Source organism: Cupressus sempervirens, chromosome 11, assembly GCF_028749045.1.
Source record: "Cupressus sempervirens isolate cs-2001-9-10 chromosome 11, ASM2874904v1, whole genome shotgun sequence".
Lineage (NCBI taxonomy): Eukaryota > Viridiplantae > Streptophyta > Pinopsida > Cupressales > Cupressaceae > Cupressus > Cupressus sempervirens.
In genome coordinates, this window is record NC_143128.1 from 522,215,799 (window position 1) to 522,359,977 (window position 144,179).

The 144,179-nt window shown below is 34.8% G+C and overlaps 1 protein-coding gene across 1 annotated transcript; it reads left to right on the forward strand.

Annotated features, from left to right (window-relative positions):
* Positions 1-1,678: 1,678 nt before the first annotated feature.
* On the forward strand, positions 1,679-99,784 carry LOC149530655 (rho GTPase-activating protein 1-like). The gene is made up of 5 exons (XM_089808509.1): positions 1,679-2,536; positions 60,865-60,985; positions 61,113-61,232; positions 98,444-98,674; positions 98,803-99,784. Exons 1-5 carry the CDS (start codon positions 2,121-2,123, stop codon positions 99,505-99,507), a joined length of 1,593 nt encoding a protein of 530 aa, XP_089664635.1. The 5' UTR covers positions 1,679-2,120; the 3' UTR covers positions 99,508-99,784.
* Positions 99,785-144,179: the final 44,395 nt, after the last annotated feature.

Genomic DNA, 144,179 nt, shown 5'->3' on the forward strand with positions numbered 1-144,179 from the left:
TTGTTTCATATCTAGAGTTTGTCAGATTCTTGATTTTGGAATTAGATTTTGGGAAAATAGTTGGACCCATTTGGTTCACTTGGAATTTGATGGGATTTTTTAATTTTTAATTTTTTTAAAACTCTACAAAGTTACAATTGAAAACTAAGTTTTGCTATGCATAGTGGAGAATAAAAAATTACCACCGATTTCACAGCGCTATATAGCGTAAGGTGGAATTGGAGAGAGGAAAAACAATGAAATGTCTTAACTTCAAAATAGTGAAGGATTTCACAGTTCAGGAAGAACCAACTTTGATGAATAAGTGGCTCACATAAACTTGACATGCCTCATACGAATTAGATGCAGTACATTATTATTGTATTTTCAAGGCTTTCTCTTATCATGTGGCTTTGAGGATTCTTCTTTGCAAGAGGACGACTCTATAGATTTTGAACAAATGGAGTAATAACATAGGTTTTTGCTAATTGTCAATAAAAAGTACGTAACATTAATTTGACAGAGTTTTTGCAACTCCAATACTACAACAAAATGGAGATGATTGACATTGAAAATACAAATATGATACCTAGTACCAATTTTTTCACATGTAGTACCAATTTTGTATAGCAACAAAATCCAATTTGATAGATATGGATTCAACATGGTGATTGTGGGGCTTGATTAATGGAACACAAATACAAGTTACAACATTTTCTCAGACAAGAATAGGTTTAGACATTGATAACAAATCTTTTGGGACTTGATAAATACAGGTAAAAAATGTAATGTTGTCACCGATGGACTTGAAAAATCAATAGAATGTAATTTTTTTCAATCTTCAAAAAAGTGGAATTGGAATTCATTTTTCAATCCCAATTATTAGATGGAAAAGACTACTATTTTGAATTTGAGGCAAAATTAGAATTCCAAAATTCTAATTCCATTTTGTCATATTGGACACAAACACATAATTTTACAAATTCAGTATATGCAAATGCCAAATTTGGTCTAATTCCATGAGCCAAATGGGCCCTAAAGGATTTGAAGTTGGAATTCGAGTTTTAACTATTAATGCCAAACCAACCAACTATTCACCAACAAGAAGCTTTGTCTCGTTGTCAGTTTAAAGAATCAACTGCTTATTTGAAATGTCTTCCTTGCTGCCTCGATTTTAATTATGGTTGTTCTGACTGTATCTTAAATGCGTTTGCACATACTTGCTTCATTGTCATGGCCATTGTTGTTGTAGGCTTTGTTACGTAATGGGTGCTATTTTGGTCTCATGTATTGGCTGCTATATGATGTTATTGGTCACTTTTTTTTGTTGTAATGTTATATTTGTAATCTTGTGGAATCTTTAGTTGCCCATTCTTACAATTGCACTATTCTATCTTATATTCTTTCAATACATGAAGAAATAGATTATATGTAAAATATAAAGAAATAAACATAAAAAGAAAAGAATAATAAGACCAAAAATATACTTTTTCTCCTCTAAACATTCTGAATATTTAGATTTAGATGTAACCAAAGCCACCATGTAGATTTCAATTCAACCCATATACGTACATCATTTAGTGAGAAAAGAAAGGGTGTTTTGTATCATTCAATTTGGTCCGAAAGCTACGTCACAAGAAGTACAGATAGTTGCAGAGCTACCGTAGAGATATAGCACCCAAAAACCGAGCCCCACCATATCGCATCCCGTGTGTAAAAGTGTGTATGGCATAAAACACAAGCATACAACCAATAATCACATGACATCATTAGTTTTGATGATTCACCAGTGTCACCATCACCGCAACCATTTAGAATTAGTAATCCATCCATGTATCTATATTCAATTGCAGTCTCGCTTGAATTCCGCCCCCAAATCCCATCATAACAAACAACTACTTCTTCCCCCACAAGCAATCCAAATTCTCAAATTCCAAAGCATTCGCCAAAACATGTCGTCACATTGACTCTTTTCTTATTATGGCTCCTTCGCACTCAAGCAACTAATGGGTCTTCAGGCCTCCATTTTACATCATGAAAATACCCCTTCTCTGTAATTCAGGCCAACCAATTTTCGCCTATTTTGTAAACAAATATTGTTTTCACTTTTTCGAGTGTCTATGTTATTGTCCCACTAAAAAATGACAGAGGTGCTTCCTTCAAAACACTACTCGCACTCGCCTGAGTATTCCTCTTCCAACTCCTCCAACTCTCAGCCCCCTTCAGATGACGATGAGACAGCGGTGAATACCACTTCGCCTCTTATCTCACATGACCGTAGGCTTAGGACAGCAGAGGAAGAGTTAGAGCAACACGACAAGGAAGAAGATCAGAACAGAGCTCAGCTGTCTGTACTTGCCCTTCTCTTGGCTGCCTTCAGAAAGTCCTTGGTTACCTGCAGAGCTGATAGGGAAGATTCTTCTTCCTGTTCGATGGAGATCAGTTGGCCTACAAATGTCAGGCATGTTGCTCATGTCACCTTTGATCGTTACAATGGCTTTCTCGGGTTGCCTGTGGAGTTTGAGCTTGAGGTTCCCAGAAGAGTTCCTAGTGCCAGGTATGAATGTTGTGGGTTCCAAAATTGTTTTTTTATTTTCTTCTTTTGATATTGATTTGTTTGGAAGATGGAAAATCCTGGAATGGAGTGGATTGTCTAGGGTCGAAGACTCTGAGCTATTTGTTAACTAAGTTAATTGCTTTGCCCTGCTTTTGCAACGAAACTGCTTTTGGATGCCTCCCAAACAGAAATAAACTTGATGGCTGCCAGATATAATTGCAAAGTAATAGCGTCCACAATCTAATTTCAATTATACTGGCATGTCCAATTATGACATGCCTTTGGTAAACGAGTAAAATGGAAATACACTTTAGTGTGAGTTGAATTGTATTTGAACTACAGTTCAAGAGGTTATGGTGTGACAGTAGTGGGGGAGGTTCAAATCTGCTGACAGTAATGAGTTTGCCCGTAATTTCCGAAGAAACGTGGAAAGGATGACGTGCAACAATTATGGAGCACATTTGAGAGTCACCGATGTTTGCAAAACTGAAGAATGTGGTTCAGGCACACTGCAATTGTGTTACAATCTGTCCTATAACCTCATCCGAGGTTTACAAGCTAAAAAGGAAAGATTTTTGGGAGATCCAACTAGACCCGATGCATCCATGGACAAAATACAAAAAATACACCATGTTTCCAGTGTTGAATGATTTTCGATCCACCATAAGAGGAGAGCTTGATGTGTGTCCCACCTGTATTGATTTAGTGTTTCCATTTAGGATGATTTATTGCTGCTGAAATCCCGTCCCATTCTTTGATCTGAATCCTCAAAAGACTTGAACTTAATTGGGTCATTGTACGCTTGTTTAGTAGCTTACATTTTACCTTCTGCAGAGAGCTTTTTGCTGTGTTATAAAGATTTTGGTAGATTTTGTAAAGAAATTTGCTTTTTTAGTCCTATTGAGAAGGGGAAAATCACCTTGTCCGTAAAATGAAGTTGGGTAGGCCAGGATTCAGTGAACGTCCTAAACCTATGCTGGAATCCTGCTTAAACTTGAAGAATCAAGAGCCCGACTTAACAAGGGAAATAATGTCTGATCCATGAATTTTCTTTTAGCAGATGACTTTTAGTAGCTTAGTGGCTTTCTGATGACTTAGGTTTACACTGATTAGAGTACGTGAATATTAGGTGTGGTGATCTTGTTTCATTGTTGTGTGAGAAATATTTTAGCCAATGCAATCATACGTGGAGTAGCAAGGCAAGAAATCCTGGCATGGTAGGTTTGTGTCATCTTATTGCTTTTTGATTGTCACAACTTCGTTTCCATCTTCTGGTTTTGATTGGAACATAAATCTTCTCTGGATCATTGATAACCTACTCTACTGGGTTATTACTCCAAGAGGCATTTTCTTTTTGTCATTTTGTGAACGGTAAAGTATAATTTATGCACAGAACATTTGCAGGTGAGTTATTGTCTCTCAAATTTGAGCTTTGCCTAGTTAAAAATTGGCCGAGGTATATTCACTTTATGTCCTCAAAATTGAGCTATCTTATTCAGCTGAGGCATATAAAATTTATTTCCTCAAAATTGGTCTGTCTAGTGAAGATTTGGTTGAGGCTTATTCACTTTACATTTGATGGATGGACTTGATTCTGTCAAGTTATTTTGGATTATTGACTAAAATAAATATGTAATAAGACATGCAGGCAAGAGCCTATACCACAATGGTAACTTGTGAGCCTCTTACGAGGAAGGTCATGGGTTCGAGTCTCTACTCGAGCTTAACACATACTAGTAATTAATCTCAATTAATAATAAAAATTAATCTAGGCTTTAGCCCATTATTGATCGATTTTTTTTTTGTAATAAGACATGTAATTTCCTTCCATCATATTAGGATCAGACTATAAATTTTAACTAAATTAGAATATGAAGTGATACTTTTAATTAAACTCCATGTGCCAAAGGTGTAATTAAGCATATTTTGTGAATTTTTAAAAGGCTATGGATGTAAATGCAAGGAAGAAATATATTTCATTTTACAACTATGTTGAGTATAGATAGTCCATAAGAAAACATTGTTAAGATGTTCCCTTCATGATTGAACTGTTGTTGTCATGTAACTAGGCAACATCTGAACTTTGAGTGGTATGCAAAATATCAATGGTGACACAGCACACAAACTCTACAAAAGGATGAGGAAATATTTATGATTTATCGAGATGCCAAGAGAGTAGAAACAAATGTTTCTTCAACAAATAAGGTGGAGATAACCCTTTTACATGGAGGACATGGAAGACAAATTTGGAATAGTAAAATCAAATCTTCCTATGCTTAGGTGTACACTCAGTTATTAGCAATTCACATGGCATGTATGATCATGGTGAGTTGATGTGGAGTGAAAAATTGAATGAGAAAAAGAGTCAAAATTCACATGGCATGCATGATCATGGGGAGCTGATGTGCAGTGATAAATTGAAAGAGAAAAGGAGTCAAGGACAATCTCCCAAAAGACGTGGGATAAGAAGGCAAATTTGGTATGAGTATGGGGAGGGAACAATAGTTGAACATAAGCTGGTAAAAGTGGATGGCATAAACAGTGACATATGAAGGATCAAAATGAATTGAGACAAGGTGAATATGAAAGATTATCCTAAGGGATGGGGTGGCGAGAAAGGAAAAGCAATACAGTAAAGGTCAAAGTAGCATTATCAGCCAGGGTGAGCTGATGAAAATTGTGAGTGAGGGGGATCGGTGACTTGTTGGCAAGGGCATATTGTCCATTTTTGCACCCTCATTATGATAGAAGCAATTCACTGTGGGATTCCATGAAAATTGTGGATGGATTTTTCCTAGTTGGAGGTGGTGCCTCCCATAAGGCATGACTATATTACATCCATCAACAAATGGCTTTCAAAAAAATAAAGACTAGTCATTTGATGGGTCTCAATGCAGGCACTTAAATTACTCAAAAGACAGACATCACCCAATTATAATTACATCTAATAGGTTTTGGTGCATTAATTGAAGTCACTCGATTCAATGGCATCACCCAATGAAGTGTAAGGGTGACAAAGTTCAAGATATAGGTCACCATCAGTGTGAACAACAAAGGTCAAGGAAGCAGGGGAAAATAATGAATTGCCATGATGATATCCTTGAAAGGAGGAAGATATTCTAAATTTGAATTCATATCCTTCTAGAGTGCACATTAGAAGTCATCAGTGAGAGCTTAGATTGAAGACAGTAATAAATGAGACAGGCTGCTTCACTATAATTGTTAACAACACTTGATGTTTACATCTTGTCTACAAAAGCTAAGACCTAATGCCAAGCATAACAAGAAGGGGAGCTTGTTTAGGTTTTTTGAGTCAAAGGGGGATGAGATAAACAGATTTTTGAGATCTATTAGGAGTCATAGATAGGCTTTGGTCAGCTCACCTTGGAGGGAGGTTATCATGTCTTCAGAAGGACAATTTTTTCAGATTTCAAAGCTTGCCAGTCCTTGTCAGTAGATGGCTTTAATGTCTGAAGTTCCATGCAAGAAACCTTACCTTCTTTTAAGGAATTGGTTGGTCTTCGGAAGCCACAAAGTTGAAGGCTGTTCTTTAACTTTCCTGCCTTTTCCTATTCAAATTTTGTTTGAATAACCAGATCAGCAAGAGCTCATGAGCCCTTTTGCCCTTAACTACCTGCACCCACAGATTGTATTTTATGACTTGTTTCTGCATCTATTGTTGGCAAGCTGTCGCTAAGTTTTTATTTATGCTCCGATGTCGAATGAGAATCTCAAATGCATGTTTATGATTTCTGTAACAATCCCTAGAAGGTGATGAATTCCATCTGCTGGTATTTCTTTGCAGTTTCCAAAGTTTGGCAATTCTTGCAGTTGAAGCTGAACTTTTGCATTTAAGATCTGCAGAAGTGTTTTCTTTTTACCTTTAACTGGTTCTGGGATATGATGATAAATCCCAAGACTTTGCCCACTTCCTGTACAAGTTGGACATCTGTCCAGGAAGAAGCTTATTACAGATGTGAGATGTCTCGCTTTTCAGAACCAGAGAGGTTTTCCAAGGCAGAGGGCTATCCAATCGGAGTGGTCTGTTTGTTCTAGGAACTGCCAATACCAAAATCCATCATATCCTTGTTGTGCCTGTGATCTCTCAGGGGCAATCACACAAGGGATTCTTTTCAATAGAAGTGTACTGGGAAAAAAATATGATTTTTTTTTACAGTATACCTTTCAGAACTTAAGAGGCTGAATTCAGAGGTTTTTGAGGAATAATCTTTTGAATTGTATTTGCATCTAAGTATGTTAGTAGTAGTAATTAACAAAGTAATGTTAAATAAGCCTTTTTGAATAAGTAAAAATTTGTTAATAGTTATTTTTGTGAGAATACTTTCCCATGAGGAGGTTGCTCCGGTGGTTGGATTATGAGGCCATGTGAAGTCCCCATTGTAATCAAATTTAAATCAACTATTGAAATCCTGACTGAATAATAATACCATTTTTCCTCTGTGCTGAAATCATGTAAATTTATTTATGGTATCAGAGTGGACAATATATCTGTGTCTGCAAAACAGGGAACCCATGATTAGAAGAAAGCCATGGAAATGTGAGAAATTGTGGAAGATTCGAGAACCTCAAATGTCATAATTTAAAAAACCATCTAGCCATGCCCACATCAACTTTTGGCCCTTTTAATGGTTTATATTCAAAGGTTTGTATCATCCCTTTTCTGGCTGCAGCTTTATTTTATTAAATTATTAGTGATTTTATAGGTAAGCATAGTATGTAGCAGCTGAGTTCAATGCTTTTGATAAAATATTAAAAAGAAACTAAAAAATAATAAATTAAAAAAGAGGGAGGGTTTTTATCATTGAAATCCTCAAGCGTGATGATATGCTTTTTCCGTTTCCAATATTTCTTCTAGTGCCAACAATATAGAAACTTCTAATTATTTTCTGCAGTTATGTTTGTTGGAAGAGGAGATATATTTTGCAATGAAGATGACTTTATCCATGGAAGAAAAATGATGACAAAAGAAGGAATTTTTTCCTGTATATGTGAAGCAAAAGACAACTGCATTTTACATGCAAAAATGGAACTCATGTGGGAACTAGTTGTGCCAAAAGGGCTTTTGGGAATGTTTTGTTAATTTATTGTAAATTTTATACTGACTTATGCAAATCAATATCTTTACTTATTCAAATCAATATCTTTAAAAATTAAATTTTTGAAAATCATATAAAGGTTGGTGCATGATATAGTTGGAGGTTCTTTAAGATATGGTGTAGTTCAGCTCTTGCATAACTCTCTTTATTCATGCTATATATGTTGAGTTTTATAGCATCGTTTCTGCAAATGTAATAACACTATCTATTTATTTCTGTGTCTTCCAAATGCAGATTTGAACGTCATATAAATATGAGAAGAGCATGAAGAGACATATCTCTATATGGTAAATCATAAGTTAATCATCATTAGACAATATATTAACAATAATATATATAAACTTTTTTTTTTTGATCGGTAAATGGCCAAGGCCTTGATAATTTTTATTAATAAAAAATTATTTACAATAACGTACCATCGTTCAAACGGGCATTGATAGGAAAGAACGGGGAAGAAAACCTCTAGTCTAACCCGGGACCATAGTCCTTTATTATTACACTATAAAAGGGGCATACCCCAGTCAGATTATCAACAATGCCTGTTATTACAATAGAATGATTTTATTGCAAATGAAAAATAATTCTAATTACAGCTGAGACCTCCTCGAGGATTATTCCATCCACCTCTCTTTGCATCCTTCTATTGAAGATAAATATGTTCACTCTGCTTGGCTATCTTGTCAAACAAACCGATTAGTAATAATATTGCAATCGTCTCTAGAACCTGAAATCTACGTTGAACCAAATAAATTATTATTCATACCTTTTAAATTAACATTACCGATTTGCCAATATGGTTGTAATCCCTTCTTTCTTAACTAAAAACTTATCAATAAGATTGTTAGAATTTAAACACTTTCAGATAATTATATTTAAATTCTGATTGTGAAAACACTGACCTGAGGCTTACCTAATTTACTATACTTTATTTTAATACTAGGATTGTGATGGAGAAAACACTATCCTAATTTATACCTAATATACTAGGAAATATAATATTAAGATCTAAATTCAGACCCTAACCTGATCAAAACTGAAACTGAATTCCAGTTATCTCAAATGAAACTCATTTAATACTCGATCTGCCTTACCAAATCAGCTAACCTCTTGATCCAAACAAAAGGATGTCAATAGTAAACCTAAGCTAGACGAATTAAACATCATTACTAGCAGAAATCTTAAAAATGCCTCCTCTGCCCAACGTGCCATACTCGAATTATTAGAAAGATGAAATAAAATGAAATTGAGATCCAAACCCTCGGATCTTTCAAATTAGGGATTCAAATACAGTGAGCCCTGCTGAATAAAATTGATAATCCAATCTAAAACTAGATAGCTTGGAGAAGAAACTCTAATTTGCAAGAAAAAACACAGAGAACCATTTCTATAATGACTAAAACATATATGCAATTCTTAATACATTTAAGATCCTGATAACCATAAACATAGAGAGCCATTTCTATAATGATTAAAACATATATGCAATTCTTAATACATTTAAGATCTTGTTAACCATTTTGCAGCATTAGACCCATCAAAGAGAGAAATATTTGTGTTATTATTATAAACTATTCATACTGAGCATAAGTATACATTGATCCACGACTATTGACTATATACCACTGTCAACCTTTAAACCATTATCATTGAACCAAAACCCCAAGATAAGTATTTGAGACCTATCTCTAGTAGTAAGATTAAAGGACCCAGAACACGAAACTACTACCAAAATGTAACAGGTAACTATAAACATACGAACATCACATAGGCCCATAAAAGGGCACATCATGAAATTACCATACTAGAAAACATAGCCCTAATACTAATATCAGCCTATTCAACTTCCTAGGATCAAAAGAAAACTCCCCAACCCCACACCAGAGGGCTACTTACTTTCGATAAACCATAATGACTTCAGAGATGTCATTTTGATTCTCCAAATGAAAGTTGGGTGGGAATTCAAAATCAAACTTTGCCCTACTGGTTTTCTCCATATTTGGAGTGCAAAAGTTTAGGGCTTCTAGATTATTGAAGATCACCCTAGGTTGAATGTATGCCTTGAACACATTAAGGTAATTGGTTAGCCATGCTCTGTTCTCCTCCTCTACGATTCCTCTCCACCGGAGGAGGAATTGAGTACTGGCCTCCATCTTGGGCCATTCCCGATAAAAAGCTAAATTTTCATGGATTACAAGTGAGGGTCGACGAAAAGCTACCTCTAGATCTGGAGACGCCGGAGGGAGATCCATATACTTCTCTAGAAGAGGAATACGTAGCTTGTCATCTATGCTTCTAACGGCTTGTTTGAGACCCTTTCTCCAAGTTGGGTCGAAGATGTTGCAGTAGAGTCTGATAATGAGCCATAGGTCCACCCTAGCTCTTGCCATACAACCTATAAAGGTGCCTATAACATCACTATTCGTCCTCTAAGTATATTTATAGTCGGAAACCCCTTCTCCAATGGCTCTACTTATAGCAATCCTTGTCATGTCATCTACTGGTTTAAGGATTTTGTTCCATCTCTCTGGTTTGACGTTACCCCGGAATGCCATTGTTTGATTTTCCGAAGTGTGAAATACACTGATGTTGGTATCCATCTCCAAGGAAAGAATATGCCCAATGATATAGAGAGATAGTGACAGCCAGAGAATAAAAGGCAATATCAGGCGAAGGACCTAGAAGCACTATCTGCCATGACGTCATAAAATGATGACACCAACTAGAGTCGAAGCACAGGTGGGATTTGAAAAAGGAATGATGAAAAAACCAGAGGAATTAAATGCCACACTCATTAAAAGGAAAAACATAAGCAAAATAGAAGTGACGCCAGCCAGCTAAATGATACGAAAACGACAAGGGGGAAATAAAAAAATAAATAAAAAAAATGATAAAACTTATTAATAATAAAAAGGACAAAACAAGAGAAAGAGGAGACCACTACAAGGATAATAAAAGATTCGGTTTTAACTAATTTGAAAATAAGTTTAGGAAGAGAATTACCCCAAACTATAAAATTAATTATATAAAAGGCCTAAGTATTAAATAATAACAAAGATAGAAGTATTTAAGATACGTCTTTGATAACCAAGGAGTTAACACCATTAGCTCCTTTGTATGCTAAATAATCTGCCTTCTGATTACCCTCTCGGAAAATGTGACATATCTGGGTTTTTGCAAACCAATTTAAAAGTCCAAGAACTTCTTCTAGCTTAGAGTTAAGGACCCAGTTGGGAGTTGCACATTTCCTAATTGCATTTAAGATGATTTGCGAGTCACCCTCAATGATGATTCTTGATAGACCTAACTTATGACAAAGTTGCAGCCCTTTATCTAGGGTTTCTAATTCTACCAGATTGTTGGAAGTTGGCTGAATGGACATGGCTTTTTTAGCGATCCATTTGCTTGTATCATCATTGATGATACAACCAATACTTGTCGTTCTCGGGTTGCCTCTAGTTGCGCCGTCAAAATTAAGTTTAGCTCATCCTTTCGGGGGGGGGGCGACCATTTGCATCTTTCCCTAGCCTCCTTGCTTTTATTAAAATAGACAAGAGGAGGATTAATCAAGTTTATCCAATTCTTTTTCATTTGTCCATCCCAAATAGAGAAGGAGCCTTCTTCTTTCATGGAGTTTCTGAGATGGGAGTTAGCTCTTTCAACTATGCTAGCTTCAATTTTTAATATCAACTCTTCTGGTTTCAATTCTGAGTCACGGAAAATACGTTTGTTCCTTTCTTTCGAAACTTCCCATACCAGGATGGAAGGACTGATGTTCTAGAGTTTATTATAAATTCCCTTAACCTGATTAGTAGGCCACCTTTTGAGGAGATCAAAAAGTGAATTTGGCAAAGGCGTAGACCACCTTAACATATGTCTGAGCCATTCCCAACATACTTGGGTAAATGGACAACTATATGATAGGTGATCCGCATCCTCGCTGTTTTGTTTACATAACACACACCTCGAAGGACCTTGAAAGCCTATTTTACTAAATCTGTCCGTTGTCAAGATTCTATTTTGGAATGCTAGCCACAAAAAAAATCCCGCGTTTGATAGACAGGTAGAGTCCCAACAAAGATTAAGTGGAATTTCCACTTTATCCCATTTTTGTGTGTATCAAAGCTTTGTATCCATTTTTCATGCTATATTTCCCGTCATTTGATGCTGCCCAGATAAGTTCGTCGTTTCTCTCGAGTTGCTTGACTTTCCTATCTAGCATTAACTCTTCATAAGACTCTTTAGTAGCTAGATCCACTTCCACACCCTCCAAAGTTTTCCAAATCCATCTAGATATACCTTCCGAAGTAATCTTTATCTTGTAGTTATTGACTTTATTTCCCCATGGATTGACTAATTTTTCTTTAAGATCCTTAGGGATGGAACTAGACTCTATTGGAGGATGACCATCCCAAGAATCCTCCCAATATGGGGCCTCCTCACCCTTTACCTACATCCCAGGTTAGATACTTACTAACAAGGTGACAATACTTTATCATAAAATTCCAACTCTCTGACCCTCTAGGAAGGGTCTTCATTCTGAAAATCGATAGAGGATCGTCCACATTAAGATACTTATTGTACAAAATCTTCGCCCACTTGTGTTCTCTTTCCTTAAAGAAACACCATATTAATTTAGCACCTAAAGCTTCATTTTGCCATTGTAAATTCTTAATCCCTAGCCTACCCATGTCCTTAGGTTTACAGATGTTCTCCCATTTTATAAGAGCCAATTTTTTATCTTCCTCGCAATCATTCCAAAGAAAATTCTTGAGTTTGGCCTCGAGTTTGAGGAGAAGTCGCTTGGATAGAGGAAGACAAGAAAGAGGGAAGTTGGAATGACGGATAAAATAGATCTAATCTTGATACTCTTTCCAGCCTTTGAAAGCCATTTATCTTTCCAACTACCTAACCTAGCGTCCACTTTCTCCAAAGTGTTGTCCCAACCCTTACTTGACGTCAATCCTTTCTCTAGAGCAATGCCCAAATACTCATAAGGAAATAGACCTTTTTTGTATCCCAAGATATTATATATCTGATTTTCTACTGCAAGTTTTGTGTTTATAAAATAAATCTCAAATTTAAGTTCATTTACCTTCTATCCAGAGGCCTCCATATAAGATTCTATGATGGATTTAAAGCCAAGCGCCTCTTTAACTGCACTTTTGCCTGGTAGAATAGTATCATCTGCATATTGTTGATGCGTGATGTTGGGCATATTCCTTGTGACAGTGATGCTTGAAATCTTCTGATTATTGTAGGCTTCAGTAATAGCTCTCCCAAATGCCTCAGCCATAATAATATAGAGAGAAGGAGATAACGGATCTCCCTGTCTAATACTTCTAGATGTTTCAAAAAACCTTCTGGTGTCTTGTTAATAAGTATTGAAATTTTGGGAGAAGATATAAATTTAAAAATGAGGTTAATCCATTGATGAGAAAAATCGAAAGTTTCAAGAACCTTACAAAGGAACCACCAATCAACCATGTCATAGGCTTTTTGAATGTCTAGTTTCATGAACATGCATGCCTCTTTGTTCTTGCAAGCCAAATGAATTGTTTCTTGGATGGTAAGAATGCCATCAAGAATGGATCTGCTCGGAACAAATCCTGTCTGTTCCTCAAATATTATTTTTGGTAGGATACCCTTTAATCTATTTGCTAGAATTTTAGGAAAAAAATTTGTAAATTGTATTATATAGAGCAATAGGTTTGAAGTCCCCGGGAATTTCAGGCTCCATCTTTTTGAGAATCAAAGTAAGAAAGGAATAGTTGATTTCCAATAACAGGGCTTCACCGTCTCTAGAGGCTTCAATAGCTTTCCAAAGGTCAAGACCAATAATATCCCAGCATTTTTGGAAAAAAAAGGCTTGGAAACCATCTAAGCCAAGGGATTTATCAGGATTCATATTAAAGACTACCTATCTAACCTCTTCCAAAGCAATAGGTTGATTTAGAACCTTATTATCTTCGGTTGTTATAATTTTAGGGATAACTTTGAGTAACTTAGCTTGAGCTTCTTTGTTTGACCCTTTATAATTGTTTAAAATTTTCTGGAAATGCTCCACAAAGACTTCCACGATTTCACTTGGTTTATTAGTCAAGATACTCAAGTGGTTTTTAATACTGGATATTTTGCTCTTAGTTCTGTTATATAAGGTGGAATTATGGAAGAATTTTGTATTCCGATCCCCTTCATGTAACCATCTCTCTCTTGATTTTTGTCTCCAAAACATTTCCTCTTTGGATAATATATCCTCTTGTTTATGAGTAATTCTTTTTCTAACAAATAGCTGTCATTATTCATACCTTTCCTAATTACTTCTAAGTTTAAATCCTTTAGTCTCTCTTCTATATCTATTTTTTTTAATAAAATGTTATTGAAGTGTTCTTTATTCCACCGGAGAATCCGCTCCTTAAGCATCTTCATTTTAGAAACGAAAATAAACATCTTGAAACCTTCAAAATTATCTTCAGCCCACCATACTTTAATATTATTGATAAAGTTGAAGTTTAGAAACCACATTTTTTCACATTTAAATGGATTCCTAGCAGGTTTATGAGGTTCCAGAAATTCAAATCTAACTGTGTAATGATCAGATCCAACAATCGGCAGAATGGAGGATTGAATATTCAAATTGTTAACATCCAAATCACCTTTAATGAAAAACCTATCTAATTTTCCAGCAATGTAAACAAAATCCTTCCTCCTATTATTCCATGTGAAGTTCCCATTTATGAGTGGGATGTCAATCAAGTTATGACCGCCACACCATTCTTTAAAATCTTTGGATGATTGGGAGATTTGTTGAGTTCCACTTGCTTTTTCAATTAAATTTAGAATAGTATTAACATCTCCTTCTACTAAGAACATACTATCCTTAAAATTGTTCATAAAAATGCTGATTTCTGCCCAAACTGCTTTTTTCCCCAAATTACTTATTGGATCATAAACATTAATTAGAATAAACTTTAGGTTTGATTTCAGACTCTGAACACTACCACTGATCCAATTATTATTAATGTTTAAAATATCTAAGAAAACCTTCCTAGGGTTCCAAAGTAGACCTAAACCCCTTGAAGCACCTACTGACTCTAGAAGGATGGAGCTCCATAGACCTAGCATTTTATCTAATTTAATTCCTTCTAGCTTATTTAATTTTGTTTCCTGTAATAAAATGATTTCAGAATTGAATAATTTAAGGTTTTGTTTTAGTAGCCTTTTTTTGCTAGGGGCATTTAAACCGTAGCATTCCATGTAGTAATCTTCTTAATTCTTTGGGAAGGCACTTCCCCTTCCTGATGTTGAGTAACTGATCTATCTTTTGTTGTTCCTTGTTGAGACCATCCGCTTCCCTAAGTTCCTTCAAAGATCTCCTTCCTCTTTTACCTTTCACTTTGCCGCATTTAGGTGAGTTTAGACCTTCTTGGTTCATCTGAATCCTAAGTGGCTCCAAGTTTTTTTCCGCATTTTGAGCAGCAGACATCTTATTACAAACTTTCCCTTCTGCCTCCTCATTTTCCAGTTCTCTTAAGATATGATTTATTAGACTTGAATGATTTTCTATCTCTTGATCTGAACCTTTTTTTGCTGTCCTTATCCACAGTTTTATCCCTTTTCTTTATCAATATTCCATTTCCTCTTATCTGGGATTGACTCTTATCATTATCCTTAGCCTCAATCTTCAATAGATCTCTTATTAAATCTTCACATGTATAGTTGTCTCCTCCTAATTTGATTATTCTCTGAATTAATTCTTCTTTCTGAGCATCAGCGCTATTGTCAACATTCTCCAAACTAAACACTTGAATTAATTCCTCAATTAATAGATCAAGACTATCTTCTTCTGATTTAGATGTGCTCAAGATCTCTAGTTCTGGTTCAAATATATTGTCCTCATTTAAGAAATCCTAAAGTTTTTTTGAAAGAGATTTTCCTGTACTCTTTGCACTAGTGTTCTTTTCCTTTTGATTACTGATTGGGGTAAAAGGTGAGCTAACTGAAGCTGATGGGGTCTGCCAAAATTTGCATAACCTGTTGGAAACCTCTTTGAAAGGTGTTATACTCTTGTCCTCTGTTGCATGTACCTGACATTGTTCAGTTTTAGTCTCTTCCATTAGGGTTTTGTGTACCCCTTCATCTTCTGTATTAAACTCGAATAACAATGAATTCTCTATGTCCTCTACCTTGCCCTTTCCATTGTCCAATACTACCTTTGTTTGCTGTGTTGCTAAGATAACTCTGTCTTTGTCATCTTCACATGAAAGAATTTCATTTTTATCCATAGTATCTCTTCTTTGAGTTATCTATAGATCCTGATCCTTAGTAACAATGGGGCTATCCTTATCCTTTTCTGTTTCTTTAGATGTCAACTGCCCATCAAAATGTTGTGAATTTATATTCCAACTGGTTTCCATGCCTTTACCTTTTTCTGCTGTCTCACTCTGTCTTTTATTGCCCTTTGATACTCCATGCTTTTCTTTAGATCTCTGTTTTGCTATTGGGTTATCATCTTGTGTCAATCCTGGGCTTTCCTTATGATTAGCCACCATGATTGAGTTAAGCTTTATTCTACTTGCTGATGTATCCCCCTTCCTTCTATTGTCTATCTTTTCTGTGTAAGTAGGTTTTGTATGAATCTCAATCTTCCCTTGAGAAGATGTAGGAGTCTTATGTTTTGGAATCCTTTGGCATATTCTCTTTTTCCTGATTCTCATCATTGGGAACTTCTTGTTGAAGTCTGAAGTAAGTGGCATTGTCTTAAATCCGATCTTTCTGTTGTCATCTAGTCTTATAATTTCTAATATTTTACCCTCATATATATGTAGTTTTAAATCATATGTTGCTCTTTTTGTAATCACTTTCCTTTGCATCTGTACCGGTTGATTGATCTTGGTTTTGATGAGCATTTTCACATTATTACAATACTGAAAGGATGCATCAATACCTATTAGTTCTCCCATAGCAGTTCCTAATGACCTAAGGATCTCTATTTGGAGCAACTCTGGGAGTAGCGCTTGTATACTAAACCAAGTTGGTAACATAATATCTAACACTTCTTCTCTAAAATTTGGATGCCATTCTATAAATTCAATAGCATAACCTTTGAAAAAGCACTTAGACACAAAAATAAAATCTTTTTTAACATATTCATCCATACAATGCAAATAAAGAATTCTATCTGAGAAGTGAGAAATACTTACCTGCACTTCGCATTTTTCCTCTAGCCAGTTAGAAAGATGAAGTAAATCTTTCTTGGGGCCATTCCAAACTACGAAGACTCCAACCTTTTGATAGTCAAGCCATATATCTTCGATTTCTTCGTTGGTGATAAAGATGGAATTATCTTCAGGTAATCATGGAGTTTGAGGACCGGGATACCTACTAGGTTTGGAGTGAGCAAGAGAATTCTCAACCACAAGTCTACGATGAGGGGGAATGTAAGAACTAGAAGCGCTAGCAGAGGATGGGTGCGTAAATCCTATCCTATTGGAATGGATCAGATTTAAAGACTCAAACCTAACTAACCCTATTGGTTTTTGGCGATCTCGTAGCGGTTGGGACGGGCATATTTAGTAAGGTTAAAAACCCTAATCTGGTTGTCTAGATTATCTATAGTAAAGATCGGCAGAGGTCTAAAGATACCTGTCACGCCTGAAAAAATGAGGGGAGATTCGACCATGGAACTCTTAATTTTAAGCATATCGACTATCTGCCTACTTGAATCCTCTTGTTGGATAATTTCTCCATGATGGCTAGGATGACCATGGTTTTCCTTCTCAAATTTCTCCGGAATGGGGAATTTGTTTGCAGTCTTAACCGCATAATCTGATCTTGCTGAATCTTTAATGACTTGGGGACTTTGTGATCTGGCTTGGTCCTTCGAGTTGGCTCTGGAATTACTATCTATCCATTGATGCGACCTAGGGTTTATAATCTTATTTCTACAATTGATCGAATGCTCTGCTATTTTCGCTTTTCTACAAAAGTTCGCCATTTTTCTTTTATTTTAACAATAATATATATAAATTTAATTATATATATTTATATATATAAGTAGATATAGGAGAGTTTGTCTAATTGATGATTAACCAATCACCATAAAAGGATTATCTCTACGTCCATTCAGTCCGACTAAAGCTACAACATTGAATGGACATAGCGATAATCCTTCTATGATCATTGGTTAATCATCAATTAGACAAACTCTCCTATATCTACTTATAAGTAGATATAAGTAGATATAGGAGAGTTTGTCTAATTGATGGTTACATATAAGTAGATATAGGAGAGTTTGTCTAATTAATGATTAACCAATGACCATAGAAGGATTATCTTTAGGTCCATTCAATCCGACTAAAGCTACAATTTTAACACTCCCTCTTAGCTAGGGAGGATTGTTATAGAACACATTATGCTCTCAAGCATATAGAGAGATATCATTTCAATATGATATTCTTGAAATGCCATATTTAAGGATATCATCATATATCCATCAACTTAGATATTATCAAGGTTAGTAGGAGACTGGGGTACTTGGAGACCTTGGAGATTGGTACTGGTACTGGTATGACTAATTTTAAAAAATAGGAGACGGGGATACTTGGAGACATTAATTGTTGTTTAATATAATTAAATAACTTCTAGAAAATATCATAACATAGAACTTTGAAAACAAGAATAGTGGTATTATAACATTTAGATACACAAAAATCAAAAGTCATTATGTTGAAGGGTGAAAGAGTTCAAAACTCAATGTATATTTTATATTAGATGCCAAAGGATATGAGATGTGTGACTATGACAAATTTTGTATTGTTCTTCTGAAACTGGAGAAGGTTCGTATGGATTTGTCCCTGTAAGATACTTGAGAAGGTTGGAGATACCCAGTGGCTTCCATTATTTCCAATGATTGAGTTGATGTTACGCAAATATCTCTTATTACCATTTATGTGATCTCTTTAAATGAGGAGTTGTTAGTAGATCATAACACCACAAGAAAAGGAAATAATTATACATCATTGACTAGTCTTTCTAGAGGCAGTTAAGCAAATTGATTGGAAAGCTATAATGGCTATCATTATAATTACTAACATATAAGTAATAACGAATTTTTAAGGGGTGATGATAGAGAATAAGATTTAGGAAGTTTTATGATGCCTTATGCTCAATATTTTTGGTGGGAGACATTAATTGTTGATTGGGGGACTTCGGAGATGGCAACCAAAACCTCGTGCATCGAAACATTTTTGGGGACGTCTCCGGTACTGGGGGTCTCCGAGACGTGTCTCTTTGGGTGTAGGAGACGGGTCTCCTGGTAACCATGGATATTATCTTACGATATCATCCGAAGTATGACTCAACAAGAAATATCAGTCACACTTATATTCTCTTGGTATGTACACTGGCATCATGTTCTTGATGCCTATCAAAACAATATGTTATATCCTAGAAGGATATGAGTTATCTGATTTCCGACATACTCCGGGACAGCAACTAAATGTATTCTATGAGAGAAAAGTAATCAAAATGTCATGTTCTCCATCAGGACAAGTATCATGATCTCCGTCACTCTAGGACAACTTAATATAGTCTATTGTAATACGTTCTTTATAATGATCTCCTACCAATTTCGAGACAACAACTTAATGTAGTCTCCATCATGATAACAGGTCGAGCCATTGTTAAGATCGTCACTTTACAATAGTGACCTCACAATACAAACATCGATGAAAGATCATCACCTCTCACGATGTTTTCCAATGGAGTCTTGTAGTAACTCACATCATATCTATCATGAACCAAGTCAAAGGGTGGATCCATCATACCTGCTCCTAGAGGGTGGAACAAGGGTTTTTTCCTTAAACTTCTCTCTCATAGAGAAGAATGTATTACAAGGAATTTTACCTCGAACTTCTCCCTCTCAATCTGTAGACTTTTTCGGTCCAAGGTTGCTTTTGATGGAATGTTATACTCAGTCTAAATCTGATATCAACCTTCTGACCTTCTCGTACAAGGTTGCCTCTGAAGAAGTGACAAACTCCCTCTTTATATATAAGGATACTCATAGTCTCAACCATCAAAGATATTTGCTTCAAGAGCCTCACTTTATCCAACTTGATCATTAAATGACTAATGAATTCTAGATCACAAGCTTCATTGGAGATACTGTCATAAGATTGAGTCTGCAGAATATTTGGTAGCATGTATAAAGTACCAACCTTATTTTCCTGCAAGAACTTCCTCAAACATAAAGGAAAAGATCAAGGCAGATAACTCTTATAGTACATATGGAAATAAAATTAAGAGAGAGTACAATGAGTGGATAAATGTAATACTTAAGGTTAATGAATACTTATTTGTGCATCCTTGATACACGTTGCTTTAATGAAGGCCCATATGCATCAAATCAAAGAATTGTTCAGACTTGAAACTTTAATGATGTCACTTCCTTGACATCTCTTTTAAGGATGGTTGAAGTGGGAATGAATCATTGGTTATAATTTCCCCGACAATGTGAAATTCCCACTTATTTCATTATCAAGAGAGAATACTTATCTTACTCTTTTGGAGAGAAATCTCATCAACTCCTTGTAGATATAATTTTCTCCTTTCTTCTTTCTGAGTAATGGTCTTCTTTCAAGTTCCAGTTTGGTCCTTTCAACAAATGAATGCCAAAACATTTATTAAGTTTACCAATAGCAGAAATATGTCTTGTCATTTGTCTAAACCCATCCACGGAATGCCAGTATCTTGACTAAGAATCTTGTGCCACAAGAATGAGTCTACAACTCATACTCTGAGCTTCATTCATTAAACAGAGGCTAATAGATGGTTCAAATGGATTCCCAAAAGCTTCATCAACTGTTCACAACAACTCCAATTTTCTGTGTTCATGCAAAGTTATGTGTTCAATCTTCTGAATAGAGTTGATAATATCAAATTCCTTCTTAGAATAACATTAGCTTTCTGATAATATTGATGACTTCAATTATTATGTCCATAATAGTCTAGATGTCTAGAATACAAAGATTTTAATTCATAGAGTGATGGGATTGAAATTCATATTAGAATTTTTATCACCATATTGAAATTGAAATTAATCTTCTACAATCCTCAACTTTCTAAGGAAGATTAGAGGTGGGGGTGGCTGTTACTTTTATATTTTTATTATGTCCCAAAATTTTGTAACATAGGCTCCACAAGGACCATTTTATTTAAGAATATCTCATATGACATCTATAGATATGCCAATGAGGAAAGCTAGGTATGGAGAGAATCATGTATGCAAAGCATAAATAATCTAGGTTGGGCAGTCTAAATGATGGAGAATGAATTAATATTTTACCCAGTTGGAACTGCCCTAATTGTTTTTGCCCATGATTATTAGATGTTCATTGTTTATATTTTTGAACAATCACTGGCCACTTCAATTTGTCTTCCACTTGGTGTTTTACTTCACCAAATCATTAGTTGCTTATTGTGGGACTTGGCTATTAATATGCATGTCTCAATCTTTGTCTTCTTAATTCACAGTAATAAATATGTTCATTGTCTTTTAATTACCGTTAACTCTATGAAGCTTCCCATGCTTGTGTGTTGATGTTCTTTGTCACTAAATACTATTGTCTAATAGTTCTAACATTTCCTTTATCATTGTTTTTGTTGTACTTTTTCCCATTTTCGCTGCTTTATCTCTCTTTTTCTGATTAACAATATTTTCTACCTATCATCATTTGATGACTGTAGACATGTATCTACCATCGGATATTGCTTATTTGCTGACAAGTTTACAAAGACTGCTGTTTGTACATACTTTCGTTGCTGACTGTAACGTCCTGGTTTTTCTTTATTGCTCTGTTGTTGTTTTTGCTTCTTTTTTCTAAATAATAATTCTCTCCAATCTCCTCCTGTCACTCAGTTCCCGTGTGTTGAATATGAATATTGTGGCTTTCCGAGATTTGGTAGCCTTCGAATCCTTATTCATCATTTCTTCTTTTGCATAGCATAGTTGTTAATCCCTTCACGATCTGCTCTTTATTGAATCGGTGATTTCCCTAAAGGAAGGTTGGAGTGTATCCTCTGGATGCAGATTCATTTTTGTGTATGGTAAAGTCTGGACATTTAGATTTTGATCCTCCACTATTAATTCTTCCTGTCGTATAAGCCGCATACTCCTCTTGATGATTCCCCTACCCTATGCGATATCTTCTCCTATGAATGCTTGGTGCGATGAACTCCTGAACTCCTTTGTTTCTTGGGTGTCAATTCCATTATGGGGCGCTGACTGGAATTTATCCAATTTTACTGTTACCGTCTGCTCCTTAGACTGCTGGTGTGCTGATCGAAACTTACTCTATTTGCCGACTTAGTTATAATGTCGCTGTTAGCAATGACTATTATGTTCATCTTGACTATCTACTGTGACCCAATTTTCATCCCCAGATCAATTACAAAAAAAACATGAAAGAAATGTAATCTGTGATAAACTACTAAATTCCCTCTCCTTGGTAAAACGAATCACATTCTTTCATTTGTCAAGGTATTGTCTTTGATTAAACTATATTTTATATTTGAAGCATTGGATTTCTCCATATTTTACTCTTCACCCTGAGTAGATCATATTACGTCAATAAGGTTTTCATTTGAAGAAATAAGTGATCGGTATTTGTAATTCATTCCTTATACTTACTATCAGATGTTAATGGCTTGCAAAACGTTATTTCCTCTTGCAGTTTGACGACACTGATATGGTCACAGGTTATTCATATCCCGTGTATGGCTTCCATGTAGGGTCTTCCTAAGTAAATTTGTTGCCTTTGAGGATTATTTTGTTCTCAGATGACATTGTGACCAGCTGACCTTCTTCATCGCTCTGCAAATAGAGAACAAATCCCTACTATATACTAGCGATAATATGTATCATCTTCTCAATTTTTCTTCCTCTATGGGCCTGCTGTATTTTGGATTGTCTCCTCTGTATTTCTGTTGTTGTCTCCTAATCGCTATATGATAATGAATTCCTTCATCAATTGTGTCCTCTCCAATTGTTCGTTCCTCTTCTCACCACTATAACTCCAAACTGTTCTAAGGAGGATGCAATAGTTATTCCCGAATGTAATTTTAAAGTTTCTAACAATCTATATTATGTCCAAAGATTAATTCTCATTCTCTTTTCTTATTGTTGCTGCTGAATATATATAACTGTTATAGTCATCATAGTTTTTTTTTTTCAATGCATTCTACTTACTCCTTATCTGGATGTTGCTAATCTGCAATCTTTTTGGATGCTCAGTCTCATTTATTGAATCTATCAAGGATGATGGTTATATATGATCACTCCTTAGAGAGATGTTGATAAAGCAGTTTTCGCTGCCTGGATAATTATCTGTTTGGATGAGCATTATTCGTGTCTATCTTTATCCTCCCTGTAATAATTCTTGAATGTTAATTGTTATTAAAATCATTGTGTACGTCTGATCCATACCAGATCAATTATATGAATTGTCCTTGCATAATCCACAACATCTATGATATCATTTGCAGTCCTGCTGTGATACCATGCTGAGTTTTATAGGATCATTTTCTGCAAATGTAATGACACTACCATTTATTTCTGTGTCTTCCAATTGTTCCAAATGCAGATTTGAATGTATATAAATATGAGAAGAGGAGACATGTCTCTATATGGTAAATTATAAGTAAATCATCATTAGACAATATATTAACAATAATACATATAAACATGATTTTATATATATATATGTGAGATTTTGTCTAATTGATGATTAACCAAATGACCATAGAAGGATTATCTCTAGGTCCACCGACTAAAGCTACAACATTAACAATGTATATACACTGTAATATGTAGCTATGTTTCTGTTTTGGATACATTGTATCACATTTGTTCGAAAAATCTTCTTTATAATGAAGCATTACTTGTTGAAGGTAACACCCCAATGCTTGAAAACCTTGATTATTTATGAGGCTTTTGGAGATCTCAATCTTGCATTTGATGGGTAGAGTGTAGAAATGTCAATTAGGAATCTAAAGGACACATGAGGATGGAGGTGCATTTCTGTCTTGAGTCAGCTTTTCACTTAGATAGTTTATGCTAGTTTTAAAGGCACCAATTCTTCATGTCAAGAAGTGGGAATGCTAGTGAACACCTTTTAAAGGCACCAATTCTTTTAAAGGCACCAAATGTTTTAAAGGCACCAATTCTTTATGTCAAGAAGTGGGAATGCTAGTGAACACCAACAAAACCAAAGTGATGATTTTCTTTCTGAAGAGAAATAGGAAGCCCACAAGCATGTTTCTCTTTGAGGGCAATCCTCTAGTGATAGTGAACGCGTACAAATATTTGGGAATCGATTTTCAAAACAAGCTTAGCTGGGAGAAATGCAAAACAAAAAGAATTCAAGGGTGTTGGAAAGCGTTGAATTCTCTACAAAATAAGTGTAGGAATGCACAATAATGGGATTGGAAGACCTAGAAAATTGCTACTTGGTCAGCTAGTCACCTCAGTCGTCTTGTATGGGTGTGAAATTTGGGGCAGCAGTATGTCAGATCAGAAATGGAGACAAATTGAAAGATTGCAGAAACACTTTATCATCAGTAGACGCAAAATCAAAACAATAGTGCCTTATGAGATCTTATTGGTAGAAGCTGGCTCCTTTCCCTTAGAAGTCGTGGTAATGGTTCAGCTACTAAGTTACCTAAAGAAAACTCAGGGCATGGAAAGCCAATGGTGGCCTAACATAGGAGAAAAGGCACGTGGATGAAGCAAAACTACAAGTGGATGAAAAGATGGGATGTTAACATTCAAGGGTGCCCAGTTAGTAATGACGAAATAAAAAGAAAGTTTGTGAATTTTTTTGATCTATCATTTGGACAAGGCACAATAGGTGGAATAAATCTTATTATATCAAGGAACTTAATCGCACAACAAATGAGGAAAAAGCATATATAAGAGAAAGTATTAAATGGAGAGCAAAAATGCTCATAGCCCAACTTAGAATTGGCTCTCATCAATTGAGATGTGAAATAGACAGATTGTGGGTGCCAAAAGAGAAATGGGAAGACATGACATGCCTATATTGTGACATGGGGCTTGTTAAGACGAAGCACCATTTTTTCATGGAGTGCTCAGCATATAATGTCATTAGATTTGGTTATGTGGAGATTTTAGAGGAAGGCAACTTGAACTACATATTTGAGGAAAAACAATTCAAAACCACAGACTTGATTATCAAAATCCACTGACGAAGAGATGAGTTAGTCAAGAGTTTACAGCTTGCCTAGGTTCTCTTCCTCCTTTCTGGCAGTGTGTGATAGTTTGTGGGTTTCATAGATTGCTTTGGCCTCGTGGACGTTATTAAAATATTTCATTCGTTCATTTAGAAAAGATGGAAAACAATCCCTTGTCAAATGCAATGAGATCCAAATGTAGACGCATTGTATGAATTTGAACAATAAATCAATTGCTTCAGGCTATCGACCCTATGCACAATCTCCTATGCGAATATGATCTAAAGACATGTGCCTAAAACATGAAGCAATTGACTGACTAAAAGCTAATTGTGCAAAAAAAAGAAAATGTTAGAGCGAATTGTGTGTTGCAAAGCTGTTTGATCTCTGATTACAATGCCAAAAGAATAGAAAAGCTTTGACTCAATTGTGAATTGGAAAATTTGATCACTGGTTACTTTATTCAAAAACATAGAAATATAGATTGCTGAAATACAGGTCATGTGATCCAAGTGCGTAAGGAGGGAGTGGTTAAGACTACACCCTCATATTGGTACCCTTCTAAGCTTTAGTAATTCATGCCCATGGTACCCTTGTAATTTGTAGTAGTTTAGTGCTTCCTCAGACTGGCGCTATCTAATTGCTAACTTAGATCAACTTCAATTCAGTGGCACCCTTGTAACCATTAGTTGTTCAGTGCTCCTTCAGACTGGTTCTATCCAATTGCTTAACTTGGATCAACTCTAGTTCAATTAGCTACCTATAAGTTACAGAAAGCTTTTTTGGCTTTCCTTGAGTTCGCACATGATACATCAACTTAGGCTTCAGGGAGGCTTCGCCTTGATCCTTTGCTACACCTCTGTCTGTTAGAAAGGCTAGGGTTGCTATTGCACCAAAAGATCGACCCGTTAATGCCCGATACAACCAATAGTCTCATAGAACCACATGAGGTAGTTAAGCCATGTCACGAATCCTGCGAGGGATGTTAGCCCACTGCCAACAACCCCCCTCCCAATGTCACTTGCTGTGGCTTGCGAGATTCAAACCTGTGACCAAGCTCTGATACCAATTGTTAGAAAGGCTAGGGTTACCGTTGCACCAAAAGATCGAGCTGTTAATGCCCAATACAACCAATAGTCTTATAGAACCACAGGCGGTAGTTTAAACCATGTCACAAATCTTGCGAGGGATGCTGGTCCACTGCCAACAATCCCCCTCTCAACGTCACGCGTTGTGGCCTGCAAGATTTGAACCTATGACCAAGCTCTAATACCAATTGTTAGAAAGGCTAGGGTTGTTGTTGCACCAAAAGATTGACTTGTCAATGCCCGATACAACCAATAGTCTTATAGAACCATAGGAGGCGATTAAGCCATGTCATGAATCCTATGAGGGATGTTGGCCCATTGCCAACACTGTCAACATCTCAATTGTTACTTAGAGTGATTAGATCTCCTTGAATGTGCCATGTCAAAATCATTTGCACAGACTTGATTTTGCATTGAATCTTCATTACGTTGTGCTGTCGAAGTTTGTGCCGAACCCTAGGTTGTCTTTAGCAACAACCTTGTTAGGCTTCCAAAAATCTACAAGTAAATTGCCAAGGTCTACTCACAATGCAAGATAGGCCAAGTACTGGCATCATCACGACCTCTATTAGATTATTTGACACCTAATCTAAATTCCATCACATTAGGAGATTTATGCCATGCAACACAACACTACAATCTACAACTTATTTACATAATCTAGGGTTGGTATACCACCTATAGACATTGTGTGATGACATGACACATAAGACCTTTGTACCTTGTTATCCCATGCCTAACCTTAGCTTATTTTAATAATCTAGGGTTGGCATACCACCTATAGACATTGTGTGATCACATGCCACAAAAGATCTTTGTACCTTGTCATCCCATGCCTAACCTTGCTTTCTAGGGTTGTTCTATGTTAGCACTTCTATTTGTGCGACAACTATATTGTAGACAATACTAACATACTAAGGAAGGTTAAGTCTTAGTAGTCAATAAAACCCAACCATGTCTCAAGAGTTTCATGATTATACCTGCATCGGTTTGCATGCTTCTATTCCAGTCAGACAAATCACTAGGATGTGTTCACCCTACTCTGTAATCACAAAAATTACTTACACTTTTTTCTTGTTCCTTGTTCACTTATACTTTTTTCTTGTTCGTAGTTGTTGCCCCTATTAGAATAACATTAAATGATTATTAGAAGATAAGGCTTGCTTTTGTAATAAATTCTCTTTATGACCAAAGTGAGTCTAATATTTTTAGTTTTTAAGTTGAGTCATGTCATGTTTATCCTTTTGCATGTTTATTGGGTGGTTTCATCCTCCAAAACTTTATGCAAGTATATGAACCTCATTGTAATTGGTATCTTGGTATCCAATAGCATCACATTTTACAACGTTGTATTATAATATTTAATAGGGAATTGTGTGAAAAAGAGTTGTTATTAGTGTGGTGTAGTGGATGCAAGAGTATGAAGGTCAAATTGCGTGGGTTTACATTTTTCGGAATTTCTGATAGTTTTTAAAGAATTTTTTTGATATGCCATGAGGGATTATGAGGCATTGTACCATATTTCAGCACAAAATTATGGGAGGGTAAAAAATTGTGTCCTTTTTATGTGAGAATCATTGGCTAGGTCTAGAGCAAGCAATCGTGCCAATATTTTTCAAAATGAAAATTGCGGGATGGATTTGTTTACAAAATCTCTAAGGGATTTTAAACAGAAATTGTGACTAAAGTGTTTTCTTAAGTCATGGTGCACAATGGTTATTGCAACAGTTTTTTTTTTTCATGAGTTCTTTTTTGGAAATTGACAACAAAATAAGCTTTTTTAGATGGATTTGTTTTCATCACAAAAATACTAGTTTAATCTATGAATAAGGTTTTCAAACTAGCAGCAAGGGTTTGTGCCAATTTTAAAATAGGGTATTAATTTCAAGGCACTTTGTTGGCGATATTTGCTAGGCATTGTGGAAGATTTGTCCAACCAAAGGTACAAAGTTTATCGAAGTTATTAGGGTTTGGAAATTTTTAATTTCATCATTTGGTCTTCTATATTTTTCAGAAAATAAATTCTGTTAGATATTCTTGCTTCAATTTTCACACCTAGAAAGTAAAAATTGAGATGCAATTAATGAAGAAAAACCTACGTGGGACAGTAAATGGAGATGAAATTTGCCAATAGATGTGAGTAAAGTGCTGGAAGGGCAAAGGAGAGAGGATAAAACCACAACCATCTTGCCCTCTCTGATTCTCAATTGCATCATATTGATTTGGCAAAACCATCTAAAGAAATTTGGAAGAATTTTAAAGACACTTTTTGGAGCTAACTTAGTTAATGCTAAATCTTCTTTAAAAGCTTCAGCTCTTCAAGTTCAAGATGATCAATGAAGTTACTATGTCAAGCTGTGTGAATAATCTAAGATGATGACATCACACACTGTAGGAAGATCTAAGATTTCCATTGCCTTTGATATAGCCTCTATTTTGACTACATCGACATATGCTATTTTACAACTTTGCAATTTGCCATGAGAGAATTCTATAGGTGCTTTGCTAATAATTCTTATAAAGGAAATTTATTAATTGTATGAGAACCAAATTCTTCAGAATCTAAATCTTAACTCTTAACTATATTCTGAAGTCATCTCCTAGGACTATTGTGACCAAGCTGTCATGCTTAGTAAGAACTTGGCATCCTATTTGTTCCAGGTTGCACATGACCTTAGTTTCAATTGATTGATGGTCTTCTAAGGCTGCTTGCTACTTTGTTACGAGTTTCCTTAGCATCTCTTCCTTGTAATCCATGAGTCTATGGTATTTGTAGGCCATTTCGCAAGATGGGACAACATTACGTGCAACCAGGCCGTCCAAATCAGAATTGCTGATTTCGTCCCAATCGCATGAAATTTCCTTAAGGTGTTAGCTTCTTGATTCAGAGATAAATAAAATCAGGTCGTGCAACATCTCTTCAATACCTTTGATACGCTTAAGGACTTTGACTGCATCTGTAATGGACTGAACTCCTTAAGAGACACCTTTTCCAAACCAAGTCTTTTCCCCTTCCATTATCCGTTTCTCTCGAGGTGTCTGAGATGTAGTGATTGCATGTTGTGAAGAATGCTGTTGAATCACCAATTTCTTGAGTTGATTTTTCTTAGCCCATAACGCATGATTTCTCTTCCCCCATAACTCATGATTTCTCTTCGATACATTAGCAAGTGCATCATGAGCATCTTGTAGACAACCCAACCGTGATTGCTTATCGAGTTCAATTTTGATGAACTTGTAATATGAGCAATTAAGTTCTTCAGCCAGTTTGTCTACCAATGGTTCAACAACCTCTATAAACATAGTCTTTTAAGAATTCACTACAATTCTTGAAACAATCCCGTCTTTTAGAGATGTAGACTTAGTTTTCTTGATAGGAAGATTATCTCGGGGTACCATGACCTTCCTTCTTTTCATAGTGATCTTGCCCAACCATGTAGACAAACTAAAACCTTCATCCATCGAATCAGGAACAGTAGCAACCATTGACATTTATCTTGATTATATTTTTGTTGTGACTTAGCAGCCTTCAGTTTGCATGGTTGTACCCAGAGGTGCTTGATGAGAAGATTCTGTCATGAACGCTTCAAAACCAGTCATTGAAGAATCAAGTTGGGAAACTTGAGCTTCCTTTGAGTTATGGAAAATCTTTAAACACATTTCCCAAATTCTTCCACTGCTCAGCTGTGAGAATAGGAGCTGCTGAAGAGATAGGAAGTGCTAATGTGTTTACTTTCGAGATAAGAATGGTAGGTGTGAAAATAGTGGAGAATGAATCAACATCATCATCTATGACACCCGGAAAAGGTGTTTCCTGAATGGATGGACCTTGACGTGGAGGGGAAATGATCATAACCTCTCCTTCCTCTTCATCCTCGTTATTAGGTTCTTCTCTTGATTCCTCCTCAGATTCTTGAGCTTGCATAGGTGCTTGTGAGAATACTGGAGGTGATTTAGACCCCTTTCTGCCTTTCAACTTAAACTTGAGGGCTTTAGCTGAAATGAAGGAAGATGCACCATCTTTGCTTGAAATATCCTGTTGGGATTTCCTTCCAAGTGGTCTAAAACTACCACAGTCTACCCTGAGCTTAGGATTCACCCTCTTTAGGCCTTAGATTTTTAACCATTTGTTGGTATTTACCAAGATAGATTGAAATCTATAAAAACTAGATATGCCTTCTTTCTGGTTCCAATGTATAGGAAAATGGCACTGCTTGTCAAAGCCAGCATGATGGTATTCTGGATCAAGAATATTGCCATCATCTTCAATTTGAAGATTGGATGGGATTTCGAGCATGTTAAGATCAATGATCTGTTGCAATGTGAGTTTGTAGTAGTCCATCCTTATGATGTTTAGTTCTGTGCGTAGGTCAATCCATATGTCCTCTATATGATGGTCATGGACAAATGCTCTTTTGATCATTGAGTGCATGCCTCGATAATCAAAATCATACCTAGCTTTGAACTCCCTTAATGTGATAAGCTGAAGTTCTGCCTCCATATTTTTTTGCCTTGTAGATTGAATTGATCATATATTGACCAATTACCAAGGGCTTGGCTGTAGTGATACCAAATCCTGGCCTATATTTGATATGACTGCACTTCCACGAGTTGTCTGGCTGATTCCATCAGTATGATTTTATCAGTAGCGAATCTCAACAGAGTATATGGTTCTCCTTTGAAATAACCAAGTCTCGAATAAGTGAAAGTTGGAAACTATAAAAAGATAGCACCAAATTGATTTACCCTATTCCAAGCTTCATCTGATACTCTCTTGATTACCAAGTGTTTGTTAAACCGACACTTGAAATGTCCAAAAAATGCATCTTGGACTCTCCTATAGTGGTATTTGCTATGTGCCAAGTTGATTTGATTATAATATTCCCAAATAGGAACTTGAAGATGATCTCCTTTGGTTGAAAGCCCTGAGAAAGATCCCATGGATGTAGCAATGTAGACCAAGTAGAAGTTCATGTAAAATGGTGTTGAGGTTCCCACATTGAGCAACTGTTCACAAAGTGTGGTACTGGTAAGCTTTCCCCAGAAGATAGGTTCTTCATCAAAGATCTGGAAAATGAATTTGTACATCCATGGCTTGAAGCCACTGGAATCTTTGAGACTGCATACCTTGCTAAGAAGAGTAATCAAGTCCTTACATTCTGGATTGAAGTTAGATCTATGGATGGCATTGGGCCATCTTGAAAAATTGTTTCTTTTGACCTTCAACCAATATGCTTTTATATACTTTTGATAATTTGCCTTCTCATTTCATAATTGCAAAGATGTCTCCTTTGACAAATCCATACATTGCAGTTTGAGGAACTTTAAAGATGTATTCAATAACTTCTGGGTCAAGGCTAATGACAACCTTTCCATCTGCATCTTTGATTGTCTTGGTCATTGGACTGAAATGCCGTGCACATCCTAAGACGAATTCTAGTTCCAAGGAAGACATAGGGAAAGTAGACACCAAATGAATATTACTTTTCTTGATGCGTCTCATTTCTTGATTTGAAGGAGCTTCGACCCTTTGTATGAAATCAGCCACGTCAATGTGCTTGATCTCCATGTTAGAAACGTAATCTAGAAGTGATGAAACCTGAGATGCAGTCACATGAGCTAACTCTTTGTCAAATTGGTACTTCATCTTTCCTTTGGATTTCATAGATGAGGGCATATCTTGTGCTGCAACATGACAATTCCAAAGGGTGAATACATCATCGGGAGATATTAATTCTATAAAGATGTTGATTCTTGATTGGTAACAATGGATCTATGAGGGACAATACGCTTGGAGTATGGATTCAAAAGGTCTTATGCAATGGTTTTGAATGGAAATGGTAAGCATATGCAATGGGCTGAAATGGGATTCAAAGAGATGGAATACATGTGGGTGAAGAACGAGCTTTTATATAAATGCTTTGAGAGGTGTAGGCTAAGCACATGGGAATGCATGCAAATGATAACTTTTAACTTTTAAAGAGCGACCTTTAACCAAAATTAGGTTCTCTGGATGTAATTACATGTAATCATTATTTTTATGTGAATATGTAATTAGGTTCGGAGGATGGAAAATGCATGTAAATGAGAATAAAGAATGAGATTGCATGTAAGTGTGGATGGGGGATGAGATTACATGTAAACACATATGGAGAATAAGATGCAGTGTGCTATGGCATGTAATGCTGGATGTAGAATGAAACGATGCACTTGCATGAAAAGGTGAAAAGTGGAATGAAGTGAAATTATCTTACGTACTTGGGAAATAACTCTTGTAACCTCTTTGAAAAGAAGGAAAACAAAACATCAAGCAAACAACCAATGAAACTAAATGCAAAACAAAAATATACCATTGATCTTTGACTCAAAGATGACAAAAACAAAGTTGTCTCTTGTGCAAATTTGAATTTAGAATTTGGGGAAATTCTAAATACTAAAAAATGGAAGTTCTCATCTTATGTAAAGAAAAAATGCACTTTAACTGGCACATCTTTGGACAAATGTACAAGGATGAATGAGAAGATGCAATGAAATAGCAAGGGATTGAAAACTTCAACTTGTTATTCAAAGAGCCAAATGTGGAGGATTGATAGGTTTGAAGAAAAGTTCTCCAAACTTGAATCCACAAACAACTATATTGACTCCTTCAACTTTGCAAGTGATGGACATCAATGAGCAATGAATGGACGTTTTTGCATGGATATGCCAAAAACGTGGTCTCTTACCTCCAATACACAAACTGTTTTTGCTAAAAACCAAGTTTCAAACCGTTTTTTATAAAAAGCGTGGTCTCTTGCTGCTATTACATGTAACGTTTTTGATAATGAGAGGCAAAAACATGTTCATGGATGGAAAATACAAGGATCAAAACCCTAAAACAACTTCTATTTGAGCTCAAACGTGGTCAAAATGCCCCAAAAATGGACGTTTTTCATCAAATCGTGGTTCAAAATGTCACAAAATGCATCATTTCTTGTATGGATTTGGATTCCATATGCATGGGAATGCATTAACATGCAAAAACAACCCTAGTATCATAGATTTCAATCCATAATATGGGCGAATTTGGAGATTTCTTGGCAAAATGTGTTCATGGAGGGCAAGAACATAGATGTTTTGCTCTTGGAAGCCAAAATCGGGTTCTCAATTTGCAATAATAGGTGTAGGAAAGACAAATCACATTCTAGAGGAGGCATTGCAAGTTTTAAATGTCATGAAACTTGGTTTCTTATGCAAATCACACTGTTGGAGTGCATTTACATGTTTTAAATTACACACATTTGATGTCTAGATGCAAATCACATTCTACGAAGAGCATTACATGTTTTAGAATTTGTCCAAACAATGCATGTAGTGCAAAATCACACTCTTGGAGGGTCACTGCATGTTTTAAAGAGGCCTTTAGATGCAAATTGCATTCTAGGAGAACCATTGTATGTTTAAAATTACATGCATTTACATGTTTAAGTATTTCAAAATGCCTTTCTAGTGCAAAATCTTAGTCTCTAGAGGCATTTGCATGTAAACATGTAAATAGGTTGAAAAACATGTATATGCATAACTTCAGTGATCAAGTAAGCATATGTCTAATTGATTTTTGAGGAAATATCACTTAATTGGGTCAAAAATAACGTTTACACTATAGAATTTACATTTTATATGCAAATATTATGTCAAAAAGTAATATTTAACTTAGATGTTTTAAATAAAACATAAAGTAACTCAAAAATAAATCAAACTATAAAAATTTAAAAATCAACTCAACATGAAATTATAACATAAAGTGCACTATAGTGATAAAGTAACTTAAAAACATAACATAAAGTGAATTTATGTTATATTTTTCAAAAAGTGAATGTCAATATGAAAATATAATATGATTTTTTAAATCATGCAATTGCATCTGGAGAGTCCACTTTTTGGGCACTTATTTGGTCATATCTTTTGATTGCCAAGTTTGATTAAGCCCTAAGATAGACCGAATCGAAGGGAAAACTGAAAGCAATGATTTCAGTAAAACGAAAAGACCATAATCAAACAAACACACACTTAAAAACAAGAAAAAGAACTTTGAAGGCTTCAAATATCAAGCATAGGCTCAACAAACAAAAAAACTAAAAGGACTTGACGAAAGCCTTCAGTAAAAGGAATCATTATATCAATTGTAGCCAATTGGTTGATCAAAGTCAGTCACTTAAATAATGAATCAACTCAAAGAAAAACAAAACTAGGTTGAAAAAGTTTCGTACTGTTACGTACATTTTGTGGTGAGAAAATGTAGGACAACAGAAGGTTTGATGTGGATTAATGATGTTCTAAAGGAAAAGATTAGGGAAGCTAATGTAGCCATTGTTGAAGATCCTCTGGAGTTGATAATGGTGAAGAAGTTGCTTTTTATGCACTTTAAAAAATATTAGTTCTTTGAAGACAAGTGGGAAGCCAATGTAGACAAAGTTTAGAGTGGATGGTTGCCAAATGACGCAAGGGAGGGTCGATAATCAGGGCCTAAGGCTCACTCAATTACCAAACTACCTTGCTGAACAACATGAAACAATGAACAGGGAGGAGAGAGATGGAAACAACTAATCAATATATTTTCTTCATTCAAATTTCATACATGCCAGGCTATAAGGCCTTCCTAGTTACGACTAGTACAGTAAGATTCAATTAGAGGAACAAAATAGTCTTCATGTATGCTAGATTCATGATCCTTGGTCGTCTATCTTTTCTCCTCAAAACTCTGCTAAAAACTGCTACCCCAACTGCTCTCGAAAACCTAGAACAAGACTCCCTATTTATATTGCACAAAATGGCTTATAGAACTTTCTAGATCTATATTGGAGAAAGCAACGACCCAAATATAGGTCCACACGCTTCCCAATGATTGAATCCATTACTAAATGATGACCACAAATTAAATACACAGGTCAACTAGAACCAAGCAAAACAACTAGGTGAACAAGAAACAAGACATTACCAATTAGAGATAGAACAATCACCAATGTCACTCAACGAAAACAACACTTGACATTAAAGCCAAGCCAACTCGGTTAACGAACACAAGTTGACTCTATTAAGCCAACCGCTAAAAACAACTACTGAATAGAACCTCAATGACAACAGAGCACATCAACCGAGCCGGATTGCTGCAAACCTGATAGGTTCACTCCATTGAGCCAATTGCAAAAAACAACTACCAAATAGAACCTCAATGATAGCCAAGCACATCAACCGAGCCAAATTGCTGCAAACCTGAGATGTGCCCGCATTAGACACCCGGGGTTGAAAAAAATGATTCTCCAAATCATGAGTGAGGTACAACCTGAGCTGAATCCAACTCAGATTGAGGAATCCATGTAGAGTCTTCAATTGGTCTCATCTTCCACTTTACTAAGTATTCCATATAATCCTTTCCTCTTGTCCTTTTGCTAACCCATTGTTCCAAAATCTGCCCAATTTCTTCTGCCTGCTTCTAAGGATAATCACTTGGTACTGTCACTTCTTCATCAGCTTCATGATACTCATACAAATCTACAACATCGAGTATTGGTGATATGTCCATGTCCTCAGGTAGCTCAATTTCATAAGCATTTCCACTGTCAAACCTTCTCACTATCTTGTAGGGACCAAATTTCTTCATCTTCAATTTACTGTACGTTCCAACAGGAAATCTTTCTTTCTTCAAATGAACCATCACTTCATCTACAACTTCAAAAATCTTATGTCTCCATGTCCTATCTACACTTTCCTTATATTTCTGATTACTCCGCTCCAACTTATGTTTCACTTCCTCATGCAATGTCTCATTAAATTCAGCAAATTCTTCTCCTTCAACACTCTTCTTTTCTCCAACAATATCCCTCAAGTCTGATATACTTCTTGGTTGCATGCCAAAAACAAACTAAAAAGGTGTTTTGCCAATACTCCCGTTCATTGAATTATTGTATTCAAACTTTGCTTGTGCTAATATTGAATCCCAATTACTCGGTTTATCTCCAACTAAGCATCTCAACATGTTACCCAATCTTCTATTTGCAACCTCTATTTGTCCATTAATTTGTGGATGAAATGTAGAACTATACTTTAACTCGGTGTCCAACTTCTTTCGTAGAGTCTTTCAGAAATAGCCAACAAACTTATTGTCTTGATCAGAGATGATACTCCTCGGTAATCTATGTAATCTGACAATATCCTTGCAAAAAAAGATTTGCTACATGCACTACATCTGATGTTTTCCTACATTGTATGAAATGTGCCATCTTGGAAAATCTATCCACAACAACAAATATGGAATCATTACCTCTTGTTCTCCTCTGCAAGCCAAGAGCAAAATCCATGCTAATATCAATCGATGGTTTGTTAGGAACAGAAATTGGTGTATGCAATCCAGTATTCTGACTTACTCTTTTTGCTACTTGACCAACTCCACAACTCTTCACAAATTTCCGCACATCCTTATACAATTGAGGCCAAAAATACCTTTCCTTCAGCAAACTCAACGTCTTTTCAATGCCAAAATGTCCAGCCAAACACTACTATGCTTTTCCCTTATCAAATTTGTTAATGCTATAATTCTGTTGGATAAATTATATTATATATATGAGATATATAATATATGACAATGTTATATATGGATTAATTAACTTATATTAAGAGTGATATATATATATATATATATATATATATATATATATATATATATATATATATATATATATATATATATATATATAATTATAATATATTGAGAGTATATTAATTGTGTTATAACTATAACTAATGTAAGTTAATATATTAAAGAGACATGTCTCTTCAAGAGACATGCCTCTTTATATCATATATATATTCATTTGAATGGTAACTTGGGAAACACATAAAATATCCATGAGTGCTATTACAAGTTACAGATCCTATTTAACTAACATGATATCAGAACAGGTTCGAACTCTTGGGATAAGAGACTTCAAGACTGGAAAGACCAATATTCATGCAAAGATCATTATATATGAGGTTCAGGGAATAATCAACACGAATGACTGTAACACCAGATTGAGCGTCTCCAATTTTTGGTGCTTGAAAGTAAAGGAAAACTAGCAGGCAAGTGGAACCAGGCCAATGTACATCAACATTCAGACAGAGTGTGTCAATGCATAGTTGCATAAGGGGGCATCATTCCACAATTATGTACCAGGATGTGGGTTCACTATCACTAGAAAATATGGGGATTCCATTGAAGGTGTGACTACAACAGTGATAAGATCTTCTATCCCAGCCCGTGTGCATGATTTGACCCAATCCTCAAGCATTCAAAATAAATCGTGAATCAAAATTCACAATGCCATTAGTAACATTGGTGCAAGTCAAGCGAGACAATAATCAAGCTTCCATTCACAAAAGGTTGCACAAAAGATGAGAAACACATTTCCGCTGATTGGTGATGTGGATTCCATGAGGGTATAAAATAATTCTAAGGAGCTAGTTATTTGTATCATGTTATTCTATTTTTTCGTGAACAGATACTTTCAACTTTATAACGCTCAACAATGATTTAAAATGTCGGTGACCCTTTAAGAAATATGGCCAAATAGCTCAGAATGCAGCAGAGTAGTATATCTCCTCCGTAGGGAGATGAGGAGCCACGTAGTATATATCCATTATATGAATAGATTGAAAGATGGATAGAAGCATTGATCAACATGCTATTGGAATAGTGAGCATTATATCAAAATTTGAACAAAGTAGTAACTTGTACATTTCTGAAATGTTCGATACTTATATATTATAGTACTACCAAAATCTGTAATTCATACGACATCTAGGGATCGTGACAATATGCCTACAACAAAAATTACGCTCTGATATTTTGATGGAAAGGTTTTATGACACATTAGTAATGATGTATCGATGGATGATTTAGTAAGGATATCGATTTAATGTTTCAGGGGCGCAACATTAATACTATTTTGTAGTCAGTAAGATAGAATCGATTTTTATTGATTCTAAATTTGAAAATCATGACTTTCACGTTAAAAGGTGATGGAGTCATTCTTCAGCTCAATGCTTAAATTTAGAAGGAAGGCAACGATTATACCCAAGGTTGGGGTGAAGAAATACAAAGAATTGTGAATCCTTTTGAGTGTTCGTACTTTCAGTTGGCCAAAGAATTGTGCATCAATGAGATCATGCTTGAACCACATGGTGCCATGGTTCCTCACCAAACATTGGCATTCATATATATATATATACTCCTCTTACACTGCTTATTATTAATACTTGGTGGATGTCATTAATACTAGTCATAGATATCGTCCATGAATATGGATACTATTGGGTTCTATTTGGATGGAGAACAATATCCATGACTAGTTCACTCATTGTAGGGTAGAGAAATTTACAAACATGTAAGATGCAAATTGTTTACTGATGTTGAAGCACTGTCAGTGTGAAAGATATTTTGTATTTGGGAGAATGTGGAAAGCATGCAAGTTGTGGGTAGATGTTATGAGCTTTCATGCGTGTGTTGAGTTGAAGAACCTGTGACTATCGTGACTATTAGTTTAAAATTATCAAAGGTGAAGATATCATCATTTTAAGGGATTTCGAATTGTCCTTGCAGAAATCATGAATGGCTGCATGAATATTAGCTAATTGTACAAAGATGTGTAAGGTGAACAAATAGTGCATTCACAAGGTTGCTGAGATGTTACATCTTCTGTATTACCATGATTGAAAGGGGAATGAGGGAATGACAAAATGGTCAAGATGTAGACCAATGCTATTGGAGGAATCTGTGCTGCTTCATAGAGAAAAAGAGGGAGTAGATACATGATATGATTCAGTCAAACTTTGGTGATTTTGATCATGCTTATATGTTCAATAATATAAAAGTGGGAATCCAACATTGGAAGGGGAATGGTAACCAATGTTCTATTAATGATAACCAATGTTCTATTCCCATTTGAATAGTCCTTATATGGGAGCAGAAAAGACATACTCAAATTGCTTGACAAATTCTTACATGGAAGCATTTCCTGATTTGATGCATATGGACCTTCATTGGAGCAACTTATATTATTATTGTAGATAAGGATTTATTATCCTCGGGTATTGCATGTATCTACTCATTGTAGTCTCTCTCTTTTTTGTATCTCTATAATTACTATAAAGAGATATTTGCCTTGATCTTTTCTTTTGTCTCTGAGGATGTTCTTGCAGGAAAAGAAGTTGGTACATTAGGCATGCTACCAAATATTGTGCAGACTCAATCTTATGATAATAGCTTCAAAGAAGCTGTGATTAAGGATTCATGAATCATTTGATGATTAGGTTGGATAATGTGAGTTTCTTGAACCAAATATCCTTGATGATTGAAATTATGAGAGGGAGTCTGACAGTTCATTAGAGGCAACTTCGGAGAAAGAGAGGGAGCAGAAAATAAAATTTGCTTAAATCAAACTTTTGATGATATTGGTTCAAAAGGAGTCGACCTTGTTGATGGATTCAACACTAGTTAGAAACTATAATAGCTAAAGGACTATGATTCATGGGATAAAGTCTCATGTATGTAGGCTGGAAGGCGTTGTGCTATCGGATACTCATTGAACGAGGGAAGCATGACATGACTTGCTTTCAAGAGGTTAGAAGGATGATAATAGATTCAGAGGAAGTCTGACACTTCATCAAAGAGAACCTTGTGCTAAGAGGTCAGAAAAGTTGATATCAAACTAAGAGGGAGAAACCTTATTTTTTGATATGTTTTATGGTGAATGTTGTGACAACACCACATGATAGTATTCATGGAGACTTCATGCGAACTTTTGATGTCATACATGTATGAGCCTGTACCCTGTGCACATCATGAAGAAGTGACGACTTCTAAATGATTATCACTTGTATCAGGAGAAGTTGTTGTAAAGTGACGTCCTTACAATAACTTGTAGCATGATTCATTTTTGTGAAATTATTTCATGTAAAGGCTCTATCTTATAAATCAACAACTAGGCGTTTGATATCATTAATTTGATTATCTACAAGTTGCTTGTATAGATATATTTTCGGTAGTTGGTGAATATCTTGCCTTGATATTCTGATAGGCCATTACCACATTGAGTACTTGGTGGATATCATTTAGTTGATGTTCTGATAGGCCATTACTCAGAGTATTTGGTGAATATCATTTGATTGATATTCTGATAGGCCAATGCTCATGTTACCAAATATGATATCAAATAGAAATTGGTGAATATCATATACTGATATTCTGATAGGCCAATACTTATATGATATTATATACTGGAAATCTTCTAATCAAAGATTTCCTATATGTATTATTTTTGAAATATTACCTATGGTGTAATATCTATGTGTTTTATCCTTCTTCATTAAGAGGGAGTGTTAATGTTATAATTCTGTCGGATAAATTATATTATATATATGAGATATATAATATATGACAATGTTATATATGGAATAATTAACTTTTAATAGTGATATATATATATATATATATATATATATATATATATATATATATATATATATTCATATATCTCATTATAAGTATATTAATTGTGTTATAACTATAACTAATGTAAGTTAATATATTAAAGAGACATGTCTCTTCAAGAGGCATGCCTCTTTATATCATATATATATTCATTCAAATAGTAACTTGGAAAACACATAAAATATCCACAAGTGCTATTACAAGTTATAGATCCTATTTCACTAACAAAATTAGTTCTCATTGATCCTATAGGTATATATAACTGAATTTCTTTGAATAACATACCTTTCCTAAATGAAATAGTCTTCCCACTTGGTTGATTTGGATTAGGTGCTCTGCACATTCTCCATGGCTTAGAAAAATCCAAGTAAGTCTCATACAAAGTCTTCATATCATCAAAACCAAGAACCTCGATTCTCATTTAAGTCAGTAAAGATCTTCTCCTACTCAATGCTTCAACGACTCGGTTAGACATTCCACTGTTATGCTTGATCACAAATGTAAAATTCTGCGAATACTCTACCCATTTCATGTGTCTCTGATTCAAGTTGTTCTAAGTGCTCAAATATTGTAAAGTCTTATGACCAACATACAACACAAATTCCTTTGGCATCAAATAATGTTTGCACTTCTTAGGGCTTGAACAATAGCATAGAACTCTTGATCATACACAAAATATTTCCTTTTAGCATCATTCAACTTTTCACTAAAGAAAGCAACATGTTTACCTTCTTGACTCAACACAACTCTTGGTGCACTACCACTTGCATCACATTCTACTTGAAATACCTTATTGAAATTAGGCAAAGCTAACATAGGCAATTCAACAACCTTTTGTTTCAAAGTCTCAAAACTTTTATTAGCTCCACGTGTCTACTTGAATTCTTTTTTGTCTCCTCATTATCTCGGTCATAGCATTGCAAATTGAACTAAAATTCTGATGAACTTTTGGTAAAAACTTGCTAAACCATGAAATGATCTTACATCGCCAACATTCTCAGGTGTAGGCCATTCAAGAATTGCTTCAACCTTCTCAAGATCCATTTTCAAACCATCAACTAAACTCACAAATCCCAAATATTTAATCTCCTCTTTCATGAAGGAACACTTCTTCAAATTAAACAACTTTTCTTCTTTCAATCTCTACAATACCTTTCTAATATGTAACAGATGATCTTCTCTGGTTTACTGAATATTAGAATGTCATCCAAGTACGCAATCACAAATTTCCCCAAGAGTCTCTTCAGTACCTCATTCATTAACCTCATAAAAGTACCCGGTGCATTAGTTAAACCAAAAGGCATAACCAACCATTGATAGAAACCTTCTCTTGTCTTAAAAGCATTTTTCTATTCATCACCTTATTTGATTCTAATTTGATGATATCCACTCTTCAAATCAATCTTGGTAAAATATCTTGCTCCAACTAAATAATCCATTATATCATCCATCCTCGACATTGGAAATCGATACTTTTGTGTTATCTTGTTAATAGCACTGGAATCAATACACATTTGCCATTCTCCATTCTTCTTAGTTGCCATCATAGCTAGTGCTACACATGGACTCAAGCTCTCTCTGTTCAAACCTTTTTGCAACAAATACTTGAACTTGTCAGTTAAGCTCCTCATTCCTAGTCGGTGTCAATCGGTATGGTACTTTATTTGGAAAACTACCTCCAAGAATCAGATCCATGCAATGACTAATACTTCTTATCGGTGGCAAACCATCAAGTACATTATCTGAAATGATCTCTTTGTACTAGGTGAGAAATTTTTCAACTTCTTTAGGAATTTAGTCTTCTGTTTTCTCAATCGGTTTGTTAGGGATTACTACAAAAAAAACATTGTTCTTCTTCAGTTCCTTAACAAACTGTCTACCTTCCATCAAACAAACTTCCATAGATGCACATATCTAACCTACAAACTTTTTAACCAAAGGTAGCAAGATCTGTCTCTTCCCACTGGCCCAAATGGTATATTTTTGCAATCTTCCATCATATACAACATGCCTATCATATTGCCAAGGTCTACTCAACAAAATATGACAATAGTCCATAAGCATAATATCACACAACACCTTATAAATCCATCCCTGTAGGTTGCTTTTATTTAGGTGTTTAGTGTGTTAAAGCCTTAAATGGGAATTTGGGGTGGGGGTCTAGAAGCCTAGAAGGCTCAACTAGGCTTAGATTTGTACCTAAAATGGCCTCAATGATGTTTCTACATCGTTTCTTATAGGTTCGAGGTCACACCTTTAAGATAGGGGCAAAAAAGAAAAATGTTGTAAAAATGTTGCATGACAACATTTTGCAATTTTGCAATATTGCTTGACAACATTGTCAAGTTTGATTCCATTTGATGAGTGGACATGGTAGTTATGCATAGTAACATGGAGACGCGTCCCCCCCCTTTTTGCTCCACGTCCCAGAGACTTGGACGCATTGGGGACTCCGTCCCTCACCTCCAGCGGCCCCACCATATTCTGCCATTTTTGCCAAGGATAGGAGACGTCCCGATGTTGACTATTAATGTTCGATGTTCGAATTCCATCCATTGGGAAAATGGGCCAACTCTCTACCTTAACCAACCTCACAAAACTCACCATGGAAGTGGTTCTTGTGTTCTTTACATACCTTGTATATCTCTGCAAAGTCTTCATCCTCAGCATATATGTCTTTAAAACTCTCAATACCCATGCTCTGCTAATGTACTTCTTGTACTGTCAATAGTCTTCTACTTAGTGCATCGGCCACCTTGTTTTGCAATCCTTTCTTATGCTTGATGTTGAAGGTGTAAGCTTGTAAGTACTCCACCCTTTTCATGTGCTTGTGACTAAGCTTGTCTTGGGAATTCAAAAAACTAAGAGCTTGGTTGTCTGAATACACCACAAATTCTTTAGGAAGCAAGTAGTGCCTCCATTTCTTTAGTGCTTGGACTAGAGCATACTTCTCTAAGTCATAAGAAGAGTACTTCTTCGTAGCATCATTTAGCTTCTCATTGTGAAAAGCCATTGGTCTCCATTCTTGGCTTAAAACAACCCCTATAGCCACATTGCTAGTATCACATTCCACTGCGAAGAGCTTCTCAAAACTTGGAAGTACTAGGATAGGTTGAGTTGCTATCCTCTTTTTCAATGTCTCAAACCCTTTGTTTGCTTGTGCATTCCAAAGAAATTTGGTCTTCATTCCTCCTTTGATAGTGTCTAACATAGGAGCACAAATAACACTAAATTGCTTGATGATTTTCCTATAATATTGAGCTAAACCATGAAAGCTTCTCACCTCTGTTGCAGTCTTAGGGATAGGCCCGTTGATGATGGCTTCCACCTTGCTTGGATCCATCTTAAGGTTTCCATGTGACAACACAAAACCAAGATACACTAGCTCCTCCTTTATGAACTTACACTTTTCCAAATTTATCATTAGTTTTTTCTCATGTAATTTCTTGAAAACAACATGCAGATGTCTTAGGTGCTCCTCTTTAGTCTTGCTATAGATTAGTATATCATCTATATATACTACCACAAATATACCAATGTAGTCATTCAATAGTTTGTTCATAAGCTTCATGAAAGTTGAGGCAATATTTGACAAACCAAATGGCATTACAAGCCATTCATACAAACCTTTTGTAGTTATGAAGGCTGTTTTCCACTCATCCCCTTACCTTATCCTAATTTGGTGATAGCCACTCTCTAGGTCAATATTTGTTAAGTACTTTGCTTCTCCTAGATAGTCCATTAGGTCTTCTATCCTAGGGATAGGGAACCTACCTAATGGTAATTTTGTTTATGGCTCTTGAATCAGTATAAAACCTCCAAGTTCCTCCATTTTTGGGTGCCAAGACAGTGGGACAACACAAGGGCTAATGCTTTTCCTAATGAGGCCTTGGTTTAGGAGTTCTTGAATTTGCTTGGCTTGGCTATTTCCTTATTTTTTTGAGGGGTCATCTTATAGGCTGCCTTATTAGGAAGGGTAGATCCTGGGATAAAGTCAATTTGATGACTGACAACTCTCTTTAGGGGGTAGGGTAGCTGGTTGCCCATCACTTACAATGCTTTCATACTCTTTCAGTAACTCTTGCACATCCATTGGAACCTCTGTCTTCTTGATTGTCTTGTCTGCATTTACTTCTTTTGGTTTGAAAACCAATGCAAAACCTACTCCTTCTCCTTCCTCTAGAGCTTCTATGAACTCCTTTTCACTGACCATAAGGACATTAGGACTAGTGGTCTTTACTTGTCCTTTTTCTAGTATGGACTGTATCTTAAAAGTCACACCATCTTTCTTGAAAGAATAGGCATTCTTTTCTCCATTTTGCATGGCCTGTCAGTCAAATTGCCATAGCCTTCCTAGTAAAAGGTGACATGCATCCATAAGCATGATGTCAAACAATACCTTGTCTTTGTATCTACCAATTGAGAAAGAAATCCACCCATGCTTACTCATTCACAAGGACATGTTGTCCCTTATTTAACCAAGTAACTTTGTATGGGTTACTATGTGGAATCCTCTTCATCTTTAACTTGTTAACTGCCTCCTCTAACACAATATTGTCAGTAGACCCCCATTCTATGATGATTCTTCACACTTTACCCATCATTTTGCACTTCACTCTAAACAATGACCTTCTTTGACTAGGTTCCTCTTTTACTGGCTCCTTGATTAATGTTCTTCTCATCATCAAGTTCTCTCCTTCTGACTTTAAGGGTACCTCAGGGTGTTTGTTACCACCACTAGATTCCTCTTGTACAAAATTTATTCTCTAGTCGCTCCCTTGGGAAGTAGAGTCCTTCTCTAGACATCTATATGTAGGGTGTCCAATCTGATTACAGTGATAGCATTTCATGTTTGAAAAATAGGAACCTCTTCCTTTGACTATTGTTCCTTCCTCTCCAATTACTATTAGAGCCTCTTCCTCTATTGAGGCTACTCAGTCAACTTAGTTTCTCCTTGAGCCTTTGATTTTGAACTTCTACCTCCATATCCTCCTCTTTGTCCTCTGCCATCTCTTCCTTTTCCTCTGCCTCTAGTACTACTTGAGTCTTGTTTCTTCTTTAGCTTCTCTTCTACTTTAACTAGCTAGTTGGTGGCATCTCTGAATAGTAGGAGTTAATAGACTTAACTCATCTTGAATAGTCTATCTTAGTCCATTAAGGTACCTTGCTACCTTCACTTTCTCATCTTCTTCAACTCTTGACCTCATGCACAATCTTTGAAACTCCTCAATATAAGAGTTCACATCCAAGTCTTTCTGTCTTAGAATTTGTCTTCTTTTATGCAACCAGATTTTATAATCCTCGGGTACATAAGCTTCTTTGATTCTTGCAACCATAGCTTTCCATGTGGCAATGGGCTTCTTTCCTTCCTTCTCTCTCTCAACTTGGATAAATTTCCACTGAGTGAGTGCAGAGCCTCTTGATCTGGCCTTAACAACTTTAACCTTCTATGCTTCAGTTATGCCATCACATTCAAAGTGATTTTCTAGTACTTCTATCCAATCTAGGACTACCTTAGGTTCCATCTTATTACTAAAGATTGGAATGCCTTCTAGAGGCTTGCCACTTAAGGTCCACAAAGCTTTAAGGAATTGTTCTTCTGTGAGTACAGGGTCTTGTTCAAGGACCTCATCCTCAATTGCAACCTCCTTATTTTTTTCTTCAACCTTATCCTTGACTTCTTTTGTCTTCTCATCCACTTCATCCACTTTTTGCTCCAATTGAGCTAGCCTAGCTTTGAGCAATCTATTCTGCTCTTCTTGCTCACCTACCTTCTTTGCAAACTCTGCATTGGTCACCATTGTGGACTCATCAACTGATTCTTCTTCTTCTGGAAACATTCACCACAAGCCTAATCTCAACTGGGCTCTGATACCAATTTGATAGCTACTACTCCCAAGTGTGCTTGCACAAGCTAACTTGGACCTTAACTATTCCTAGTCTCCTCTAGACCCTATGCTTTCCCTTTAGGATCTTTCAAGCCCTTGCTTCCACCAGCCTAGGACCTCTCCAACACCACTCCAAGAGTTGGCAACATTGTGCTTCACTAGGGGATAACTATCACTAGTTTTCACTTCACTTCACTTACACTTCCTTGGATGTCTCCAAGAGCATGTTCAAACACCCCAACTTAGTAAATGTTTGCAAGGATACAATTCATGTTTAGCTTAATTTTAGACTTCAGTGATCCCATTTGAAAAATAAGTGCCATAGCTTTTCCGAACAATCTCCTAATTCTCCTTAAAACTTGACTTTTAGGCCTAATGCCCCTATTAGCCCTATCTAGGTGGTTTTTCCCAATTCTTGCAAAATAATCTCAAACAACCCCAAAAACAAAGTGGATATTCTGATACCCTTTTTCGAGATCTCGAACATTTTTGTGGTCTTAGGTTCCTAGGTCATCCGTACAGTGGATTCCTAAAATGTAGGGCTACTAGGGTTAATTGGGCTATTCAGGGCTAGTTGGGTGATTTCTACCTGGAAATGTATCTTAAAAGTTTGGTCAAGGCTTGACCTTCCTAGGAAATGTCTGTATAACTTTTGTGCTTACCAAACCATGCTTGGTTTCATTCTTCCAATCGTATCCCTGCATTCAAACACCATCAGTTTATTGGCAATCTCCTAGCTGGGTACTCCAGTCTATCCTAGGGCTTGCCATTAAAATTAGCTAGACAACTTTTTTGAGCTCCTCCATACATATTTATATTGAACAATGGTCTCCCTCCCATATTCCTCTAATCCATGATGATTTGCTCGGTAGAAGTCTATGGGGGAGCCATTTTCTCCAAGTCTATCTGAACAGGACCAGCAACTAAAACCCAAAAGAATTTACAAACCTAACCTAATGGATTCACAGATTCTTCAAACCAAAATCAGAAGTACTGAAACTAATCACACTACATTAATCCAACACCAAATCTTGAGTTTTAATCTACTAAGCAACTCAAATGAGCAAAAACACAAGTGACAAGACACTGTACATAAATACAGAGCAACTTTTCATTCAAATTCAAAAACCATCTACTTTCTACCTTAGCCAACCTCGAGAAAATGGGCCTCCTCATGGCATTTATGCTACTTTGTATGTTTTTAGGTAGTTACCATAACTACCATGTCCACTCATTGAATGTAATCAAACTTGACAATGTTGTCAAGCAATATTGCAAAATTGCAAAATGTTGTCATGCAACATTTTTTCAGCATTTTGCTCTTTTGCCCCTAACTTAAAGTTGTGACCTCCAACCTATCAAAATTGATGTAGAAACATCATTGAGGCCATTTTAGGTACAAATCTAAGCCTAGTTAAGCCTTCTAGGCTTCTAGACCCCAAATTCCCATTTTAGGCTTTAACATACTAAACACCTACACAAAAACAAACTACAAGGATGGATTTACCCTAGTCAAATCCACCTTGTCTCTAACAACCAAGACCTTCTAAGGTCCAAACAAAAACCCTTGACTTGGCTAGGTTCAGTACAAGCCACATCAAAAACTTAGGGATAGGATTTAGCCTTAGTGCTCCTACACCAACAATTCTTTCCACACCATCTTCAATATGTCCAAATTTGATATCCAATCTGTAAAATTCCTCGGTATAATCCTTCACCGACCTAGCTTTCTATCTCAAGCTTTGGATCTTCCTCACTAGGTTAATCTGATAATCGCAAGGTAAGAACTTGCCCTTTAACTTGTTCACCATCTTATCCCATACCTTGATTTCGGTTTTACCTCTCTTCTGTTGGTCTAATTGCAAATGTTCCACCACAAGGATGCACGTCCTTTAAACTTTGTGCTTGCAATTTTCATTTTCTTCTCATCTACTATGTTCTCATACTCCAAATATTCCTCCATCTCGGTTATCCAATCCACCAACTCATCCGAATCTAGCTTTCCACTGTATTTAAGAGGGTTAAATTGCGGTGTAGAATTCAAACTTGTCAATGCTTTCAACAATCTTTCTTCTCCTTGATCCATTACAGGTGTAGATGCGACTTCTTCATGCTCTTCTTCAACTTCCTCATCGCTAACATCATCAATATGTCTTGCATGGTGTTGGGCTGTCTCAGCAGTTTCCAACCTAGCAGCAATCTGTCTTAGCATATCAGCTAATCTTGGATCTGCATCTCTCCTTCCACGAACCATCTTGAAACTGCCTGCAATTGCAGTTCACATTGCAATCTGCTACACCACAACAGATAACCAACTAGGGTTTACAAGAAGGAACCCCAACCAAAGACCTAGATTCACAAACTCAGATGAAACCATCTCTTAAACCACTTGACGCAAGAGAGTCGATAATCAAGGGCAAAGGCTCAGTCAATTACCAAACCACCTTGTTGAGCAACACGAAACAATGAATAGGGAAGAGAGAGATGGAAACAACTGATCAATATATTTTCTTCATTCAACTTTCATATGTGCCAAGTTGTAAGGCCTTCCCAGTTATGACCAATACAATAAGATTCAATTACAAGAACAATCTTCATGTATGCTAGATTCACAATCCTTGGCCTTCTATCTTTTCTCCTCGAAACTCTGCTAAAAACTGCTACCCCAACTGCTCTCTAAAACCTATTACAAGACTCTCTATTTATATTGCACAAAGCCGCTTACAAAACTTTCTAGATTCGCATTGGAGAAAGCAATGACCCAAATATAGGTTTGCATACTTCTCAATGATCGAACCCATTATTAAATCATGACCACAAATTAAATACACAGGTCGGCTCTCAAAGAAGAACCAAACAAAACAACTCAGTGAACAAGAAACAAGACATCATCGATTAGACACTAAACAATCACCAAAGTCATTGGGCAAACACAACACTTGACATCGAAACCGAGCCAGCTCGGTGAATGAACATAGGAACACTCCACTGAGTCAACTACCAAAAACAACTACCGGGTAGAACCACAATGATAGCCGAGCACATCAACCGAGCAGGATTGCTGCAAACCCGAGATGCTCTTGCATCACCAAATAAGCGTGGGAGTTTGTGTGTCTTGGGAATCAAACCCTTATGAGTTTTATGAGACACCTTGATGGAGCTTTTTGTGTGTAGCTCAATATAGTGTGTTATCCAATGGTTCAAGAGATCATTGATTTAGTAAATTGAGTAGGCGATAATTTGAGAACTTGGGATTTTAGTTCTGAAGCTACATCTCATGAGGGTTTGAGGAAGCTTAATGGAGTTTTACTTGGTATATGGTTTGCTTCAAAGTAAAGCTTTTGAAGAATGAGAGTTCATGATTTGTTGTGTTTTTGGTTTGAAATGCCTTTTGTTAGTTTTATTTTTTTAGTGTAGTAAGCTTTTAAGAGTGGGCTTTAGAATAATTGCTAATGATAATTAAAAGACTAAGACATCAGAATTAGTTCTCGAAGCCTACTTGCTGGTTTGGGTTTGATCTAGGTCTGGGGTGTTGTGAGGTTTTCATGCCATTGCCCCATTGCAAATGGGGACCCTATCTTTTTGCTTTAGTAGTACAAGTAGCTTTTAGGTGATAGCAATTTTCAAGACTCCAAGTCGAAAAGATGAGTTTGAACAATTTTGGCTTGCTAGGCAGTCAAGTATATATAAGATATTGGTGAGAGCTACACTATAAGCTAGTCATCTTGACAATATTTATTTAAAATATAACTTAAATTATAATATTTTAAATAAATTGTTGCGCCCTATGAGCTGAAGAACCCGACTTGCAAAATTTTGGGGTTAACTTGCAAATGAAAAATCTTGGGACTAGGTTGAAATCCGACCACGTCTTGGGATTCCAATACTCTGACCTCCCAAAATTCTGCTCCCTTTTCAAGTGTGGAGTGTTGACAAAGTGAAGGAAAATGCAAACATGTTTTTTGAGATGAAGTGGTGAACCACAGATGAATCCTCATGAGGTGGTGGAATCCACCTACCTCGTAACATTTCCAATCCTGAAAGGGGTGAGATTTTTGCCCACTCTAGACATGATCAAACACAAACCAAGTTAAATCCAAGTTAAAACGAGACCAAACAAAGGCAAAGTTATAAAAGTTAAAGGGCTGAAAGAAGTGTGAAAACAAGTTTTGAAACAAAGCAAAAATCCTTTGGAGGTGACAAATTTTGCAACCCTCTAAGGATTAATAGTCCTCTAATATCTCTTATTTCCACCCTCTAAACCATAGATAACTCGAGACATCTTTTGATGACATGATGCAAGACAAGGGATGAAATAAATTAATTTGAAGTTAAAAAGTGAAAATCAACTTGCATGAAATCTTCTAAACCCCTTGAATTCTACCTTTGTCAAAATGGAGAAGAGAAAACATGGAAATGGTGACATAATTCAAAGAAGGAGAATTTAAGTCAGTTTTGATTCAAAATCAAGGAAAAATACTTGAACGGTGGAAGATTCCACCACCCTCCAAGGAATCATTATCCTCAAGCCTTCATGATTTCTTCCCTTGAATATGAGTAAGGTAATGCAGGGCTTGAGATCATAAGGACAAGCAAATTCATCCCCATTTCAATTTGGCATGAAAGGTGTGAATTTTAGCATGGTTCGAAATAACTGAAATTTGTGAAGGCAAGGAACTTCTTTAAGGTATCAAAGAGTGGTGATGAGAAAACATGAGGTAGAAATTGAAGTTTGAAGATAGAAAAATCATGGAAATTCCTTGAGGAATGGCGGATTCTGCCATCCCCCAAGGATACATTTATTCTCTTGACCACCTAAAGTTCACCTTGCTCTAAACCTATCTAAAGCTTTCAAATTTAGAGTGAATAAGCGAAGGCATATGGGGAACATTTGAATGAAAGAACAAGGCATGTTGAAAGATGGCGGAAATCCTCTAGGCCCTAAGGTAATCATTCAAGCACCTAGAATGAGGAAGTGAAAATGATTTTGAAAGTTGAAGATGGATTCGAAATCCTTTGACACCCCTGATTTCCACCTCAGTTTGTTGAGGCTAAAACTTGTTATTGAACTCCCCAATCACATGAAAATGGAAGAGAACAATGAGAGAGATAGTATTAGAGTAAAAAAGTCAAGATTGGACAAAGAAGAGCAGTTATCTTTCAAAAATCAGAGATGAGTAGGGTGAGAAAACTAAATTCCGGACATGTTAGGTATTGAACAACTCACTTATTTTCCAGATTATAAGTGAATTTATACCAAGTTGCAAGATGAGGATTGTTTTATCAATGAAATATAGATTGGAAATTGCAAGAAGATAGAGAAATTTGGTTTTGAACTCAAGGAAATCCATGCTCAGTTGTATTTTGCTTCCTTATGCTGATGTTGATGAAAACCTATTTCTTGAAAATTTCAAGATTTTCTTCATGTTTTCTTATCAATTCATGAACTTAATGCAATTTCTTGTTTGTTTTTTGCAAGGTGAACTTAGGGAGGCATCAAAAGTGTGAAGATGATGGCAAGGCTAATTTCAAGAGTCCAAGGGAGGAGAGAAGATCAAGCTCAAGGACTTCAAATTAAAAGGAGATGTAAAATCAGATTATCAAGGTGTAAATTCAAGACAAGATCAAGAAAGAAAAGAGCCAAAATAAAGAAAAATCAGCGAAGATTATCATCATTTTGAATTTCTTCGAAAACCCAAGTTCACTTTGAAGGATCGAAGTGCATGAAGACTTCACAAAGTTCAAGATTCAAGTTTGCAAGTACAACCAAGTCCAAATCACAACAATGAGAAAATTTCCAAGAACGAATATGGAGAGAATCTGAGAGGATGCAGATGATTTTAGAAGACAAAGCAATTTGGGAATATGGCATCACAATTGGAGGCTTCATAATGTTGAGTATCAGGAGATATTTTCTTATCATCAAAAGATTGATCAAGTCTACAAGATAAGGATGTTGAGGTAGAGTCCACTTGTCTACAACCAATCATGTATAAGCACGCGCAATCATATTATGCCAAGTGTATGATTTTCTCGTTGGTTCTCAAAAGCATTGTAATTTTCTTATTGACCCAAAGGTGGTGCCTTTATGTAATTGGATGATAGGGTGACAACCCTAATTATGTGGTTTGTAGGGATAAATCTTCCCTTGATCTTGGCCTTCTATTGTAATTGAACAACTATAAAAGGCAAGGCCTTCTCATTTGTAAGAGGTTAGAGGGTTAACTTTTAGATTCATTAAAGAGTAGATCAGGAGTAGAAGTAGAGTAGGAGAGGAGACTTGATTAAAGTGTTGCCATAATGCTATCAAAGTAATTGATGATTCATGCTTGTTACTTTGGAGCATTGCATGGTTTCTTTGATTCCTCACTTAGATTAGATTTCATTTCATGTTAAGTAGAGGTAGAAGTAAATGAGTGGAAGACATTGCTGAATGATTATAAATGGTGGAGCTAGTGTCCAATACCTTTTGATACTTCCTATTTTTGAGTAGCAGTGCAAGGTTAGTTTGGGCCTAAATTGCAAGCGTTTTAACTTTGATTGGAGATGTTCGTTCAGATTGCACCTTCATAGGGTATTTGTATGAATATTGACAATGTGAAAATCAATCCTGCATCCATAGAAGATAACACCCTCCTATGGCTAGTTGATTTGGCGAAGCAAGGATTGGTTAGAGGCTCACCCTATCATCAACATCATTCTATATTCTTAGAGTTAGATAAAATTCCTAATCTTTTCAAGGTATTTAATTGAAAGTGATTGGAGAAGTTAAAGCCAAGTTGATATCCACTGAATGAGTAGCGTAAGTCCATTTGTGATAACCAACATATCACATCATAAAAGTGAGTGAAAGTCTATGATTAGGAACCTTGAGGTTGTCTCATTTGATCACACAATTCATCTACATTGTGTAGCATACGAGCATCCTTATTCAAGAGAGAGTTGGAGATTAGGTGTTTCATCCTAGAATACGAAGCATGTAATAACCCCAATAGGTTATAACTTCTTCAAACACCAAAAATCTTTATACTTCAGTTGTTTGACATTTCGTCAAACACTTTGCAAGCAAGCTCTGATACCACTGTAATGACCCTCCTCAAATCTGCTCTCAAAAAAATGCTAATGAAGCTCAAGGAATTTCATCAAACAATTCACATGCAAGGGACGTATGACTAATATAGTATTTCAGCTAGCTTCAAATGACTTTTTTTACAATTTGCATCAATGAAAATCTTGTGCTAGAAGACTACAATGGACTACACAATGACCTAACATGAGTGTGCTACTAATTTTGACAATATTCAGTGCATATATATGATCTAAGCATGAGAAATGAACACCTACAGCCAATTGGCATTTTTACAAACAATTGGCATGCAAACTAACTAGTTGATAAATAATGATATTAAATTTGCTTAAATGACACCAGCAACTATTATCTTCTTAATTTGCAATGAAATTTTACAATGCTCATGAAATATGGCCATGGATTACAAAATGATAATGCTGGTATAATGCACACTTACAGCTGAAACTTAGAACACCCTAAAAAGACAATACTAATAAAGGAACCTGGTTGTAGATGGCTGTAATAATTTTTTTCAATGCTGCCCTTTCTATTTTGCCTTTCCGATTTGCTTTTTCGAACTGCTTTTTCGGATTGCTTTTTCGGCTTGCTTTTTCGGTTTTGCTTTTTTCGGACTGCTTTTTCGGCCTGCTTTTTCGGCTCCGCTTTTTTTGGACTACTTTTTTGGCTCCGCTTTTTCGGGCTACTTTTTCGTATCTGCTTTTTTCAGACTGCTACCCTGTTGAATCTCAAGACCATATCTTTCAATGCCGTCAAGATTTTCAGTTTGAAGGGATTTTGTCCTTCAAACTATTGAGACATGATCTCCAGAAAATTTTCCAATTTCTTTGATTTTCCCAAGCATACTAAAAAGAAGCTCTTCGCTTTCTTTTATAGTGTTCTCACTAGAGCTCATTCCTTCGTTTTCTCAATGTGGGATAAAACATCACTCCCTTTATGTAACTTATGTCTCCAATGTGTTATAAAATAAAAGGGACTCTTTTAATTTAAATATTTTCCACAAACTATAGTCTATGCATTAATAAAGTTAAATATTTAAATTTAACTTTATAAAATAGCTTTATCAATGCATAACAAATCTTATCAATGATAAACAAGTCTTCTTGTCGATTTTAAACAATTACCATCGACATACTGCTACCATTGGATGTCCAACCATATCCAAGATGACTTACTATAAATAGTAAGTATGCCCAAAGTTGCCTCAAAACCCCTTAGAAAGACTTGCAACTGAAACTATCTAGGCCAAATGGCCTCTAAGCCCCTTTAATGTCCTGGTTAGCCTACGGGACAATGGGGAAATAGGCTAACGACAACATCATGCTATGAATGCTAAAAAGGGGACATTACAAAGCATTTGATTTTGCATGTTGTAATTGAACAATGCTCACATCAATAGTACAATCTTAGTTTGACCTTGGGTTTGAATTGGATCTATTGACTTCAAACCTTTTTTTAAAATTCTACTAAGTAATCATCATTGTTTCCTTTGTCACCTCCACATCTTGCCTCCACCTGCAATTGAAGGCAAGGTGGACCATTGAATTTTTTTTTTGAAGTTGTTTTTAAAAAATAAATTTCTTTTTCAAATTAAATTATATTAATTTGTATTTTATGTTTTGAAATCAGACTTACTTTTGGCTTTAATTCAATATGGTAAGTTTTAATAATTTTAAATATTTAAAATTTAAATTAAACTTATATTGTAATATATCTATTGCTTATATTATTATAAATTAAAATTTTTGAATACATTTTGTTATTTACTTCATTATTGATCATTTATTTATTTTTAATTTTTATTTATAATTACATTTATATTAATTTTTTTTTACTGTTGTGAGGTTTTCACACCATCGTCCCAAAATTTTGGGGACCCCCCTTTTTTCTGATCGCCTCAGCAAATTTTTGGATTGTCTAACAATTTTGAGAATTTTGAGCCTTGGACACTTTCGGGCTAGTGGGAGAAAGGTTGGATTTATTTTCACCCAGTTTCAACTTGATTTTCTAGAGCCACCAATTCTATCCTTAGGCCGAACAAATTTCAAAGTGAATTCCAACTTGGCAAGATAAAATTGTAAATTTTGCACTTAGCCATTTTCTTTTGAAAATTTGGATATAATTGTATAAATTTGGATAATTTTTAAAAAATGAAATTTTTGTTAAATTTGGTCTTTTGGAAAATCTTAATTATTTTTTTTTTGGTGAAGAAAATTAATTTTTGTGATGGTGAAATAAAATTGCAAAATCGATTTTTGGCTCTAGAAGAAATTTTATTTTATTTTTGTCAAAATTTTTTTTATTGGCATAGCAAAATCGATTTGGGTAAAAATTGCAAAAAAATGGCTTTAATAGATTAAAATTGCCTTGAAAACTTTTTGCCTTAAATGAAATTGGTAATTTAATATTGAAAAAATGGCTTTTGGTTGGCCAAAATCCAAATTTAATGACGTATTAATTACTAAATCCTCATTAAATGAAAATATTTAACATCTCCAAGGCACCATTTAATTTCCTTTTGCAATTTAGAACTAATTGGCAATTTTCATTTTAGCAAAATTAATACTTACCTAAGTATTTAATTGTGGGCCATAATTTTGCATTAATTATTGTTTTTCTTTCTCCCAGGGTCCAAGTCGGCCAGCTTGGGGGGAATAAGAAAGTTGGGTATAAGAGGAGGCCTCTCTCCCATTTCTTCCTCACTTCTCACTTCTCCTTCTCAAGATGTTGGTGATTTTGCAAGAGCAGATTTGCACTCTTCTTGCTTGGCGAAATTTGTGGAAGGCGAAATTTGTGGAGGGTGAAATTTGTGGAAGATAAAATTATGTTTTTTCAAGAGGCTGCGATTTTTGCCCTAGGTTGGGTAATTTTATTTGGAGGTGAATTGCATGATAAATTTTTAATTTTCGAAGGGATTTGAAATTCTTGAAGTCATATCCTAGGTTCTGAAAAGTCGCTGTAAGATTATTGGTTAAGGTGAATTTTCATCATCTAGAGTTGCAAGGGGTCCTTAAGCTGACATCCATCTTTCATTCTAGTCTAAGCATTGCTCCTCTTGGTTCTACTTGCCTTCTGGTCACCACTCTACCATCTCGTAATAGGGCGACGAGCATGGAGGATGTTAGTGCAAGTAAGAATCCCAAGCGGGCAAACACTAAGAAAGACAAAGAGGATATGGTGCCCAAAACTCTTTTCTTCTCGAAAATGAAGAGAATAACCGACACCAATATCGCTACAGTGGACATGATACGGATGAGGGACACACTAAAGGAAGGACAATCCCTCTTGGCTATAGGTAGAGGTAATTTCAAATCATTTAGAGTTGCAAGGGGTCCTTAAGCTGACATCCATCTTTCGCTCTAGTCTAAGGATTGCTCCTCTTGGTTCTTCTTGCCTTCTGGTCCACCACTCTACCATCTCGTAATAGGGTGACGAGCATGGAGGATGGTAGTGCAAGTAAGAATCCCAAGCGGGCAAACACTAAGAAAGACAAAGAGGATATGATGCCCAAAACTCCCTTCTTCTCAAAAATGAAGAGAATAACTGATACCAATGGTGGTACAATAAAAGGATATACAAAAGGCAGTTGCACATCACAATCCAAGCGTCGACACTTCCATTTCAACCATAATGAGCAACGTTGAGGTGGCACTTGATTTTGAGGATATCAGAGAAGAGGATGTCAATGAAATAGATTTTGGATCGAGGTTGGATGAGTTGGGGAAGGTTGCTATCAAGAAGAAGCATTTGGGCACCCTTTCCTCTCCTAATGCTTTTATTGGATTTAAGAAAGAATATGAGAAGGATCACGAAAGGATACTACAAGCAGCAAGTGGCGTGGCGAAGTTAGCGAAACTCAAGGCGAAGCACACACCTTGTCCTCCTATTGAAGAAGTTAACGAAAGGCTAGCTAAGTTCATTGCCTTAGCTAAGAAGATGAAAGAAAAGGGAAGATTTATATTAGATCATTTGATGTAAGCTCAAGTCACAATTTCTCTTTCTTCTAGAATAGGACAACTGTCTATTTTTGATTGGCCACCATTTTGGTGTCTTCTCATTGGTTGCCACTTTTTGCACTTTTTTCATTGGTCCATTGATGAGGTGGTAGCTTCTCATTGGCCGATGGGGTGGCAACCCTAATTAGGGTTTTGAGGATCCAATTTGGATCGTTGATCTTATGTTGATCTCCACCGTCCGTTGTATTTTTGGTCCCTATAAAAGGCCATTTGCTCTCATTTGTAAAGGGGTTGGAGAAATTGTTGCGAAGATAATACCAAAATTGCTCTCTTTTTCATTGTTGCGATTTGCATGTTGATTAAGAACATTGGGTATTATTGCATGTTTTCTACTTCCACTTACTTAGATTTCTTTTCAAGTTGTTAAAGTTGGTTGCATTTGAAGTTGTTTAAGTGAAGTTAAAGTAGATGGATGGTTGTATGGTAGCATTGGTAAATGTTTGATAGGGGTCAATACTAGGCCACTAGCATCCTAGCGGCTGGTTGGGAAGCTTTGTGTGGTAAGCTAGTTTATTATTCCTTTGAATCATTGCACCTGTGGAAGTGAGGCCGTTGGTCAGCTCTCATAGGTTCAATCCCCATCCATTTGCTAACCTTCCATTCATAGGAGTAGGAGTAGAATAGTGAGTAGCTGGGTAGTTGAAGCTTAGAGAAGGAAGTTCGAGGAGTAGGTCAAGTATCAGAATACATCCAATCACCTTCCACCACCATCACTTTCCCATCAACATCATCATCGGCAGACACACCCTCCATCATCACCACCATCAACATTATCTGCCACCCGTACATTTCACAAACCGAGCCACCATTACCTTCATCCCACCAAAGCTCAAGTCATCCTTGAATGAATAGCGTAAGGCCGCCTACGTGATTACCAGCAAATCACATCGATAAAACTAAGCGAGTATCCAACGGTGTAAGGAACATTGGAGTTATACTCATGTCTCATGAGCATTAACTTTTCAAGAGAGGAATTGTATGTTTGATACTCCATGTCAAATGTTCAATTGCTAATATGTTATGTAAGTGATACAAAACTCGCATCAACATTTACCATTGTCTGTATGTATTACTATATACATTTACATCTACATATACATATACATATAAGTACGTATGTATGTAATTGTTTTCTTATCAAAACTATGTAGGTTTGGCCAGGGCATGCATGTAGACTCTTTGAAATTCCTAGCTTTTTTTGATGCTTCACAGAATCCTGTAGTTTCTTTAGGCAATCTACTTAAATTTGGAAAAAAGCTATAAGGTATTCGCTTTGGACCCTAGGCTGGCACTACTATCAACCATGGGGCATCTATTATATTCAATCATTGACCAGTCAACTGTCAACTGATCAAAATTAGGACAATATATACAAGCCCAAGTCAAGCAGGTAATTTCGTTTGCTCATCCCTCACTCACTTCAACTTCCAAATTCTGTGATACACACACATGAACGTAGCTGTACCTGAGTAGTTGTTTTTGTTCTACACATGTACACATACATGTACCTTAATCGGCAACTTAGTTAGAAGTTAAGGATTATTTTTATATAAAGTCACCTTAGTGACTTAAGCAAGTTTACTATTCTAGTGCAAATAGTGATAATTGTCCTATTTTGTGACAATTAGGTCAATTATAAATTTGGATCCAAAACCCAATGACATTCAAATTAGAGCTTGTGACATCAACTATGGTTATTACATGGTGTTGCAGTAGTAGACTTCATGGTATACAGTGTACTGGACTCTGTTGCTTGATGAACAAGATACATGACTAGAATTTGGCTTCATTAGTAGGTCTTTACACATCGTCAAGTGACCTAACCCATGAAGCTGGTCAAGATTGCCTAGGGAGCTTTAATAATTTTAGTCTTTGTACTTGTAACTTTATTAATTTTTTTAGATTAATAAATAATAGTGTCCAAAGATATTTCATTTATGAAACATAAATGAACTCTAAATTTTATTGGAGAAAATGGTGGAAAAAATCCTGCAATGATCTTCACAATAAGAAACGGATCATGAGAGTGAGCAGGCTAAAAATCGAAAACAGATCTATTTGTGGCCTAAGGGTTGTCATGCAAGGTCTTCAAGAAGAAGTTTCTTTGGAAAACCAAATAAGTGGTGCCATGCATATTGTAAGACGGGGTAGAGGATTTTTTAAGTGAAAAATTTCTGCAATAAAATTGTCAGTTTGTCAACATTTGAGTGTTCAATGTATTTTGAGAACGGTTATTTTATTATGCTGCATGCAATTTTATTACTCAATTGTATGTTTGTTTCAGTATTTGTGATTAATTTATTATGGTAAAAATGAAGTTCATTGTTTAACCCTGTATTGCAGTCTTGTGTTATTGTTTGCAGATTGTAGGAAAATTATCTATAAATTCAGGATTTATATTTAATTTATTGATTGAGTTGTTTTTTGCTTCCTACTCTGGAAAGTAATATTATTGATTGCAAAGAGTTTTCTCTCAGTCAAATAAAGAGAATGACTATAGCCGTCTTGAAACCTTGGTACAAGAAAGTCAAATTATGCATAGAAACATCAACAAAGAAACACAAGCAGAATCTCTTAAGCAAGAACCAAAATGCCAAATATTGAAGATTGTCAAGTTTGGAATCTAAAAAGCATATAAAGTATCATCAAATGCTTGCTTTAAGTATTAAAACAAATTTGGTATACAAGCACACAGCAAAAGGCTAAACGATAGCTTGAAAGTTAAATGTCAAGCCCTAGTTCAAAGAGGCTAAATGATAGCCTTACTTATTCTACTCAGGCGCTGTGAAGTTCATATCCCTGGAGGATATTCTCTGCATATTTTTCTCCAAAATTTTGCAGAACTTCATATTTAAAGTTGGAATTACTGAAATCACAAGCCATTTACATGATATGAGTTAGCACCTGAACTGAAGAATGATCTCTTCCATAGCTTGAGTTGTAGCTCCAGGTTGCTTTATAAAATATGCTTAGTTACATCCATTTGCATCAAAATCTTGCTCTATCTGCAGTTAGATGTTACCTAATTATCTGACTTCATCTAAAATTCATTTATATGAATCCCTTTATCCTTCATCAAAGCAAAATAATATTGGGGAATGGAAGAGCAAAATATTACCTGTCTCAGAATACTCCCATCATCCATCTGATTTTTAGTTTTGAGGGAACTAATTTTGTTTGCAATCTTCAATAGTAGTCATGGTATTAACTTCTATTGTTGTGGTTTATGATTTGCTTATGAAAATGCCTTACACACTAGCTCTGTATTTCCAGTCATGATGATTGCGATTGGTCATTAATCTCCCAAAGAAAGATTCCTGTTTATCTAAACCACAAATCATTGTATCTTAGCAGTCTTCACTGTGTTTCTTTGCAGTGCAAGTGTCTTTGGAGTTTCTGCAGAGTCAATGCAATGTTCCTATGATTCAAAGGGGAACAGTGTGCCTACAATTCTTTTGCTTATGCAGCAGAGGTTGTATGCTCAAGGAGGCCTAAAGGTTTGCACTTGTGGCTGTTAAATTTATGTGCCTTAATCTTGGACCTAATGATACATAATAATATTTATCTTGCTTCTTCCATGTTGAAAAGTTAAAGTTCCTAAATTGCTTGGTGATCACACTGTAGGCAGAAGGCATTTTCAGAATAAATGCAGAGAATAGCCAAGAGGAGCATGTGAGAAACCAATTAAACAAAGGGATTGTGCCACACGATATTGATCTTCATTGCTTGGCAGGTTTGATAAAGGTATGCTTGCCTCACTTTAGATTTTGTGGACTCTGTATTTTGTGTAATTGAGTGGTTTAAATCTTTTTGTATAAAAATGATGTCCACAATTCACTATAAGGTATTAATTTTTCACTTACCTGCAAAGCATTCCAGTCTTTAGAGTTTGTAATATAAGGACTGCTGTACAAAGGAAAATGAAACTTCTTTTGCCTCTTTAAAGAGATTTTGCATGGGGACTCCATGTGGCTAATGCATGATCACTGCCACCTAATTTATGAACTCAATATAGTGGATAATACTGATTGAAATTCCTTTAGCAATTCCTCATTATTGCTTAAGTCTAGAATTTTTGCCCCTAAGTTAATCGTATTTGAATATGCTTGTTTTGCAATGTCTTCATTGTTGCATCAGCATGCCCTAACCAAACACATATTAGTTGTTAGGAACTGTGTTCAAGCAAGCAACAAGTTGTACTGATAGTGGATGCATGTATGGCTATAGTTGCTGATATGTTTCATTTATCTTTATAAAACTTGGGGCATGATCTAACTGGGACTTATTATAGTAGAACATATATGCAAAATCTGCCATACAACATATAAACTAAAAACTAACATTGAAAAGTCAGATAAGGGATTTTACCTTAAAATCAGAAAAAGTAAAGGAAACTGGCTTTTAAAGATCAGCACATCTTCATTAAAAGCTTGTGCTTGCATTGTTGATATGCTAAAGTTATCTCCAGTTTTCCTGCATTCCATATTGCTAAAAACAGTAACAGTTGCTCTTAACTATCCAGCAAGGGTAGTTCTTGATAAAGAGATGTATCTTCTGTATACACCTTCAAATTCCTCCATTTTCCATTGATATCGTGTATACATTTCTAAATTCATGCATTTTCCATATCATGGAAAGATTGCAGTTCTCACAAATGTTAAATAAAATATTTATATTTCGCATTCAGCCACCAGCAGATACTAAATGTAAAAAATCTTTGGAAACAATAAGACCAGATTGATAGAAAAGACAAAGCTTCATGGAGAGGGTACTTCTCAGTCACCATCCTCTAGACAGACAATGGTCAATGCCGCTTAGGATTTCTGTGACTGACTTCTTGTTATTTACGATCTAATTATTCTTTCAAGTTTCAGGTCTTCTCTAGTCTTTTCTGCGTGTGCTTCCATCCCATTTTCTGTCGGCCACAGTTTGGTGGTTAGCTCTTACTGTTTTTCCTACTATTTACATAAATTCATCAATACTAGTCATAGTTAGTAGTGTTCATCAGTTCTCTGCTTCCACGTGTAATACATAAAATGAATATACCCAAGTTAATTATGCAGTTTCTGTTAACAGAGATGCACAGAGAAGTCACGTGATCTTCCATATTTTCCAATTTAGTAATTTTTTTTTCTTGTGCTTCTTGGTGACCTGGATTTGTGTCAAACTGCTCCTCTTTAGTAACACATCTCTTATAAATAGGAATATACATGCATCAAGAAGGTTCCAGTCCTTGATCAAAGCATCAGCCTTTTGTATTTTTGGTATTCTCTCTTTGGTCTTCCAGATTCCTTTTCTCTCTCCATTTGTTGTTGTAACAGGGCTGAACAGCAGAAGAATGTATGAAAGCCAGAAAGACTGCAGTATAAAGTTGTGAACATAATTCCATATGGATGATTTTCTCCTAATTTATGGTCATATCAGCATTAACTACTTGTTTTCAAGGGAGATCCTGTTTATATAATTACTATTAACTCTGTACAGGATGCTCCTCTTGGCTCCACTCATTTTACATCAGGTGTTTAGGAATTCAAAAGATTTTTTTTTTGAAGTTGAACAGCTTCTATGGGCCCCATTTGCCAGAATTCATCATGATTGCCTTACAATAAAATGTATGTTTTTTTAATTTATACAATAAAGTCATTTCTTCCTTGCAAGCTGTGTTATTTGTTTGCTGGAATGTTGATATGGGTAGGGTGTGGATTTGGAATGATTAAGGCCTGATCATTACCTTGGTAATTGTTTATTTTTCATTTCTATGTTTTTAAATTTTTCCTACTTTTAAAATAGTTTTTGATGGGATATCACTTAAGTATAAAAAAGGGAGATTGGGAGGGAGGTGGGGGAATCTACTCAGGGAAAGCGACTGGATCAAACTCATGCTGTAGAAGGATGGGGAGAAGCTGTGGAACCCGGGGGTGTAGGTTAGTGCCCTTAGAATAGTAGGATGCCACAATGAAGCGGGTGAGGGCAAGACTCCTTCATTTGGATGGATGGATAGCTGTACAAGAGAGTGCCCAATAACATAAACTTCATTTTGTGGGCAGGAGGCACGTTACCCTACCATTTTATAGGCAACCCCCTAAAATTCAATGGCCAGAAGGATAGGCTCCCCCGAAAATTTTTATGGCAACTACTAAAATATAGGAAGTGCAACTGGAAGGTGCCCAGAGAGAAAGATGACAGTCATATTCACTATGTACCCAATCCGGAAATCTCAAGCATACACAGTCTGTTGTTTGGTAGTGCTGCATGGGATGGGTAGCCATTGCCAAGAGTTGGAGATGTAAACCATGTAATCATGCCATTCATGGAAATGCTTTCACAAAAAAGGGAAAATTATCTCTAGGAGGGACCTCCCGAAGTATCCAATCCTGTTAAGGTGCCTGCAGATGTCCACCATCTACCTGACACTGTCAAGGTGCTGGAGGATGGCCCTGCCCTTCCCAGAAAAGAAAAGGGTAAATATTTTTAATAATAAATATTAGTATTTACTTTCTATGGCTCAGGCCATGAAGCTTTCTCCAGATTTTTTGTCTAACCAAACAAAATTCCTATGTTTTGATATTTCTCTGTGTTTCGGGCAGTGTTGCTTCTGTTGGTGACACAATTACCTGTAACATGGATTGTTTGGAAGGGGAGGGAGAGTGGTGGGGTTGATGGGGGAACGTGGGGTGGAGATCTTCCGATACTTTTTTCTTTTTCCTTGCATCCTTCTTTACCACAAAATTAATGTAATTTTGTTTTTCAGGTACAGACGTTCACACTACCCAAACTTGATACAGGCAACAATATAACTGCAAAAAGGATATATCCAGTAACTTTGAACAGAAAGCTTTACTCTAGTGGTTTGAAAATTTTAAATGCATTTCCCTTGAGGAAGATGTTTTGATCATTCATGAAATGTACACTATATCCTTGCTTACGATTGTATTATATCTAGAAGCTTTCTAGATGCATGCATTTTGCCTGTCTGCCAAAGTGAGAACGGAAGCTACAATATATAATTGTACACATGCTGAGGCATGTCAGATGCTACAACTCATAGCTTTGCAAGAATTTTGTGCATCTGAATTTACAAATGAATACCCACATACATATGTTCAGAATTAGAGATGTGAACCATACATCATAAACATGAAATGCATACTCATTCATACATATTTAGACACCTGTGTTTACACTCTATAATCAAGGTTACACAGAGTCCTTGGAGCAAAGGGCAAGACATTACAATGATTTCTTTTCTAACATTATAATACAAAATTAAATGCTAAACATACATTAAATGTAATCAAATGTGCTATGACTGACAAATTTTGCAAAATGCAAATTGAAACTGTTAAATCCATAACTCTGATCAACATACTGATCTGACTGTGCAGATCGCACAGACCTTAGCATTGTCTTGATGCCTTATGAAAGCCTAGATTTATATTGCTCCTTTAGTTGGCATGATCGGTGTCTCCCTTAGGTTTTAATTGTTTGAGTGTTAAACCTTAACTAATCCTAGTTAATACTATTTAAATGTCATTACATCCTTTAGGCACCGATTATGAGGAGTTTATGGGCCGACCTAGATAGGGTCATGTCCCTTGGGACATGCCCTTTGAGTAAGGTATTTATGAAGGGTGTGGTTGTAGTTAAAGGACACACAAAAATAATATCGAGTCTGCTCCTTTAAGCAAGTCTGCCCTATTCAAACACTTCCAGAAATAAAAGATTTCAGAATAATAATTTCATTATTGACATCTCTTATACAAGTCTGAACTAAGATACTCTTCAGCAAGCATTGGAGAAGGTATTGTTTCAGTTTGATCACACAAAATTTGCAGAAAATCTACATGGTATCAGAGCTCTGGTAGTCGAACCTAGGCTTTGCAAATTAAACAATTAGACTTAGTATATCTAGCAACATTCTCTTATTTTCAATGGCATACACAATCAGACCTGAGGACAGGTTTGATGGGAAAGAACACCTTGATGCTTGGAAATTCAGAATCATAACGATTCTTGAAGAAAATGATGTGAAATAGTTTGTTGATAAAGCATCCGAGCTACCTGATACTGAACCTAGTAAAACTATTTGGAGTAAAAGAAACAAGAAAGCCATGCAGATCATATTAGATGAAGTAAAAAATGAAATAGTACCCATGCTAATGAAACATCAAACAACATTCAATATAATGAATGCATATGAGGTTAACAATGCAACTAGAGTCCTCACACTAAAAAGACAGCTAAATCATATATAGATAAAGAAGGGAGAATTGATGAATTTTTACTTCCTAAGGGTTGCTAGTCTAAGAGATGAACTTGCAAGTATAGGAACCATGATTGATGACAAAGAATTAACGCTGATGGCTATAGATGGATTACCAAATTCATGGGAAACATTCGCATAAGGAGCAAGTGCTAGAGACAATCTTCCTAACTTCAATAGACTTAAGGTAGATTGTCTTCAAGAAGAATCCAGAAAACTTAAGAAAGGGGTAAAGTTGAAATCTGAAGACGAAGAACTTCATGTTCTCAACACAAATTCCTATAAAGGTAAGAAGAAGCACTTCAAAAAGAAGAAAGGTAATCAAAAGAATGACAAACTTAAGAAAGATCTATCCAAAATAAAATGTTTCAAATGCGAAAAGTTTGAACACTATAGATCTAATTGCCTTGAGAATTCTAAACAACAAGTGAACTGTACAAACATTACTAGGGAAGAAGATAAATGTGATCCTGAGAATCGTGTATTGTATTGGGCACTATCAAATGAAGTCTCAAGTAAGGAATGGGTGATTGATAGTGGATCATCTCAACATGTTACAGGATATAGAGAAGCACTAGACTTTATATCAAAAAAAATTAATGGTGAAGTCACCATCAGTGATAATTCAACACATTCCCTCAAAGGTATTGGAAATTGCACCTTGAAACTAAAGTTGGGTAGTTCTTTGCTTCTCAAAGGAGTACTCTATGTACTAGGAATAAAAATGAATCTAATCTCGGTTACAACACTTGAAGATGATGGACATAATGTTGCATTCATGGACAGTAAAGTAATGACCTGGGCTAAGAACTCCTCATTTAAGAAAGCAAAATTGATTGGTTAAAGAAAGAGATACTTGTATGAATTAAATTTAGAATCTAGTCGACCTATTCAAGCCTTAATTCATGAAGCTACTGATATAAACGAAATATGGCACAAAAGGTTAGGACATCTAAATTTCAAAACCTTATCAACTATGGAGAAGATGGTTATTGGTTTACCTAAATTGAATAAAAATCACTCAAGCATATGCAAAGGATGCGCTTTGGGTAAGAACACCAAAAGTCCATTTCATGATAGCACTAGAAAAACTAACAATGTTTTGGAATTAATCCACTCAGATTTATGTGGACCTATGTTCCTTTTCTTGGAGGATTTTGGTACTATATACTGTTTATAGATGTCTTCTCTAGAAAAACTTGGATTTACTTCTTAAAATATAAAGAATCAGAAGAAATCCTTAAGAGATTTAAAGAATTTAAGACCTTAACTGAAAACTTATCAGGACATAAAATTACAACTCTTAGGACTAATGCTGGAGGGGAATATACCTTAGACTTGTTTAAAGAGTTTTGTAAAGAAACAAGACTTAAGAGGGAGTATACCGTTCCTTATAAACCACAACAAAACGGGGTAGTAGAAAGGAAGAATAGAACAATTATAGAAGCTGAAAGAGCTATGATATTTGATCAAAATCTAGAATATTATCTTTGGGCAGAAGCTTCTTGTACTGCTGACTATATTCAAAACAGAAGTCCTCACTCCTACTTTAGAGATATAACTCCTGAAGAAGTCTTTACTAAGGTTAAACCCAATATAAGTCATCTTAGGAATTTTGGGTGCCCAGTATATATACATGTTCCAAAAGAAAAGAAAACTAAGTTAGAACCCTCTGGGAGGAAAGGTACTTTTGTTAGGTATGGCGAAACATCTAAAGCATATAGGATTTTCATACCTGGTTAGAAAAATATTGAACTTAGTAGGGATATAATATTTGAAGAAGATTTAGCATTCAAAAGAGCCCTAAGTTCTGGAGATGTCTCTCCCTTACCTAGTTCTGAAGAAAATACTGAATCTGAGTCTCAAAGGGAGAACATTGAGAATTTGAAGATGAAATTCAAAATCTCAAAATTCTAAGGAAATACCACTTTGGGCCATTAAGACAGTAGAGGAAGCACAAAACTTCGTTGCACCATCTGGAACATTCAGAGAAAGCAAAAGACCTAAAAGATTCTCTAGTTATGCAGCAAACAGAAATGATTTGTCTAAATCAGAACCAACCAATGTTTCAAACGTTATTAAACATACAGCTTGGAAGGATGCCATGACAGAAGAATACCAATCCATTATGAAGAATGATGTTTGGGAAATTGTTCCAAGACCTCAAGGAAAATTTGTTGTTTCTTCCAAGTGGATATTTAAAATCAAGCATGCTGCTGACGGTAGCATTGAAAAATATAAAGCCAGATTCGGAGCCAGGGGATTCTCTCAGAAAGAGGGGATTGATTATGAAGAAACTTTTGCTCGTGTTGCCAGATACACCTCTGTAAGAGCAGTCCTCGCTATTGCAACATTGAAGGGATAGAAAGTACATCAGATGGATGTAAAAACAACATTTTTGAATGGAAAGATTACAAAAGAGGTATATTTGGAGCAACTTGAAGGATTTGAAACTCATAACCCAAAAATTTTTGTTTGCAGGCTCAAGAAAGCTCTCTATGGGCTTATACAGGCTCCAAGGTCATGGTATGAACGAATTGATAAGTATCTCACTAACCTAGGATTCTCTAAAAATGAAGCTGATCCAAATCTATATTATAAAAGGGATAAAGATGATATGGTAATTTTGATACTGTATGTTGATGATTTACTAATAACAGGTGATGATCACCTCATAGATCAATGCAAGAAAGATCTAATTGGAGAATTTGAGATGAAAGATTTAGGACTCCTTCATTACTTCCTAGGATTGGAAGTATGGCAGAATTCTGACAGCATCAAGTAAAGTTTACATTAGATATCTTGAAGAGATCTGGAATGTGGAACTGCAAGCCTATGTCTTCTCCCATGGAGACTAATCTACATAAACTTAAGGAAGCAGCAAGAAAATCACCTTCCATAAATTGTACTCTTTACCAACAGATGATTGGGTCCCTTATGTATTTGGTAAATATAAGACTTGATATTTGTTATGTTGTTAATGCCTTAAGTTAGTTTATGTACGAGCCAAAGTAGATTCATCTAGTTGCAGTCAAACACATCATGAGATACTTACAAGACACTCTTAACCTTGGGCTCAAGTATGAGAAAGTTGAATTAGACCTACATGGATATGCAAACTTAGATTGGGTTGGAAGTGTTAGTTATAGGCAAAACACTCTAGGATGTTGTTTCAGTTTAGGCTTAGCAATGATATCGTGGATATACAAAAAGCAATCTTCAGTAGCACAAAGTTCCACAGAAGCCGAATACATTGCAGCAGCGATGGCCTCTCGAGAAGCAGTTTGGCTTAGAAAGTTACTTGTGGGATTATTTGGTCAAGCCATGAATCCTACAATTATTCATTGGGATAATTAGAATTCAATCAAGCTTTTTGTGAATCTAGTTTTTCATGACAGGTCCAAGCATATCGAAATTCCTTACCATTATTTTATTGTCAGGTTATTGACTGGGCTCCACCATTTGTATTCATTATCTAAGAGGTGACGATCTCTGAGAGAATGAACCCTTGTATAAAAGACATTATGAGAGATGACGATCTCTTAGATAATGTGCTAAATAGTAGAGATCTACTATAAGATCTAGATGAGTTCAAGATCACATTGTCATGTAGACATTGTTATGCCTATAAGTCACAATTTGGATAAAGAAAGAATTTTATTATTCTCTGGAGTTTATCCTGTGTTCTGGTAGATCTTAACTCGGGATCATGTTGTGATATAGGAATACCAGTACCTATGAGTCACAACTTGGATAAATGAATAATTTAATTATTCTCCGGATTTATCTTGTATAATGTATTCTTCACAATACTGTTATCACTAGTATTAGTGATATGTCATATCACAGGTTTAGTAATATGACATAGCATCATGTGTTCAATGATACCACATGTTAAGAAAGATTCAGATAGATATAGGGTATCAATCTATGCTTATTCATCTTAATTGATGTTGCTAGATATGTTATCCCTTAGTATGTTTATCAAGTTAAGAGGGAGTGTTAAATCCACAACTCTGATCGACATACTGATCTGATTGTGCAGATCGCACAGATGTTAGCATTCTGTTGATGCTTATGAAAGCCTAGATTTATATTGCTCGTTTAGTTGGCATGATCGGCGTCTCCCTTAGGTTTTAATTGTTTGAGTGTTAAACCTTAACTAATCCTAGTTAATACTGTTTACATGTCATTACATACTTTAGGCGCCGATTATGAGGAGGAGTTTATGGGCTGACCTAGATAGGGTCATGTCCCTTCAAGGGACATGCCCTTTGAGTAAGGTATTTATAAGGGTGTGGTTGTAGTTAAAGGACATGCAAAAATAATATTAAGTCTGCTCCTTTAAGCAAGTCTGCCCTATTCGAACTCTTCCAGAAATAAAAGATTTCAGAATAATAATTTCATCTTTGACATCTCTTATACAAGTCTGAACTAAGATAATCTTCAGCAAGCATTGGAGAAGGTATTGTTTCAGTTTGATCACACAGAATTTGCAGAAACTACCGTACATAAATTTGTAGAATAGAATCTAGATGAATCACCGATATCTTTAGTTATATCAAGTAGAGCAAACAGAATATTTGTTGAAATACTTAAATGTTTTGAATCTTTGATATCCTTGTCAACCATGCTACTACACTCATTCATACTGTTTGCTCAATAATTTCTTTTCTGTAGTATCTAGTCAAATTTCTCATGTCCTGAAGTCTATATACTAGCATCCAATAAACTCTCTTGAGCTTTATACTATTTTTTCACGTCTGCCGCTAGTTTATGATTTACCTACAGCCCTTACCTACTCTATAGGTTCTGATCAGCTCACATGAGCACATCTAAGGAGGCCAAGGCCAAATCTATTCCTACTCCTGATCTCTAGAATCCAACCACTTTTATTATGCATCCTCTTTGGATATAAACTAGATCTGTCAATAGGGCCTTTGCATTTTTCTAGACTGGCATGCGAGAATGTCAATGTTAAAGCCCATTCGTACCTTAGATTAAGGGAATGGGTGTTTCATTAGGATGGATATCTTTGAAAGTTAAGTTTCCCATGATGGAAATATACAAAACACTGTGGACGCTAATAGAAAAAGCTCTGATCAAGAGATCGATGGGGGCCTTCTTAGGATACAAAACATTGTCTTCCTGATTACAGAAAACTGGAAGTCTTTTGAGAAGTTGAGCTCTCAATGATGCCAAAGGTGTACTTGATGATCCTTTTTTCCATCAAACATAAAAAATGATCCAATCTTTCATGGAGGGCCATGGTTCATGGAAAAATCTGTACTGTTCATGATGACAGAGCCACTGGCTTAAACCCCATTGAAGCTCTTCCTAGCATGGTGCTAGTGTAGGTATGGTTTTCCCTCCTTCCAAGTCAGTGCCTATGAGAATAAGCTATCAAAAGGTTGAATTCAGAAGTAAACATAGGGGAGAATATGATGTCTTTATAAGTCACAAAACTCTAGGAGGAATGAAATGGGAATAACTTTTTGATTATGGGAGTATCCTGTTAAGGTGCACTCCACGCCATGATCATGCACTTGTTGTAGAAATGCACATCTGCAACAGCAAAATAAGTTACAACCTGAAAATCGTCAGCCAGAACCTGCAGATCCACATGAGGAAAAACAGACAGCACAAATGGGAGATCTATCAGTTCAATCATGAAAGGACAATCATAAGTACTAATTAGAATTCAAATCAAGCAGGAGGTAAATTCCACAGAACTTATTAAGAATAGCTAAGACCACAACAAAAGCTTATGCAAGAGAGCTAAGACCACAATGAAACCTTATGCAAGATCTGGAAAGATTTAAACAAAAATAACAAATGTCAATGTAAATGAAGATCATAGAAAAAAACAACTTGGTCTAATTCCTAAATCAGACATAAAAATTCGTTTAGTCAAATAGACTAAGTTAACAATTCGGATGTGGATTCGGGAAGCAAATGCGGGATGGGGTGTTTTTTTTTTGGATGCGGATGCAAAAGGAAGTGTGTGTGTGTGTGTGTGTGCAAAAAATATACAAAATCAAATCATTTGATAGTATGGCTATAATACTTCACCCTTTATCAAAATCAAAGATATTTCAAAATTCATACCAATATGTGCTTGTTCAACATTATAGTTTAGACAATAAGTTATAACCAATTGGTCATGTTCAAGATTCCAACAAAATAAAAACTTAGTTCATGATTGGAGATCCAATCAACTAATCTAAATGAGAGTCTGAATCAGAAGGATTTGCAAGAAAATCCGCATTATCATCTTCTCCATCAATTGCTAAAAGATCAATTGAACCAAAAATAGTTCCACTTGTGCTAGATGCACCATTTGCCATGCTATCATCATCATCACCATCTCTGAGTGTAGTATGATCATGAAGTGTTGCATCCAAATTCGCTACATCCCAAAGCTTTGTTGTCCCTAACTTGTAATGATCATTCGTACGTGACAAGACTCAAGTTGATGTAGACAAAGACCAAGTCCTCAGCTTTCTTGGAGCCCAATTGATTGCGCTTCATTGAATAGATAAAGGATTATCTACTCCAATTCCTTTCAACAGTAGAAGAACTAGCAATCTAGATAGTGGTCACAAAACATACAAATGAAAAGCAAATTAATTTTCAAGAATGTGTGAAACACTAAATTCTAGAATGTAAGTGGTAAACATAAAAACAAAATAAAATAAAAAACTTGTGATAGGACCTTGATTGCAAGAGGTTGAAGATGCTTGAAAGGTTGGCCATACATGTATCACCATGTGATAGTTCCCATTCTCTTTTGGTCCTTTACTGCAAATGGAGAATGCTATAATCTTGGAGCAAATAGCCCAAATTCTACCCTCACTATTTCTTGCATTTCTTCCTCTGGGAAGAGTCTTGTAAGAGCTTTGTGGCACCCGTCAGCAACCTCCTCATTCGAAAATGGTACAAATCTACTTGACATACCAAGTACCTCCTCGCTATAGTACCTAGGAGAGAAGGCATATGCAAGGAGGTGCAATGGGGTAGTCATCTTCTCCCAACGATGGTGGATATTGCTTCCACTTGATTGCATAAGGCTTCTCTTTGTGTGGGGTCACTCACATGCTTGTATAGAATGTTTTACCTTCTCAACCATGGTGCCCATGCCATCATACACATCCCCCAAGACAGGCATATTTGTATTAGAAAAGTGGAGCATTGCCATGATTGGGTCAGTGAAATCCAATACATATGCTACACAAGCTCACCAATTGTCATCCAAGACCAAAGCCTTGACCCTTTGGGCTCTTTCTGAATTTGAGGCCTTCCACATGCCCCCATTAAGTAGAGATGACCATTTGGCTCAATGCATCTTGCACCTTGAGGAATCGTCTCATAACAATTGTATGAGATGCAAAATGACTCTCAACAACCTAAGCAAGTTAACAGTATGTCAGTTGACAATAAGTTAAAATTACAAATACATGAAATTTAGTAATTTCAAAAAAATTAATTTACCTTGAGCAATTCCAATTTGGAGTATGTTCTAAAAATGGATTGTGACATGTGGTGGTTCATCACAAACGTTTGTATCTCTTCCCCTCTTGGTATATTTTCTTCACCCAATCTATTTGAGTGCCAATCTTCTGCATGACCAAGTTAAGGGAGTGTATAGTGCATGGGATCCAATAAATATGGTCATACGATCTTGCAACCAAAGCATCCACACCCTTGCAATTTTTGGGCTTGTCTGTGACCACTTGTACCACATTCTCACTACCCACCATCTCGATGGCCGCAATGAGAATTCTAGAAATGAATTGGGAATCCGTCACTTCCCCCTCACAATCAACTGCCTTAAAAAACATTGCCCCTTAATCAGTGGACATTGCAATCACATTAATCAGTGGCTGGTTTTTTGTATCCTCCAACCATCTAACACAATAGTTACACCGGAAGTTTTCAAAGATTTTTTGATTGATTGAAGGTCTTTCTCTATATGTGTCCTCTCTTGTTGCAATAGAGTCATATGCATCTTTTCATACCCTGGGCTTGTGTAATCACTTAGTGCTTCTTTGATTGCTGCCACCGTTTCCGTCCAATATGGTGACCTCACCAAGTTGAAAGGAAGCCCATTTGCATAGAGATAATGCACAATAGCTTCATCAACACGGTCTCTTGACTCTATTTTAAGTGTGGTGTGTAACAAGCCTTTTTTGTGGGTTAAAATTCCCACTTCTTCCACATCCTCTCCTGGTACAATTACTTGCAAGAATGGGTGTTTAGAGGATACAATTGGTTTAGTGGGTGCATGCATCTTGCTCTTTGAGGATGGAGGTTGATAGTAGCTTTTTTTGGTCTTTTGACCAATGCATCAGTAGCTTCTTGTTCTCTTACAAATGAAACTATATCTCTTAGTACCATTTTTGCCTTTGCACATTCAATCCTTAAAATGAAGCTTCACTCAAGAATATGAGCTAGTGAAAGGTTTTCCTTTGTTACTTTCACAATAATTTCACTTCCAATATTTTGAGCCACCTCCTGAAACTTGTGATAACCTTGTTGTATTTCTCCACAAAGGAGATCCTATATCAATTTTGAAATTATTAATCTCTTGCCCTCCTTGACCCCCCATTGATACCCTTGAAATTATAGTCTCTTGCCCTCCTTCCCACCCCCCCCACCATTGATACCATTGAAACTTATGATACCCTTGTTGTATGTCTTCACAAAGGAGATCCTATATCAATTTTGAAATTATTAGTCTCTTGCCCTCCTTGCCTCCCCATTGAACTTTGACTACCACTGGCAGCCATTTTTGTTCAATACAATCTAGTTTAGTGCGACCTATAATAAGAAAATAAATAAACTTTAATTAGGAAAACAACTGTGAACATCAAGATACAAGTGCAAAAAAGTGAAAAAAAAGAACTATTAAAATAGATAACTAAACTTGCTTCTTTATTTCTATAAATTTTTTTGAAAAAGAACTTGAAAAATTGTTTCTAAAACTTGAAAAAATTCATCAAAAACCCAAAAGAATTCATCAAAACACTCAAGAATGGAATCAAACACTTACCTGAAATGCTTAAAACTCTTTTGAGGAAGCTATCTCTCACTCTCTGATCGATCCTCTTCGAAAATGCTCAACTTGCCTTCACAATGAAAATGGAGACCAGATGAGAAGTAGCTGCAAACAAAGTTACAAAATGACTTGTGAATGCATCAACATTCACCTTTAGGGTCGTTTTAGGTTTTCCTGCAAAAAAAAAGACCTCAAAATACACTTTAAAGGACATGCTAAATTAAAAAATGTAAGTGGTTGATATTTATTTTTACTTTTCTGGGTACTAGGCCTGCAGGTGCCTCCGGATGCGATTGGAAGCCTTGTGGATGACTTCCTGGAAGCATCCCCAGGGCTTCTGGTCACATCCAGCATCCGTCTGTATCAGCTTCCGCCTCCAGCCTCCAGGAGGTCACATCAGTATTTAAGGAAATAAAAAACACTTTAAAAACTGATTGATAAACAGCTAACTCTGAAAAAACCACAGGGGTAGATGTAATCCCCAATATTCTTTTTCCCTGGTCTTTGATTCAAGAAAATACAACTGTCAGCTGATCCCAGAAATATCTTTATACATATCTCCGAAGAGAAGTTGGATAAAAGCTGGAAACCATTATGTAAAATTGGCACTACTTTCGGGCCCACCACAGAGATCTGAAAGAGGATGTAGCCAGCTCTGATTTCTCTTTTAAATGCAGATACTTTTATGGAACATAAGGGGAATGGATGCCCCCAGTAAGCACAATTGCCTTTAGGCTTCAACATAGAACAAAGATGAAAAAAGTGATATTATCCTGCTGCAAGGAAAAATTAGAGTCGGATAATTTACGGAAGATTATGTTATGCCCATGGAGTTGCGTCAGGTAGGCAAATCACTGTTGTAACCACAAGACAATGAGTCAATGAGTTATCTCTAGTAGGCAAATCACTGTTGCAACCACAAGAGAATGAGTCAATGAGTTACCTCTAGTTATGTAGAGCAAAGGTCAAACACATCCCACATTCCCATGGGGGGTGACAGAGTATTTTGTTTGCTCAAATTTCATGAAGACAAATGCATTGCTAAATTTTTTAAGCCCCCTATGCAAACAGAAGAACATCTGCTGAGCAGATCACTAAACAGGCAGAAAATCTTTTAATAGAAAATTTTGTTCTTGGAAGGGAAACCTGGCCAAAATACAGCTGAAGAAAAAGGACAGCTGCTTCCACTTCAGATTCAATCCTGCATGGTCGTTTTTGCCACAGAACTCTCATAGACCTTGAATTTTCTGAAGTAAATTCCATCTGATGTAATAGGGTAAAAAATTCATAGCAGAGAAGGTAGGACAAAATCATGATCACATTAAACTGTATCAACTTATAAATTCCAGAGTTAGTGAACCAACAGTCTCCAATTATTGATTAGCAGTAACATAAAACCAATGACATGAACAACATACCAAGGACTAAATGGTTCAGATTTGAAAACGTGATTACTTCATTCCAAATTCCATACCGAAGTTAAAGAGTGATTGGGTACAACCAACTATCGTAAGGGGCATGACATGCACCAATTTACGAGTAACCTTAACATTTCTGTACACAAATGAAGGCCTGGAATATTACTTCCTGTGGGGTGATCTTTGCAAAAATTGTATGAAAACAACAATAACCTTGATTTATTCAATCCCAAATGAAGGAGGTGGGAGGTGGTCTCTTAGTATTCTTCGATAATGATGAATAAGAACTCATCCATTAGCTGACTGAAGGTTACAGAAAAGAGGCTCATACTAAGGGCAACACTTTCATGAGATGTAGTTTTAGCAAGGAGATACAATCACAAGCTTTTTCCACAATTAGTCCTTCACCAATATCACAACTATCATATACCACAGATGATACTTAAATAGGGCAATTATCTTCTGACATTTTTAGCAATCACTTTAAGGAAAGGTAAACAAGGGTTCTCTGATGTCCCCTTTGGGGATCTTATATTTTCCCCTAAAACCAAAAGTCCAACTAAAAAAAGAAATGTACTACATTTAAGAGTGTAAATTTACTGATTGAAATGTTTTTTATAAGAGAAATCCAGGTCTATGTCCTGCACACAATATGAGTCACTGGAAATTGACATTAAAATTTAAATTATAAGCCAAGATAACATCTATTTTGAATCATCATCATTACACATTCCGAAATCATATAAACGTTACTCATAAAAATCTAATCGAGGCATCAGTCTTTCCGATGTGGATTCCCAAAATAATCTCATTAGATATTTGTTTGAAACATTTGCAAACCACAGTCTCAAGGTTGGTTGCCCTTGTACTGTGAGAGCATGGAAGGCAGGCTGCCCTTTCATCCTTCAGTTCACCTTGGAGGCTGGCTCTCCTTGATCAAGCCTAAGAGTATGGAAGGCTGGTCTTCCATTCCACCTCCTGGCTGGGAAGCATGGAAGGCTGGCCATCCTTGATGGGATCTCAAGCCCAAGGGCACTTCAAGCCCCCTTGCCATGATCCACAATCACAACATTTATCTTGGGGTGGTGTACTAGGGCTCTCATGAACTAGGAAGGCTGGCCATCCTTCCTATTTGTAGTTCATTTTCTTAAATTCAAAATGGAGTATTAAACGAATCCCTATCACATATAATTAAAGAGGAACATTTAGATTACTAACATCAGTCATTAATGTCTGCAAATATTACTATGATATGAAGACAAATATACACGCCTATAATTTAACATAATCCCCAGAATTCTTTTAATATATTTGCTGCTATAGTATATTTACTTTTTTTCTTAACTCAGATCTGATTTCTTATCTATTTATCTTGATCATTTGATGTCTCTTCAAATGAGGCTTAAACTCCTATTATACCCCTCAAATTGAGAAGGGTCACATCTCTTAAACTTTAAAGTGACACCCCTATTCTTCTGCACCCACTGCCTTTTCATTAACGCCTGCTGCCTTTCCATCAAAGTTCCTAGACTCCGACTCGGTGAGAATGACTCGACTTGTGACTCAACAATGACTCAGCAAATTGAAAAAATCCTTGAAATTTAGAGTTTTTCAAGTATCTAAAATTTGTTTCATGCACCCTTTATTGAATAAAGCTTAAGGACCCTAATATCATCAAATAAAAGCTGATCACATACATAAGCATACATCCATCACATGAGTACAAATGCAAATTGTACTTGAAGGAAATAACAAACATAGATATATAGAATTATAAATATTGTCAAATGTATATAAAATCCATGACATCAAATATTCCAAACATATGTATAAACAAAGGCTCAGGCTCAGGTTCAGGCTTAGGCTTAGAGTAGCCTATATCCGTCCTATAGAGGCGTCTAAGATAGGTCCAGCCATAGTCTATGCCAATGAGGTACAATTGTAATCGAAATTATTTGTGCTTGATCGCGCTCTATCCTCTTCCATGGCGACAACCTCAACCTCTCCATCTTCCTAGTCAACCCACTCAAGGTCCTCGCCCATAAAGACAAGTGGACTCATTGAGACCCTTAGACGTTGGATCAACCTCTACCGTGATCAAGGTGGAGTCACTCTCCGAAATCTGTTTGGTTCTAGGATGAGGGTTGTAATGAATAAAGAGTAGATTATTGAACCTCTCCACATACAGTCTATTATGCCTCTTTGAGTGAATGTGCTCGAACATACTCCAGTTGCGCTCACAACCTGAAGCACTGCATGGCTAGCTTAATATGCACATGACAAATTTTTGAGGCGGAGCATTTGCCACCATCCATGTAAGATAAGGGAAAGAGAAAAAAGTCTCATTTGAACTTTAAGGCTAGATTGTAAAATCAAACTGCATAAACTTAAGTTCTTAACATATATTTCTATGTAGCTGCAATTCTGTTCAAACATCTCTACACATTTGCTTCCAAAAATTGCTCGTGTTGCATTATCAAATGTGTCCATCTCTTGCAATGTAGTAGTGGTATAATAGACATCCATTGTACCACGGAATATAACCCACTAAGAACCTCCTCATCCACCTTGAAATGAGTGTGGAAATGGGATGTTGGATTGGGGTAATAAGTTGCTCTATGGATGGGTCTGTGAAGTTGGTTATGCCATCTCCTATCAATTATCTCTCCAAAGGACCATACATATCCTCAATTCCTCCAGATATGTAGCCTCCTTATCTAATTGCCTCCTTAGGCCTATCCGTGCCCTAATATATGTAGCGCATTGAGGGCTTCTCCCCATCAACATCTTGTAGGAAAACTACCATGCGCTCAATGACCTGTAAATATTATCAATCAAAAACTGTTAAGCCACAAGTGTGCATGAAAATAAGAAAAAGTGCAAAGTTACAAACTAAACAAACATATGGATATAGAATTATAAAAAGTAAATACTAAATATTAAACTGTAGTGAATTTACCAACACTCTCTCTCCACAAGGGGTCCAAAAACTTACCTCATGGAAAATGCAATTTACAACATCCATCCTTGTAGTGGTTGTTGTATAGGATGAGGAACTCCACTCCTCCCAACAAACATGGGCGTGGAAGATGCCTTTGATCGCATCAGGGATTTTAATGTGATAAAATTTGAGGGAATCTTGTGATACCGAGACGAGCCAACTTCTTTTGCCTTGTTTACTAGTGCATTATGCTAAGGACCAATGCATGATTGTAGATAAATTTGTAGATGTTTTTCGCCCTACTAACACATTCTTTCACCCATTCAAGCTTACCAATATCCTCCAATATGAGGTCAAAGGCAATGGGCCGCACATGGAGACCATATATTTTCAAGTGCCTCTCCATCAAAAGTCTATTTGCAGCAACATAACTTGCTGCATCGTCTGTCACCACATGCATCACATTTTCTTTTGTCACCTCACATTTGACTTCCTCAATAGTTTTACATAAGTATGCGAATTTTTCACACGTGTAGAAGCATCAATGGACTTAAAAAACATGCTGGATCCTAAAAATAAAATAGACTAATCATCAATGATCAATCACTAAATCATAAATTACATAATTCAAATATTAATCACTAAATAAAAATTTAAAATATTCAATGCATTTAGGGAAGTAAAATGATCAATCACATACCTGTAGGAAACAAGAAACTTTATAAGTGTCCTATTCCTTCTGTCATGATGGTGCAACCCTTTTTGCTCCAAGACACTCACTAGTCTTTTAGCTCAACTTATATATCATCAACTATTTCTAACAAGAGGGGGCCACTTAACTGAACATTAGTAGGGGCTTTAAACTCTGCCCCACAAATGGTTATGACATCACAGATAGATTAAATAGGTATGTGTGAGAAATAATAATTCCTTACGACTAAGTTTAAAGCAATCCAATGAAAAAGAATTACTAGGCTGCAATAAATAAAATATTGCAGAAGTACCAAAACTTCTGTTGTGGTAAATAAAATGTTGTAGAAGTACCAAAAATTGCAAATTGATTTTCTTACATCATCATGAACTTCCTTGTTCCAACTCCTCATACTCTCAAGCAAGGGTTGTGCGCTAATAACAGTGTGTGACACAAAATAGTTGTGCGACTTGGATTTCCGGACTCTAGGACGAAAGCTAATTGTGCCACTAGAAGGAAGTAGAAGCACTAGCAAAAGCACTAGTACAAAAGTTATACAAATGCTAATTATAGCATAGTCCAACTAAGAGAAACTTAAAAAGAAAAATTAAATCACCATTAGCTAGAACTAGCTAAATATAGCAAGATTCTAAAAATAGTAAGAAGTATTCTAATAAGGGTACTTGGAGAGAGCATTTTTTTAAATTTTGGTAATTTCCAAGATTATCATAACATAGAGCTTTGAAAACAAGAACAACGAAATTTTTAAAGTATGAACATTAAAACCATTGAATCAAAATATCAAATCTGAAATTCAAATCACGTATATTAATAGTAATATTGATACTTATAGTGATGTCATCTACTCATTTAATATTGTGTCATATAGAGTGAAATACTTCAAAACTAATATTGCAAATAAATAAAAATAGAACATATTATTTAATACTTTTTATTATTCTTTTTACTTGGGAGATGCACATGAGATGTCAAAGTTTACGGCGGGGGAGACATTAGGAGACTTTGACATGAAGTCTCCACCCAAATTTGAAGTCTCTGGGTATGCATGAGGTCTCATAGACATGTCTCGGTGTGAGGAGACGCATCTCCTAGTTACGCTGATAAAAAGTTTTCTAAAAAATCTTGAAGGGAGGTTTGAATTTTTTTATGTTAGACAATTCACCAAAGCTTTTAAAACCGCATTGATGTGCTTTGATACCATGTTATGGGAAATCAAAGTTATATTAAAAATAGGAAATGAAAGCTCTGTATATAGATTTACAAACACAATGTTTCTAAAAGAAACAATCATGAACTAAAGATAGAAAAAGAAACTTACTAAACTAAGATAACTAGGATGACCATTAAAGAAACATTACAGTATTTTAATGATCCTCCCGTGCATTGGTCTTTAGGGTTGTATTCTCATTCCCAAAACAAGAATAACCTTCCTCCAAGGCCCAATACCCTAGTTCAACACGTTGAACTTGACACAGTGCAAGCACAAAATGACATTCCCAGAATGATTTAAAGCCTAAAAAACACCATCAATGTCTTTGCCAAGGAATCAAAGGGAATGGACTGAATGTACAGACCCTGAAAAACTATATTCTATACTTGGTGGTTGACAATGAACTGCTAGCTGCTTGTATTAAATACCAGGAGTACGTAATTAATGTGATTGAAGCTGTGCTTTACAAAGATCTTGCAAAAAACACATATTGAAACCTTCAAGAAAGGGAAATTTACCATGCCCCTACCCAAAAGGCATAACACAGTCTTTGCTGTGGCCCAACAATGAGGTGGCATTATTTAGGGCTTAATTTTCTTTTACACAACATCTTCCTCAAAAGAATGGACTCACTGCTTAGTATAAGAGCCTATAGTCATCTCAAGGACTCACAGCAGCACGAATCTTCCACAACACCAAAAAACCTTCCACACAAGGATCATTTTATTCAATGAGATCTTGAGGGAGATTGTGCAACTGTTATGGGGACACAAAATACTTCTGGAGGATTTGGTTCCTTAAACTACAATAAGGCTTAAAAAAACTTGATTATTATACTATATTGCCTAAACCTTACACTGCAGAGTGCCCAAATTCCCCGTGTTCCTTTTGTAGATTGTGTATGTGGTACTGATGATCCAATTGTGTCTGCAAACTGGGCCATTTCCTCTTGCGGATTGGTATTGGTCTTCGGCACGAGGGATCGAAGAAATACTGGGTGTGAACTTGCCTTCGAAGACATTCCTAGCAGTATTTGTGTGAGTTTCCGGACTGTATTCTGCGTTTACACACAAATATGAATAATACTATATTTCTGATATTCATTTTCTATGTTTCCCGACTGAAGATTGAAAAATATTACACACAAATATAGATTAAATATTTGTATTCTGCTACCTTTGTAATATTATTTTGTACTTTATATTTATTTTCTAATTTCTATATTTCCTGACTGAACAATTATTTTTACACACAAATATGAACAGAGTATATTTTAAATTTTATATAAACTGGTTATTATAATTTTTAAATTATACTAATATAAATTTGATAAAAATACAAGTAAACAGTAAATCATTCTGATATTAATTGTAATATTGTATTAATATTACTATTTATTATTATTTTATTAAAATTTTAAATAAATAATAGTAAATAGTAAATACAATATGAAATTTTATGAAGTTCATGAAATTAAACTTTGTATATTGTATTACAGTTTACTATTTATTTAATACAATACTAAATGTCATTAAATTAATGAATATACTATTTCAAAAATGTATTTAATTATTAAATCCTATATATTCATATTGCTTTAGAATTGTTGCAAACTATGTTTGATATCAAACTTATCTAATATTTGATTGTTCATTCTTATTCTTGCATTACCAGTGACATACCTATAGAAATAGGATGACTGGTGGTGGCAGAGGTAAGGATCCTTTATGGAAACATGGGATCCCAGGGTTAATTGATGGATACGTCGAGTGTATCCATTGCCATAAGCATATGACTTCAGGCATAAGCCGATTGAAATACCATCTTGCAAAGATTCCAGGCAATGATATTACACCATGTGAAAAATGTTTGGAAGAGGTTACAAGAGAGGCTTTGACAAGCCTACAAAAACATGCACAAAGTAACGCAGAAAAAAAGAGGATATTCGAGGCCATGGCAGCCCCAATGGGGACTTCTAGTTATACAAGATAGGGAACAGGTGGGGAGGGTTCTTCTATTGGGCCTTAGATATGAGGATCGGGAAGTACGAGTGGGTCTCTAGTAGACTTTGGGGTTCCACGTAGCACTCCGGATGCTCAACCTGGCTTGCTAGGCACTACATGGAACAAAGAGATGCATGAGAAGACAAAGGTGACAATTACAAGATTTTGGATTCGCAATGATATTCCCTTCAATGCTTTATGTAGTCCTTATTGGGATCAAGTGGTAACATCCATTTCTTTGTTTGGTAAGGGGTTCAAGCCCCCAACTCCCTATTAGGTGAGTGGGCCGTTGTTAAATGAGGAGGTAAGAAATATTGATCAGCTTGTGGAAGAGCAAAGAAAAGTTTGGGAACAAAAAGGTTGCACTATTATATCTGATGGGTGGATAGATGGCAGGAATAGGACGCTCATCAACTTTATAGTTGCTTCAGGGGGGCTATTGGTATTTCTAAAATCAGTTGATGCCTCTGATCAAGTAAAAAATGCAGAAAATTTGTGTAACATGTTGGATGAGGTGAATAGAAGTGGGAGTGGCTAATGTCATCGAGATTGTGATTGATAATGCTGCTGCATATGTGGCAGCCGATAGACTTCTAATGGAGAGACATCCCACATTGTTTTGGAGCCCATGTGCTGCCCATAGTCTTGACTTGCTTCTTGAGGATCTAGGGAAATTGAGTTGGGTGGAGAAGGGGGTTGAAGATGGAAGGAATATTGCGAAGTACATCTACAATCATACATGGGTCTTGAGTCATATGAGAGAGCACACTAGTGGCAAGGATCTTGTACAAGCAGGGGTCACATGCTTTGCTACTAATTTTCTAAACTTGCAAAGCATATCTGAGACGTTGCTAGACCTCAAGTGCATGTTTCTTGATAAGAAATGGTTAGAGAGTCCTTATGCCAGGAAGCCTAAAGCAGAGAAGATTGCGAGGATTGTGTTTGATGCTAGCTTTGAAAAGCTAATGGAGGAGACCCTCTAAGTAAGTTTTCATGTCTTCATTGATGATTTATTATTTAATTTTGGAATTTCTTATTGGCTGATTTCTGTATGTTTTATTATGTCCAAGTGTCAGAATCATTGGTGAAGGTTCTACGAATTGTGGATGGGGATAAAAACCCCATGGGGGTTTTATATGAAGCCATGGATAGGGCAAAAGAGGCCATTCAACACTTATATAGGTCAAATGAGACCAAATATAGAACCATATGGAACATCATTGATCGTAGGTGGAACCCGCAACTCCACCAACACATTCATGCAATTGGCTACTTCTTGAGCCCCAAGTATTATTTCTCCAACACTTTTAAAGCAGATGCAATTGTTCAAATTGGCTTGGACACATGTATTCGAAAGTTGGTTGCTGATACGGACCTTTGAGACCTAATACTTGATGAGTTGCAAAGCTACAAGAGGGAGGAGAGGCCGTTGTTTTAATCTCCTGATTACAGACGTAGGAGATACACCTTGCAACTAGGTAAAAATGAACATGTGTTTAGTTCAATCATACCATTTATTTTTCTCATGAAGTTTATTGAAAGTTTTACTACATCATAAATGGTTTTTTAAATCCATGCAGATTTTTGGTGGGAAGATTATGGTGCCACAACGCCTAATCTTCAACGGCTTGCCATTTGAATTTTATCACAGCCTTGTAGTCCTTCTGGTTGCGAGAGAAATTGGAGTACTTTTCAAAACATACACACAAAGAAACGTAATAGGTTGACTCAACAGCGCTTGAATGACTTGCTTTATGTGAAGTACAACCTTCTCTTTCACGAGAAGAAGATGAAAGGGCAAGCTTCATATGAAGCACTAGACTTGGACGACATTGATCCATATTCAACCGATCGGATTGCTCCTGCTGATGGTGAGGATGCAGATGTTGGTGAACCTTTATTGACAGATGAGCAACTAGCTAAATTTGAGAGAGAAGCAGATGAGTTGGATGCAAATGTGGCAACACGTGAGGAGGAAAATGAGCTTGGTCATCCATCAGAGGCTTTTGTCGAGCGTGAGGCACCTATTAGGGCACCTGTTGAGGATGTTGCCACAACAACTACTTCAACAACACCCACCCAGCAGCAACGATCTCTTTTGAGTTTTACTCACAGACATAATTTATGATTGCTACTTTCAGTTTTCATTGATACCGAAAGTTGAACTTAATATGTTTTTAGAAGTAGTAGTAGTTTCATAGAGTTTGACTTCTATGTATCGAATTTATTTATATTCAGAGTCTCAGATATTGTACTTGTTTTTTGGCATATGATTCTAGCAGTATGTTAATCTACTAAGTTCCTCTTGCTATGAATTACTGTTTAACTTAAAACTTTGAATGATATATGGCGGATATCTGAAATTATTATATATTCTACTAATTTGATGTGTATGTATGTGTTTTTAAGAATATTTTAAGAAATTTCATATTTTCAAATGTTCGATAAAAGTGCTGATTTATTGCCGAATTTTTGGCCAAGTTTTTGCCAATTCTGAGTTTTTCAAAATTTTTGGGCTGGCTGAGATATTGCCGATATCGAGTTTTTAAACTATGTTTAAAACCCTTAATATGAACATTGAAGACTGGGGGATTTGATGGACCTTTTATGGATATTGTTGCTGAGTTTTTCTAGACTCTAGGCAAGCTGTTTGCAAGTGGTTTTTAGAAGTTGTCAACTTGATGCAGCTGTTGGTTATTTTGGGGGGCAAAAGGACAGTTTGGAGGCTTTTAATCCAAATCACCTTTCATGTTCAATGCCCATGATTGCTGCTACAGGCAGACTGAGTGAGTTACCACACAGTACACTATTCTTACTAAGGGAAGGTGAGTTCTTGATCTGAGCACATAAGGAAATTTTCGGTATGTTGAAGAGTCTCAAAGACATTATCACTGCTCATCAGAAGTCTGCAAAAAGGAAATGAAAATCCCATTTCGTCATTTATGTCGACTGTCGTCACGTGAATTGCTGCACCAGATCTGAAGACAGTTTGTAATACTTCCTATTGAGGTATTTGATGTATATGGCTGTTAGCTTCATCACAAAAAATATTTCTTATGATATGCCTTGTTTATAATTTGCTAAGTTAACAGTTCAAGTTAGATTTGAAGTTTGAGTTTGAAGTACTGGTTTGCCGGTACGGCAAAATTTCAGAAAGGTGTTTGGGATCATTTGGGTTCATTCATACAAAAACATTTAAAACTTATATATATACACACACACACACATATATACATATATACATATTTATGAAGCCTAGATGCATGAGCTAAAATTAGACTGTCACATAGTATCATAAATTTATATGATTTAAACTGCAGAAACACCATAAATTCAAATCTCGTAATCATAGCATCATAAATCATGATTATACCATCATATTTCAAGTTAAACAACAAAGATTAAAAACACTAAAATTAAATGAAAATATAACAGAAAATTCAAGTATCATTGTTTCAAGTTCAACTTATGGATTAAAAATTTATTAATATTCTTCTTCTTCTTCATCTGCATCTGCTTGACTCAGCAATCTTCTGCACTAGTTGACTCAGCAATAGAGCTAAGGCCAATGGGATTAGTAGGAGTAGTAATAATATTGTCGTCAAAATCTTCAAGATCTTCAATTGAAACCTAAAAAGTGGAAGCATCCAAGTCAACATAAGCATTTCACTAACACTTTTTAGGGTTAAGGATGTGAAAATTTTATACAATTTTCAAAGAAAATAATTTCGGCAAGCCCGTAGGGCCCAATTCACCCAAGTTCAACCATGGTTTGATCTAGCTAGACTGGTTTGCCCGCGTCCATTTTTCTTGGCACCAAGTTCGAACTGGGGTCCCCAAAATTGAACCCTAGCTAGACCAAAATGCAAATTGTAGCCAGACCAGGTACCAATTCGTACCCAGGTTGGTCCAGATGGCAGGGGGAGCAAACCTAGGTAGCTAAGGTAATTTGTATCAGCTTCTTCGAAGAAAAAAATATAAACATTTTGAATTGAATATTGAAAGGATTTAAAACTTAAAATAAAAAAATTCTTCTAATATGCCTTATTTATGATTTGTGTTAGAGATTGATTAAAAATGTGTTTAGGGGAGCAAGATGATGTGTTGGAGAATGTCAACAAAGTGGCTTGTGTCATCCCTTGGCCCCATGGCTACAACATTGCTCGTTGTAGAGGTAAAAAGATTGCAAAACAATCAATTCTAGTTCATGTGGGACAAGGCAAGAAGAGAATTCCAAGGAACATCATGTTTCTCAAAAGACGGTAGACCTAACTAATAGAGGCAGCCTTTTGGCTCCAAAAATACATGATTGCAGAATGTCTGGTAATTGATGACTTTGAGGATGAAAAGTTCATTGTGGAGGTAGGGGAACAAATTGTTGTGGAATCAGAGAGTGTTATTCCGACCTATACTAACATGGAGGATCATTGTGCTTGCAAGCCAATTTGTCATGTGGTAGCTATTAATGCATGTTTTATGACCCACCAAATACTAGAACAAAATACCAAAATATCATTTCCTCTCTTGGACAAAGTCTTGTGTATGCTTAGATTGCAAGAAGATCATACGATGACTCCAAGGTTCCTTCAACGTCAGGTCTTGACTGTAGATAAGCTCAGTGGTTGATGTGATTTCTTGATGATCACAAAGGGCCTTACACATATTCATTCTGATTTATTTCAAGTCATATTGAATGTAGGATCCATTGAAAGGTTATGCAATAAAGTACTTTTTGGATTTTCACAAAATGTGCGAAAATGAAATGAGGTAGGGTTTAGGATTTCTATTCTAATCCTAAGGGCAGTGATGACAAAAGATGGTACTCAAGAAAACAAATTCCTTAATTTACTGAGCTCTGCTTTGCCAAGTTATATTACAACTACACATGAATTGGTGCAATCTTCAAGGGTTATGCAAAAGGTTTTCATACCACCACATATACCATCATAAAGAACAATGTGTATGAATGATAGAAGTTAAACATATACATGGAAGGGGTTCAGGATAACTTTACATAACAATTTAGAATCACTAAAACATCAAAAGTATGAACCAAAGGAATTCAACAAGACACCATCGTCTTCTCCATTGCAATCACAACTCTTTAGCTAAACTAAACTTTATCTAAATGAGAGAATTAAAGAGGACAAGCAAGCACCAAGACAGATCAAGTATTCACCAAGCTTCAATGAAAACTCTATTATCTTAATAGCTCATAGCAACAATCTCTAAAAATCCTTACTTTTACAAATGAGAAGTAAGGCCTTTATATAGGTCCTCAATTACAACGGGTGGCTTGGATGAAAACAATAATCACTAGCTCTGATTGTGCCACATCAGCCCTAATTAGGGTTAGAGCAAAGAAAAGGAATCTACATTAATGCATAAGTCAATATTGACCAACTAAGAAGAATCCACTATCTTAGTGGGTAAAAAATGCCCACTATGTATGCATGTTTAAGAAGATAATTGTGTGGAATAAATGCCCACTATACATTAAATGCCTTAAATAGATTATTCTTGATTCCTTTCCTTGAATGTAGTGAAGTTTCACTTGGAGATCTTTGACTTGTCGGTGAATAGGATTGGACACCGTTCTGCATTTCGGATTCAATACGAACTCAGATCTCTTCTAATTATGTCATTTTGCAACCCAGTTCCACATTTTTGTTATTTCTCCTAAAATTAGCTCCCTTTGATCATTTATAGGTTTTCTTGAAGCTTCATCTTTTGAAAATGGATTGCACTCCCTCATTTTATTCATTCCAAAATTCCTTTATATAGGACTACATGATTATGGTCTTGGACTTTCAAATGGAATTCTAGATGTGACATTCTTGCCTTAGTATATTTTCACTTGATCGCTAGACTTGGATCGCATTTATTGGAACTTTGGACATCTTTAACACTGCAATTAGAACTCTGGCATCCGAATTTCTTCTATAAACATTTGGAATTGGAATTTCCTCCCCTGCAAAACAAAATAATTGACATAAGAATCATGCAAAGAAATATAAATAGTGACCCATAGTTTAAAAACTTGATATTGGCAATATCTGGGCTAGCCCAAAATTTTGAAAATATAAACTTTCTTAAAATATTCTAAAAAATGCATACATACACATCAAATTTGTAGAATATATAATAATTTGAGATATCCACCATATATCATTCAAAGTTATAAGTTAAACAGTAATTCATAGCAAGAGGAACTTAGTAGATTAACATACTGCTAGAATCGTATACCAAAAAACAAGTACAACATCTGAGATTTTGAATATAAATAAGTTTGATACATAGAAGTCAAACTCTATGAAACCACTACTTTTGAAAACATATTAAGTTCAAGTTTCGGTGTTAATGAAAACTGAAAGTAGCAATCATAAATTGCGTCTATGAGTAAAACTCAAAAGAGATCGTTGCTGCTCGGTGGGTGGTGTTGAAGTAGATGCTATGGCAATATCCTCAATAGGTGCCCTAATAGGTGCCTTACGCTCGACAAAAGCTTCTGATGGATGACCAAGCTTATTTTCCTCTTTACGTGTTGCCACATCTGCATCCCACTCATTTGCTTCTCTCTCAAACTTAGCTAGTTGCTCATCTGTCAATAAATGTTCACCAACATCCGCATCCTCACTATTAGGAGGAGCAATCCAATTGGCTGAATATGGATCAATGTCATCCAAGTCCAGTGCTTCATATGAAGCTTTCCCTTTCACCTTCTTCTTGTGCAAGAGAAGGTTGTACTTCACATAAACCAAGTCATTTAGGCGCTTTTGAGTCAACCTATTACATTTCTTCGTGTGTATGTTTTGAGAAGTACTCCAATTTCTCTCATAGCCAGAAGCATTACAAGGTTGCAATATAATTCAAATGGCAAGCAGTTGAAGATTAGGCATTGTGGCACCATAATCTTCCCACCACAAATCTACAAGGGTTAAAAAAATCATTTATGATGTGGTAAAACTTCCAATAAACTTCATGAGCGAAATAAATGGTATGATAGAACTAAACACATGTTCATTTTTACCTGGCTGCAAGGTGTATCTCCAATGTTTGCAATTAGGAGAAGAAAACAACGGCTCCTCTTCCCTCTTGTAGCTTTGCAGCTCATCAAGTATGAGATCTCAGAGGTCCGTATCAACAACTAATCTTCAGATACATGTGTCCAAGCCAATTTGAACCTTTGCATCTGCTTTAAAAGTGTTGGAAAAATAATACTTGGGGTTCAAGAAGTAGCCAGCTGCATGAATGTGTTGGTGGAGTTGCCGGTTCCACCTACGATCAATGATGTTCCATATGGGTCTATATTTGGTCTCATTTGACCTATATAAGTGTTGAATGGCCTTTTTTGCCCTATCCATGGCCTCATATAAAAACCCCATGGGGATTTTATCCCCATCCACAATTCGTAGAGCCTTCACCAATGATTCTGATACCTGGACATAATGAAACATACAGAAATCAGCCAGTGAGAATATTTCAAAATTAAATACTAAATCATCAATAAAGACTTGAAAACTTACTTTGTGGGTCTCCTCCATTAGCTTTTCAAAGCTAGCATCAAACACAATCCTCACAATCTTCTTTGCTTCGAGCTTCCTAGCATAAGGACTCTCTAACCATTTCTTATCAAGAAACATGCGCCTAAGGGCTAGCAATGTCTCAGATATGCTTTGCAAGTTTAGAAAATTAGTAGCAAAGCGTGTGACCCTTGCTGGTACAAGATCCTTACCACTAGTGCGCTTTTTCATAAGACTAAGGAACCATGTATGATTGAAGATGTACTTCACAATATTCCTTCCATCTTCAACCACCTTCTCCACCTAGCTCAGTTTCCTTAGATCCTCAAGAAGCAAGTCAAGACAACGGGCAACACAAGGGCTCCAAAGTAATGTGGGATGTCTCTCCATCAAAAGTCTACCGACTGCCACATACGCAGCTGCATTATCAGTCACAATTTGGATGATATTAGCCACTCCCACTTCTATTACCACCTCATCCAACATGTTACAAAAGTTTTCTGCATTTTTTACTTGATTAGAGGCATCAACTGATTTAAAAAATGCCAATAGCCCCCTTGAAGCAACTATAAAGTTGATGAGCATCTTGTTCCCTGCCATCTGTCCACCCATCAGATATAATAGTGCAACCTTTTTGTTTCCAAACTTTTCTTTGCTCTTCCACAAGCTGATCAATATTTCTTACCCCGTCATTTAACAACAGCCCACTCACCTCATAGGGAGTTGGGGGCTTGAACCCCTTACCAGACAAAGAAATGGATGTTACCACTTGATCCCAATACGAACTACATAAAGCATTGAAGGGAATATCATTGTGGATCCAAAATCTTGTAGTTGCCACCTTTGTCTTTTCATGCATCTTTTTGTTCCATGCAGTGCCTAGCAAGCCGGGTTGAGCACTAGGAGTGTTACGTGGAATCCAAAAGTCTGCTAGAGACCCACTCATACTTCCCGATCCTCGTATCCGAGGCCCAATAGAAGAAGAACCCTCTCCCCCTGTTCTCGATCTTGTATAACCAGAAGTTCCCATTGGGGCTGCCATGGCCTTGAATATCCTCTTTTTTTTGCCTAACTTTGCGCATATTTTTGTAGCCTTGTCAAAGCCTCTCTTGTAACCTCTTCTGAACATTTTCCACATGTTGTAACATCATTGCTTGGAATCTTCGCAAGATGGTATTTCATTTGGCTTATGCCTGAAGTCATATGCTTATGGCAATGGATACATTCGACGTTTCTATCAATTAACGTTGGGATACCATGTTTCCATAAAGGATCCTTACCTCTGCCACCACCAGTCATCCAGTTTCTATAGGTATGTCATTGACACTGCAATAATAAGAATGAACAATCAAATATTAAATAAGTTTGATATCAAACATAGTTTGCAACAATTTTAAAGCAATATGAATATATAGGATTTAATGATTAAATACATTTTTGAAATAGTATATTCATTAATTTAATGACATTTAGTGTTGTATTAAATAAATAGTAAACTGTAATACATTATATAAAGTTTTAATTTCATGAACTTCATAAAATTTCATATTGTATTTACTATTTACTATTATTTATTTAAAATTTTAATAAATTAATAATAAATAGTAATATTAATACCATATTACAATTAATATCAGAAAATGATTTACTGTTTACTCATATTTTTATCAAATTTATATTACTATAATTTAAAAATTATAATAACCAGTTTATATAAAATTAAAAATATACTCCTTTCATATTTGTGCGTAAAAATAATTATTTTGTCCAGAAATATTGAAATTAGAAAATGAATATAGAGTACAAAATAATATTACAGAGGTAGCAGAATACAAATATTTAATCTATATTTGTATGTAATATTATTCAATCTTCAGTCGGGAAACATAGAACATGAATATCAGAAATATAGTATTATTCATATTTGTGTGTAATAGCATAATACAGTTTGGAAACTCACGCAAATACTGCTAGGAATATGTCTTCAAAGGCAAGTTCACACCCAGAATATCTTCTTTGATCCGTTGTGCTGAAGACCAATACAAATCAGCAAGAGGAAATGACCCAGTTTGCGGCTGCTGAGTAGAGTCGAGCTTGACCATATTCCTAAAGCCCGTTGACCATATACCTAAAACCCATCTTTATGCGATGATGTGCACACTGCATTCGAACCTAATTTTTTTTGTCATTTTGTGTTGACTTGCTCACCGACAATTTTAACTGCCGCCTTTTCTGGTTACTTGCGATTTAATCCAAATAACATGCTATGATTTATTGGAAAAAGCATTGCTGAGTTTTTCTGTGTTTTAATATTTTTTCCTGCCCACTCGCAATAACTCGTGAATTTTGCGTTATTTCGCTAGTATTTTAAACTACTTTTGGACAGCATTATGAAGGGGACAGCGAGGTCTGGAATGATCTTTGCAGTCAACACTGAAACCACACCAAAACTGTCAAAATTTCAAAGCCACAGTCAACCAAAATCATCATAGTCTGCTCATCTCAGAGATCTTCATTTTCTTTGAAAGTCTGAATCCAAGCTTCATTATAAGCCTGTGTTTCCTAAGTGAAAACACTAGACTAGCAGAGTGGGTCTCTCGCCACCGAAACCAGCAATTGGAGATGGTTTTTGTCCTCAACAACACCCAGAAGAAATTCCTTTGTTCATTCCAACAGCATTCTATTATATGTGCAAACTCCGTATGAAGAAATGAGAGCCCAAACTCCAATTTATAGAGTTTGGAGAGAATTAGGGCTCTTTTATAAATTCAAATTTATTTTCCCTCAACTCTCAATATACTTTTAAAAACAACTTTTAAGTTTTATTTCCCCAACAATCTAGGCATCCAACTTTGGGGTCTACACATAGCACTCAAATATTTAACACTAAAGTAAATAATTTAAAGTTTTTTAATAATTCCAGTGTATTACAGAACTTTCCAAGACACTGAAAATAGAAATCCAATCATACTAGAGCTTAACTGTAGCTGGAAGATGATAATGATGTTGATGCAAGCACATAGTATGAATAGGAGATTTCTCTTAGAACCAAAGAGAATAAACCTAGAAAAACTTAGAAAGATTGGTGCCATGCAAACACTTGCTATGAAAGCCATGTTTTTTGAGGAGCAAAAGAAAAAACACCTAGGAAATCCTTAAAAGGTTGGTGCCATGCAAACACTATAAATAGCAGCATTCTTTGAGATTTAAGGATGAAAAACATAGAAAAGCACAAAAGGATCCATTCAAGATGAGCACTTACTAAAATAATAGTGTTTCTCTGAAGAGTGATGAGAACAAAACCCAATTTTTTTGAGAAAAGTCCATGTCAGATGGGCATGTACTATATATAGTCAATGCTGTCGAAACCCACAGAAATCGAGAATTGAGCTCACTAAGAACATTGGAACTCTATTAGAACATTTGGGAACCTACAGGTATCCATGAGTAACTGGCCAACACTGGTAGAACAAGATGGCGTAAAAATGGGCACATTACACCCACCTAGCATGGATGCAGTAAAGATGGGGATGGGCATATTCTTTATTCATTGGTATAATCATTCGTAGTTATCACTTTGCTCTAAGCTTTATATTATGCAGTATCAAAACTACTTGACCACAACCTTTCCAAGCCTCTTCCATTTAAATTGTCCTTCCATCATCTGAGATAGGCTCATTGGCCTTAAGGTCCACTCTAGGGTAGTGTATTGCCCTCCTCCCAGGCTGATCCTTTGACAATAGAATAAAAAATGTCAGATGTGTTGTTTCTAAAATTTGAACCAGCCATTGAGAGCTCCACCATTCTATCTAGTATCACAAGCAAAAGACAATAAAAAGGCAAATTTTCCATACAGTCAAGAAGAATCAATTCTATCAAGGCTTTGTAAACCCATTGATAGTCTTTTTATTAATCAAATAAAACACTCTAATAGATAGACTTATATATTCATGATGTCTAATTCTAAAGTGTATCATATGGACAGTTTTGCCACAAAGGAACCAAAAAACTAGGTGATTTCGGGCAAATAGATTGGATCTATTCTTGAAAGATTAGTTCCTGGCTTTCAACCCAACAAATGACCCAAGCATAATGTCAGTTTGTTTAAGATTTCTCCTTTGTGGTAAATGTAAGCAAAAATTACACTAAAGAAAATAGGAGCTACTGGAGAATACATAACAATGTCTAGGTTTACCCAACAAAGGGGAGTGTTAGACCACAAAGGAATTTATGTAAATACATATTCGAAAATCATTTCCTAATTGGATACTATTAGAAATGGGAGCGTCATAGAATGAGTGCAAACCAAGTTCACCTAGAGATGGGGAGACTTGGAGGTCTTGGAGACTGGTATAGGTACTGGTACAACTATTTTTCAAAAATAGGAGACAATGCTAGTTGGTGAGGACATTTATTTTTATATAAACTAATAATTTCCAAGAAATATCATAACATCTTTGAAAACAATAATGGAAAATTGTGAGTATGAACATTAAAACCATTGAATCAAAATATCAAATCTAAAAACTCAAATCACTAATAGTAAGAGTAAAACTAATAGTAATGTCATTTGCTCATTTAATATATTGTCATATAGTTGAAAACTTACTCTGCAAACAAATGAAAAAATTAAGTGTTTTGTTTTTATTACTTGTTAATATGCTTTTTCCTTTGGAGATGCATGGGAGATGTCAAAATTCATGGTGGCAGGCTGGAGACGTTGAGAGACTTTGATACGAAGTGCCCACCCAATTCTGAAGTCCTTGGGTATGTGCAAGGTCTTGGGTTGGGTGGGGGGGTCTCCCGATTACATTGGTGCAAACCATAGATTATGAATATATACCTCTTAGATGTTTGAGTTTTTCATAAAATGGGTAGCTTGCGAGGATTTTCCTTCCATGCTCTAGGACATGATCCAATTAAAAAATCATGACCATATTCTTTCCTCACAGAATACATAGGCAAAACCCATGGAAGTATAATAAATATAGGTTAACAATCAGCCATGTGAAACCATCCCAAAGTGGCTTCAATAATTTAGGACAATTTTAATATACCCATGCATGGAGAGGGAAATGGCAGATCCATCAGGTTTATTGAATCATCTCTACTAATCACTTTGATATCTTTTATGGATTCATTTGCTAAAGAAATGGTAGTACATATCGCTGATGTGTAATTTCCCCTGCAAATTATATGCAAGCTAGGTTTTCCGCTTCTTTTGGGATAGAGATGGCAAAAAATGCAGGGATGCATTTCCAAAGTGATAGGTGACAGGTGGCCTTCATTTAAGGGATCATAGAGGTTGATAAGTAGATAAAAGGGAAAATTAGAAAATATGTAAAATTCAAAATATTCATATGATAAGGCATTCACCATATTCATTATATAACCATATAATGAAACATTAGAGCTGAATGGAGAATTCACATAAATTGGCTTACTAGGTAACAAAATTTTATTGTTTAATCATTTGAGTTTTCATAACCAATGTGCATATACAATAAAATGAAAAGATTGAAAGGCTACAACTACAAGGTGACAAAATTAGACTACTAGATCTAATGCTGCTCTGCCTCTCTATTTCGGCTGGCCGTAAATCAAAATCAGAGTTTGAATCCGAGTCACTACCGATATGAGCTAAAGTCTAATACTTTATCCAATGAAACCCCAACCAATTTCTTTTGCACATGCTCATCAATTTTTGTGACATCTCTAGGATCAACATCCCGTTATGAAGTTAGAGTCTGTTGATACTCAAGAGTCCATTGATCTTGAAGTTGAAGGCCCTTTGTGTGACTACCACCTTCTCCATTCATGGAAACATAGGCTTATTTATTTAAATCTACATTCAAATCAATTCCTTTTTGGAATATAGAATTTGGCAACTCATGAAAGGAGGTGAATGGAAAACATCCTCAACTCTATTACATTATTCCCAGGCCACATCTACTATCCAATAAGTTTGTATTGAGTTGACATAGCTCTATTTGTCCTCATCTCTAATTTGTTGACTGTTGGACCTTGAAAATTGACTCCTCAATGCTATACTTTCTATGGGTCTTCATTAACCCTTCTCTCACCTCATTATCATCACAAGGAGGCACTCATCTAATCCTTGGTATATACCACTTGGGATTTAGAGCATTGGCTGCCATATGAAGTGAGGTGTTATTTATGTTCCATTGTTTCATCACAATGGGTTTAATATGCTCTTAATATAATCTCAAGTCTACTAAAGTAATATTATCATATTTAGTTTAATGGTCATGTAAGTAACTTTCTTTTTAGACAGTTAAGTTGTTCAATTAGTTTAGTAACTTTCTATTCTGCTTTTAGTTCTCAATTGATTCTATTATGAAAAGATCTTGTAATTGCTTTTAAGGAGTCTTCCTTTCCTTCGTTTAACAACTCTTCATCTAGTCTATCTTCGCCATGCTGAACAACACATTGTACACCACATTATCTACAAACCAAGAAAGAAAGAAAGCAAAACAAGTGGAGAAAGCTAAAAGTAAAGCAAAACCCTGTGAAATTGCTTGGCCTTTTCCAGGGTACTACAGTTTTTACTGGTATGCATGTTATGCCTGGATGAAAAAAATCCTGTACCCTAGATGAATTCACAGTTTGTACTTGATTCCTTTACCGGGTACAAAATTGATGTGATTCAAGAGCTTCTAGGGAGTGATTTGGTAATTTACACATGCTAAATATTATGAAGCTAGTTAGCATATTTTTCAGTTTTAGCATCTCCACTGATTGATATTTCCAATTACTATAAATTGTGCAAAACTCTCCTTGATATTTTTTAAAGATCATGAACAATCCTCTCATAGGGTGAACTCAATTTCTTCTACATAGTATTTGGTTAATATGTTGTTAATCTCTTCTTTATAGAGAATTTGACACCTCCACACTTTAAAGCTCCCAGTTTGGCAAGAAAGGTAGCAATCCCATTTTCATTTTCCTGAGGAATCATAACAGTTCTACACAAGAAATTATTTGTATCTGACTATGTAATTTTAAATGGCTATCCAATCCATATTCTATAGATTGATGGCTAGTCATTGGGCACAACTTTTGCATCAGCATATAATCCAATTATTTGTGCAATTAAAATTCAATATCCTTAGCCATGTTATTGAATGTGAGCAAGTTGTTAATTCATGCATGACAGACTGCAATGCAAAAATCATGAGAACTATCTCCAGTGAATCCAATAACATATTTAATAAAGAAAAATGTATGTGGGGGTAATATAGGAAATTAGAAATTCAATTCATACATTAGAATCAGTATTGCACTCTGGATGTTACATTGCATATATGATATATGCAATAACAAGGACTAGAAGCTCAGAAACCGCGAGTCATAGCTGAGTCTTGGAAACAAATAAATGATTAGCATTCACAATGTATTGGGATCAGATTTGATTTAAGAGTTGTTCTATTAGACACTCTGAAGTTTCATACAGTAGAAGTGTAAAATAATTAGCAATATATCATTGGCCAAACTGTCGATACCATCAAATGAGTTCAAATTACATGTTAGGGATCCAAAATGCTGAAATCATTATACAGCTGCTTATTTAAGAATAATATATCTCCACTACAAATGTAAAATTTCTCAAGTGCAGTAAGGAAGAATTATCCTATTCCAAGGTTTAAATTGTGAAAATCCTGAAATTATATGTTTTATGTTGCTTTTATTTTTAATGAATATAAAAGCATTTTTTCATTGAAATTTTGTTGCAAAATGTTTGCATCACCAGCCTGTGCTTTGGGATTTTCCAAGGATTTAATTATCAATAGTTGACTATAAATACAGGCATGGTTCAGGGAGCTTCCTAGGGGAGTGTTGGACTCTCTTACTCCTGAGCAAGTGATGCAATGCAACACTGAGGAGGAGTGTCTTGAACTCGTGAATCTTCTGCCTCCAACCCAAGCAGGTCTATTAAACTGGGCTATCAATCTAATGGCAGATGTTGTACAAGAAGAGCAGTTCAACAAAATGAATTCACGGAACATTGCAATGGTCTTTGCACCCAACATGACACAGGTAAATGCCTTTGGATTATTATAATAGTAATCTCATTGATGAGATTGTGACATCCTTTAGCTCTTTAGATGCAATGGTTATCATAATCGTACTTCATATAATCTAGTTTCATCTGTGTTTGCCTACAGATGGCTGACCCCTTAACAGCTCTGATGTATGCTGTACAAGTAATGAACTTCCTGAAGACATTAATTCAACGAACCTTGAGAGAACGACAAGAGGCTGCTCTAGATCCTGTATTGGTTTCTTCTTGTAGAGATCCACATGATGACAATGGCCATGATAATGTATCCAATGGGTTATTCAGAAACTGTGAGGAAAGTGATGGCATAGATGAAGATGAACATGCACGGGGCAGTGTTGAATCTTTTGTGGAATCCTATGGCACTGGTAATCAATCAGTTAATGATATCGAGGAGAGTTTTTTGACCTTTAGTGACAAGGATACCATTGATGAAGGGGAACTCCCCCATGACAGCAGGGTAGATAACTTTAGTTCAAGTGACGGTCCTGGGAATGAAATGAAGAAGAGTGGAGGAGCAAAATTAGAGGGAGTTGATTCTGAGGACATTTTAGGTGTTAAAAAGGGTGCTCAGATGTCCTATTCTGAAAACAATCATTGGAAAGCAAGCACAAGTGAATGTGATTCTTTTGGTATTCATGAAGTTAAATACAATTCATTTCAAAGGAACAATGTAGAGATTAACAAAGGAGTGAGAAAAGATTACCCTCAGTGTATGATTCAGGTGCTCCAGCCAACAGAGAAACCAAAAGGAATAAGTGTCATAAACCATATTAATCAGCAGGTTGAGCGAGCCGAAGCTTGGCGATAAGTTGCACTTAAATTTCTTCTGTTATCGATAAATTTATGTTTTGTTCTCTGAATTGTCTGTTTCTGTTGTGGTGGAATCTTGCTATTTGAAGATTTTAAACTGTTTGCACTAATGTGTTCTTATGTGCCTTTTCTTTTGAATAACTCCCACTCTTACATGAGTGCACAGCCAAGAATCCCCATCAGTTGTCTTCCTTAAGAATCATGTAAGCTTTTGTATATTATTTTTATCATACAACAGTTTGGCTTTAATTACAACACAATATTTACCGTACCAATTTTTTTCTTTCCTTTTCCAATTTTCTTCCCACTGAAACTAATTTAGATGGCACTATATCATAATGCTTGGAGTAGTCTGTTGTCATTTTTTAATATAAAATTAAGTTGTTTTGATGAAATGCCATTCTGGTCTGAAATTTGTATATTTTGTGTATTGGACTACCAGTTGAAGTATTCTTAATTTGGGTCCTTTTAATTGTGTTTATCAGTATAAAAGGTAATGTGTTAATCTGTTTAAAGTAATATTAGGTAATGTGGGAGAGTGGGACCATGCAATCCACTACTGTTTGAAGGTATAAAGTTAAAAGCAAGTTGAGGGGGAACAAAATTGGTAGTACAGATCAAATTTTTTACTTGATTTGAATTGGATTTTTTCAACATATTAATAAGCCTGAAGAACTATTTTAGTTTGATGCAAATTTAACATCAAATCCCATTGGAAAACCAGTATTAGTAATCATTATAATGTATTATCTTTGGGTCTAATCATAATGTCATGTGCTAGAGTAATGTTGGGTTACATGGAAGAAATGAGACATGCAACCATAAAATTGCTTTAGGAATCATAAAAAGCAAAAATAACGATTGCTTTAGGACAATGCTTGATCTGTTGTGGTGCTGTGGTGGAAGGAATTAATATTAAAAAGCAGAACTTTTTGAGGGTTTAGATTACATTTTTCGGACATATATAACTAACTAATGATTTTTATGAAGTCAGCTTGTTTTGTAATAATCACCTGTTCTGATAAAAATGTTTGATAATTTTAAGGTACGACTTGATTCTTGTATCTGATGGTGTAATGAAGGTTGGCTTTCTGTGTGGTGCTTGGATTAAGGTCTGTATGTGATGTAACTCAGGATACTGCCAAAAGATATCTGAAACCCCAAACTGTGATGCTAATGGATTATTGAACATGTAGAGTATTTGACAATCATCTAATACTGCTGTTTGATTGTTACCATCAAGAAATAGAAGAAAGGTGATCTACTATAAAAATACAACAATTAACATCAAAAATAAAGGGAGCATATAAAAACTTGTGCCCTACTACAAAAGTACGTGTCTAATAGAATGTAAATTTCGTGCGTGTCACATTTAAATATTCATTAATCTAAGTTCCATGTTTTATGGCACGAGATGAAACTTGATTTTGCAAGACACCTTACTCAACCTTGCATATAGATAGTGTTTTTGATAGTGTTTTAAGTCTCTACTCAAAAAATACCTCACAACTTTTCATTATACAGAGCATATTGAAACCATAGTAAAAGGGGGACGCATTCCCCCCCCCCCCCTTTTTTTGCCCCACGTCCTAGAGACTTCAACACACTAGGGACTTGGGGATTCCGTCCCTTGGTCCCCAATGGCTCCAGTGCAAATTCGACTATTTATGTTTAATGTTTGATGTTCCAATTCAATGCAACGTTCAAGTATTTACTCTTTTACATCTTTATATCTTATATTGCAATACATATTTTCATAACTAGCATTTTAAGTACCATAGCATGGGCGGTGTAACTATGATTGAAACGAATGATGCATTTGTTACCTTAGTAATAATTTTGTGTCCTAAAACAAATTATAGTTATTTGTAGATGTATAAAATTAATGGATTTGGCCGTTGATTGAATGACAGCAATATTATTTATTCACATGAGTGCTCAAAGCAATTCTTTGACTATTTAATAATTTGGAATTTCTTGTCCATTCATTGCAAACGAACAAGCTTCTAGTTATGAAGTTGTAATTTTTAAGTCACTTGGTTTTATGTGTGGAATTGACACTTAATTCTATGAACAAATTCAGTACACCAAAACAGAATTTTTAACTGGCAACAACTTGAATTCATCAAGATTAATTCATGGGCTTCAATTTTCTTAGGACTGCTTGCATGTTTTTGGTAGAAAGGAGTTAAATGCATATTTTAGAAGAGGCGTGTGCTTTACTTTGGTAACAATATTGGCTTTTGAAATGTTGTCTCCTTTTGGGTTGATTGACGTGTCTTTTTCAGCCAACCTTCTGTTATCTATTTATTATAGATAACAGGTTCTGTGATTGTCTGGTGCAATCACTTGGGGTAAATTATGCAATTTAAATGTTATGGAATTTCTTGAAGTTCATATGATTCCAATTCTTAAAGGGAAACATCTGTCATTTGAAACAGTTGTTTACAATTTCTAAAGTTCGTTTAGCTCAAAGACCTTTGACGACAACAGCTCTCTAAAGCAATCGAATCTCACAGGTACAGCTTTTTGATCTTGTAATTGACTTGATATGTGCAAATTTTCAACATGGATTTGATTTTCACTCAGATGCTGGTCCAATGCAACATCCTACAAAACTAAAAGTTGGATAATATACAATTTTCTTCGAAGCAGCTGCATAACGCAATGAACCAGACCTCAACTAATATGTGACTGAATTTACTCGCTGTTGTAAACCGATAGCTATGCCTAATAACAAATTATCAGGGAATCATCATTTTTGCGTAAGTGCTGCAAATTACATCAACATGAAGAAAATGAAGCTGGGAAGGGGTTGTGACTTTTTTGTCAGTTCATATCAGAAATATTGCGAGCCATGATTGTTCATTGGAGACAAAAAATAATTGTTGTCATGTGAACAACTCTTAGGCTGCTTATCTTTGCTAGCTTTGCTCTTCAACTCCTGCAAACTAGTCATCTTATTTAGATTGCCTAAAGATGTGGTACTAGATATAAATTATGTACATCACAAAATAACTAGAAGTAATTAAAGAGTACTATGCTCTTCATAATTTCCAAATCACTCTACGCTCGAGTAGTGTATATCAAATGGTTTTCACCAAAAGGAGATACATGGCTAAAAGTGAGGGTGATCAATGCTGCTAAGCACTGAATTGAGACCATCATATAATGCTACGGATGAATGTGAATCAAGTTGGAAAAGTTACTAGTAGAGTAAAATATTGTATATCACAGTTTTCCAACTCGTGTTGAACACTCATTTTTTGTTGTCCATTCCCATAGATGTGATTCTAGGCCCTTTTTTTTTTGTTGCTAAGCTTGAAACTCCCTTATCAAGATGAGGTTTTAGCCCATCTTCAATGCTAATGCCCTTTTCAAGTATATTCTCACCCTTTTTGGACATTTAAATGAACACACATGATCCCATACTAGCCGTGCATGAAAAACATTGCTGCAGTGTTCTTGAACACAAAATAGTTCTAAATGACAAATTCTGATGCTTATGGATTTAATACTTCTTAAAAATAGTAAGTGTAACATACCAATTTTCTGGGTCTAAATTAACATCTATCATACTCAAAGAATATAGATATTACTTCGTTTCATAGGAAGACAGTAATATCATTCATGTTCATGTGAATAAGATTTACCATTAAAATTAGTTAGACAAAAATAACTAAAAACTTGAAATACCATCAAATAAAATTACTGCAAAAATTGAAAAAAAAAAACACATACCTTGGAAAACTAAGATCAAAATCAAACTAGGGATAGTTCTGCAACCACTCGGACTAGTCCACAAATACACTATAACAATTTCACATGATGCTTATAAAAACCGCTATCTCAAAATCAAATGATGTTTACAATTAAATACCACTATATGTAAAATTAGAGCATCACATACCATTGTAACAATTAGGGCTTCATTTATTGCAGATTCCATTAGGGCTTCGGATACCACTGATTCAAATAGGGTTTTCGCTACCACAATTTCATTTAGGGCTTTCGATACAATGGATTCAATTGGGGCTTCTGATGCTGTTGGATTCAATTAGGGTTTTCGATATCGCTGCATCATTTTAGGGTTTTAGCTATCACTCAATCAGTTAGGGCTTCAGATTCCTTTCCTTCTGATTACTTAATTGTGACAGTATCTCAAGATTAGAAATATACTTATATTCGATATTCATATAATTGAAAAACAATCCATGAATCTATCTTTTGTATCTAGGTGTAAAATAACAGTAACAATGAATTAACTCAATTAAATCTTACCTCCTCATAAATAAAAGTGATAAAACCTATTTCCGATAAACAATTGAATGCATAGCTTATCTTTGTCTGATGCTTGACTAACATCTTAGGGAGAGGTGAAACATTGTCAGGGGCTTAACCACCCAACCTTGGACCAAATCTTATCCCCACACAGTCTCTAACGAGAAAGGCCCTCCCTACCCGGAATAGATAGGGGTCATCTTGCCATCCACTAGGCTTCCTAGTATTTATCCACACCACAATACTTGACCACATGATTTACAACAATAGGATCAAGTATGAGCTATTAAATATTCATTATCAATCTAGTTTCTTGATTTTGTTTACAGATTAAATTTTCACATCTTCACCATTCATTGGCCTCTCTGCTAGGTGAATCCCTTAGTGTTCAGAATCCATGTGTATTCATAAATACACGGTCTTTGATGTTGGTTCATTCATACATTCATGTTTTTACAGTTATCATTTGAATTTCCATAACTGATGTTAATCTTAAGGATATTTGATGAAGATCTATGATGAACTCTATATTAAGCTGGAAACCAACAAGAAGGTATTATAGACTAATCTCAACCTAGCAATGTATAATCAGCTATGGTTAAATATTCAGTTCAGGAAAGAAAGAAGTTATGAATATGAAAACGGATTTGCATTATTATCAACTCTATCAATATTATTTGACAGTAATCAAGAAGGATGAACTATGAATCATAATGCATTTGATATATTACTTATAATTTCCATCTTCCAAATTCAAAATTGAGACAATCTTAGGGTTATTAGGACAACAAGTGACATGATATTAGAACCCTATGAAGTTTTGACTAAGGAAGCTATGTTTTTAAATAATGCATATTCCATCCAGACCAGTAATTAATTCTAACAACATTATTATCATTACGAAAGGAAGATGTACAAAACAGAGCACAAAATGAACACACCAATCATGGAAAGGAAAAACTGGTCTTGCTTTGACTTAGATCACAATAGTGGAACCAAATTATTAAATACGATAGACAACAGAGATAGTATTGAAAATTATTGAACATCAGTACTAGTGCAATATGGAGACCTTTCCTAATCTCCAACTACAACAATCTAGCATCAAAACTGAATGAATTTGTTAACAGATAAATCCCTGTGAATGAACACATAACACTCACCATACCTGTAGCCAAGTTCACAAAGATGCAACAAACTCAAGTGAGAACAAACTCGATAGTTGTTCCAATTGATAACTAACAACAACAATTTGGTATTGCTTCCTCGGCAAATAGAAAGCATGCACGACACCGATGCCATTAATATGGGATGCTAAACTGATAGGTACATAGTCTAGCCTTCCCTCAATAGTAGAAACCATGGACGTTATATTGATGAAAGAAAGCCACACCATGAGTGAAGGTGACTTCGTTTTTCACTGCTAAAAAGGCTAAACATTTATGTTGACGTTCTATATCCCTTGGCTCTACTCATGGCTTCCAATATAAGAAACTACCCCTGACTTCTTGGCTTCCAAAACATAAAAGATGTAAAACCATTCGAATTCCCAATTAATAAATCGACTATGAAGAGAGAAAAGAATAAAAGCTAAATAAGAAGTTGGAAAGAATAATTGGAACATTATAATGTGAAAATTATAATAATTCAATTATTATAATTTGAACATTATTATAATGTACAACTAAACATCACTCTATTAAATTATTAAATGATAATGGTGCCAAATCATTTTTATATTTAAATGCACATAATTAAATATTTATTAAAATAATATGATGAAAGATAAATTAAAAATCCTTTAAGATACTTTATATATTTTAACCCAATTATTTTAGTTAAATTATTTATTTAAATAACTCATGTGAGTCCCATAGATGTATCCTGTTTCAAGTCCCTAGGTTCTTTACCCATCTGTCCAGTGATGGTGATGCTCCTGCGTTATTCTTTTTTGACAATGATTTCACCCCTTTGATGTGTTTCCTGCAAGGAAATCCACCGTAGTTAATTTATATTATCATAATAAATTATTTAATCATAGTTAATCATAATGGTTAACCATCTTCTCAATTCCATGAATTTGTGATTAACGATAAACTAGCATCTTATCTTCACTTGAAATCATAATGACTAACTATCTTACCATTTTGCCAGATTATAACAAATTAAACCGCCAACTGATTTCATGTGAACCCCAATAGCTATATTTCAAATTAGGTCAAAAATTGGGATGTAACATACCATTCCCCTTGTGGTTCATCATCCTCAATGAACTTGAAATTGTAATGAACATTATAAAGGAGTATTTTTAAAATTGGAATGTAACGTACCATTCCCCTTGTGTTTCATCGTCCTCGATGACCTCTACAATTTAGACACTAAAAGAATATTCCAAATACAAGATACATACATATATATATCGAGATCCATTTTTACCTAAAGTTTCCAGAAAGATACTTGCATGGTAACATAAAATTAAACACATACTCACCTGAGTTCACTTTACCATACTTGTGGTTATCTTAGCATCATTTAAGTTGATTCTATTTCATGTTCCTGTAATACTCATATAGGTACTCACCATATCATTAGTTCGATTCCATAGTGATATCTTCATTTAAGAGAATTTTCAGGGTTCAATGACTAAAAGTAAGATAAGCATTCAAAATTGAAATTCTTCAGCTAGCAAGTTCTAGATCATAACTTTATCATAATTTAAATCACTTATACGTACCATCGGGCATATGACATTTATTATTGGGTAGATCATCCTTACGGATCTCTAGGAATGGGTAAGTGAATCCATGTTTTTCCATTTATGTGACTTTAGTCTTCATGTTCGTCTCATAACATTTTGTTAGAATAATCATCTCATGACATAATACAATAGCTTAATATGTGAAATCAACATCATGCATATTATACATGTATAGCAATGTGTTCAAGGGTAAAAACATGATATACTATGCAAGATCATCATACATCAAATCAAGATCATAAGCATCTGAAACAATTCATAAGATTCTCATGAGTAACTCATCATTCATCTGCAAATATTTGGAAATTTATCTTTTTCGTTTTTGTAATTTAAACTTCCATGCTCATCTTGTCAAAGTTTACATCTGTAAATAAGCATTGATAGTTCCAATTATGCAAGTGTGTTTACTCCATACTGGAGCACAAAATAATCTTGTTGTTTAATCAACATTAGAAAGGATCATGATTCACAGTTTTGTTTTCATTCAGTTCAAGTTCAAATAGGTAACAATTTATTTCTGTCATTAATTGCATAAAGAATTATTTAGCCATCATGATGGATTTTGATTTTTTAATTTATCAAGACTATATAAATTGTGTTTGGATTGTGCAAGCCTTAGCCTTGAATCATACTCGTTCCTTACACATTCTAACCTTTTAGAATGGCTTCCTCGAAATGTTTATCTGTCCGACCATCAAAGCAACCCAGTGGGTTGAAGTCCCAACAGTTATTCTCCAAAATAACTGAAGCATATGGACAGTCAACAAAGATCACATGTTCGACATAACTGCCTAAATTCTACCCTGGCCAAGGATTTCAAATTGGGTCTACAAACCTAATCTACACCACTCGACTTGCCAATCCTTTTTATCTTCTTAATTAGGTTTTGTCTTTATAATATTATAGTTTATGCATTTGTCCATTTTATATCATCTCGGCCTTCCTAGCTATTCTGAAATATTTTCCAGTGTGTTTTTTCTAGTTTTGATTGCAATATCCGTTATGCAAAATAAATCTTTTTAAACATTTACATTTTTAGTTTCTTAGAACAGTGTTAGAGCTTTGAACCTAGCGCTCTAATACCATATGTAACATAATGATTTTTCGGGTCTAAATTAACATCTATCATACTCAAAGAATACAGTTATTACTTCGTTTCATAGGAAGACAATTATATCATTCATGTTCACGTGAATAAGATTTATCGTTAAAATCAGTTAGACAAAATTTCTTAACTAAAAACTTGAAATACCATCAAATGAAATTACTATAGAAATTGAAAAATAAACCACATATCTCGGAAAATTGAGATCAAAATCAAACTAGGGATGCTTCTGCAACCACCCGGGTTATTCCAAAAATACACTATAACAATTTCACATGATGCTTATAATCTAAAAATCGCTATCTCAAAATAAAATGATGTTTACAATTAAATACCACTATATTTAAAATTAGGGCATCACATACCACTGTAATAATTAGGGATTCATTTACCGCAGATTCAATTAGGGCTTCGGATACCACTAATTCAAATAGGGCTTCCGCTACCACAGTTTCACTTAGGGCTTTCAATACCATGGATTCAATTAGGGCTTCTGATACTGCTGGATTCAATTAGGGTTTTCAATACTGTTGCATCATTTTAGGGTTTTAGCTATCACTCAATCAATTAGGGCTTCAAATTTTTTTCCTTCCAATTACTTAATTGTGACTGTATCTCAAGATTAGAAATATACTTGTATTCGATATTCATATAATTGAAAAACAATCCATGAATCTATCTTTTGTATCTAGGTGTAAAATAATGGTAAAAATGAATTAACTCAATTTAATCTTACCTCCTCATAAATAAAAGTGATAATACTTGTTTTTGATAAACAATTGAATGCATAGCTTATCTCTGTTTGACACTTGATTGACATCTGGGGGAGAGGTGAAACATTGTCAGGGGCTTAACCACCCAACCTTGGACCAAATCTTATCCCCACACGATCTCTAACAAGAAAGACCCTCCCTACTCGGAATAGACAGGGGTCATCTTGCCATCCAATGGGCTTCCTGGTATTTATCCATACCACAAGACTTGACTGCAGAAGCTGCAACAACATGATCAAGTATGAGCTATTAAATGTTCATTATTCAATTTGGTTTCTTGATTTTGTTTACAGATTAATTCTTCACCTCTTCACCATTCATTGTCCTCTTTGCTAGATGAATCCCTTTGTGTTCAGAATCCATGAGTATTCATAAATACATTGTCTTTGCATGATTATCAACTCTATCAATAGTATTCGACAACAATCAAGAAGGATAAACCATGAATCCTAAATGCATTTGATATATTACTTATAGTTTCCATCTTCCAAATTCAAAACTGAGACAGACTTAGGGTTATTAGGAGGAAGCTATGTTTTTAAATAATGCATATTCCATCCAGACTAGTAATTAATTCCAACAATAGTATTATCATTAGTAAAGGAAGATGTATAAAATAGAGCACAAAATGAACACACCAATCATGGAAAGGAAAAACTAGTATTGCTTTGACTTAGATCTCAATAGTGGAACTAAATTATTAAATACGATAGCCAACAGAGATAGTATTGAAAATTATTGAACATTAGTACTAGTGCAATATGGAGACCTTTCCTAATCTCCAACTACAACAATCTAGCATCAAAACTGAATGAATTTGTTAATAGATAAATCCCTATGGTATGAACGCATATCACTCACCATACTCATAGCCAAGTTCACAAAGATGCAACAAACTTAAGTGAGAACAAACACGATAGTCGTTCCAATCGATAACCAGCAACAACAATTTGGTATTGCTTCCTCAGCAAACAGAAAGCATGCATGACACTAATGCCATTAATATGGGATGCTACGCTAACAGGTACAGAGTCTAGCCTTCCCTCAATAGTAGAAACCATGGATGTTATATTGATGAAAGAAAGTCGAACCATGAGCGAATGTAACTTCGTTTTTCACCGCTAAAAAGGCTAAACATTTATGTTGACATTCTATATCCCTTGGCTCTACTCACGGCTTCCAATATAAGGAACTACCCGTGAGTTCTTGGCTTCCAAAACATAAAAGATGTAAAACCATTTGAATTCCCAATTAATAAATCGGCTATGAAGAGAGAAAAGAATAAAAGTAAATAAGAAGTTGAAAAGAAGAATTGGAAGATTATAATGTGAAAATTATAATAATTCAATTATTATAATGTACAACTAAACATCACTCTATTAAATTATTAAATGATAATGGTGCCCAATCATTTTTATATTTAAATGCATGTAATTAAATATTTATTAAAATAATATGATGAAAGATAAATTGAAATCCTTTGAGATTGATAAGTAGGACATGATTTCCACAGCTAGTCAAATTGTGATGTGAATATCAGGATTTAACTGTGTGATTTTGAGTCAAACTCGATGACCCATGTTTCATGAGTAGTGATTCAACATGAATCCATCTCTCATGAGAATAAATGGAACACTTAGCACTCATTGGATCTAGGTGATGCTCACAGGGGTGAAGCACCAGGACTTCCCGGGAGGTCACCCATCCCAGTACTACTCCAGCCTGAGCGCGCTTAACTACAGAGTTTCCTCCACAGTTAAAACCCAGAGCTTGCAACCCCATCCTTTGAGATGCTTTATATATTATAACCCAATTATTTTAATTAAATAACTCATGCGAGTCCCACAGATGTATCCCGTTTCAAGTTGCTAGGTCCTCTACCCATCTGCCTAGTGATGGTGATGCTGTTGCCTAATTCTTTTCTGACAATGCTTTCACCCATTCGACATGTTTCCTGTAAGGAAATCTCCTGTAGTTAATTTATATTATCATAATATATTATTTAATCATAATTAATCATTATGGTTAACCATCTTCTTAATTCCACGAATTTGTGATTAATGATCAACTAGCATGTTATCTTCACTTGAAATCATAACAACTAACTATCTTATCATTTTGCTAGATTATAACAAATCAACTGCCAACTGACTTCATTTGAACCTCAATGGCTATATTTCAAGTTAGGTCAAAAATTGGGATGTAACAGTAAGATTGCATGAGATTTTGATAACATAATTTCAAGTCTTTTCCCCCTTTCGGATTCTATTTGTATATCTCTAAGCTTTTTCTAATATCTTATCTCTCTAAGCTTTTTCTAATATCTTTGAATTCTATTTTTTTTGGCAACATAACATCACAAGACATTCTTGTGAATATCTTTAATTTATTATACTATTCGCATGACTCATTTGCAATCTCTTAATATTTGTTCATAGCCACTAATTCACCCATAACTTTTCCATAGCCTTAATCTTACAACTTTCGCTTATCTTCGTTTGTTGGTTATTCTAACTTATATAGATCCTCTAGTTTCTTCTTGATGTCATTCTTATTCTTATAACTCCTACATTCACAAAACACTATAGACACAAAAAGTATAGGCCTATGTTGTTTCTTGTTACAGTTCTATGCAACCAACAATTGACATCTTGTATTTTAAGAAATACAAGAAAATGTTGTACTTAGCAAGTTGAGGTTAGACTACACCTAGGGGACTAAGGTAGTTTCACATTCATAAATTAGCATTTTGTTCTCTACAAATCAATTTCTATCATTCAAATCTTAGTGCCAAGTGAGTAATCTGAAATTTCGAAACTATTATAGGGACCAAGTCAAAGAGAACATGTTGAAAAGAAATCTTGTCAAGTTCTAAACAAGGGGTGTTATAGCTTCTTTTAGTTTGGCACTATGAGATTAGAGGTTGGATCCATTCCTATACACTTCGTTTTTGAAATCCACTTTTTGTTGATCCCCTTTTTCAATTTTAGATTCTTCAGTGGTTATTCAAGTTACCTCCATAGTTCTTTATGGCATTAATATGGTTCAATAGGTTGTTTTTATGGTTCCTAAATTAGTTCCATGTGTCTCAAATTTTATCCTCTAAAGAGAGCTTCCAAAATCATATTCTATCTATTGTGGTATTTTAAGTTTTTTAACAGCCCTAACCATTGTCATCTCATCAATTGATAATAGTGTTGGAACTTTGGCAACTGGAAACCATGGCACCCTTAAACACAACCTAATAATTTTGTCCCCTAGGTCCTTCGTGAGATACGTCTTCTAGTATGCCCAATATTCTCTTGCTTGTTTGAGATTTTGATAGTGCATGACTGTGGCTTAAACAATTTACATTATAGGATATTTTGTGTGGAGAGTTCCATCTAAAAAAAATGCTTCATGATTGGGTTACCAAGACTAAGGCCCCTCATATGGTCTTTCTTGAAGATGTCCATAATCTTATCAAAGACTTTTTTATTTGTTTCATTTTGATGAGTCCAACCATGTTCAAACCATATTACAAAGTTAGCCTTGAAATGTTCAGTTTCCTCTTCTTGTTTTCAGCCATAGTTTCAAGATTGTCGTCTTTGTTTAAAAGAAGCTCAAGGTATCCATACGGATAAAATGCGTTGGTCTAACCTTGCCTCATTGGCTGTTTTAAAAAACCAGTGCCCAATCCATTAACAAAGGTGTTGTATTGAGCTTGACTAGTTTAATGGGTTTTACTATGTTTGACCCTAGAAGAGGGTTTGTGTTGAAGTTGATTTCCCCTGAGACCTCAAAGAGAGTATTGATATTTAGATAAGAGGTAATTGCCACTCTCAACGAGTGTTACATTTGAATTGAACCAATACTTCAATTTTAATGTCAATTTTCAAAAGACATGATGGATTGTCCTAAGGCCATTTTGTGGGTTAGGACTCCTCCCAAGGAGCTTGAGCCTTCATGGTCTTCTAAGGCTCCCAAGGATGAAGATAGACGAAGAATATTTTCTTGTAAGGGGAAGGGTTTGTCAAATGCTTTGACTTCTCATAAGAAACCAAGCTCTGTTGTTTCGAATTTGCAACTCCCTATTTGAAACCTTAAGATTAAAGGAAAGGAGACTTATATCCTTGCAATTAGTGAAGGTGGCACTTGGCTTGCTTTGGTTTAAACCCTTAAGCCAATATTGAATTTATTAGCTCAACCAACTTCTCTTTGCCACTCTTGCAACCTCTCTAGGTGAGTAGAGGATGGCAATGAAACTCCAAAAAAGTAAAGGATTTAATAGTTTAGCTTGCTAAAGGTGTCAAATTTCTTACACAATAGCTTCTCTCTCTAGGATGAGGATGACATGCAAGAATTTGAATCATCAATTACACATCATGGAATGTATGAGGTCTTACTAACTTCACATTCCTCATAGGAATACTCATTAAAAATATCTAGTTGTAGATTTATTTTATCTTTAGGCAATTGAAATTTTCCTTGGTTCATGCTTGCTCCTTATGTCACGCTATTTGGCCCTAGTTTTTTATTATGAGAATAATAATACTTAGGGAGGTTTTGTCACCCTCATAGCACCATGCTAGAAATCCTCTATTGTGGCTAATGGGTTGGATCTTGCTAAGAGGCTGGTGTGGATCCTTATGTTAGTCAATAAGCATTCCTTTGGGATCATCAATGTTTACACTCGCAACGATGATATCGAGAGATCATTTTTGTCACAATGGACCATTGATTCATTACCACTAGCTACTTGGGTTGTGTTGTGATTTCAATATAGTTGAGGCGACCTTTGAAAAAGAAGGATTGATTCCTTTTTGTTGGACATCTAGAGAGAGGGAAGCTTGGTTTTACATGTGCAATAATTTGGGCCTTGTAAAAATCCTAACACCAAGTGTCATTGTATTAAAGGGGTTTGACATACATTGAGTAATTTTTGTGTTGGTATTGATAGAAATATTAAACGACTTAATCACACCATGATTATGACTCAATCCTTTTTCTTTTTTGGGGATTATCAAGATCTACTAGTTTTACCTCCCCCTAAGATTACTTTGTTAGATCACTTTCCCATTAAGTTTATCGTTAAATTACAATTGGGCCATGTACGAAAAACCATGAATCAATTTTTTTGAGCACCTCTTTGCTAAGTTACCTACCCATGATGGCTTACATCTAGAAGGTTTGTAATCCTGAAAGACATCCTACTTAGCACTCTAGATGGATTGTGCAATGGAACAATGTTTTAATACACATAGTTTGTTCATATTTATGGTTGGCATGTGCCATGTAACATCGTTGGTCCTATAAGGCAACCACCTTGAATCTTCATCACGCCATAAAGGCTCTTTCTTCCAATCCTTTTCATCCTATCCTGTAGGTTAGGGTAGCATAGGTTTTCCACTAGAATCCAATAGCCAAGAGTTGTGCTCCATACAATGCCCATATCAAAGCTATTTTTTAGTGGCTTAAGGTAGGGAATCACGCTTCCAGGAAGTTCTTTCTAGCTCTTCAAGTGGATCACTCCTCACTAGATATCAAAAGAATTAGAGAAGATCATATAATTTCTCTTAGAGCTATCAAACATTCTCCATGCATTTTTTTTCCATCATTTGAAGGCTTACACTACTTATAAAGCTTCACTTAGGTTAGGTATGACTTTGTGTGAGTGGCTTAATGTTTCTCACTAGCTAGTTTCTAAAATTCAAAAGGTCTTTTGAAACTAGTTTCTCACAAATGAGGACCTCAAGGAAGTGGTTTTCTCCATGGTTGATGAAAAGGCCCCTGGTGTGATGGATTTCATTGTGAACTTTACAAAACATCTAGCCTTGAATGTGACTTTACATGCGTAAGGTCTACCCTAAAGCTCTTCATTCTTGAACTCTTGGCCAACTTATTAATGAGGGGAATATCATCTTCATACCTAAGGAGGGAGAGCCTAATTGTTTTTGCAACTAGTGACATATTACCTTCCTGAATGTTTCCTATAAGAACATCAACAAATCTATAGCTCTAAATATTTTTCATTTGCTCCTACAATTTGTCTACTTCAAAAAAAATGTTTTGTTAAATGTAGATTTTTTCTAAGGTAATACCATTACTGCTGCAGTGGCAGAGAAGAGAAACGCTATAGGAGGCAACATTGTTGAAAATGTAATAGGGAATTTAATGTTATGTTTTAAATGCTTTTAATTTTTGAAGTTTTTAATAACGTCCTACATGTGGTGGCATACCTAGAGTAGCAGTTCGATAAGCTCTCCAGATATAGCCACCTAGGACCAGGTGTGTGGATCTTAAATTAGAATAGGTTTTTTTAGCTCATAGGTGGAGTGTTTAATGATTTTCAGATTCCAATAATAGGTAGTAGGTAGTTTCGGATTCTTATTCTTTTCTTGGATAAAAGATGAAAAAATGTTTTAGATCCTATTATTAGAAAAGGAGAAGTCAGTTTTAAATAAGCCATTCGGCTATGTAAGAGATTCATTCGAGTTTGAGTAAAATAAAAAAGTTGCAGTTTTTTCGTGTGTCTCTTCAGCTTTGGAAGATCGAATTTTGGAGAGAATAGAACGTTTCTTCTGATTTTCCTGGTGCATGGTTCAGTTTTTAGTATGAAATGCGTTTTGGTTTTCTTGTGCAAGTCTCATTGAAGTTGTCATTTTTTTCTCAAAACTCTCCAAAAACTGCTGAGATTTTTCGATTTTCCATCTGGCAAATATGAAATGATTTCCATTATGAAAAGTTTCGGTTTTCTATGGTGTTTTTGATATTTTTCAGCAGAGATATACGGTTTTGAGATTGTTGTTTCAAGCATGGCATTTATGATTTAGTTGCACCCGATTTTCTAAGATAGGAATACGAAAGGTGAGGAAAGATTGTGGTGAGTCCGTGCGAAAGCAGAAAGGTGCAGATTTCCGAATGATGTTGCAGGAGGATTAGTATGAGATGTTATAACATTCTTTTACAGTCTATTTTTTGGTGGATCTTCTGCATGTTCTATCACTCCATTTTATTCTTCATGCAAACCTTTGTCGAGTCTGATCACATTGAAGTGTAGGCGGCACAGAGATGGAATACATTTTCTTTGAGTCTCAGCCTTAACAATTTGATTTGGAAGGACATTCCGGGTTAAAGATCTTGGTGTGCATGTGAAGATTTGCATTTAGTTTGGTTCAAGTTCGATCCTTGTTGTTGTAGATGCCACTTGATGTAACTCAGTTGAGTGAGTTCTCCTCCTGAGCTTTCCAAGGTGTGGCTCTGCATCATTTTTGGTATCAGAGCTCAGCAAAAGGTTTGGGAAAAAGTAGTTGTGTATATGTTTGTGTGATTGTGAAAGATTGAGAGAAATAGTCTGAGAAGAAGTCCAGGAGACTAGATAAGAAGAAAATAACCTAGCTGAGGAATGATGGGACAAAAAGAAGCAGCTTTATTGTATCTTTTTAGAAGGTATCGATAGAGAAAGGATTCTAAACATAAGGAGATAGAGGAAAAGAAGAAAAGAGAGAAAGAAGAAAGGAGAAAATGAAGAGAAGAGCTAAGCAAGATAGAAGAGGAGATAAACAATTTGAGAAGGAGACTTGAGGAGAATGACGCTAAGTTGAAAGAGAATAAAGCTAAGTTGAAAGAAGTGCAGCAAGAACACAAAGTGCAGCAACAAGAAGTGCAACAAGTATCTCTTGACGAGAGTAGTAACAAGACAAGCCCTATTGGATTTGAATGCAAACAATCTGTGGTTGGAATAGTAACATGTCCTTTGAAAATAGAGAAGAGTACAATGTTGGAAGATACTCCTACGAAAAAGATTTTGGAGGCAACTGATGAAGCCTTAAATATGCATAATGAGGAAAAATGTCAAGAGGAATGGCATGAAGATGAAGCTAAGGAATGTGTAACAGCAAGTTCTAAAGAAGAATCTGATTTATGGGAAAAATTTGCAGCTATTGTGGGAGAATGGAAAAGGCATGGCGGTAGTATGGAAACTCAGCTTGAAGAAGAATGGAAAGAGTGCAATACTGTTATTGTTCTTGAGCAAAGTTGTAATAAGAAAGAGATATTTGAAAGTGAGATTACTACAGAAGATCAAGATGATGATAAATGTTTAATAAAGGAAGAAGAGATAAATACGATTCTTAAGATTCAAGATGTGAAACTGGTTGATAGTCAAGAAGAAGATAAGTTTATGGTTACTATTGATGAAGATAGATATGATGCACATTACATGGTGTATAAGGAAGCTCATATTCAAAAAGAGAACTCAAATAATCTTAATGCTGATGATATGTTTTCTTCTAATAATGTTTATGTAGGGATGCAGATTTCATGTATAGTGAATCATGCTGGAGAATTTTCTGTGACATTTACAGCATTAAAGAATCAAAGCTACAAGGTGGAGAAGTTGGATATTATTTTTGTTTTTCTTGTAGATATGCTCATCCTAGTTCAAAGAAATTGGAAAGTTCGAAAGAAGAATGAGATTCATTTCTACAACACATCATCTCAAGAGGACTTGAGATTCATTCTACAGGGGAGTATGCTGCAGTGGCAGAGAAGAGAAACGCTATATGAGGCAACATTGTTGAAAATGTAATAGGGAATTTAATGTTATGTTTTAAATGCTTTTAGTTTTTGAAGTTTGTAATAACGTCCTACATGTGGTGGCATACCTAGAGTAGCAGTTCGATAAGCTCTCCAGATATAGCCACCTAGGACCAGGTGTGTGGATCTTAAATTAGAATAGTTTTTTTTAGTTCGTAGGTGGAGTGTTTAATGATTTTCAGATTCCAATAATAGGTAGTAGGCAGTTTTGGATTCTTATTCTTTACTTAGATAAAAGACGAAAAAATGTTTCAGATCCTATTATTAGAAAAGGAGAAGTCAATTTTAAATAAGCCATTCGGCTATGTAAGAGATTCATTCGAGTTTGAGTAAAATAGAAAAGTTGCAGTTTTTTCGTGTGTCTCTTCAGCTTTGGAAGATCGAATTTTGGAGAGAATAGAATGTTTCTTCTGATTTTCCTAGTGCATGGTTCAGTTTTTAGTATGAAATGCGTTTTGGTTTTCTTGTGCAAGTCTCATTGAAGTTGTCATTTTTTTCTCAAAACTCTCCAAAAACTGCTGAGATTTTTCGATTTTCCATCTGGAAAATATGAAATGATTTCCATTATGCAAAGTTTCGGTTTTCTATGGTGTTTTTGATGTTTTTCAGCAGAGATATACGGTTTTGAGATTGTTGTTTCAAGCATGGCATTTATGATTTAGTTGCACCCGATTTTCTAAGACAGGAATACGAAAGGTGAGGAAAGATTGTGGTGAGTCTGTGCGAAAGTAGAAAGGTGCAAATTTCCGAATGATGTTGTAGGAGGATTAGTATGAGATGTTATAACATTCTTTTACAGTCTATTTTCTGGTGGATCTTCTACATGTTCTATCACTCCATTTTTTTTCTTCATGCAAACCTTTGCCGAGTCTGATCACATTGAAGTGTAGGCGGCACGGAGATGGAATACATTTTCTTTGAGTCTCAGCCTTAACAATTTGATTTGGAAGGACATTCCGGGTTAAAGATCTTGGTGTGCATGTGAAGATTTGTATTTAGTTTGGTTCGAGTTCGATCCTTGCTGTTGTAGATGCCCCTTGATGTAACTCAGTTGAGTGAGTTCTCCTCCTGAGCTTTCCAAGGTGTGGCTCTGCATCAATTACAGTATCCAAAGGTATGTCATAAGCTCACTAGTCAAAGAAGAGTGCCACCTTTGTAAAGATCAACTTTTCCAAAGCTTACAGCTGAATTGAATGGTCGCTATGTTGAATTTGATGAAAGATAAACCCCACAACTCCCAAGAATCACCTGCATGCAAACACCTGTCACAGAAAGAGAGAAGCAAAAGCTATTGAGGCTAGAATTATGAGATCCATAGATGAGACATTCTTGATGAGAAAAAAATATATTGCTATTATCATAAGTGAATTAATAAATTACAAAGAGATCAATCCTTATAAAAGGAGATCAAATCCCTAACAGGTAACTAACATAGGTTGCCTGATAATAGTTAATTATTATATGCCCAAAGTTTAGCTTAAGTAAACTAGAGATAATAAGTGACTTAATAATCAAATCAAAATGCTTTAATTAATAAAGAAATATCTTATTACTCTAATAGTTCATCCTAGCTATGCTAGGGGCTCTTGGTTTTGGTCCATATTTCATCAAGTTATTAAAAATGTTATTTGGAGATGCCTCTGCGTGTATCTCCATCAACAACAACTAGTCATCAACCTTTGGATTTTTATAGATCTATTCACTAGTGTTCCCTTTTGGTTCCTTATATGTTGTAGTTGTTAATGCCTTATGGTATTTGTTGACAGATATTATTTTAGTTGGGCAGGTTAGGGGTATTTCCTTGCCAGAGTCACCTTCTCATCTTGTCAATGACTATTTTGTGGATGGCTCTTTTATCACTATTATTGAAGATGAACACAATGTATAGGAGGCACTAAACTTCTTTGAAACTAATTGTTTGGGTTCCAAGCCAATGATTGAATGACACAAAACCCAATCTCATCAACAATCATTTCTCTTGGCGTCACCATGGATTATCTAGTATTGGTGAAAATGAATAAGCCATGGTTAAATATTTGAACTCTAGGTATTCTCTTTAGCTATTAGGGATCTCTTATGGATGTTTGGATGTAGTCCTTGCTAGAATTGAGAAGCTAGTAAAATATTTCTTTTGGCTAGTAAATTTGAAAATTTCTCTAAGATTCTTGCGACCACTATGCTTACTATTCTTCTTGTTAAGATCCCTTAAAAGATTCTCACTACAAGATTGGGAAGCTTCTCAAGAATCTCTTATGGGCCTATGTTGTTGATCATCATGCCTTTCAAAAAACTACAAGTGGGAGTTTCAGTGCTCTCCTATGGATCTAGAGGACTTGGGCTTCTTTCTACTTGGAATAAATGATTAGTATTATTGCTAAATGGGTCATTTGAGAAAGTTAAGGAAAGAGGCCTGAAAATTCATGTTTATGTATTGTATTTATTCAGGTTATCTAGTCAATAGGACTTCTTGGAAGGGGATTGAATTTCAAACCCCAAACCTATTGGATTTGACTAGATTGGGCTCAATCAACCAATACAAGGACATGGGAAACACATTCTAGTAATATAGGATTGGAGGATGAAATTGTATATAAACTTTCATTGGATTCCCAACCCAAAAATGATGTTTAATAGGATGTGAAATTGTTATACACAAGGGATTTGAGGCTTCAAATGCATTGTTGCCTAGACAGAGGAGATATAGTATTGTAGGCACAATAATGAAAGTAGCAATTATTTCTTTGATTTTTGTTCTGATCTTATTTGAAAGTACATGTTTTTTTGGAAAATATTGTAAATTGACTATCATTGATTTGTGTTAGAAAGGAAATAGATGGTGGTTTGGGTGGAAGAGCTTGTGGTTGATTATGATAGAAATCAAAACACTTTCAAGGGGAAGTTTGAGTTTTTAGAGGAAGACCCATCTAACAAGGATGATGAAGATATCACAGATGATGATTATAGTGAAGGGAAACATGTTTCTGTCATTGCTGAGAGAAAGGGAGGAGATGTACTAACATAAGGTGAGGTCTAGTCATTCTCCTTTGTCAATTTTCATTCTCAACCATAGACTTTGTGTTTCCATTAGTTCCTTGTAACTACATGGATAAGTGTGTTATAGTATTTTTTATGTCAGTATGGTGGTTGATTGTTTGAATTTAAATTGTGTGCAAAAATGCATGTATGATTGAATAGAATGTCTAGGAGGCAAACTATTCAATTTTTGTATGTATAGATAATATGAAAACATAGGATTTTATAGGTTATGGGATTTGTGTGGGATGAACATGCACTTGATGGTAAATCACAACCTCACATTTATTCCCATGCAAATGTGTGGGCCTTCTAGGGGAAAATAGTTTTCGCAAAGAGGAGATGTCCCTCGAAGATTAAAGAAATACCGCAAAAAGAGGGAGATGCACATTGACTACTAGATAAGAGTGAGACATATTATACAAAAAAAATATGAAAGGAAATGAATATGCATAGAATACATTGTATAATTCTACAATAATCTCATTGAGGAAGACAAGAAAGAGATTTATGATGAAATACTTGTTTACAACAATTTTCTCCATGTTAAGAATATAGCTTCATTCAGATTGAAGTATCTTATTGTTACTATGAATTTAATATATATTGATGGATACAAATATATTTATATATGTGATGATAAATGATAATTACACACACACACACACACACACACACACACACACACACACACACACACACACACACACACACACACACACACACACACACACACACACACACACACACACACACACACACACACACACACACATATAAAATATAATTATGTATGGGCTGAATCGAGTAAATCCTTAGTCAAAGTCATGAATTGGTTTATGGCCCGATATAACTAATTGTTATCTTGACGACAATGATTATCAAACAAAATGTAAGGGAGTCATGACCATAAATGGTTGTGACTCCCATCACAACTCTTCATGATTGTGACCCCTAATCCTTATACATATAGTTATCAAAGACTCTGTAATGAAATCAATTATAGTGGAAATTACATTATACAACAAGTAGTGACAGTTATAGGTTGACAATATCTAATACATATATTAGTGATCCGTATATATCAATGATCACTTTGAAAGTCTTCTCTCACTATATAACATTACTCTTATTGAATTCTCAGATCAATTTTGAGATTATTCATCAATAATAAGAAACTATATTCTTAGGAAGAACATTAAAAGATTAATAAAGTTTGAAAGAAATGAGTAAACTCTCTCTCTCTCTCTCTCTCTCTATATATATATATATATATATATATATATATATATATATATATATATATATATATATATATATATATATATATATATATATATATATAAACTATAGTATAAAATGGGAGTAAATATCATATATACATTGAGCTAAAACAACTATTGTTTTTCTCTATCATCGATCCATATTCCTTAACATGGTATTTGAGTTAGGTTAAAGGAAAATTAATTTGAAACCTTATTATTACAGACAAATTTAGAGATAGGTTTGGACTAATCATTGGAATCATATCAACATACGTTTTTATCATATCTATGAGATAATTTCCACAACAAGTCAAATTGTGATATTGCTATTAGGATTTAACTGTGTAGTTTTTGAAACATGTTGAATCACTACTCATGAAATATGGGTCAATGAGTTTGACTCAAAAACTACACACTTCAATCCTAATAGCAATATCACAATTTATCATATCTGTCAAAATAAAATGGTGAACAAGATCAAAGTTGAAGATAGATTAGAAGGGGCTGGAAACTTCTCTTCATGGAAAATGTGGATTATTGCATTACTTGAATAACTTGATTAGGATCCTACATAGAATAAGATCTAAAGATGCCTGAAGGAGAACTTGAAAGAACCAAATGGAACAAACAAAATAGAAAAACCATGAAAATTATATTCGACTTTGTTAGAGATCATATTCTCCCTTTAGTAGCAAGATTGAAAACAACCTTTGAAGTGTTCAAAACTATAAGAGATATATTTGTAATAAATAATGCAATCAGAATATTGACCTTAAAGAAACAACTCATGAATATATAAATAAATAGAGGAGAGGCAATAACGACTTACTTCTCAAGGATCTCTAAAATAAAGGATCAACTTGCTACCATTGGAAATAATGTAGATGACTCAGAACTATCATAATCACTCTAAGAGGACTACCTATATCATGGGAATCACTCATTCAATGTGTAAGTCAACCTTCTCTTCCTTTATTTGATCAAAAAAAGAACAAATGCACTCAAGAAGAGTCACGACTAATATTCAAAGGAATTTGCACAAATAAGGAAGGAGAGATTCAAGCACTACATATAAACACTAACAAATGAAAGGAGAAAATTCAAAACCAAGAGAGGAAATAACTCTCAAAATCACAAAGAAAGAGACCTATCCAAAGTACAATGCTACCAATCTAATAAGTTTGGTCACATCCAAAGATTTTGACCAGAAAGGAAGGAAAATCAAGTCACTCTAGCTGAGTTTTATGAAGTTGACAATCCTTTATTCTATTTAGCCTTGCCAAGCGAATTAAATACAAATAATAATACTTGGATAGTAGATAGTGAAGCTTCAAGACATATAACTAGATTCAGAAATCAGTTTTAGTTTGAAACATTCAAAGAGTATTGCACAAAAGAAGTCACAATTGGAGATAATTCTACTTATCCAGTAAAAGGAATTGGGACCTTCTCCTTACAAATAAAAATAGGAGAAACTCTTGAATTAGAAGAAGTACTATTTGTACCAGGGATAAAAAGAAACCTAATCTCCATTTTGGGTCTAGTCGATCAAGGATATTATGTCACATTCAATAAGGATAAAGTATTACTATGGCCCAAAAACTCTAACATAAAAAAAATTCCATTAGTATAGGATCAAGAGATGAAAGCCTATACAAATTAAGTATCAAGACAAAACCTCATGCACTAAATCATGAAGTTCATAAATCAAATGAACTTTAGCATAGAAGATTAGGGCACCTTGGCTTTAGTGCCTTTCCTACCATAAGGAAAATCACCAGAGACATACCTTATCTCAAATCAAATCATGTTAGTATTTGTAAAGGATGTGCCCTAGGTAAAAATAATAAATGATATTTTCTGCTAAGTAAACACAAGTGTAAAATTGTACTAGAACTTGTTCACACTATCTTGTGTGGACCCATGTCAACACCTTCACTAGGGGGTTTATTGTAATATGTGAATTTCATTGATGGTTACTCAAGGAAAACATGGATATACTTCCTTAAATTTTAAGAATCTAATGAAGTCTTACAAAAATTCAAAGAATCTAGAAATCTTTTAAAAAATCACAGTGGAAAGAAAATAAAATATTAAGGTTAGATAATGGAGGTGAGTACACATCTAACATCTTCAAACAATTTTATAATTCTGTTAGGATCAAAAGGGACAATATAGTACCTTATAACCCTCAAGAAAATGGGGTTGTAGAAAGAAAAAATAGAACTATTATAGATGCAACAAAAGTCATGATTCATGATCAAAATCTCCTTATGTCCTTCTGGACCGAAGCAACAAGTACACCAATATACATTTAAAATAGAAGTTCCCATGTAACAATAGAAAATGTACCTCTTGAAGAAGCTTTCGTAGGGATTAAACCAGATTTGAGTCATTTGAGAATCTTCGGTTGTCTAGTCTACATTCACATTCCTAAAGAGAAAAGGTCTAAATTATAACCTTCCAGAAAGAAGGACATATTTGATGGCTACAATGAAACAACTAAGGGATACAAAGTAAATCAAAAGTCTACTAAAATCAATAGGGATGTTAAGTTTGATGAAGATATCACTTTCAAAACATCTTTATTCAAAGAAGACGAGAAAATTGAGAATCAAAGAAGTCTTTCATAAAAGATGATCTTAATATAGAGAATAAGAGGGAGAACACAATAGAAGATAATTCAATTGGAAATTTGGGGGAGAATCTCTTTGAAGAACAAGACATATCTGCATCTAATACTGAGAATGATGAAGTTTTAAATCACAAGAAAAGACCACTATGGGCCAAAAAAATGATTGAAGAAAACAATATAAAACTAGATGAGATTTCAAGAGAAAATAAGAAAACAAGAAATAAAAAGTGCTATATTGCATTAATAACATAAATCACAAAAACAAAACCATCTAATGTTGAGGAGGCCTTAAAATTTCAAGTATTGAAAGATGCAATGGTAGAGGAATATAAATCCATTCTTAAAAAATGATGTCTGGATACAATTCGTAGACCTAAAGACAAATCAATTGTATCTTCAAAAGGGCTAATTAAAATCAAGGTGTATCTTCAAAATAGCTATTTAAAATCAAGTATGCACTTGACGGAAGTATTGAAAAATAGAAAGCCAGATTTGTTTGTAAGGGACTTTTCTCAAAAGGTAGGAATTAATTATGAAGAAACATTTTCTCTAGTTGTATGTTACACCTTTGTAAGAATGATAAGCAATTGTTGCATCCAAAGGATGAAAGATGCATCCGATGGATGTAAAGACAACCTCCTTAAAAAAAATCATTGAAGACAAAGTATATATAGAAAAACTTGAAGGGTTCACTACACATGATAGGAAGCATTATGTATGAAAACTATAGAAATCTCTCTATGGCCTTTAGCAAGCTCCCAGGGCTTGGTATGAGAGGATAGACAACTATCTCTCCAAGTTAGGATACTCAAAAAATGAAGCTGATCCTAACATATATTTCAAAATATCTAATGATGACATGTTAATTCTAGTTCTTTATCATGTCCCCTTTTCAAATAATTAAAAAATAATAACTTTTGCTAAGGCAGGCAGACTCAAAAAAGTGAAGTTTCAGAAAAAGGGGCTAATATTTAGAAACTAATAGATTAATAAATAAAAATTATTATTAAAATATGTATTATTGACCCCACTTGGTTGTCAGTTAGGGTTATGCCCTCTTTTAAAGGGATTTGGAGGCATTTCAGGCTCATTCTAGAACTTGATTTTTGCTCATTGCTTTGTTATTCTTTAGAGGCTGCCAAACATGTGGAGAAGGAGACCCAAGGATAGGAGTTTGAGGCCATTCTATGTGCAAGCTCATGCATAGTTTTCCCTTGTGCTAAATAATGTAAATTTGTGAGTTTTCGGGTGTGTTTATTGTAAGAGTTTGGTGTTTTCAGTTGAGTATTTCATATCAGTTTGGTTTGCTGCTGTATTGTAGAAATTTAGATGTTAAAATAGAGTCAAATATAGGAATTGGGTCATGTTTATACTTTTTAAATAGATTATTAGTGTTTTGTGGTGTTTTTGAGCTATTTTGTGTTGTTTTCGAGAGTCCGATGAGCAATGTTTTTGTCCTCTATTTGGGATATGTTGTGTAAACTCTATATAGATCTAGAAATATCATTTTTTGGGCCATTATTCTAGAAAAATTTATGTAAAAATTTTTCACTTTCAGATTTATTAATAATATGTGAAGCTGTGAAGTTTTTGGCACTATTTCGGGCATACCCGATTTGGGTTTTATTGAGAAATTGGTTGATTTTTTGAAATACTGGTTGTTTGATTTTAAAATATGATTAGAGGATTTAAATATCATATAAAATTAGAAAGGGGACATTTCAGTGGTATTAGAGCTATGATCTTGCCAGCCTGAGGGTTTGTAGAAGTTTGCATGCAATTAAGTAAAAGAGAAAAGAGATATTCGCAATGAGAAAAGAATAAATTTTTTTTGATCAAACCTACAGTTAAAAGTAAAATTACAAAATCCAAGTAAGGAAAAATTATGGATGACCTAGATGAGATGGCAAAGAAATTCTTCTAGGGCATCCAGAATACTTAGAAGCAAATAGTGGATAGTTTGGTAGAAACTAGAGAGGCTTTGCGAATATTGATAGAAAAACTATAAGGAGTTGCATCTTCTAATGAGAAAGGGAACACTTCAGAGGAGCCAAGAAATCTGAAATCCATACCATCTAAATTAAAAAAAACTATTTTCCTACCTATAGACGAGCCACTAGTACTAAATCCAGCCCTAGGTCCTTGGAAGAGGTTACAGGTAACTTGATTGCATTAAGAGCTACTTACAATGGTTTAGATGATGAATTTTGCAGTTTGGTTCCTTTTAGAGAATATGGGGATATGATGAACACTTTGATGCCCAAGAAAGAGTATAGGAGGGAGCATGACATAAGTTGAAGAGAGCTCAAAAATAAAATAAGCAAGTTTACAACACCTACATTTGATGGAACAAATAAAATTTCAGCGAGAGCATGGTTACAAAAATTACAGAACTTCTTCACACTTAACCCCATGAAGGAGAGTGATGCCGTTGAATTCACAAGTCTACACTTGGAAGATGCAGCCTATGATTGGTGGTATCATGGAATGACTACTAAAGGTCATGATCAGGTAACTACATTTGATAATTTTGGTCAAAGAGTGATAGATAGATTTGACTTGAAGGATGATGAAGAGTATTTTAAAGAATTGTCAAAGTTGAAGCAAACCAAATTAGTTAATGAGTATATAGAATACTTTCAAAAAGTCTTGTTATGGTACCTGATATGAGTGAAAAGAGGATTTTTTATCTTTTTCTTGATGGTTTGGAAGATTGTGTTAAGGGTCTGGTTAAGGCTTTCTCACCCTCAACCTTACAGGAAGCTATCAAAAGAAGCTTGCAACTGGAAACTTGTGTCCTTATGAAATCGGTCACTAATAAAAAACCCCCAAATCTTTGGAAATATAAGGGGAATTTTCTGAAAAAGACTTTTCCAGCACTACCACCAAAAAATGTGATAAATGTAGCAAAAAAGAAGGTAGATGAAGAGACTAGGAGTGAATTATGAAGGAAAAAGATTTGTTTCACTTATAGAGAACCATGGGTTCTAGAACACAAATGTCTAGGGAAAGGCCAAATGCACTATATTGAAGTTGTTTTAGAATTTGATTTGGATGAGCATGAGAAATTTCATGACACTAATGAGGAAGAAGAAGAAGAGAGGGAAAAAGAAATCAGCAAGGATGACACTTTAGCAACATTATTAGGAGTCCCAAGATACCATCCCTTTCAAATTTGAGGGGTACTACCAGGGAAAAGGTTGACAGTTCTTCTTGATAGTGGGGCAACTTACAATTTTATTGATGGGATTTGTCATGAAAAGAGGGCTTAAAGAAAAAGATTTTGAGGGATTCAGTGTTACTATAGTTGATGGATTCACTATGCCTTGCACACGGGTGGTGAAACAACTCAAGATCACCTTAGGAGATTATGAGTTATGTGATGACTTCTATGTTGTTGGCATTGGGGAGACAGATCTTGTATTGGGTGTTTAGTGGTTGCACTCTATTGGAGGCTATTACATGAACCATCAAACTATGGAGTTTAAATTTCATTCCAATGGGAAAGAAGTCTTATTGAGAGGCTTATTGAATGGAGCACCTAAGGTGGTCATTGCAAAGAGGATGGATAGGACTTTTCAAAGAGGACAAGTAGCATGGGCAGTAGGAGTCATAATCCATCCAACAAGCTCTCCAAATAATCAAGGTAATTTTCATTTTGAAATTCAAAATATTCTTGTTAAGCAATGTACAGTTTTCAATGACCCGCCTCTAGGATTACCACCGGATAGAGGTTTTGAGCATGTTATAGAGTTAGAATAGAGTGAAAAACTAGTTATAACAACTCTATACCACCATCCAAGAGGTTATAAGGAAGAAATAGAAAAAACTATTAAGGAACTCCAGGACATGGGTTTCATAAGGCCTAGCTCTAGTCCATTTGCATCATCTGTGGTACTTGTCAAGAAAAAGGATGGTACAATGAGAATGTGTATAGACTACAGGGCTCTAAAAAAGAAGACCATAAAAAATAGGTATCCCATACCACACATAGATGAACTCACTGATGAGTTACATGGTGTTGTATACTTCTCAAAAATTGACTTAAGATCAGGGTACCATCAAATCTGAATGAGGAGGGAAGATGTGGAAAAGACCACTTTCAGATGTCACTATGGGAACTTTGAATTTATTGTTATGCCATTTGGCCTCATTAATGAACCAGAAACATTCCAATCTTGTATGAATAAGGTATTCAACAAGCATCTTTGAAATTTTTTTTGGTATTTTTTTGATTATATCTTGATTTACAGTAAAACATGGGAAGAGCATCTAAAGCACATAGACACTATTTTGGGAATCTTGGAGCAACAATCCTTCTATGCTAAGCTATCTAAATGTGAGTTTGGTTTGATAGAGATCCTATATTTGGGACACATTATAAGTTTTAAAGGAGTATAGATTGATCAACAAAAAATCCAATTTTTTTTGGATTGGCCTCCACCCACTAATCTTGCATAGTTGAGAGGTTTCTTTGGGTTCTGTAGCTACTATAGGAGATTTTCAAAGGGATTTTCTTAGCTTACTACCCCCTCGACTGATTTGACAAAGAAAGGAGCTTTTGTTTGGATAGAAGAGGCACAAAAAAACATTTGATAAGCTTAAGGAGGTAATGAGTTCATGCCCTGTGCTTGCAATTCCAGATTTCTCTTTACCTTTTATTGTTGAATGTGATGCTTCTGGAGAAGGTATAGGGGCTTTCCTAACTCAAAGGAGACATCCAATAGCAATTGAGAGTAGAAAATTAAATCAATAAGAGAAAGGTTACTCCATCTATGATAAGGAAATGTTGGCAATCATGCATGCACTTCATAAGTTTAGACAATATTTAGTATGTGGGAGATTCATTGTAAAGATAGACCATAATAGCCTCAGGTTATTCTTGAACCAAAGGGATATGAATGATTATCAAAAAAAATGGGTAAGAAAATTGCAAGCTTATGATTTTGATATTGAATACATGAAAGGAAAGAATAATGTGGTTGCTGATGCTCTCTCAAGAAAGCCCACTTTGTGTTCCTTAACATATATCTCTGCTGATTGGAAAGTCTCCATAATTTCAGAGTATGCTAAAGATTCCTTTGCAACCAAGATTTTGGATAAGTTAGTGGATTATAATAGGTACAAGGTTGTTGATGAGTTGATTTATTACAAGAACAAGATCTTCTTAGTGCTAGGATCAAAAATTAAGGAGAGGATATTGAGGGCCTTTTATGACACACCTTTGGTTGGTCATCAAGGATACTTGAAGACATACAGGAAACTTCAAGAGCGGTTTTCATGAAATGATAGGAAGGAGGATGTCCTTAAACACATTAAGGAATGTATGGTATGCCAACAAAACAAGAGTGAGCAAATTTTTCCTGCAAGGTTGTTGCAGCCACTTCCTATTCCTAAACAAAAATGGGAAAGTATTTCCATGGACTTCATCACTGGTTTGCCCAAGGTTCAAGGTAAGGATTGCATATATGTGGTGGTAGATAGACTAACTAAGTATGCACATTTCTTTCCCATCATATTTGATTTCAAGACATCATAAGTGGCCGAATTATTCTTCAAAGAATTTTTTAGATTACATGGCTTGCCTAGAAACATTATTAGTGACCGATACAGTAGATTCCTCAGCTCTTTTGGAAGGAGCTCTTTCATTTAGAAAGGATTGAACTCACTCCTAGTAATAGATATCACCCTCAAAGAGATGGACAAATAGAGATAGTTAATAAATGGATAGAGGGATATTTGAGGAACTATGTTTGAAATCAATAACATGCTTGGGTGAAATGGTTGCACCTAGGGGAGTATTGTTATAATACATCTCATCACATGTTTATTGGTATGTCTCCTTTTCATGCTCTTTATGGTTATGATGCCCTTTCCTTTGTTGATCTAGTACTTTCAAATAGTAGAGTACTTGCAGAAAGTGATTTCGTCAAGCAAAGCCAAGACATAATATGGTCCCTCAAGGATAATCTACAACATGCATAGAACCAACAGAAGTTGTACGCTAATAGGAAAAGGACTGAAAGATCTTTTGAGGTGGGAGATTTGGTATTTTTTGGCTTTTATCCATATAAGCAAAGCACCTTGAAGAGGAGTGGGCAAAGAAGCTCAAGCCAAGGTTCTACAGGCCTTATAAGATCATCAGGAAGGTAGGAGAGGTAGCTTAGAAACTGGAGCTCCCACCAAACAACAAAATACATAATGTTTTCAATGTCTCTTTCTTGAAGAAGGTTCTAGGCTAGCAAACCATAGTATCTACAGAATTATCGCCTTTTGATGATGAAGGTAAACTAGTTTTGATACCAGAAGAGGTTTTGGATACAAGAGAGAAAAGATTGAGAAATAGAGCATCATAGAGCATTTGGTCAAATGGAAAGGATTACCATTGGAGGATGCAACATGGGAGGGAGCACATATTCTTGAGCATCCCAAACTTCATTTCTTGAGGACAAGAAATATTTAGGAGGGGAGGACTTGTCATGTCCCCTTTTCAAATAATTAAAAAATAATAACTTTTGCTAAGGTAGGCAGACTCAAAAAAGTGAAGTTTCGACAAAAGGGGCTACTCTTTGAAATAAAATGGATTAATAAATTAAAATTCTTATTAAAATATGTATTATTGACCCCTCTTGGTCATGAGCTAGGGTTATGCCCTTGTTTAAAGGGATTTGGAGGCATTTCAGGCTCATTCTAAAATGATTTTTGCTCATTGCTTTGTTGTTCTTTAGAGGCTACCAAACTTGTGGAGAAGGAGACCCAAGGAATTTTTTTTGTAGGTTTATAGGAAGGCTAAGGATGGGAGTTTGAGGCCATTCCATGTGCAAGCTCATGTAGAGTTTTTTCTTGTGCTGAATTATGTAAATTTGTGAGTTTTCGAGTGTGTTTATTGTAAGAGTTTTGTGTTTTCGGTTGAGTATTTCATATCAGTTTAGTTTTTTACTGTATTTAAGACATTTAGATGTTAAAATAGAACCAAATATAAGTATTGGGTCATGGTTATACTTCTGTAATAGACTATTAGTGTTTTGTGGTGTTTTTAGGCTATTTTGTGTTATTTTCGGGAGCCCGATGAGCATTGTTTTTGTCCTCCATTTGGGAGCTATTGTGTAAACTCTATAAAAATATAGAAATTTCATTTTGTGGGCCATTATGTTGGCAAAATTTATGTAAAAAAACATAATTTCAGATTTATTAATAATATGTGAAGCTGTGAAGTTTTTGGCACTATTTCGGGCATACTTGATTTGGGTTTTATTGAGAAATTGGTTGATTTTTTGAAATATTGGTTGTTTGATTTTAAAATTTGATTAGAGGCTTTAAATATCATATAAAATTAGAAAGGGGACATTTCATTCTTTATGTTGATGACTTATTGATAATAGGTGCAGACCACCTTATAGCTAAATGCAAACAAGACCTCATAATTGAATTTGATATGAAGGATCTTAGACTTCTACATTACTTTCTCAGACTAGAAATACAATAGAAAGAGAACTATATTCTTGAATCAAGAAAAATACAATACAAACATATTGACTAGATTTAGGATGATGGACTATAAGCCTCTTTCAGTTCTAATGGAAACTAACCTTCATAAGCTTAAAAGTGTTCAGCTGCAGATTAAGAATCTGTAGATCCTAATCACTATTGTCAAATTGTTGGATCTCTTACGTACCTCATAAATACAAGATTAAATATCTACTATGCTATAAATGTGTTAATTCATTTCATGTGTGAACCCAAGAAAATCCATCTAATAGCTGCCAAGCATATTTTAAGATATCTATGAGGAACAATTGGAGTTGGACTGAAATGTACAAATACAAAGTTACAACTTCTAGCGTACTTTGATTCAAACTAGGTAGGTAGTTCTATTGATCGTAATAGCATGATAGGATGTTGTTTTAGCCTTGGATCAAAAATGATATCTTGGTTTAGTAGAAAACAATTAGCAGTTGCTCAAATATCTATGGAAGAGGAATATATGAAAGCCTCCATGGGAGCATGCGAAGTAGTGTGGCTAAGAAAACTTTTATACAAACTATTTGGAAAACCACTAGAATCCACCATAATTCACTGTGATGATCAAACTTGCATTAAACTTTCAGTTAATCCAATTTTTCATAATAGGTCCAAACATATAGAGTTTCCATATCATTATATAAAGGATATGGTCGATAGAGATGTTATCAAGATGATTTATGTTAGCATTAAAGAACAAAAGGCAAGCATCTTCACCAAACCACTTGCAAGATTGAAACTTGAGTGCTTCAGGAACAAACTTGGTATAACTAAATTGTAATTCAATATTATTTAAATTTGTAATGGAATATTTATTAAAACCAATATTGCAATATTGTGGATGTCTTGTGGCAAGAAAGGTGATGATCTTTCATGTGGATAAGGTCATTATTGAAAGATGACAATCTTAGCAATGGTTGACTTGTTGTCATGTATTTCTAAATTTTTAGAAAAGATGATGAAAAATGTATTAAGATTGATTACATTGGGTTAAAATCTTGGAACATGTTGGATATCTTGATATGGTGGTTATCGTTGGATTCAATTCCAGAATAGTTAGGAATAATGATAAAATTGTTACGAATGTATTACTAGGTAGTATGAATTTAATCCTCTTTCTTCTAAGAGGGAGTGTTAAGAATATAGATTCATTCATAATGAAGCATTTTATTGTTGCTATGAATTTAATATATATTGATGGATACATATATATTTATATATGTGATGATAAATATTAATTACACATACAAATACATACTATATATATACATATATCTAATTATTTATCACTATATATATAAATATATATATGAACATATTAAATGTAATTATATATGGGATGAGTCAACTAAATCCTTAGTGAAAGTCATGAATTGGTTTATGGCTTGATATAACTAATTATTAACTTGCCGACAATGATCATCAAACAGAATGTAAGGGAGTCACAACCATGAAGGCCTATGACTCCCATCACAACTCTTAATGATCATGACCCCCAATCCTTATACATATATTTATCAGTGTCTATGTAATGAAATTAATTATAGTGGTAATTACATGATACATCAAGGAGTGACAGTTATAGGTTAACAATATCTAATACATATATCAGTGATCAATATAGATCAATGATCACTTTGAAAGTTTTCTCTTACTATATAACATTACTCTTATTGAATTCTTGGATCAATTATGAGATTATTCATCAATAATAATAAACTATATTCTCAAGGAAGAATATCAAAAGACTGATAAAGTCTGAAAGAAATTAGAAAAATATATATATTAAGACTGCCGTATAAACAAGGAGTAAATATCATATATAAATTGAGATAAAAGGACTATTATTTTTCTCTATCATTGATCCATATTCCTTAACACTCTAATGAAGGAGGAGAGAAGGAAGTGGCTTTTGAGTTTTTTTGAACACAAGAAACTAGGAAAAGGTAGTCAACAGTTGTTACATATATTGTTTTGTTTCATGTATTTGCATGTGCAATGTGATAATTACATGCATGATAATGTGTTGTGAAGTGACAAGTTGTGTTATGGTAGGTTATTGTTGGGGCATATCATAGAGGTAGTCTAGAGTCTTTGAAGAGTGACCAGAGGATGAATGTTGAAAGAGGAACAAAATCAACATTCATAATGGAGGTTCATCAATTGTAAAGGTAATATGCAATTTTTTTGTGATTGATGGTGTGTGTACTTTTAGAGCTAATTGAGGTCACTATTTGGGGTTATAATATTTACTAATCCTTTGCATTATTATTTTTAACAATGGGAATGCACACTACTAATTCAATACACTATTTCTAACCTAGTTCATGGTGAGATCTTGGAGGGTTCAATTGACTTGGTATACAAGAGTCCTCATTTGAGCCAAATTTCACAAGATAAATATCCAATGCACTCTTTTGACTAGACAAAGAGGTTGTAAAGGAGGAGGAAAAATTATTTAAAAAGATGCAAGAATAGAGGAATACTAGTTACATTGCAATGACACTATACAACATGTATGTGGCATCATGGTTGAATACATTACAGTACTACGCAATCCCAACATTATTGCATAATTTTGAAATAAGGACATTTTGCATATATCTTTTGGGATATTGATTTTCCTCGTGACCTTCTTTGTGGAAAAAGTAAGGAGTTGTGCAAACAAAGGAATGACAAGGTGATGACTATATATGTTCCAGGAATCCACTGTGTTGATTATGTTGTATTTGATGTATTATATTATTGGCATTACATAAATGTGATTCATGATTATATTTTATCAATTTGGTTTTTATATGTGTCATATTTATTTTATCTTTGGCAACATGATGACATAAAGGGAAGTCCTTGGGGTGGACTCAGACATGTGTATTCCATAATACAAAGCCTCTGACCTTAGACAAGATGAATGATATTAACAAATCCTCTCATGAATCAAAAGGTCAAGAGACTAGGCATGCCTTTCTTCTTTTCATGCTATTTTTTGGGCCATATTTGATTTCAATTTGTCTAGTTGGATTCTCGATTTAACATTATGAGATAATGGTTTTACATGCACCCACACCTTTACCTTTTCAGTTAACTATCACTAATGATGATCACATAGATGGGAACGCCCATGCTTTTATGGCTTGAGATGACATGGACCTAGTTGCGAGTGGAGAGGTGAAAATAATAGCTATTTTAAATGGGGTGAGAATGGGTGTTATGAACCACAAATTCCAAATCCCACCAGGATGTGCAAAAGTCCATTTTGATGAGGTCTTTGAACTAGATGCTCCTTTATCCTTTGGTCATTCCTTTTTAGAGTTTTGTTTGTCTCTCTAGATTTGTGTGAGGTTTGACACATGAACGACCTGGTAAGATCCATAGCCATGGCACAAATTTTAGATCTATTAGTCACTTTAGTTTTTGATCTATTTATATTTCATCCAATTGACCAATTTTTTGATATCTTCATAAACTTAATTTGTGTACTGTTAATTTTTTTGCAGCACCAAGTTTTGGAGACTGCAAAGCCTAGAAAAGGTGACAATAGCAACCATCCTATCATCAGAAGGAGTACCATGAGGATTCGATACTTTGGGATCACTCCTTTAGAAATGCACAAGAAACTAAGGAATCGTGCTCAATATTACAAGGGCATCAAATCTCTTGCATGAAAAAGACAATAGAGGGGGGAATGAGAATGGGTTGTTAATTATAGCCATCCCTAGTGAATGTGTGAATTATATTTTCACCAAGATAATTTGTAGTAAGTAATAGTAAGCGAGATGACCAAATGCGTTATGTTGCATATTTAGTGTGTGTGGTTGTCTTTTCACTGATAAGCCTCTATAACTATATGTCTTCTTCTATAGTTGCTAATCCACTTAGCACAAAGTTTCCTCCACTAATTACAACATAGTTTTGTAATTAAAATAATGGTTCTAATTGCTTGATAAAAATGTTAAATTCATTAAAACACCCAATAAAAGAAGAAGATACATACTAACAAAAAATGAATATCCTTTTAAGGATTAATGCAACATATTTCTTCTCACACGTTATCTTCAATAAGACTTATTTTCTTATCTTTGTTAGATAACTGAGAGTGGGAGTGAATCAATTATGTCCAGTTATCTTACATGCCTTTCAAAAAATTGAGTACTAATTCAACTTCATAAACATCAATAGAAATAACTCAGTGATCTCATTCAACTTCCTAATTCAATCTTGTAATCAATTCACTTCACACTATTATCTCACTATTTCTATTATTACTGAGTAGTAGAAATATAACTTATCTTTTACTTTACTATTATTTAGTTGTTACCAAGTTGCAGTATTAAGTTAATACTGTGAAAAATAACTTGTAGCATAATAAAATTCACACATTTGACACCATGATTTAATGTGAAAACCCTGTAAAGGGAAAATCCACTTGGGATTGGCAACCCAAATAATTTTTACTTTTCTGAAGTGAGATCTTCTAGGAGCCAACCTTGTTAAAGGTTACATGAATATTTTTAGTGTGAATTGGTTAGAGGGTTTTAACATAAATATCATCTAGACCTTATCACTCCTTGATCTTGTTGAAATAATGGCCTACTCTAAAGGACTTACAAACATCACTAATCAATGTTACCATATAGGATTTTATAGACTTGTTAGGTCCACTTAATTAAGAGATTTTTTTGCTAGAATGGTAAGAAAGTAAAAATTAAATGATTTGTAAGATTTAGAACTACCTTTCTTGTTCAGATATTTTTTCTGCTCTTCTTCTTCTTCTTTGATCTTTGCTTTATCTCCATTTGGTTAATTCACTTCTTCACACTTTCACTTTTCTCTAACTCTATGTGATCTTTCTCCTTGTCTACTCAATTCTCCTTGCTCTTCTTCCTTCTCTTCTTCTGTCAATAGTTCACATCCATTCAACATTGAACCAACAACAATTCAATCAACAACAAAAAACTTGTTCCAACTTCTCCTTAAATAGTGAACTCTCTTCTTCCATATTCTTCCAGGTTTTGCCGATTAACCACACACATAAATCTCAAATTAATTGTACATAGTCACTTAGAAAATATAACTTTCATTGAGCTTTGTGCTTGTCCTTATCTTTTTTCAATCTCCATCATTAGATCTTCATTGTATTTTTCTAGTCATAGATCTTGTAACAAACTTTGACTTGCACCTTAGATCTTGTTGAACATTCTTTACTCTCACCATAAGTTGGCCTCAAATTCCATCTTTCCTAACTTGTTCTTCTAGCAATATTGTACTCATTCTTTCACCTTGTTACTCAATTTAGCTTTAATAGCTTAGTGAATACATATAATTCATCATTTCATCACAAAATTACATGATTGTAAAACAATACAACCAATATTACATTATCACTATCCAATTCATTCAAGTGCCCATTGAATACCATACTTATCAACTCTATCGTCAACATAATTTCTTCAAATCCTCTTCATCAATCAAATCCTTTTCATCGATAAAATGATATGGCACTTTACTAAATTAACATAATGTCTAACAAAATAAGAATTTGGCATCAATGACAACATAACAATAGATATGACTCTTTCACATAAATTCATAGCATTCTCACTTACATCATCAGTTGGGGCTAACAGTCTTCCACTTTGGCATTGATGGAAACACAAAAACAAATGGTTTTACATTACAAAACTTTACACATAAGATAATCAAATGTATACATTGACAAATATATAACCTTTTAGCTGATGACTTTATTTAGGTTCTGCATAACACATTTCATCATTAGGTGTACTCACTTTATATCTTGAACACTACCAATCTTCAACATTTATCCAACACTTCTCACCTTTAGGATATGATCTCTTTCTATTAACTATTCAATAGTATCTTCATTCCTCAAGTCTAATTCTCTCCTTTTGATTCTCTCCACCTTTATTTATTCTTTATCTCCCTCTCTTATTCTTCATCTCTTCCTTTCCTAACTAGTCTTCATCTCCCCCTTTGATAGAAATGCCAAAGGTAACTACAAGTTCCAATGTGAAACTTATAAAATATTGTAGTTATACCTTGCACCTTGCATGCACTATTTACATTAGTTTCATTCCAATTATTTTCACAACTTTAAAAATACTCCTAAAATGTGAACTTTTGTATCAAATACATAAAGATGTTTCCGTTCAAGAATGAATTGATGCAACATGAATATTTTCTTATTGAGTTTTGGATAGGGTAAGGACCCTAATTTACCTCTTAGATACTCAAAAGTATCTCTAGGCAACGACTTAGTAAATATGTCTACAAGTTTCTCCTTAGACTTCACATATTCAAGCCTAACTTGTTTATCTTGTCCTTTCTCCCACAAGTAGTGATACTTGATTGATATATGTGTTTTCTTTGCATGAATCAGTAGCTTCTTTGATATGTTGATTGCATAAGTTTTATCACAATAAATAGAAACATGTTTGATTATGTCTTCTTGCATTCTTTCCAACAATTTATTAATTCAAACAATATTAGAAAAAGTAATTGCAAAATCAACATTAGATTGTGAAATGAGACTCTATTTCTTGTTCAACCACATTATCAATCTTTCTCCCAAAAAAATGCCCCACCACGTGTGTTTTTTTCTATCATCAACATTACCATCCCAATAACCACCAGTATAGACTTTATGTGAGGCCTCACCCTGGCCCATCATAGCATATCATAGCAGTTTACTTACATTATAGATACTTTATATTTTAAGAGCTTGTTAAATGTTGGACTATTTTACATTATTATTCAGATTATTTGATACTATGGGATACTTTCTTTTTATAGTGATTATTATGATGTTAGAACTTATTGATGATACATGATGATTATTTATATTTATGTACTTGGACGATTATTTTATTAAGTATGACAATATATTTGAATGCAAGGGTTAGATGGATTATATATTTGGAAATCGTGAAATGTAGCAAAATGGCCATATCATGTTTAATTTGATTATGCTAGTATTATATATGCACAATGGTTTAGAAATGAAAAAAAAATGGTATTTGAAATTTGACCGAGAAATGCTTTTTCTTTTGATTCAATTATGAATATAGAATTGAGTTAGGATTTATATATGCATATGATTTATTTATCTTGGACTACTGATATGCAGTTTGAGTGTGAAGGAAATAACCATGGTAAAATGGAGAACCAAGATTATACCTTTGTATCTACTAAGAATGCCAAGGCTATATCTAATGAAGAGATCTTAACCTCGTTGTTTAGTATTTTACTTTGTGAACATAATGTGAATGAGTATTTTTAGATTAGATTTTCCACTTGTAATATTAAACGTATATTTTATAGTGTCACTAGGCACTTGTATTGTTATGTATATAAGTGGCAAGTCGGATTTAGATATTGGCAAAAGACATCCAACCTCATTTCTAACCAATTAAAAATGTTTAAGTTATATCCCCTTGCATAAAATTATCATATGAAGGCTTTGATTAGATTAAATTCAGATTTTAAGTTTAAGGTGACTTTAGAGGGCTTTATTAGAGTCCTAGGGTGTTCTTTTGGTAAAATTAAGTTACCTACATGTTAGTACTATATGTTAGGGCTTTAATTTTGAATTTACTTTAGTTTGAATCAATTTTCTAACTCTTTTAACATCCTATTTTTCAAGTATTGCGAAAATGGAAGAAATCTTACCCGACTTCTCACCTTATCTTCAGTGAGTTAAAGTTCCAATCAAATAGGGAAACTTAGGTGGAGTTATGGAGTTTTTTTCTATTTCATAATGGAGAAAAAGGAGTTGAGTTTTTCTTTTATTAAAGGGAATTTTTGAAAATAGGAAATTCATTCACCCACTCTCTAATTTTAAAGATTTTTTGTTTTTGAAGATTTGATCAAGGAAGGATATTGGGCTCTTCTCAAATCAGTTCATTTGCCATATCTTGGAGAAAAGTTGGAGCTTTACCATGTTTTATGAATTATGTATTGCATTGTTTTTTTGAATAATAATTATGTAAATTTGGCTATAGATGCATGTGTGTATTGTCCATTGTCCATGTTTTATTGTTGGGTGTGAATGAATTTCTATTTTTTGTTTTTCTTTATTTCTTTTTGATTTTAAGAGTATGATGTTATGGGTGTGGAAAGAAATCACTCACCCTTGGGAGGGAAGAAGTGACCTTTGGGTGAAGGGGTTAGTTGGGCCTTTCCCTTGAGTGTTGAGTCTCTTCCCTAGAAGGAAGAGGGATACACATGTAATGTGGGCTACATGTGCCAGTACATTGTTATGCACTTTTGGGGTGATAAGGGGAGAATTTTTTTGAGAGTTGGTATTTATTTTGTATGTCTTGTGAAGAAAAATTTGGTTTTATGTATTTGAATTCTCCTCAAGGTTTTAGGCACACTTTCACCCATTCTATTGGTTGCTATGGTAACCTATTGTGTAAGCTCAAAAATGGTGTTAAATGTTGTATCGTGTAATTTTTGTTTTATGTGTTTGTACTTGCTTGTTACCCGATTGGTCTTGGTTCTCCAAGCTTGGTGGGTGGTCTTCTAGAGATTTAGGTTGGGAGGTGAGCTCTCCATGACTTTCAGTGTTGTTTTCTATAGGTTTCATATAGATTTATGTTGAAGAAAAGCTTGGAAGATTTCATTTTCTATTGGAGATTTCAAGATGATTTATTATGAATATTTGTAAAAGTTCTATATTGTAAAAGATCACATGTAGATCTTCATTTATGTAAATCTTGTATTTTTGTAAGATCCAGATTGATTGTAATATTGGAAGAGGCATGTCAAAGTTGTGAATACATTTCACTTTAAATATTTTCTAGAATATGATTAGATGTAATTGAAAATTTGTAGCAATAATTTGTAAATGATTTGATATGGTTTCTTAAAGTGTTTTTAATTTTAATTTTATTAGTATTATTGAATAGTATGTGTGTTTGTGTGTCTTGTTCAAAATTTGGGCATGACATTTTGGTGTCAGAGCCTAGTGTAGAAAATACTGGGCAAAATGGGTCTATGTTGAGTGGAAAAAATATATAAAAATAAAGTAGCATTCCTCTTATTTCAGTATTTTATTTTCCAACAAAAAATGAATTTTACATCATTTTTAGATTGACATATTAAACACATTACTAATGGAGGCAATTAAATAAATAGAGCAATGAAAAAAATTCAAATGCTAGCTTTAAAACCTATGTTGTAGAAAATATCAAGCAAGATAATAAAATGCTTATAGAAATTTAGAGAAAAAGACAAAAAAAAAAAGATTTACACAAGGAAAAAAACGTAAATATCCAGCTAAGATTCTAGTTATTGTATGGGAAAAAAAACAAGTCATCCTATCAAAAGAAAATTACAACTTTTAAATTTTGTCCTAAATGAGCTCCTAAACAAGTGCTATCTAAAAGCCAAGTTAAATAAAAGTAAAACAAAATTCTAACTAAAAAAATTATACAGAGGATCAATTGAAAATCTGGTGCATAAAATCTATTTTTTAGAAAATAGTAAATAAAATTTGAAAACAAACTCTCTACCGTATTATATAGGGAAAAGAGGTGGTTAAGATTAATTTATAGATTTAAAATCAAACACCCTTACATGTATATATCTCTTGTTATAAAAGACAAGAAGCTTATAATAAATTTTTTTTTTGGTGTGAATGAACCTAGCTTAACCCTATGATTGACACAGATCACAAAGGTAATATATATTTTTTATTAATAAAAAAAAACTTATCAAGTGGTATCTGGATAGGTCATACCACCCCCAATGTCTTCTACTGCCAAGCTACACATATATTACTGGAGTGTACGTACATCTCTTTAAAAAATAAATAAATTTATAATTCTATGTGTTTGAGGTTGGGAGCTACGTCGTGACTTCTCCCTATGATTAAGTCATGAGAGGTGGAATGACCTATGATTAAGTCATGAGAGGTGGAATGAAGGGGTAAAGTAGATATGGATATTCAGTAAATTTTTTATACATATTGTTTTGTTTTGTTTTTATTTATTATTATTTAAGTTTTAAATTGAGTTTATATAATATTTTTTATAAAATAGTTTATAAAGTATTTTATATTATTTTTAAATATATATAGTATGCATTATATATTCTAAAATATAAATGATTTATGGATATGAACAAATAAAATTTGTAATTTATGTATATTTTTTCTCTTATTCAGTTTCAACCATTCTTTGTAATTATATCTTGAATACATTAAATTGACTATAAAAGAAAATCTATAATCAATTTTTAGAGTCATTTTGCATCCAAATTTATGGAAGCATGCCATCAATCTTTTATTTTATTTATTTACTAATTTTTTTGTAAAAAATTGATGGTACAACTCGGTATCCTTGTTATGTGTTTTTTTTCAACGTTGTATATTTTTAGAGGGGTGTGTTAATCTTCTATTATGTTTAAAATAAAAATAATAAATAAATAAAATTTTACCATGCCTTTTCGAGTAAGTCACCTACAAAAGACACTTCAACTCGTCTTATAGATGTTAGTGTATAATCAAGAAAGTATACATGGTGGGTAGATTCTAATATGTTTTTAAATTTTTAAAAGGTTCTTAATTTCCATTGACTTGGATGTCACTAAAGTTTTAGTAGGTATCTATTAAAAGGAATAACTTTGGTTATACGTATCTATCAATTTTACCAACCAGAATTTGATTATGTAACCAAATTTTAGGAAATCTATCTATTGAAATAGATAGATGGTAATGTGTAATTTTTTTATTTGGTTGATTATGGTTTTGTTGTTATTTCTAATATATATATATATATACAATATTTTTTTTATTTAACTATTATGTAAATTGATAAATTTTGTAATAAATATATTTTCTTTATTACCATATACATACATATATATATATATATATATATAATTTAATATTTAATAGTATGATATTAATTATTAGAAATAATTCAACAAACAAGTTCTATAATATAGGAAATAAAATTATTTAAATAAAAAAATATATAATGTTTGTTTAAGAATATATGTATTTAAATATTTTGCTATTAGCTTTTTAGGATCAAGGAAACACCAAAAAATAGATGCCTTTTTAATTGAATCTTCTTTAAGAGGTAAAACATGACCGACCTCTCTCCTCATTTAAAGGAAAGGAAGAGTGAGAAGGGGAAACATGTAGTGCCTACCCTCGTTTACATCTTTTTTGGACATATTGTTGTTATTATTATCAGACTATGTTAGACTAGTTTTATGTTGATGGATTAGTGGTATTGTTTTGAGATTATCAGACATTATGTTATGGATTCAGTGGTATATGATGAGATCATTTAGACTTTACATTTCATGTATGCATGATGATCATTACTTTGCTTTGTTTTCAGTTGTTGTTGATGATTAGTTAGATGGTTTATTATCTCATGTGTTTTATTATGGATACTTACCCCATACTTGCATGTGTATGGTGTGCGTGTTTTCATATTGTATGGTGTTTCTGATGTGGTTAAGGAAGGGAGTCGTAGTCACCTGCTTAGTCGAGATCTACACGATGCACCACTTCCTGCCATTGTCTGTTTAGCTTAGCATTATATATATATTGTATGTACATGCATGGTTTTTCTGCAGGTTACAGGTACCGGGTATCGACTTCCCTAAATTGCTAGGATGAGCGTACCCTATTATACTATCCCAATGATAAGAGAAAGGAGATAAATTCTCAAGTCCAAATCCCAAACCCTTAAACCATTTTTCCTAGTGAGATAGGACAAGTATCTGGATATTTTACCCACCAAATGTGTCGGATGACATAATTCGTGACTTTTAACCCTTTAGACTGATTTTGTGTGAATTGCTCTATGATGGGTTTTCATATTTTATCTTGGAGGTCTATGGTGAATTTTCTATTAATTAAGTCTTAATAAATAGATTTAATTAATTAATTAGTTATTTGAGAAAATTAATATAAAAATATCATAATCTTTGATATTTTGATTATAATTAATTAAATGAGAATTAATTGAGGAAAAAGGTTTAAATAAAAGAAAATTAGAAATTAAAATTAATAATAATAATAAAGTAATAAATAAATAATAATAATAAAAGTTATAAAAATTAAAATGAAAGTTATAAATATTTAAATAGAAACTATATAAAAAGTAAATTGGAGTTATAAGCTTGCATGGGAGTTAACGCACCTTTTCATTTCTCATATGTCAACAACACGGGGGTTAGTGCATCAATTAAGCACACGGTGTCTACAACCCTATGACTCATCTAGAAGGTTGGAAAAGGCCCATGCTTAGTTGGTGACACCTTCTAGCTATTTCTAGAAGCATTCTAGATGTTTCCTAAGAGCTCTTTATATTCAGGCATTCCTAGAAGCTTAGACATAGTGTTTGGAGAGCAATTGGAGCATAGGAGGACTCAAGAACTCTGAAGAAGAGAGCTTGCTCTGCGAATTTTTTGAGGAAGAGCGAATTAGCATTAGAATCTAGGTAGATTCTTGTGATTTTACTTATGCTATTTCCGCATCTTGCATTCCCTGTCTTCTTCGTGTCTTCCATATGTCTTCTGAGGATTTTTCTTATTTTTATTGTATGCATTCTCAATATGGGTAGTTAATTTATTTGAGAATTTTATATGCATAGATTTGAAAAAAAACACGGGGCTAGGGTTTAGATTCATAAGCAAACCCATTAGATCAATTATTGGAAAAAATTTGAGATCAAAAC

What these genes read in the sequence shown, in the direction of transcription:
- LOC149530655 (XM_089808509.1), top strand. Translation starts at nt 2,121, where the DNA reads ATGACAGAGGTGCTTCCTTCAAAACACTACTCGCACTCGCCTGAGTAT. An exon ending in AGAAGAGTTCCTAGTGCCAG is followed by an intron (nt 2,537 to 60,864) that starts GTATGAATGTTG and finishes GTTTCTTTGCAG; the next exon opens with TGCAAGTGTCTTTGGAGTTT. An exon ending in ATGCTCAAGGAGGCCTAAAG is followed by an intron (nt 60,986 to 61,112) that starts GTTTGCACTTGT and finishes ATCACACTGTAG; the next exon opens with GCAGAAGGCATTTTCAGAAT.